The 121,896-nt window shown below is 44.3% G+C and overlaps 7 protein-coding genes and 1 long non-coding RNA gene across 9 annotated transcripts; 3 read left to right on the top strand and 5 right to left on the bottom strand.

Annotated features, from left to right (window-relative positions):
* Positions 1–8,856: 8,856 nt before the first annotated feature.
* Positions 8,857–14,598, bottom strand: chtf8 (CTF8, chromosome transmission fidelity factor 8 homolog (S. cerevisiae)). The gene is made up of 3 exons (XM_038270225.1): positions 14,445–14,598; positions 9,410–9,533; positions 8,857–9,206 (listed from the first exon to the last, which is right to left on the bottom strand). The coding sequence occupies exons 1-3, from the start codon at positions 14,462–14,464 to the stop codon at positions 8,949–8,951; spliced, it is 402 nt and encodes a 133-aa protein (XP_038126153.1). The 5' UTR covers positions 14,465–14,598; the 3' UTR covers positions 8,857–8,948.
* On the top strand, positions 14,526–24,710 carry utp4 (UTP4 small subunit processome component). Its single transcript, XM_038270224.1, has 17 exons — positions 14,526–14,681; positions 16,808–16,972; positions 17,037–17,225; positions 17,300–17,384; positions 17,657–17,746; positions 17,831–18,042; positions 18,120–18,291; positions 19,002–19,093; positions 19,726–19,822; positions 21,013–21,077; positions 22,633–22,755; positions 22,890–23,046; positions 23,310–23,416; positions 23,495–23,590; positions 23,656–23,841; positions 23,914–24,024; positions 24,266–24,710. Exons 2-17 carry the CDS (start codon positions 16,814–16,816, stop codon positions 24,380–24,382), a joined length of 2,058 nt encoding a protein of 685 aa, XP_038126152.1. The 5' UTR covers positions 14,526–14,681; positions 16,808–16,813; the 3' UTR covers positions 24,383–24,710.
* Positions 24,711–25,282: 572 nt separating this feature from the next.
* LOC119773285 (c-Maf inducing protein) lies at positions 25,283–58,444 on the bottom strand. Its single transcript, XM_038270226.1, has 21 exons — positions 57,714–58,444; positions 39,324–39,449; positions 38,811–38,861; positions 38,276–38,437; positions 37,961–38,002; positions 37,806–37,868; positions 37,647–37,727; positions 35,498–35,601; positions 35,317–35,421; positions 34,240–34,650; positions 32,055–32,120; positions 30,748–30,774; positions 30,619–30,667; positions 30,436–30,543; positions 28,987–29,103; positions 28,616–28,756; positions 28,359–28,406; positions 28,135–28,281; positions 27,949–28,054; positions 27,805–27,875; positions 25,283–26,704 (listed from the first exon to the last, which is right to left on the bottom strand). Exons 1-21 carry the CDS (start codon positions 58,032–58,034, stop codon positions 26,651–26,653), a joined length of 2,400 nt encoding a protein of 799 aa, XP_038126154.1. The 5' UTR covers positions 58,035–58,444; the 3' UTR covers positions 25,283–26,650.
* Positions 58,445–68,616: 10,172 nt separating this feature from the next.
* Positions 68,617–69,133, top strand: LOC119773286. The gene is made up of 3 exons (XR_005279370.1): positions 68,617–68,747; positions 68,852–68,910; positions 69,074–69,133. It is a non-coding gene; the product is annotated as an uncharacterized LOC119773286 (long non-coding RNA).
* A 2,365-nt stretch (positions 69,134–71,498) lies between these two features.
* On the bottom strand, positions 71,499–94,230 carry gan (gigaxonin). Its single transcript, XM_038270228.1, has 13 exons — positions 94,089–94,230; positions 93,547–93,752; positions 93,339–93,453; positions 92,590–92,940; positions 86,956–87,024; positions 85,226–85,377; positions 84,704–84,825; positions 84,511–84,623; positions 84,253–84,402; positions 79,217–79,353; positions 73,318–73,452; positions 72,079–72,188; positions 71,499–71,997 (listed from the first exon to the last, which is right to left on the bottom strand). Exons 2-13 carry the CDS (start codon positions 93,729–93,731, stop codon positions 71,825–71,827), a joined length of 1,812 nt encoding a protein of 603 aa, XP_038126156.1. The 5' UTR covers positions 93,732–93,752; positions 94,089–94,230; the 3' UTR covers positions 71,499–71,824.
* Positions 94,231–94,823: 593 nt separating this feature from the next.
* acd (ACD shelterin complex subunit and telomerase recruitment factor) lies at positions 94,824–96,708 on the top strand. The gene has a single exon (XM_038270216.1). It carries the CDS (start codon positions 94,882–94,884, stop codon positions 96,706–96,708), a length of 1,827 nt encoding a protein of 608 aa, XP_038126144.1. The 5' UTR covers positions 94,824–94,881.
* Positions 96,709–100,483: 3,775 nt separating this feature from the next.
* On the bottom strand, positions 100,484–107,727 carry psme3ip1 (proteasome activator subunit 3 interacting protein 1). 2 transcript variants are annotated; one of them, XM_038270215.1, is made up of 8 exons: positions 107,628–107,727; positions 105,748–105,884; positions 105,564–105,662; positions 104,970–105,091; positions 103,801–103,946; positions 102,128–102,207; positions 101,051–101,248; positions 100,484–100,788 (listed from the first exon to the last, which is right to left on the bottom strand). In XM_038270215.1, exons 2-8 carry the CDS (start codon positions 105,872–105,874, stop codon positions 100,784–100,786), a joined length of 777 nt encoding a protein of 258 aa, XP_038126143.1. In that variant the 5' UTR covers positions 105,875–105,884; positions 107,628–107,727; the 3' UTR covers positions 100,484–100,783. The 2 variants fall into 2 exon arrangements, with proteins under 2 accessions (XP_038126143.1, XP_038126141.1); XM_038270213.1 differs by having other exon boundaries at positions 100,484–101,248.
* A 6,990-nt stretch (positions 107,728–114,717) lies between these two features.
* Positions 114,718–119,160, bottom strand: il17c (interleukin 17c). Its single transcript, XM_038270229.1, has 3 exons — positions 118,838–119,160; positions 118,539–118,756; positions 114,718–115,458 (listed from the first exon to the last, which is right to left on the bottom strand). The coding sequence occupies exons 1-3, from the start codon at positions 118,850–118,852 to the stop codon at positions 115,200–115,202; spliced, it is 492 nt and encodes a 163-aa protein (XP_038126157.1). The 5' UTR covers positions 118,853–119,160; the 3' UTR covers positions 114,718–115,199.
* Between the last annotated feature and the right edge of the window lie 2,736 nt (positions 119,161–121,896).

The following is a 121,896-nucleotide window of genomic DNA, read 5'->3' on the forward strand; positions in this document are numbered from 1 at the left end:
AAGACCACACCGGGTGCCACTCCTTTCAGCTAAGAACAGGAAACTGAGGCTACAATTTGCACAAGCTCATCGAAATTGGACAATAGAAGATTGGAAAAACGTTGCCTGGTCTGATGAGTCTCGATTTCTGCTGCGACATTCGGATGGTAGGGTCAGAATTTGGCGTCTACAACATGAAAGCATGGATCCATCCTGCCTTGTATCAACGGTTCAGGCTGGTGGTGGTGGTGTCATGGTGTGGGGAATAGTTTCTTGGCACTCTTTGGGCCCCTTGGTACCAATTGAGCATCGTTGCAACGCCACAGCCTACCTGAGTATTGTTGCTGACCATGTCCATCCCTTTATGACCACAATGTACCCAAATTCTGATGGCTACTTTCAGCAGGATAATGCGCCATGTCATAAAGCTGGAATCATCTCAGACTGGTTTCTTGAACATGACAATGAGTTCACTGTACTCAAATGGCCTCCACAGTCACCAGATCTCAATCCAATAGAGCATCTTTGGGATGTGGTGGAACGGGAGATTCGCATCATGGATGTACAGCCAACAAATCTGCAGCAACTGTGTGATGCCATCATGTCAATATGGACCAAACTCCCTGAGGAATGCTTCCAGCACCTTGTTGAATCTATGCCACGAAGAATTGAGGCAGTTCTGAAGGCAAAAGGGGGTCCAACCCGTTACTAGCATGGGGTACCTAATAAAGTGGCCGGTGAGTGTATGTGACCATGCATGTAGAGCAGCAACCAGGTTGTGTTTAACACTACTACCGAGGCAACTGTTAGGTGAAGGGATAATTGGTTTAAAAACCACTATGCAGTGTTTCTTTAAACTTAAACCATCCAATCTAAACATCAGGTCAGAACAGGAGTCTTTGCTTCACATAGCAAAGATAACTTGGCAAGGTTTTTTCTTAGGGTCTGGTTGTTGCTCAAGCCTGCAATGCTTTTTCCTACCGATATGCCAATGTTGAAAGGGGAAATAAACAGGCTTTCCAATGGCTTATGCCTTTAGAAGTAAAAAAAAATCAGTGTTGTCATGGTCTTGGTTCTGTTGTGCTTTACTTTGCTCCTTGTTTCCTAGTTTTATTGGTTTAATTCCTTTTTTGTTGTAATTTCTAGAGTTACGTTAGTTCTCATGTTTTCCTATTGTCAGGGTTTGGTTGTGGTTTGGAGGACCCAAATGCAGAGGCAGAGAGGCTGAGGAGATTTCTAGCAGTTTAATGGGGCAGAGGGACCCCTTGCTCACACTGGCTCCGGTGCGGTTACAGAGCCGACGGAGACCGCAACTCCTGCACACCCCCTCTCCCACCGCCCTTTTGATTACGATGCGGTGTGGCTCTGCGGCTCCGGCAACAGGTCTGGAGATTTAACTCGCGAGAACAGATGTTCACTTGAGTTCACATAACTTCACGCGATAACTCGGCCCAAATAAGGAAGTGTCGAGTAAATGCTGTAAATGAATCAAGTGATGGGGCCACAAAGTTTTGACCCCGTCTTACCAGCAGGCATCAGTGACGTCATATGGGTTGTACAGAGGGAAGGCGGAGAGAAAGGAATGACAATACATGCAAACGAACGTGTTTTATTTTGAAAAAAACAGGAAGTATTTTATTCTCATTGGAAAACTTCCTGTTTGTGCCGTGATATTTGCGAGAGCTTGTTGCGGAGGGCTCCGGCACGCCGCAAGGATAGCTTTCTCGCTGAATTTTCTGCAGCGCCGGAGTGTCTCGGTAACCGCAGCCGGACAGCTCAGCAGCCGGTGAGAGAGGTTTACGTCTTTTTAATGACTTGGAATCACTGCGGCGCCGCACCCACCACACCGCAACGGTAAGACCGGAGTCGGTGTGAGCCAGGGGAAAGAGCATATATAGCAGACAGAGACAAAGGGAGGGCTAACGAGCTGACAAGGAGCAGGTGTGAGAGGAGACAACGAGGGATCCAAGGGGAAAGGAACACAAACAAGAGTGCAAAAGAGGACAACAGGAAAAACATGAGAACTAACATAAATCTAGAAATTACAACAAAAAAGGAATTAAACCAAAAAAAAAAAACTAGGAAACAAGGAGCAAAGTAAAGAACAACAGAACCAAGACCATGACAAGTGTTTTCTCAAGTTCAGGTAAAAACACTGGACTAAAAAATAAGCATAAAGGTCCAAACTAAAAACCTTTAGAAAGTTTGCAAAGTTACTGATCAAGACCACATTAAGGTTTGCAATGTTTAGGGTTAAGTTTGGAGGGGTGGTGACAGAGTCAACAGGACAGTCAAAAACTCTCAACCACCTTGGTACTGGGAATTCCACTGTTTTGTCCTTTAATAAACAATCTCCTCACCAACCTTACAAGCCCGGTTGAATGGCTGCTATGTTGCTCAAACAACATTACTAACATTAGAAACACGGGACCAAGGATGTCCATAAACATGTCCCCCATGCGCTCTACAGAGAAGCAGTGGCGCATAGCAAAACTAGAGTATATTAAAGAGACACTACACCATTATGCATGTTGAAGGATAAAGCAAAGATCTGTCAGAAAGGAAAGTGATTTTGGAAGGAAGCATTCAGAAAGTAAAAAAAAAAACTTTCAGCAGACATTTAATGATGGCATGTAGGCAGACAAACCCTAAAATAACTAGATCAGGAAGCCTTTATGGCTGCTTTGTAGAGGCTCAAAGCCCCTTCATGGAAACCCAGCAGATTTCAATCAGTGGTCAAAAACAGCACAATTGCCTTCCAGCAGAAACCTGAACATCTGCAAGCAGCTAGACCGTCAGCGCCGTTTCTGACCCATTTGTTGTTTATTAAGGTCCAAGTCCATCAGTTGTTTAATTCAGAGGTTTTCAAACATTTTTCTAAGGTGACAAATTTCATTTGTAAAAAGATGTTTTTCTATTGAACATGGTCCTTTTCCATAAAAATTTCTTTGAAACAGTGTGAAAAGACTGAACACCAAAGAGATTTAAGTTATAGATCCAGTACCGAGTGTTCAGTGGAATTTGTTTTTTTAATTTATGTTTTTGTTGCATTTTTTCATTTAAAATGTATAGATTTAAAAATAACTTGTGCATTAAAAAGAAAGACATGTTTTTTTAAGATATCAGAGTTCTTGTTTCTTCATCTTCCATTTTGAAGCCTCACAGGAAGCTTCCTCAGTCCAAAAAGATGCTTTTCTTTTTATTCTATACCGAGAGCATCTCTGATGTTGAGGTAAGTGTTTTATTTCTGGAGAAATATCTCCTCTCTTTCTCTTCTGTTCATTTCCAGCTGAAAGAAATCAACAGGAGTTGAGACATCAGATCAGGAGGCACTGGGAAACCTCCTTTTCCTGAAATGAGACCAAACTCTCCAAAGCGACTAGAGTACTCTGGAAGGGTACAGGTTTCTTGTTTCGGGTCCTTTTAGTCACTAATGTTTCAGATGATCAAACAGATTTTAAGTTAAAGCAAAGATCATTTTGCTTTTTCCAATAAACTGTGTTTCCTTTTTGATGAAATAGTTTCCCTCAGAGTCAAAGTGTCCTTCTTGCATCTCATGAATATTTAATCATATTCAAAGAAAATGATTAAAAAGGATAACTGTCAATAAAAAAATCAGCGATGGAGTCTGAATTCATAAATATAAAGGATTATATATACATGGATTTAGGACTTGTTCTCCGTTTTCATCTCATACCTACGTTTGACATCAAGGTATACAAAACTAGCCTCGTGAGACCATCCTGATCTCGTGAGCTTTCAAGGTTTCACTCGCAGATCAGTCTGGAGTCCGTTAAAGAAAATTTGGAGCCGTTCACCAAACGAACGTCCAATCAGCGTTGGCTTTGAGGCGGGTTGAGGTGTGACGCAACGAGAAGCCGATGAAACTAGCGTTAGCGTGGCTATCGAGCAAGTTTTATCGGAATTACAGAGTATATCTTCACTGAAAGAAGAGCAAAACACTGCTCTGGAGGCTTTTCTCAGAGGAGATGTTTTTGCTCTTCTCCCGACTGGTTTCGGCAAGAGTAGCCTGGCTGGTGGTTGTGTTTTCGTCGTCGCTCTGTTAGTACGTCATATGCTTGATCTGATTGGTTTATTTGGCCCGTCTATCACCAACATAGGCCAATCAGCTAACCAGTATTTTCGCCCCTTCCCAAAATTATTTCAACGGAAAGTTCCCAGATGGATATGCGGAGCAAATCCAGCAAATCCATGTGGCGGAGTGAGGTTAATACAAAACATGTTATATGAACGAATTTCTAACCCCTGATGAAGCCGTGACATTCGTGGTGACAGGTTTTAACCTGAGGGCTATTTGCCAACCAGTATTAGGCGAGAAGAACAAAAAGAAACCTGCATCATCATCATCCATCAAATGTTATGTCTTTGCTTAAATACTTTTCAACACATGTGCAATAGGATTCAATTGATGGTTCTGTTATCATCTTTTCCTTTAAAGGCAGTTTATAAACGATTTTCAGCTGCATTACTGCCGCCAACAGATGAGGAGTGTAACAGCTTCACTAGGTCCGTCGATTGCTACTGATAAATGACTTATTAATTTGGTACCTGTGCCCTTTTGTAGCAAAGTTTTATTCATAACTTTAAACTTTCATTCTACCAGATGAATCATCTCATACACGTTTGCATGCGTTGACAACAAGAATTAAATACAAATCTTATGTTTTTGTTTATTGAGTTGGATTTTACACCTATGTTTTATTGGCAGTATTCTCACCACATAGGAGTGATCTAAACCATTCTGATCCTGTGTGACAAAGGACATGAGATCAGTCAGCAGTGGCAGTGCAGTACTTCACCTGTGAAACAAGGGCAGTTATAAGCATGGATCTAATCAGAAGGTTCTAGATAAGTAGGACCAGTATTAAAACATTTTCTGTGCAACAACTGAAAGTAGACAACACCATCAATGTTGGGTCCTTTTGACATCAATGTAATGTCTGCTTAAGGGCTGGTTATATTCCTGCAGCAGTGTGTCGTAGTAAGCTTTTCGTAGATATTTTTGATTTATGCCAAATATTGAAGCGTGGTCTGTGCTATGTTATTCCACGCCACAACGCCAGAGGGACAATCAGGAACTATCTGTGGGTCTAGATATGGCCGAGGCGGTGAGGAAGTGGCGGCAAATTTGTGTGACAACGGAGGAACATGAGGTCGAAAGAGCGGGGATCCTGGTGGAAAAAGGGTCCCAGCATAGAGTCCTGCACGGGTCGAGTTTTACGAACCCACACCCGCCCGAACCCGTTAGGATGACTACCGAAACCGACCCGTCACCCGCGGATATCTTCAACTCAAATCCGAACCCGACCCGTTGATATTTAACCAGCAACCCGACCCGTTAACACATGAAGTAATAGGCTATAGTACGCTGCGCTGCAGAACAGCGCCATTAACACTGCAGCAGACGTGTATGCACTGACTGTCACCTTTTTGGAGGGAAGCCCACACTGCCGGCAGGGCTTTAAGCTACAACAAGGGTGACCCCAGTGCCTGATTAATAGAACATTTCTGATGTCCATAACACACACGCATAAAAAAAAAAAAAATCACCAACTACCCGCCCGCACTAAAAAAATATCCGCCCGACCCCCGAGCCGTTTATTTTTATTTATGTATTTTTCACCCGCAAAAGGGCATTTTAGCGGGTGACCCATAGGGGACCCGCGGGTACCCGACCCGTTGCAGGACTCTATCCCAGCGTTCTCGCGCACCTTGCTCTTCTAGCTGGTCCATCTTCATGAGTCGTTTTCCTCAATGGCGGTCATACAAACAAAACAAGTTAGTAAAGTACCAAACAGGAAATACGCATAGTGTAGAGCAGAGGTAGATTTGACCAATCAGAGGCCTCTGTCTGCGGCACTGTCTGCATTTAGCTACAGTTTGGGATAGAGTGTCTGTGGAAAGGGCGGGGACGTCTCTGCCTTAACTGTGACACAAACACAGACGACCTGATTTCGAAGTACAAATCAGCCTTTAATGTTAAAAAGTTTTGCAACAAGTTAGGTTTCAAAATACCAGCTCAGTTTGAGTGGCTCAACCTCAAGTAGTGAAGAAGTAATCCTTCATCATTATGGGGGTGTTTAAGCCTTCCAAACAATAAAAGGCAACACATGATAGCAGAGTTAGGAGGTTTCAGGGCACATGGCTTTGTTAAAGATAGGCTCTTTGAATGCACCCTGATGCTCTACCTCTCCGGTTCTTTTCCCTTAAAAGAGATCACTCAGGACAAACTCTTTAAATAACACTTCATAACTTATATGCATTAAATAACCAGGAGACATGACAACAGATTCTGATAGAAATTGTAATCTTACTCAGATCAGAGAAGTTGCTTAGTTACAGAAGGCAGCTGCTCACCTCTCAGGAAGTGGCCCCGATTAACCCCGATCTTATTTTACATGATACACATTAGCAGATGATTAGACATCCATGGCTCCAGCCTTATCAATAGAGGAAACTGCTCTCATTGCATTTCCAAATTTTGGCCACGTACAAAATGAAGATTATAACTATATATCCAGACAGAGGAGCTGACCTAATTCGATTAAAACGTCTGTTTTAATCAAACAGGCAGCCCATACCAGGGTGTGATAAGCTCACAAATCTTCAATGATAACTATCAGCCTCTATCAACCTCTACAGCCAAAACCAGAGGGGATCTTTTCTGTCGGAGTCTGAGGAGATAAGAGCAGCGTGACGAAGTACGCAGCGACGTATGACCTTATTGTGTGAAACCAAATTAAACTGCTACAGGATTAAGCTTATCACCACAGAATACTGATCATTTCCTTTAATTGAATTCATTCTTTAGAAAAGGTTTAATTACAGCTACCTTAAAACAATCGTTTGAGGCCAATGATATTTTATAGCAGCAATCTTATTTATAAAGAATCCAATAAAAATCGTTTTCCTCCTGTGAACCCCTTTATACCAGAAACCTGCCAATATGCTATTACACAGTAGCTGTCCGTTAAAAACACGTTCAGCGCTCGTCTGGAACGAGTCAGATACGTTGGAGATAAGTTCTTGTTAAGTTACGCAGAAGTTACTGATGAGTTTTGAATAAGCTAGTTGCGATGACTTATGAGTAACCTACGCTTAAAGTATGTCAACCATCAGATAACTTACCTGTAACTTATGCCCAATGTATGAGCACACGCTGGCATACATCTGGACATTTTGAGCATGCTCAAAATTTCTTGACGTACTTGGCGTAATAGGGCTTGGTCGTCATGACGTAAGCACTTTGCGTTGCCGCCATATTGACGGCCTCTTTTACCGCAGCTCAGACTACTGCCTATGACTACCGCATACTGTACTCCTTCTCAGCCTGATTAATTTCACCTTAACTTGATTTCAACCATAGTAAACCGTTGCTGTATTGTGGGCTGTAAAAGCTCAACACATGATCGCCATGGGAAAAACATAGAAAATGGGTTAACTTTCCACCGCTTTCCTGCCTGGAGGCGTAGCCATGGAGACCAAGCGTCAGAGATAAAGAGTCGTCGGCTAGCTTGGATCGCGGCTGTAAGACGACCGAACATAACTTTCCACAGTATTCCAATGTCATTGAGAGTGTGTTCCCTGCATTTTCATTCTGATAAGTTAAAGATGCACAGTTTTATTTTATAGCCTACTTTGTTTCTTTCCTTCAAAGTTGGGATCTTTTACGGGAGAATAATAAAAACGGCAGCGGGAAAAGGCTCAAATACGTGAGAAACCCGGAGGGTTGGTAGTTAACGTTACTAACTACACCTTTGAAACACATAGCAGCTAGTTAAAAGTACATTGCATGCGTGAGTGGTTGTTAGCATTAGAGGTTAGCAGTTGCTAAACTAGCAGGTTCCAGAGCCCGTCTGATCACAGCTTACCTTCGTACGGATTACTGTGTTCCCACTGTTTGCTGGCTTTATGATCTGCAGCTCCTGAACCCATCCATTCATGAACTGCATATGAGACTCCAAGGACTTGTAGCTTCGGAACTGTTTTGAAGTATAGGCGCTCACTCATCGGTGCTCCACTCATTGTTTGGAACTTCATATGGATCCAAATTATTAATAATGCTGATTTTGTCAACATACCGGTCCCTGGCTTCTCTATTTAATGTGTCCTGGTAAATTCCAGATCTTTTTCGGGATTTTGACATCTTTTTTCTCTCTACTTCTACGTCTCTTCTTTCAACAACAACGTTGTATCAGAGCTATGTTTACGTTTGCGTAGCCGTCAATATGACCGCGACGTCCCACAATGCAACGTGGATCCCGAGCCCTATTCGACGTGTGCAGGCGTAATTCAGGGTAAATAACTTATACAAAATGTACCCAAAAATTACCCAACGTAGGCAGCATTTTTGCACGGTTTTTTGTACGTCAGGCATACGCTGGCTAAAGTGTTTCATATGGGCTTTAGAGGCGTATCGCGTTCACTTCAGGTTTTGACTGCTGAGCTACATTCTGGTGCTGTTCAGGTTATCTGGGACTGAAATAAACAAGATTGACCTAAAAAAAAACTGGAGAAGCTCCGAACAAAGAAACTCAGAACAGCTGCTGCTGTCAGAGACCATTTAATAAGACTGGTGGCAAAAAACAAAGACACAGAAAGACACACAGAGCTGAAGCTCACTGTCGCAGAACCAGCCTGGAATTCAAGGCTCCCACTTTAAATCAGACCCTCAGATCAGTTCAGACCAATTCAGATCAGTTCAGACCAATTCAGATCAGTTCAGACCAATTCAGATCAGTTCAGACCAGTTCAGACCAATTCAGATCAGTTCAGACCAATTCAGATCAGTTCAGACCAATTCAGATCAGTTCAGACCAATTCAGATCAGTTCAGACCAGTTCAGACAAATTCAGATCAGTTCAGACCAGTTTAGATCAGTTCAGACCAGTTCAGATCAGTTCAGACCAGTTCAGATCAGTTCAGACCAGTTCAGACTAGTTCAGATCCTAGACTTTCTTTGGCACATTAGTGATGATGGGTTTGGGTCGAGTCTTAAAGATCAGTTTCCGTCTGATGAGCGCTGACACAGAGTAAGACGTGGAGGCGGGACCTTGCTGGTCTGTTTCCATAGTAACCGGATCGACATCAGCAGCGCTGCCATCCTGTGTATGCGCCACTTGCTTGGTGAGGACGGCGAAGGGTTTCTCCAGTTTGACCACCTTCCCGTAGAGAATGTGATGTCCTACGATCAGCACTGGCACCCCCTGGTGGAGAGAAGACACAACGCATGAGAGTGTGGGGAAGATGATTATATTTTCTGTTTGAGAGACAAAACATCTGAACTAAACTAAACTTCTGACGCCATTTAATCCTGAAGGTCTTGATGGATTATTATGTCCATATCGGCCTCTCTGTGATCTGGTAATCACTCTGCGCTAAAGCTACAAACAGTGAGAAGTTTCCGCACCTCCTTGGTGTAGAGAAGGTCTCCCATCACGTTTCCTGCCAGGCCGGCATTGTGTCTGGACACCATCTCTCCTTGCAGCTCCACCAACAGCCACTCCGCGGGGGTGGCGCCATTCACGCTGCCGCTGCAGGAGAGGAAGACAGGACAACCTCAGAAGACCACACCTTGATTTACTCTGCTCCAGAGAGCGAGCAGTGATGCTCCATCTACTGAAAATGTCTGTTTTTACTTTTTAAAATAAAAATGTTTATTAGAACAGCATGTTATTTATATAGGCGCTAAGAAAAGTATTCACAATTCTTTTTTTTTTTTTTTTTACAGTGTCCTGTCTGGCAAGGTGGCAATAAGAATAATTGTCTTGATGCCAAAAGGAGCCCAACAGATTTTACTTTCACAAGTGGAGCGGTATGGCAATTGCCATACCGCTCCACTTGTTTCATGTATATAAATTGCTTTATTATAATTATGCAGGGAGTTTTACAGTTCATATGGACACTGCAATGTAAGTAGAGCAGAAAAACAGAAGAAGAAGAAGGAAAAAGAAAAAGAAAAAAACAGGACAAAAGATGAAAGAAAGAGGAGATAGGAAGGAGACAATGACAAAACATTTTCAGTCTGCTTCAACACCTGTAATGAGATGGAAAAAAAAAAAAAAAAAAAAAAAAAAAAAAGAACAGCACAACCAAAAAACATGGTACGAGATATACAATAAAGCAAACACCTTGAAACTATCGCTAACGTAATATTATTAAGTCTGACATGTACTCTGTGTTACCTGAAGATATGAATGTGGGGTTTCTGTTTGGAAGTGAATCTCTAAGTACCTGAAGCCTAGCACCTGTAGTTGTTTGTGAGGGTGAACTTGTGCATGTAAAGTTTTAACCATAGAAAAAAATGCTCAATAGTGGTTGTGGAGAGCCGGAGAGGCACACCCCCCAGAGCACTGAGTCCAGCGCCGGGAGACCCAAAGCCCCAGGCGCCCAAGGGGACCCCAGAAGCGAAGGCACCAAGGCGGGGCCAGCCCCGGAAACCAGACCCCACCAAGGCAGGAGGAGAGACAGCCACGAAGAAGCCCCCCAGCCACCGCCATGCCGGCGCCCCGGGGAGCCGCGGGGACGAGTCCGCGGGCCCCGCCGGCAGCCGGCCACCCCGAAGTAGGGCCGGGCACCGAACACCAGCCCCCCCACGGCGCCGACCGAAACGCCCCAGCCCCACAGAGCACCGAAACACGCCCCGCCCCCCAGCACCAAGCCCCGGCGACCGGCCGCAACACCCACCGCGACCGCACCACCCAGGAAAACACTCAGGAGGCCCCGCCCGCCGGCCGGGGCCCATGCGCATCCGCCGCGAACCGGCCGCGAGCGCCGCGGGACCCCCCCAAAACGCCCCCCCGGCCCAAAGAGCAGCCCCACCCCACCAAGACCGATGCCAACAGCGCGCAACGAAACACACCACGCACAGAATCAGCCCGAGAGCAGAAAAGCCGCCCGGCGCAAAACCGCAAGAAGAGCAGACCGCAGCCGGCGCAACCACCCCCCCCCAGCAGCCCGAGGGGCAGCACAAAGCCAGAGCGGAGCGAACCGCGCCGTCCCCCCACCGGACGAAGCCAAAGCAGCCCAGCCACGTCCGCCGCCCCCCCCGCCGCCCGCACCAGGCCCTGACACGCGGCCAGAGCAGCTCCGCCGCCCCGGCCCCCCACCACGCGCCGGCCATAGCCACTCCAGGCCCCCATAAATAAGCAAGAGGAGAAGTGCGAGCGGAAAAACCGGAGCCCAAAACAGGACCCAAGACCCGCACCCCACCATGCCGTGCAGCTCCCCCCCCCCCCCCGAACCGGTACCACAGAACCGGCATAGGAAAGAAACACCGCCCAGGAACCGGCATCGTAGCGAAGGCACCGGCACCGACCCCGAAAATCCCCGAACAACACCCAGCCCCACCCCGAAGCGGATCCAGTCCCAGGCCCCAGGGATCCGAGGCCCCAAGGGCACCCGATCCCCAGACAGGAGCCCCAGCAAAGCCCCGGCCGGCCGGGGCCAGCGGAGAGGCCGCCAGGAATGAGCCAGCAGTCCCCCGGGCATCCACCCCCAGCTCCACCAGTGCACCGGTGAGCCCCGACGCCAGCCAGCGGAGGGAGAGCAGGACGGGGGGAATGGGCTCCGCACTTAGCGGAGACTTGAGATGTATTTGGGAGAGGGTGCGGTTGAGACCCCAACCTGGGAGAAAAAAAAAAAAAAAAAAAAAAAAACACACCATCTCAATCATGCCTTCCCTCCCTAGTGCCCCCACTCGTACCACAGGAAAAAAAAAAAAAAAAAAAAAAAAAAATTGAATAAAATTGAATAAAATAATAATAAATAAAGAAACTAACAACGCGGACACACATTCACACATAACACTCACATCCAATAATACCAGGACCAAAAACCCGGTGACACCGGTGGTCGGTCCCGGGACTATCGGATGACCCCATAAGTGAACCTAAAATCCGGATGTGAGGGGAGGGGAGCGGCGACACCGCCACACCAACCCATCTCTTTCCTGCTTCAAGCCCGGCCCCCCACCCCGCACACGGACCGGACCACCCCCAGCAAGAGCCCCCCCCCGGGACCGGGGCCCACCCATCCCGCGCCCCCCCCCCCCCCCCCCGAACAGAAAAAAAAAAAAAAAAAAAAAAAAAAAAAAAACCTTCAACCAGGCACTTAATGCCCCTCCATCCAACCTTCTTTGGGGAGAGCAGAGGTGACAGCCCCGCCACCAGCAGGCCACCTAGGCCCCGCAGCCAGCCCCAGCCAAAACCACGGACCAGGCGGCCCGCCCTTCCTCCAGGCCCCAGACTCCAGGCGGCAGCCGGTATTCACAATTCTAACTGTATTCTCTGCCATCAGTTTGGGGGGTTTTAGGTGAAAGGTCAAAGCGGAGTCGTTCAGGGTTGTCAGGTTCAGAGGTCAGGTTTACTGACGATTTTTCGCAGGGACAGCCATGGAAACTCAAGTCTATGTCTTTGTGTTTTTTTCCCCCCAGCGTTTTATTGTCATTACACTGTCATAAATACAGCGCGAAAAAATTAAATTCAGTTTATTTATATAGTACCGATTCACAACACAGGCCCTTTACAAATCAACCAGATCATACAGTCAGATTCATAAAGTTTTCTATCTAAGGAAAACCAGTTGATTGCATTGATTCATTGGCTCCTTATTCCGCTTAATTAATAAGGATCTCCGCTCCTTATTAAAGCATAGCAAACTGTCAATGGGACTTCTTCATTTCTTTTAAACATGTCAACTTGCAGATTTTAGTTGATAGTTGTGTCATCAGACTAAGGAGGAACTCCATGATATGATGAACAGGTCCCATATATCAAAACAACATTTTTAGGCTTCATCTTCACCTGCTGACAAGGGGTTTCACCTAAATAGATAGATTGATCCTCTACCATTATAGCAGTAAACTAGTTTTAATGTTATCATGTTTAGAACAGACAATGGCAGGCCACTTTTATTTATTAGTATCAAATCTCTAATACTTTTTTTCCCTTTAAATTACCATAAAAAATTCTATTTCTTATAGAACCCCTTTAAACTCATAAAGTATTCGCTCAAATGACACAGCTGCAAGGCTACGCCATGTCTGAGGCAGAGGAATGTTTTATATAAAAAGTAATTATTTTTATAACAAGCTAGACTCTGGACTTATTCCTAACGATTTACTGTTTCCTGCAACTGTCTGTAATGGGCTCTATGCACAACTCCACTACTTCCTGAACTTAAGGCGGCTCTTGTTTCCTGTTTTTCATTAGGCCAATGGATGAAGGGATGAATCCAGGTGTTTCTGGCCATGTTTACTGAGGTCAGGCACACCTGGATTCATCAGCAGTGGAGTTATAGAGCTCATAGTTTAGATTAACTGTGATCTGACAACCTTCACAGGGTTTAAGTTAGTGAAAGGATATTTAGTTTAACCAGAACAGGGCAGAACATCAACCTGGAAGGACTGCTATGATTCTACTGTTATGCTATAATGAGAAATTACCATTTATCTCCTTTATTTAACTGGATTGCATAGCTGAATACTTTTTCCCAATAACACAAACAAAATGACATTCTTCATATCTAGAATAAACCCTCTGGATGTCTAGAAATTCATTTCAGATCTCCATATTCCTAGTTATTGATAATAATCTGCATTATTTTGACTGTGAAGAAATTTCAGATATGATAAACAGTCAAGCAGAATTCTAGGTAATTCTTACTTGTACAATTTTGTTTTTTTGACACACTTAAATTCGGTTTCTGCTGCAAAAAAAAAAAAAGAATTTACAAAATCTATAATTACAGTATGGAAGAAAAACAGTTTTTTTGTTTAAGACTGTGAATTCCCTACTCTGAATTTTTATCTGGTTTTATCAGAATCCTGACTTTAATCTCTGAATTCTGACAGCTAGCAAACATGTCTGTTTTAGAAACTAAACTAGCTCTCTTGTTTTAATCACCTTCTGCTCTTCCACTCAGGCATGTAAAAAGTTGCCATCATTTTCCACCAATATGTAACTGGCCCTCCCAAAAAAAAATCACATCTTTATCAGTGAAGCTGAGTGCTACACATCTCTTCCTTCATCTACTTTAAGATCCGAAATTCTGAGATTAAAGTCAGAAATCTAAGAAAAAAGTCAGAAATCTGAGATTAAAGTCAGAATTCTGAGAAAAAAAGTCAGAATTCTGAGATTAAAGTCAGAAATCTAAGAAAAAAGTCAGAAATCTGAGATTAAAGTCAGAAATCTGAGAAAAAAAAGTCAGAAATCTGAGATTAAAGTCAGAATTCTGAGAATTCTGACTTTTTCCCCATATTAATTTGAAATAATATTTTGAAAAATCAGTAAATTTTTAGTTCTTTAGTGGACCTAATCCTCTTCCGTATAATCCATGTACGGGATTTATAAATCTGCTGCTGCTTCCATTCCGCAGTGCTTCTGCTGGTTGGTTTTTAGCGGTTTAATTCCTGCCAAGCTGCGGCCGCATGAAGCCAAACTCACCGAAGGATAATCTGAACCATCCTGCTGCGAACCGGCCAACAATCCGCTCCAAGAACAGCGCTTATCTAGACTTTCAAGATCCACCACAGCTCTGTTTACTTCGGCTTCCCGCGCTGCAACAGCGAACCAACCGACGGTGCGTGCTGATGACGTCATGGCGTACTTCCGCCTGTGTTTCCTGATCCGGGTCATCAACGTGGTTTCTGATGTTTTTAAACGTGCAGCGTTACATTTGAGGTGAGTTCTGTTCAAACCCATCATAAATGGACGTTTTAAAGCGTGTTTCTGGGCTGTAGTTGAGCTCTAAGCAGTTTTACTGCCTTTAAGTGACTCACCAGGTCCCTTTATGTTAGCTTTCGGAGCTAACTGCCGTTATTTCTGATGGTGCCGCGCGCCGCCTATCTGACTGTCCCTTAAAGTTGGTTCTTATTTGGAGAGCAAGACTCTGATTTAGTCATTTAGTTCATTGAATCCCTACATAAACAGGTCTAATTGTATAGCTTGTAATATTGCGGGTTTATGTCTATGTGGGACTTTTCTTCCACTAAAAGGCGTTTTGAGCGCTAAATGTTTGCTGGATCCAGAAGTGGAAGTCTGGACTTAATCATTCTGGAATTAAATGATTATTTCGCCGAAAGGAAGACGTTTTAATCTCAGCCAGAAGCTTTAAACTAGTCCAGGTTTGCTTCAAGCTGAAAGTTTTTGACCGCGATTGGCTCCTCGGGGCCACCGTCCTTGCGTGTTTTACGCACCTGATTGAGTGGGATAATTGGGAGCTGACACTTTCTTCTCACTAATAAGGTTAAAGAAGTCTCCTTTAAACTCATACACAGAATCTACCCCGTTAAAGTCTATTTAAAGTAATTCAACTCTGATATTAATGTTAGCTGTTCCTTCTGTGACACTTGCCCAGAATCGGTCCCTCATCTGTTTGGGTTTTGTCATAATTCTAAAGTAGTTTGGCAACACTTTTGTACTTTTATTGTGTCAAAAATACCAATAGGATTTCAGTTATATTGGGTAAATGTCCTGTTCGGTTTTCAAAAAAATGAATGAATGTGAAGAGTTTTCTTATTAAGGCTAAATTTCATCTTCATAAATGCAATTTTTTGAGAAAAAAAAAACGACTTTTCAATTTTTTTGATTGAATTTAAACATTATATATTTACAATTCGACCAAAAACAACTTTATTGGCTTGCAATCAAATTTGAATTTTAGATAATTTATTGTGTTGATTCACTGTGGCATCTGGTATTTTTGTCACCTTTGGTACTGTTTTTCTTTAAACAAGATTATGTTGTCATTTCTTATTATATACTTTTATTGTTTTCTGTTAATGCTCCCCCTGGCAAATGTTTTTGTTGTTTTGTGATATGTACACAATGCAGTTTTGTATTGTTGTGTGTTGTAAATAATAAAGTTTATTAAAAATAAATAAAATAATTTGCAGCTGACAGGCTGACCTCCCTCTACCTGCTTTCCGGGGGGGGGGGGGATTTACCATTAGGCAATACTAGGCAGTTCTCCAGGGCCCCAAGTTCCTGGGGGCCCCTAAAACTCTATTAACATGTTAGATTAATACAACTATTCCTTATTTAGACTTAGACATATTTATTTTTGTCATTTTGTGTACACGAATGTAAACAAAAATACATTTCATTTAAAACAGCTCTAAACCATTTCATTTTTAAAGTGCAGCCTTGAAAAACATTAATAAATACGTAAAAAATAGTAATATGAATCAGTCCATTTGCTGCGCATGTTCAGAAAGGTCCAAGAAGAAAGGAGAAAACCATTTGAAAACAAGAGGTGTGAAGAGCAGTGTTGCCGACTTAAGCTGGGCATACGCTGTGGGAGTTTTTTCAATCTTTGCACGCAGCTGCAGCTCAAACTGCACGATGAAACCCTGCAGTTTCGTCGTACAGTGTGAGTTTACAGCTCACGATGTGATCTACCAGACAGAGAAAGGTTTTCTAACAGAGAAAGGTCCTTCATGTTGAAACCAGAAGATCAGAAACAGACCTTCAGCTCCCTCTGAACGTTTCCTCCAGGGTTCAGGTCTGGAGGTGGATCTCCTGATCCATCCTCCCCTCCATACGGTTATCCATTATGGCCTTGGTGGGCAGATAACCGGTTCAAACAGGTTTAGATTATGCAGGTAATGAAGTGAAGAGGAGAACTTCTTAGAGCAGAACAAATATCAGCCTTCATAAAGCAGGATCAGTCAAGAAGAGAAAGACAGGAGGTTCAGACAGATTCCTCCTGTTCCCCAGCAGGAGGCGCTTTTGTGCCTCCAACAGTTCTGCTCTTTTATTGTCCCTGAAAAGATGCTGTAATGGAAATGTCTCTTTCTCTGACCCAGTGTCCAATGGGGGAGTTTAAGGTGCACCGAGTCCGCTTCTTCGACTATATGCCCAGCGCCATTCGGGCCATGGCCTTCAACCGGCAGATGGAGCGGCTGGCCGTGGCCCGGGCCGATGGCGCCGTGGAGATCTTTAACTTTGCTGACAACTACTTCCAAGAGAAGGTAAGGGCCCACGTAGCAGGTGGTGAGGACGACAGCTTCCTGAACCTAACCTCCTCGCTCTCAGGTGATTCCTGGGCGGGACGGGCGAGCTGTGGAGGCTCTTTGTTGGGTGTCTGGCCGCCTGTTCAGCGCCGGTTTGGACGGGGCCATCACAGAGTACGACCTGGAGAACCTGAGGCCCCGCTACAGCATGGATGCCTACGGGGGGCCGATCTGGACCCTGAGCAGCAACAGCCAGGGGACGCTGCTGGCGGTGGGTGGACCCTCGGTCACTGAAGATGTTTTTTGATCTGTGCTGAGATGTGATGGGAGCGTTTCCTCCCACAGGCTGGCTGCGAGGACGGCACTGTGAAGATCTTTGACGTCCTGCAGGACAGAGTCCAGTTTCAGAGGAACCTGGACCGCCAGAAAGGTCAGTGACGATCCACTTCTCTGGTCCTGCTGATAAATGATGCTGAGGGTAAAGAACCGAGCTGATCTGCCAGGGGCCAATGGTAGTCACCGGTTCTGTTCTGGTTACCAGGCTCGGTCCGGTTGGCGAAGTTTGAATCTGTTTTTCCATTTCCGGCCGTTTAACATAGAAATTGATTTGATGTGATGCATGAAATGAGTCAGGAAGGCAGACTGGTTCTGCTTGTTCTGTTGAACCTAGATTAACTGGAACGTGTCCAATAAATGATTCAGGTCGGATCGTTTCTCTCTGCTGGCATCCGTCTGGTGGACAGATCGCCGTGGGAATGATGGACATGCTCCGGATCTTCGACACACAGACGGGTAGGTTCATCCTGAGCGGATCCACGTAGGACTTGCCGCCCGCTGGGCTTCTTCATCCCTTCTTTCTCTCTGGTTCTGACCCAGGCCACGCCACCCAGAGGATGCTGGTGGAGCGCGGTCTGGGGGCCTCTAAGAGCAGGGAGGTGGTGGTTTGGAGCGTGGCCTTCCTGTCCGACCACACCGTCATCAGTGGAGATTCAGCTGGAAAGGTCCAGATCTGGGACGGCTTAACTGGAACTCTGATCCAAACCCATCTGGTGTCAAAGTGGGACGTCCTGGTTCTGTCCATTTCCCAGGTGAGTGGGGTTCTCATTGAAGTGCGTTTCTGAGCTGAACATTCCAGAATGGGTCATGATGTGTGAATGATTGGCAGGATGAGAGCAGCGCGATGGCCGGGACCTCTGAGGGAACCGTGGTCCAGTTTCAGTTCATCTCCTCCACAGTGGGACAGCAGGACAGGCAGTGGGTCAGAACCAGGACCTTTAAAAACCACTCTCATGACGTGAGGGCGCTGGTTTATACCGACACGGCCGTGGTGTCTGGAGGTTGGTGCTAAATCCTCACATCAGCATAAATGTGCTTCTATTAACAAGATCTTTTAGCAGAACTGCAGATAAATCAGGTTAATTAATCTGAGTCGTAGAGCCAGTTTCATAAACAGATTAAATTTCTGTTTAATCTGTCTTCTATTTTGGTCATATTTAACTTACCGTATTTTCACAACCATAAGGCGCACCGTACTAAAAGGCGCAGTCTCAGTTATGTGTGCCATTACTGTATTTAACACACACGTAAGGCGCACCGGACTATAGGGCGCGCCACACATTTTGAGGGGAAAAAAAGACGTTTATATGCGCCTTATAGTCGCGAAAATACGGTATTTAAGCCAAGTGTAGCATAAAGACATTGACTTGTACATGCATATAAATGTACTGTTTATCTGACCATATTGTCTCAAAAGTTAAAAAATATCTATTTAAAGCCAGAATGATGTGACATTTAAATATGATTTCCCTACGACCTTAAGCAACTAAGAACAACTTTGTTTTAATTCATCATGGTCAGATTGCTGGTGATTGGATCCTCAGTGGGGCCGTTTGTGTGAGATTTAGATCCAACTCAGGAAAACCAAATAAAAACAACAACAAACCTTCAATCCTGCAAAATTCCTGGATGAGCTGCTGCTGTTCTGTTTGAAAAGCTGATTAACTCACTTTAAAGCTTAATGAATGACAAGGATGATGTTCCCTTTCAGGTATGGACACTCAGCTGGTAGTGAGACCCCTGCTGGACAAGGTGGAGAAGAACACCCAGGAGTCAGCGCTGCGTAAAATAGCTTTTCCTCATGTGAGTCTAGAAAAATTGTTTTGCTCATCAATTCAGTTTATTTCTATAGCGCCAATTCACAACACGTTTTCTCAAGGCACTTTACAGTTCAACCAGATCATCCAGTTAAATTGATTCAGTCTGTAGGGGATGAAGAGACATCAGCTGTGAGCTTGAAGATCTCAGGGACATTGTTTCTGTTCTGGAAGACACAGCAGGAGCGTCGGAATCGTCCTCCCTACTGGGAGTGTCTGAATAGGTGCTACCCCTACCACAAACCAAGGCTCCTTGCACCATGAGGAGCCGTGGTTTAGCCCAACTAGCTTGGAGCACCACATCTGCTCTGGTTGATTTAAACACTGGATTCGTCCCTCAGAGCTGTTTGGATGAGAACTTGTAGTTTTGAGTCCCCTCTAAGGCAGGGCTCATCAACCCAGATCCTCTTTGACCTGGAAGAGTCAATGTTGTTACTCCCGGTGAGGGGCAGCACCTCCATGTTGCTCATGGTGACCGTATCTCAGCCTCCTAACTCTCTTCCTCATCAGCATAAATGTTCAATGGCTAAAAAAAAAAAGTTGTAAAAACCCACCTGACGGTCATAAAAATCTGCTCCCGCCATGGTAGCCTGATGACCTCTGACCTCTACTTTACAGAGAAGCCTGGTTAGTTGTGCCAAGAAAGCAGGGCTTCTGCTCTTCCAGTTCCCGGATCATTTGGAGGTGTGGCGGCTCGGAGAGAGCGACGGAAACGGTGAGAAAAATGCATCAAAGCGATGAATGAAGGCATGACTATTCTCATCCAGACTCTGCTCTGACATCAATGATCCATTTCACACAAAAAAGTTCCTGTTTCATTCATATTCACCTATGTCCAAAGTCCCTTATTTGTCTGGAACCTGAACACAGCATGAATCCTAAACCGAAACTGTACCTGTTGCCCCCCCGCTTCATCCAGGATCAGGTTGGGGGGGCAGCAGAGTCCCCTCTCCCCAGACTCCTCCTCCAGCCCCTCCTGGAGAAGCATGAGGCGCTCCCAGGTCAGCACAGATGTATACTATGTAGCGCTCGGTATCCCATGATTCAATAAGAGTCCAAGCAAGCTGGGTGCTCCATACTCGGAGTAAAAATATACCTGGAGCCAAACAGTGGTGAATATTGGAAGTGCAGGTTAATATAATACCAGTGTGTGAATAGTTTGGTCTGATGAATGATAGTTGTTTTAAATTGTTATTGAGTCAGATATGAGGCGGATAATGTTTGGTTTATTGAAAGGTTTTATCTGTCCTGTGCAAATGGGTTTTGCTGACACGCTTAGATTCCAATAACTCTGCAGTGTGGGGACTATAACTTTATTTGCAATGACTGTACTGCTGCTGAAGCTCTTTGGAAATGTAATTAGCATAGAACAGTAGTGAGAAGAAGCCTCAATTCCTCACCTGCTAAGCTTCACTTGCTAAGCAATAGAGTCTATGCTAACTGAGGGGTGGAGAAACCCAGAGAAGGCTGCAGCTGTTCAAATCCACACACGAACTCTTCCAGCCTCAATTTCACAGCCCTTGAAGGACCCAGTCCCAGTAGACCGGGTCCTTGGAGGACGCAGCTGCTGAAACCCAACGCACCCATAGTCCCCGTTTAGCGAACTTCTGGAGTCCATCAGGGCGGCGACCCGCTTTCTATGAGCAAAACTTCTGCTGCTTTTTAAACTTTTCACATTTTTGGATTTTACCAGCAGCACATCATATGTTAAAAATACTGACCTCTAGTGGTCAACATAAAGATAACTATTGCATCTGGTGCCACTAGATGACCTAGATCTACACGTCAATCTGATAATTGTTTACCAAGGAAAGGTTGAAAATAAGTTAATTATGTTATAAATTTGAAAAGCAACTACAGTAACTAGAACTGAGAGTAAACATGTGGTGGTGCTGTGGTTGACAGGAGCGCCCTGGGAGAGTCTGCCTGTGAAGAGGAAACCAGAGAAACTGATCCAGCTGAAGAGGAAGGTGGGAGGAGAGACACTGCTGGTTACTGGGCTAACTGGGAACCAGTTCTATTTACAACCAGCATGGATAATTGTCATCACTTCAAAATGAGTACATTTATTCACAGGACTAAAAAGAATCTAAAGATTTTAAAATGTAACCATTGGTTAGCATGAGCAACTACTGGTTAGCATGAGCAAGCACTGGTTAGCATGAGCAAGCACTGGTTAGCATGAGCAAGCACTGGTTAGCATGAGAATTGGTTAGCATGAGCAAGTACTGGTTAGCATGAGCAAGCACTGGTCAGCATGAGCAACTACTGGTTAGCATGAGCAAGCACTGGTTAGCATGAGAATTGGTTAGCATGAGCAAGTACTGGTTAGCATGAGCAACTACTGGTTAGCATGAGCAAGCACTGGTTAGCATGAGAATTGGTTAGCATGAGCAAGTACTGGTTAGCATGAGAATTGGTTAGCATGAGCAAGTACTAGTTAGCATGAGAATTGGTTAGCATGAGCAAGCACTGGTTAGCATGAGAATTGGTTAGCATGAGCAAGTACTGGTTAGCATGAGCAAGCACTGGTCAGCATGAGCAACTACTGGTTAGCATGAGCAAGCACTGGTTAGCATGAGAATTGGTTAGCATGAGCAAGTACTGGTTAGCATGAGAATTGGTTAGCATGAGCAAGTACTAGTTAGCATGAGAATTGGTTAGCATGAGCAAGCACTGGTTAGCATGAGAATTGGTTAGCATGAGCAAGTACTGGTTAGCATGAGCAAGCACTGGTCAGCATGAGCAACTACTGGTTAGCATGAGCAAGCACTGGTTAGCATGAGAATTGGTTAGCATGAGCAAGTACTGGTTAGCATGAGCAACTACTGGTTAGCATGAGCAAGCACTGGTTAGCATGAGAATTGGTTAGCATGAGCAAGTACTGGTTAGCATGAGAATTGGTTAGCATGAGCAAGTACTGGTTAGCATGAGAATTGGTTAGCATGAGCAAGTACTGGTTAGCATGAGAATTGGTTAGCATGAGCAAGTACTAGTTAGCATGAGAATTGGTTAGCATGAGCAAGCACTGGTTAGCATGAGAATTAGTTAGCATGAGCAAGAGCAAGCACGGGTTAGCATGAGAATTGGTTAGCATGAGCAAGCACTGGTTAGCATGAGAATTTGTTAGCATGAGCAGGCACTAGTTAGAATGAGAACTGGTTAGCATGAGAAAGAACTGGTTAGCATAACTGGTTAAGGTGAGCAAGCATTGGATAGCATAAGCCTAACTGGTTAGCATGAGAAAGAACTGGTTAGCATAACTGGTTAGGGTGAGCAAGCATTGGATAGCATAAGCCTAACTGGTTAGCATTAGCATTAATTAGCATAAGCAAGATTTGAAGTGGCCAGTGCTAACATTCAATGGCTGCTGCTTCAATAGCTGCGGAACTTTCTGCAGTTCCTGTTTCCTCTGTGCGTCTTCTACCTCTAGATGATTAGATCTACAAAGTGCTGCTCAGAAATGTGTCCGTTTAACCTAAGATCAGGCGAATTAGTCGGTTGTGTGTTTGCTTTCCCCTGCAGGGAGAGGACCACATCTGCTGCAGCACGTTGTCTCCATGTGGCGGCTGGTTAGCTTACTCCACCATCTGCAGCGTCCACCTCTACAGGCTGCAGCTCAGCAGCAACAACATCAGCATCCAGAAGGTTTGCTGAAGCGCCACAGACCAAATGTTTGCTTAATTCCGATTAACGAGAAAAGACTGGGATAAAAATGTTTGAAAGCACCAAACATGATAGTTTGAACATGAAGAACGTCCATCTTTTCTTCTTGCCTCCAGGTGTCCAAACTGCCCAGAGAGCTGCGCTCTGTCCATCAGCTCTGCTTCTCGTCCGACTCGTCCAGACTGTTCGCATCCTCCATTCTGTCCTCCGTCGTCATGGTTACTCTGGACCAGACGGAGATAAAACACATTCACACATTCAGGCACCAGTCAGGTGAGTGAAGAAGTTTCTTTCTTAGCCCTTAATAAAGAAGCGGAACCAAGTGGGTGGGCCTGCCGATGACGGAGGTCCAAATAGTTCTGAAAAGATGCAGAGTTGGCAGGCAACGTAAATCAGAAGCAGAACCTTGCTTAGCGTGAAACTCTGGGACCTGCAGGGGAGGGGCTTGGTTCTGGTGTGAGGGAGGACCGGGCCATTTACAGGTCTCCTTGGTGGCTGGTTGGGTTTTTTTAACCTTGTGGTTCTGGTGTTTTCAGGCTCCAAACAGCCGGTCCACATCCTGTCTCCCAGTGAGGACGGCCAGTGGCTCGCTGCAGCAAACACTGACGGCGAGATCCACGTCTTCGACCTTCAAAAGAAGACGGTAAGCTACGGCTTTGAATGTCCCTCTGTCTGTCCCGCTGTCCTCCAGCCGCATTCCAATGTCTCCTTTCCTCTGCAGCTGCACTGCTCGGTGCCGACTTACAGCTCCTTCCCCACAGCGGTCTCCGTCCACCCAAGCGGCTGCAGCCTGGTCTCCGTGCACGCCGACCACCAGGTGGGTGACCAGCATGTCCTCTGTCCCTCATAGTGTGTCCTCTGACGTTACCGGTCCTTCTGCAGATCTTTGAGTTCTCCCTGAAGCAGAAGGAGTTCACTCAGTGGAGCCGGCAGCTGCAGAGGCGAGGACTTCACCCCCTGTGGCTACAGCGGGACACGCCCATCACTGGCATCACCTTCAACCCCAGGAACCCGGCCCAGATTCTCCTGCACGACACCTTCATGTTCTGCATCATCGACCAGAGTCTGGTAAGACAATCACCTCCAGATTCCACCTCCTCCTGTCCCTCAGAATAATTTTCCTGATGTCTCTCTGCTCAGCCGCTTCCCGAGGAACGGACGAAGCTCTACAACCAGGCGCTGCTCCGGAGTCTTTCTCAGACACAGAGGCCCAGAGAAAGCCACGCCTTCAAGATCTGCAAGAACTTCCAGGTATGGACATCTGGTCCTCCACCTGCTTTATGAGAATCAAGGTTCTGATCTGTTATGGGCTCCATTATGCTGACAAGCCTCTGAGGCCCAGTTCGGCGTCAGGATGCCGATGTCCAGCTGGGACCCGGTTATTGGACTCAATGTTGCTCCTCATCCAATCAGCAGGATCTGATTGGATCGCCTTCCGATGAGCCATAGAAATAAACTATTTGATGTTTCCTTCCTGTTCTTCATCCAACAGCATCTCCTGTGTGTGGCTCTGATGGAGGACCGGTCTCTGGTGGTGGTGGAGCGCCCCCTGCTGGACATCATGTCTCAGCTGCCTGCTCCGGTCCGCCAGAAGAAGTTTGCAACCTGAGTGATGATCGCCGTCTGTCCATGTAGAAGTGAAGAACCTGAACCCGACCCGCCGTGTTGTTTCCTTTTTCAGGACGATTCCACGAAGACACTTGAAGGAGAACCGGTTCCAGGTTCTGATGCAGCAGGACCTGGAACCGGTTCTTCATTTCAGGGCTGCTGGGTTTCCACATGGTTCCTCACAGCTGTTCAGACAGTCTGGACTTTGACTTTGGTTTTTACTCAGTTTAACAGAAACTGGATGTTATGAAGAAAAACCAGACATGATTCAGTCAGCTGAAACATCTCCAGACATTTTATTTTCGATTAAAATTATTTCACATCCGTTATTTTTCCTGTCAAAGAGCCTTTGTATTTTATTACAACAGCCAAGGAGCAGCAGCAGCAATAATTATAATTGATAACAGTAATAATAACCCAGCAGGAGAAGCAGAGCGACTGGAAAAGCTCCTTTTTCCAGCGGCCCACAAACATTTCAGCACAAAGTAAAACCCGTTCAGTCGGATCTGCTGCTCTACGGATCGCTACCAACGAAACCAGGAGTTTCTGTTCGACCACCGCGACACACAGAAGGGGCCCAGAGGATCGGCTGCATGTTTTCCTCTAAACCATTTTAATAGTTTTAGGAAGAATTAAAATGCCTTAAAACGACCAGTTAGTCACATCGGATGATTGTCTAATTTAAAAAGCAAGTTTAAACATTTCTGCTGTGAAGTATTTCATTGGTCTGGATGCAGACTTGAAATGTTTTTACGTAAAATTAGGCAAAAAAATCCAAATTAACCAAATAAAATCTGTTTCACTGAATGGATTTTCCTTTATTCAGTGGATTTCTGTAGAGCCAGCGCCCCCTGCTGGTCAGCTGCTGGTAGTGGAGGGAGTCAGGTTCAAACTGGAGCGATTCATCTTCAGAATATCAGCAGTTTAATTTCTGTTCTCAGTCGTTCTGCCTAAACTGGTTCCATGAGGGATTCAAACATTCCAGTAGAAACCAGCCGTGGGCAGGTCCTCCTCTGATATGATTATCTAAACAACATTCTTTAAGAAAAGACAAATATGTGCATCATCATCAGTATAAAAATGACCACATTAAAATATGAAGCTGAGCTACGCCAGATTCCTGGATCGCCGGCCAGTTGAGGATCAAATGGAACCACTTCAGTCGTTCGCCTTCAGGGAGAGAAGTGATCAAACCCCTTTTTCAGATTTTACAAACATTTTATAAAATAGAAATTACAAAATGAAAACATTAGATGGTGCAGAAACGCATACGTGCAAAAAAAAAACAAGACAGGAAAGGAGATGAAACATTTGGATGAAGACAGAAAATGAGCCTGAAAAAGGAAAGGTCCAAAAAGACGACTATATACAGCGCTTTGTACAGCCGGACCGGACCGGGCCTCCATAGTCGGGTCAGAACCGATGGCAACAAATAAATAGCAAACAAAAACGCGTTGCTCTGCTGGCCGACTCCATCCGATATGTACAGGAGCTTGGAGCAGAACATGGCCGGATAGACGAGGTTCGGTTTTGGCAACACGTCCAAACAGAACCAGCAGAGGTCAGAGTGGATCAGTGACGGGCCACAGGTTCCAGGGTTAGTGGTTCTGTTCTTCCATCCGGATTAAAAACTAGAAAACGACGGAGCGCCTCCCTCCTGGAAAAATGAGTCTTAAAAAAAAAAAAAAAAAAGCTTGGTTCTGGTCCGTTCAGGAATCTGATCGAGTCCTTTTCTGGTTCCTGTGTAGCGCTGCATCCTGTTAACGCGTAATGTGGTTTTGCGTCGGTACAAAAGTCTAGGACTTTTGACCCAAGTGGCCTGATCTCAGTTTCTTCCTGTCCAGCCTTTTAACGTTGCGGTGCGTTCAGGTGCAGTAGTACATAAATAATCTTTTTAAACGATCCACCTGCTGATCAGAACCTCTGGAGAAACAAAGATAAATCAGTCAAACGTCCTTCGAAAACACCATTTAATGTCTTTCCTCATGAGTTTTGATTAAAAGTCCAGGAACCAGAACCACGGAACCTTAAACGGCCCAGAGATGGATTTACCCCTCCTTACCGAGGGGTAAGGAGCTGATGGGACGGTGTGACGTTGGGTCAGAACCAGTGGGGAAACTGATCTGGACTGAGCTTTCCCGAGGAGGAGGGTATATGAAACCGTTTCAGGCAAAAGGACGGAGGAGGGGGAACTCAAAGTTTGGAGAGGAAGAGGAGGGATGAGGTCCGTTGATGAAGATAAGAAACCTTCCGGCGCTGAGGTTCTGGATCACCAGGCCTCCGTGTAGCGGACATCAACGTCCTTCAGGTTGGGCAGTTTGGCCTGCAGGGAGACGGGAGAAAGAGTTCATCATTATCATCGTCACTCAGGACCAAAGCTGACGTGGCTCAGAGTGATGAGGATGATCAGCCGTCAGTTCCTCTGGTCTGCAGAGCAGCAGCTGCTTAAAGCTTCCAGAGAAGAGCTTCTACACAAAATAACAGCTGTTGGTTCATTTCAGGTCTGATCAGTCGGAGGACGGCAATCGGATCAGAACCAGATCCAGTGTTCAGCATACCCTACGTAATACGCATTAAATAGGGTTAACTCCGTCTCCGCTCTCCTTACATCCAAGCACGCCGTTTTATTTTGCGGTTTAGTCCGTTTTTTTGTTGTAGTTTTTGCATAAAATGACAAAAAAAAATAATTTACTAGGTTCGTCACACACATTAGGTTTAAAAACAAACATTGCATGTCAGTTAGATGAGGATCTTTTTAAAGAATAATCAACATTTTTTCATAGAAAATTAAATATTTATAGGGAGAGGATTCTACAACCCAGTTGAAAGGATATGAGATTTATTTGTTTTTAATTTGTTAAATACAAGCAACATGCGGATCATTTTATTTTTATTTATTTTTACAGCACATGAAGAACTACGGAAATTATTTCCAGATTACATATAAATAGCTAATCAATTCTTTAGGGGTAGAGGAATGACTTTGGGGTTAGGATTAGGATTCACTCTAATAACGATCATGCGCATAGACGCAGATTACATTGAAAAAACGATCTAGAAATAAGTAAAAAATTCTTAAATGAAGTGTATTTCCCCTTAATTTGAGTAGGTAAATGAGAGTGCCAATGGAATGAGTATTTTTACTCTTAAAATAAGATAATTAGGTAACATGTACTTGATATAAGACAATGCAATTGTGTTTTCTTATTTTAAGTGTAAATTGTCTTGTTCTTTTGGCAAAATGTCTCTTTTACCTCCTTAATCCAAGAACACATTCAATTATTTTAAGAAAAAAATGACTTTAGACTAGATAAAAACATTTTCCAGCGTACTAAGGGTATGCTGGCCTGATGGGGTATGCTGAGGTGACAGAGAAAAGCTGCGTCTGTTACTGCGATCAAAATCGGGGCTATAAGCCGTTACCTTCAGGTCCTCGTAGGTGTCTGCCGTCAGCTTGGTGCTGTTCATGTTCAGGCTGCACAGACTCTTCATGGCTGAAAGACAAAGAGCAGCAGCGTCAGCGGAACCGCTCCACCAGAACCGGGTTCCTTGCTGTGCGTCTCTTACAGCTCAGCGCCAGCAGACCGGCGTCCGTCACCGGAGTCTCACACAGGTTCAGGACCTGGAGGCAGGCCAGGTGCTCTGATAGCAGCCGCAGCCCCGCGTCCCCGAACTGTAAAGAGCACACAGAGCACAGATGAGTCCTCCACGCTCCACCCTGCCCCCACCTGTTGCTGACATCCTCCCGCTCACCTGAGTGGACCAGAGGTTGAGCTGTTTGAGCGACGGCAGCTTGATGAGCTGCTCGGCACAGGCACTGGTGACGTTGGTAAAGGCCAGGCTCAAGTTCTCCAAGTTCCCAAAGGAGCCTGAACTCAGCAGGCGGGCCAGATCCGCGTCCTGCAGCACAGAGGAGATCGTGAAAACTGTTAGCGGCCGTCTGTGAGTCAGGAAGGAATATCTAAAGGGGAACTCACCGTGGACTTGGATGGCAGAGTCAACCGTGTCGGACCTCCTTTCCTTTGCTGGGGGGAAAACGGTGGTTGATTTAAATCTTTTATAGATTTGATTTAAAAAAAATGCAAACTTTGGTCATGAGAGTTAAACAGAAAAAACAGCATTTATTTCAGCTCAGTTTTGTTTTTACGGTATTTAGGAATCAGGGATCTTGTAAAGATGCGGCGTCTGTAACGGAACAAAGACCCCTCTGACCCGATTTGCTGCAGAGACTCACCAGCTCTTTGAGCTCCCGCTGGCGGTCGCAGAGCTGCTCATACATGCGGAAGCCCACCTGCGTGCTCTGCAGGGTGGAGATGATCTGCAGCTGCGTGTCTTTGTTCTCGATGATGTTGTACTCCAGCATCAGACACAGGATCTGAAAACAGGAGCAGAGAATCGGACCAGAGTCAACATACCTGAGTCCAGCAATTAATTTAGGTGTCAGAGCAGAGCCATCTAAAAGGTGAAGGACACCAGGCATCCAGCACCAGATTCAGGAAGGATTGTTTAGTCTAACGAGGTGCAACAGCCACCTGCTGACCTCCAGAGCCATCCTTAGGAAATTAGAACAGTAGGAAATGATAACCATGCAGATAATTGTCTCACCTCGACCATGGTCTGGTTCCCTCGCAGCGCCAGCAGCATGCAGGGACCCAGCTTGTTCTCTGCCAGAGAGAGGAGGAACTTCTTGGTTTTATAACAGGACCCCATCAAGATATGAACCTGAAGGAGAGAGAGAGACCACGGCCCGTTACATCTGCAGCTCGCTACACCTCCTTACCAACATGAAAATGGTGCCAGAAGCTCAAAGATCAGCATCAAGACATTTTATACATCTAGACATAAAGATATAGTTACTACTTCAACCAGATGGGGAACAGCTGACCTCCAGTGAGAGGATGTCTGCGGGTGCTTATATGCCAAACCAGAACCTCACTTTTATGAAATGTAGGACTTTGTTTTTTTTTTTATAAGCTTTATACCGCTATGATCTTCCTGAAATTCTTTTGTCTTATCTTTAATCATTTTTAGCTGCTCTTCAATGCAAAAGTGGCGTTAGCAACCTCAGCAGGTGGTTGTGATTGGTTTACCATCGTTTCCCAGTCTCTGATACAGTTGGTAAAACGTTATAACAGCTGCAACGCTTACTGACCGCCTGCAGGGGAGTCCCTGATTGGTGGATTGGAGACAGCAAAACATTCTAATGTTAGCATGGTGGGCTAATTTTAGCATGGTGATAAGCAGGATACTGTTAGCATGGTGGGCTAATGTTAGCATGGTGATAAGCAGGATACTGTTAGCATGGTGGGCTAATGTTAGCATGGTGATAAGCAGGATACTGTTAGCATGGTGGGCTAATGATAGCAGGGTGATAAGCAGGATACTGTTAGCATGGTGGGCTAATTATAGCATGGTGATAAGCAGGATACTGTTGGCATGGTGGGCTAATGTTAGCATGGTGATAAGCAGGATACTGTTAGCAAAGTGGGCTAATGTTAGCATGGTGATAAGCAGGATACTGTTAGCATGGTGGGCTAATGTTAGCATGGTGATAAGTAGGATACTGTTAGCATGGTGATAAGAAGGATACTGTTAGCATGGTGGGCTAATTATAGCATGGTGATAAGCAGGATACTGTTGGCATGGTGGGCTAATGTTAGCATGGTGATAAGCAGGATACTGTTAGCAAAGTGGGCTAATGTTAGCATGGTGATAAGCAGGATACTGTTAGCATGGTGGGCTAATGTTAGCATGGTGATAAGTAGGATACTGTTAGCATGGTGATAAGCAGGATACTGTTAGCAAAGTGGGCTAATGTTAGCATGGTGATAAGCAGGATACTGTTAGCATGGTGGGCTAATGTTAGCATGGTGATAAGCAGGATACTGTTGGCATGGTGGGCTAATGTTAGTATGGTGATAAGCAGGATACTGTTAGCATGGTGGGCTAATGTTAGCATGGCGATAAGTAGGATACTGTTAGCATGGTGATAAGAAGGATAATGCTAGCATGGTGGGCTAATATTAGCGTGGTGATTGCCATTGATGATCTCACCATGCTGGCAAACAGCTCGCCGTCATCATCACAGGCCACGCCCCCAGGACTGTAGAGCTGGAACCAGCCGTCCTTCCCGGAGCGCACACTGAGCAGGCAGGAGTGGACCTGAGGGCCACAGAGAGGCGCTGATCACATCATCTCCACTCAGACGCCTACAAACAGGCAGAGCGAGTCACTCACCTCCTGCCTCGGGTCCTCAGCAAATCTCTGGATGACATATTTCAGCTCCCTGTTAAGGCAAAGACACAAACCTCAGGCTATGCTGGATTGGGACAAACGGGGACAGACGGGAATGGAACAGATACCTACTTGGTGAATTTAGCGTGTGCCAGAGCTCTGCAGGAGAAAACAGACAGATGTGAGGAACAGCAAACTTTGGAACCTGCTGCTAAAACTTTCCGTCAGTGATGCTGGTGACACATTCAAACGTTTAAAAAGAGCAACAAGCTCGTTACATTTTCCATTTAATCATCTGGGAGCACAGCTCAGCTTTTAATTGTCCCCAGGAGGACATCAGTGAAGGCTTCTGTGTCCCTGCTTGTTTTCACAGTCTAAGCAGCACATTGGTCCAACCACATCACCTCAAACCTTTTGGGGTCTGGGCTTTGACTAGGCCATTGGAGCCCCTTCATTTTGCCGATCAGCCTGGACCTGGACCCTGCTCTGTGTTCGCATGATACGGTCCAGGTCCAGAGAGAGGATAACATCACACCCCACAGACTGAGCTGCTTCCTCTGCAGGTCAATGACCCTCCTACCAGGATGACTTGTTTATTTGCAGCGGCTGCACCACCTCTCCTAATGGCCCTGAAGCACAAACCGGGCCCCGGGGCCTAGCTGAGAAGCAGCTGCTTTGGAGTGATGTTCAGCTAATGAAGCTGTGGGAGGGCCAGCCAACAACAGAAGCTATCTGGGGACAGGAAGGCTGGGACCGCAGCTACCGACCCACGTCAGCAGCAGGGGGCCCCTCAGGGGCCACAACAAAAAGCAGGGAGGAGGTGAGGTCATCAGGTGTCAGAGGGGAACCACAGCAGATCAGAAAATAGCAGTTACGCCTCTGCTGCAATGGTCTAGTCCACGTCTTCAAGGTTTTCCAGGCTAAGGTCCCCCAAACTGATGGCGAGATGGAGCGGGGACCCCCTAATTATATATATTGTATGAAAGAGTGTTCTATCAAACTGATCCTATAGTCACTCTATTACAGATGGAGTAATGTAACAAAAGCAATTTCACCCTGGGATTATTAAAGTATTTCTGATTTTAATTCCTTGTTGATGGGTCAGGTGTTGTGAATGAAACGGTCGTGGACCTCCTGTTGAATACCTCCATTCTAGTAAAAGCCCAGACCTCTATGGGTCACACCTGCTGCTGATGTGCAGGAACATCTCTGCAAACGGACAGCAGAGTGGACCGCCAGCATAGTTTCTGAAGGGCTTCTACAGGGCCTGTAGCCTTTGACGTGCTGCTGCTCTATAGCAGAGTTAGCTGCTAACTGAAGTCACTGCTTTAGCTGCTCCTTTGAGGCTCAAAGCAGCCGCCTGCTGCTTCCATGCTGATATTAAACTGCTGCCTGTTGGCTTGGCTGAATGAGCAGGAAGTGAGGATGTGAAAACTCACTCTTTAGGGAAGGGGATGGGCTGCAGGAGGCTGGCCAGAGCCGGCCTCCAGTCATCGTAGTCCGACCTGAAAGGAAAGCAAGAAATCAGTGAGGAGCAGCCAAGGTGCAACATGGGCGCAGCGGCGCTAATGTAACATAGAAAGGACTAATAGTCTGTAGGTCAACGCCCCACCCTGCACCTCTAATCAGCAGATCCCGCCTATTTTACCACACACAACAGTTGGCTGACAGCTTTTATGACCAAACCAGGTCCAAAGTTCCTTTAAGCTGCAGCTGGCGCCTGCAGGGACCGTCTTTCATTTCCTGATCTTATCCCATATCTAGAGAAGAGTCTCTTTACACCAGTTGGAGGTTGCTGCTTCTGCATCTCCAAACACAAAACTGAGATCAGTTTGATTTTATTTATTAATGAATGTTGTATTTCTTCAGTGTGTTTATGACACGTCTCAGACATACAATAAGCTGAGAATAAATAAACATCCCAAGAAGAAGAAATGTCTGCAGAGTGGTTTCTTTACCACCATATCTGGACAATCAGCTTTTGCATTTGTGCCACCAGAACCATCCGGATCATAGATTACTTTTTTCCCTTGTTAAATAAAATTTATAAATCTTCTTGAGGTAACACATTTAAACAGTTAATAACGACTTTCCTGAGAGTATAAATTCAGTTTCATCACTCGTCTCTCTGTGAATTGCGATCCTCTCCGACTTCCAGTGGTTGATTTTTCAGATTTGGAAATAATTGTATCAATTCAGGGTTTGTACGGGAATGAGTAACTCTAATGTAATGCTCTTAGAAATTATTTTAATGCCATCAACAACTACCCATGACTCTCGTATATAAGAGTCACATATATATATATACATAAATAAATCTGTCGACAGGCTGCAGCCAGGTCCAGACTTTCTCGTTTTCCAGCCAATTTTGTTGAAATTTGCATTTTCCTCATTCTCTAGCTATTTCTCTACCTCAAGCTTCTTTTCCAAACCTATGCCTTTACGGTCAACCAGAAGCAGTTCCGCGCAAATATCCATCCATCCATTTCCCGTCATTGAAGCGGGGTCAGGAGGGATGGTGGTGCCTATCTCCAGCTGTCTACAGGTGAGAGGCGGGGTCACCCTGGACAGGTCGGCAGTTCATCACAGGGCTACATGGAGGCAAATGAGACAAACCATTGACTCTCACACCTAAGAAGACTTTAGAGAAGCCAATTAACCTAACAGTCATTTTTTTGGTCTTTGGGAGGAAGCGGGAGTACCCAGAGAGAACCCACGCATGCTTAGGGAGAACATGCAAATTCCATGTTCTCCCGCATGGTACCCACTGCGCCTTGTAAAACATTTTTCTTTTTTTGTTGTTTTTTAAATAAAGCATTATAAATGTCACAATAATTGCATTTAATTAATTTTAATACCAATTGAGGCCTTTATTTAAAAAATAATAATTTAATGACTTAACTATTTTCACTGACCCACGGAAATCCTGTAATTAATGTTTGTTTTTCATGCTTTTTAGTTCATAATCTAAGGAAATAAAATACAGATAAACACTGAACATATTTAGCCAGACTGCTCTGAAAACAACTGATGATGACAGAAAAGCAATTTTACAATCAGAATATAAATATCTCTGAAGAGTTATTTTTATACAAAGTAGTTTAGCATCTTTGACGGCAGGATAGAAATGGGTACTTTTAGTAGCGTAATGACAGTAGAGGAGCCGATGGTGATCATAGGACAGCACCGTCTGAGCGTGTGGGCGACTCCCCCTGGTGGTCTGGAGGGTTTCTGTTTGCAGCCGGTTTTAGCTTTTCTCATCTGGGTCTGGTTTATGTCTCTGCAGCAGGTTGTTCTCTGTTTATTTTTGTGTCTTTTGCTTCATGCATGTATTTGCAGCGCGTCTGCTCCTGTCTGCATCATAGATGTCAGAGGTTGGAGGTCTGGGCGCGCTCGCTCTGCACTCTGATTTATTCCTTTCTGAGGATTACCGATAATCTGTAAAGAGCTGAATAGGAAGTTTTTGACTTTTGACGGAGCTGAACCATTTTTCCTGCTTTGTGATATAAATTTGAATAAAACCCACTCAATGCAGGAGAAAATGAAAAGTCATAATTTCATTTAATTAAAGGGCTTCATTCTGAAACAAGCTTTGAAGCGATAAACATTACTGTGTGAACTTACAGCATCTTGAGGATGAGCGCGAAGCAGCCGAGCACCCGGTCCGCCTGCGCCGGCAGCTGGATGGACAGGGTGTTAACAGCCGGGCTGACCAGCAGACAGTCGATGAGGTTGGGCTCGCTGTCGCCCCTTGCAGGCCCGCCCTTCCGTTTGGCATTGGTCGTGTTGTTGTTACGCTCCAGCTCCACCAGGATCTCGCTAGAGTTGACAGTGGAGGGAGGAGGGGAGGAGACGGGGATGGACGGGGTGGATGGAGACGGCTCGGGGGGGCTGGGGGAGCCGGACGGCAGGATGGTGGCGGGGGGCGGAGTCGGGGGTTCTGGCCGCAGCAGGCGGAGCGGCAGCGGCGGCTTGCGGTCGTTCTGCTGCTGGCAGCCGTTCCTGATCTCCTTCAGGCTGGGGGAGTTGTCTCTGCTGCAGGGGGGACAAACATCAGAGGGAGACGTGAAGGGAGAGAAGGCGTGATGGTTGCTATGGATACAAGAGCTGCGGGAGCACAGAGGCTCTGGGGTCGGAGCTAACGAGGCCCCGAAGGAAACTACCAGAACATCCAAACATGGATTCCTGGAAAGGGCTTTCATCTGACAGTTCTTGCCTAAAGTTTTCACACCCCAAACATCAGCTGTTGTTTTCCCTCTGAGCAGAGAAGGCTGCTTCTGCTCCGAACTTTGACTAGGCCATTTCAACACCTTCCTGTGCTGCGTTTTCTATACGGATCATGACTGTCGGATCAGACAGCCTCTTTTAACAGGAAATTAAACGTTTGACTACCAAAATAAAACGACTGCTGGCAGCAGGGCTTTCTCCTCAGTAGTTGCTATAATTGTTGGTGTGTTTCTATGCAATGCAGCAAATCAGCTTAGAGCTATAAAGGCTCTGATGAACGATGTGATTATGGGATGCCTTCCTGCTAGCAACTGGAAATGACAGTTTCTCCCTTTTCCTGTTGGATGTGGAAACGAGGAGCAACAGCGTTCGTCTGATCAATGGCGGCATGGAGGCAAAGACCCCACAAGGTCAGAGTGATCGCAGCTGGAAACATAGATGATTAACGGAAAAATGGAGCAGGAGGAGACTGACCTGTTGATGAACTCCTCATAGCAGGAGTAGATGGCAGCCAGGCAGACGGCCACAAGGTTGGGGAGCACCCGTGGGTGGGGGCACTGCCCCGTGGGGCCATGCATGCTGCAACACAGGAGGAGGTGGAGGTTAGCCCGAGGCGCTGAGCTTCTCACCTACAGACTCAGAGGAACCCGCTCACCTGTGGATGAACTTCTGAACCACCTCCATGCCTCCGTTCAGCTCGTTCAGAGCCAGGATGTACTCCTGGGTGAAGAGGCGCAGCCGAGGACACTTCCCAAAGTCCTGCAGAGAGGACAGAGGACAGGACACTGAGGACAACCTGGAGGAACCCAAGAGGAACCGCTCCAGCAGCAGCTAACGGGTCAGAACAGAACCAGAGAACAACGCAGACATGGAGCCATGGCCATTCTCTGCTTGGTCTGAGACAAGGAACAGGTTCTGTTCTACTGGACCTGGGGACCTGGAGGATCAGGCCCTGTTCTACTGGACCTGGAGGATCAGGATCTGTTCTACTGGACCTGGGGACCTAGAGGATCAGGCCCTGTTCTACTGGACCTGGAGGATCAGGATCTGTTCTACTGGACCTGGGGACCTAGAGGATCAGGATCTGTTCTACTGGACCTGGGGACCTGGAGGATCAGGCCCTGTTCTACTGGACCTGGAGGATCAAGATCTGTTCTACTGGACCTGGGGACCTAGAGGATCAGGATCTGTTCTACTGGACCTGGGGACCTGGAGGATCAGGCCCTGTTCTACTGGACCTGGAGGATCAGGATCTGTTCTACTGGACCTGGGGACCTAGAGGATCAGGATCTGTTCTACTGGACCTGGGGACCTGGAGGATCAGGCCCTGTTCTACTGGACCTGGAGGATCAGGATCTGTTCTACTGGACCTGGGGACCTAGAGGATCAGGATCTGTTCTACTGGACCTGGGGACCTGGAGGAACAGGATCTGTTCTACTGGACCTGGGGACCTGGAGGATCAGGCTCTGTTCCCTGGGGACCCAGAGGATCAGGCTCTGTTCTACTGGACCTGGGGACCTGGAGGATCAGGATCTGTTCTACTGGACCTGGGGACCTGGAGGATCAGGCTCTGTTCTACTGGACCTGGAGGATCAGGCTCTGTTCTACTGGACCTGGGGACCTGGAGGATCAGGCTCTGTTCTACTGGACCTGGGGACCTGGAGGATCAGGCTCTGTTCTACTGGACCTGGGGACCTGGAGGATCAGGCTCTGTTCTACTGGACCTGGGGACCTACAGGATTAGGCTCTGTTCGACTGGACCTGGGGACCTAGAGGATTAGGCTCTGTTCGACTGGACCTGGGGACCTGGGGGATCAGGCTGTGTTCTACTGGACCTGGGGACCTGGAGGAACAGGCTCTGTTCTACTGGACCTGGGGACCTGGAGGAACAGGCTCTGTTCTACTGGACCTGGGGACCTGGAGGATCAGGCTCTGTTCTACTGGACCTGGAGGATTAGGCTCTGTTCGACTGGACCTGGGGACCTGGAGGAACAGGCTCTGTTCTACTGGACCTGGGGACCTAGAGGATTAGGCTCTGTTCGACTGGACCTGGGGACCTGGAGGATCAGGCTGTGTTCTACTGGACCTGGGGACCTGGAGGAACAGGCTCTGTTCTACTGGACCTGGGGACCTGGAGGATCAGGCTCTGTTCTACTGGACCTGGGGACCTGGAGGAACAGGCTCTGTTCTACTGGACCTGGGGACCTGGAGGAACAGGCTCTGTTCGACTGGACCTGGGGACCTGGAGGAACAGGCTCTGTTCGACTGGACCTGGGGACCTGGAGGATCAGGCTCTGTTCTACTGGACCTGGGGACCTGGAGGAACAGGCTCTGTTCTACTGGACCTGGGGACCTGGAGGAACAGGCTCTGTTCTACTGGACCTGGGGACCTGGAGGATCAGGCTCTGTTCTACTGGACCTGGGGACCTGGAGGAACAGGCTCTGTTCTACTGGACCTGGGGACCTGGAGGATCAGGCTCTGTTCTACTGGACCTGGGGACCTGGAGGAACAGGCTCTGTTCTACTGGACCTGGGGACCTAGAGGATTAGGCTCTGTTCTACTGGACAAAGGTCCAGCTTTGACCTTTGACCCTGCCAGACTAGGCAGCTGAAAAGAACCGAATAATCAAACAGGAAGAAGGTTCTTCAGGGGCCTATTCAGAGGAACAACCAGCTGGACAGGAACCAGAACCATTTGAAGGTTTTCAGCTTCCCTGACGAGTTCTGACCCAGAGTTGTGGAAGTTGTGCGAGTGTTTGGACCTCGGAGTCGCTGAACAGTTCTGGTGCGGTCCATTTCTCACCATGTTGTGTTTGAGGATTCTTTGGACCACAGGAGTGAAGACCTCAATCACCACCTTGGACCGCGGCCGCTCCCGACAGTGCTGCAACGACAGCAAAGGCGTCAAAAACCTGCGACCCGACTCAGACGGGCCGCACCGGGTTTCTGCCGCTCAGCTCACCTTACAGAAGAACTCACACAGGTCGGGGGGGGGATGGTTGTTTTCCAGAAGAGGAGCGATCGCCTTCAAAGGAGCACAAAGAAACCCAGAACTCAGAACCAGAGTGGCACAAAAACCTGCATCAACGGCGGTAAAAACTGGGAACCCAAACTCACCACAATGATGTTCTCGTGGTCCTGAGCGCTCAGGTTGGAGTTCTGCAGACAGAACCAGAAACAAAGACTGTCAGTGGAGAAAGCGCAGCAGAACCGGCTCAATGAGTCCCAGAACCAGTCCAGGCATTAAAAAAAAATAAAAAATAAATGGCTTCCTTTCAGCTTCAGGTCAGTCTGCTAAAAATTCAGAACTGAAGCGTGACATTCAAACGGAACCCCCCGTATCCCTGTTCGTATTTCTATGGACACGTCCACAGGTGCACGTGTCCGTGGGTGCGTGTCTGCATGTGCAGCCCACAGCAGGAAATGACCAACCTCTGCCAGCAGCGTGGAGATGATGTGCAGCGGGGCCTGGTGGATGGACTCGTCCTGCAGAGGAGACGTCAGAGCCATGTCCACCAGCGCTCGGATCTCCTTCAGCACCACATCCCAGCGACTCGGGTTGTTCAGGACTTTCCGGTACTTGTAGATCTTTTTCTGCAGGCGAGACGTTCGATCAGACCGGGTTTGCTTCTGTAAGGTCAGCCTGTCCTGATGTGCTTCTAACTAGTTTGGACTTTAGATGCGGTTTACATGGAGGATGTTTCAGAACCTTCTAGTCTGAGAAGACTAGAAGAACCTTATTTCTTCCGGTTGAAATGGCTGCATGAGGAGCTGTGGGTTCAACATTATCTGATAATGAAAGGATAGATTTCCTTCTGTTTCAAACTTCTGACTCTGTGAGTCATTTCTCGTGCCGCTGTCAGGCTGCAGCTCTGTGTGTGGACAGGTCTGCAGGTCGGATCCGAGATAAAAGGAAACCTGAACGAGTCACCAAAAGGAACATGATGTAGATAAACCAAGAGCTCACCTTCCACTGCAGGGAGTGAAACCACTGGTCCCTCAGGTAGCCGTTAGCAGCCTGCGGCAACAAGAAGACAGAGCAGCTTCTTAGTCGGGTCCAAACAAACAGGCTAACAAAAACGATTCACTCCTCATTAAAGATGAACAAGTGACTCGAACAAGGTTTTATACTCGACACCATGGCTTCCAGACCAGTTAACCCAGTACTGGAGCGACGCGCTGCGACTGGTTTAGCATCTCTAACATTCACTTCTATTCCCTTCTGAGTGTTTTTGAAAAGCCTGATGTTTGTGGTTTTTCAGTTCTGTCCAGACTCTGATCTTATTCTCCTTTATGTGAATCTGCATCCTGCTTAGATCCTCACTGCCATGTTTCTATTCTATTCTGTTCTATGTGCTGGTTAAAAAGCTCCGCCCACAGCGACACTAAACCACCATGAGGTCTATGTTGGTTTCCTCTCTGAGGTCCATCAGTAGGTGAAGGGAAGGACGGTTCATCATGGTTCTCATGTGGGACTCACCTGAAGCAGGATGGTGCCTCCAGGGATGCTGAGCTGGACGCAGTACTTGGGAGCGTTGTCCCAGGAGAGCAGCTGCAGGTCCTCTATGGAGCTGTAGGACAGAGAGGTCTCCATGTATCCGGTGGGCTGCAGACGAGGAGAACGGAGGAGAACGTCAGCGTGATTACAGAACATGAGGGGAGGAGAGGCTTTTATTGTGAAGGGGCGAAATGGACCGATTCCCACAAGTTATGGGATGGAGGAAGGAGAGTCTGAGGAGGAACATCTGTGTAACCATGGTAACCATGGAAGGAGGTCGACACAAAGCACCCTGCTTCAGCAGATGTTAGCAGTTAGCTCAAGAGCTAAGCACAGAGAACCTTCAGAGGAACCACAGACTGAGAACCTTTAGAGGAACCACAGACTGAGAACCTTCAGAGGAACCACAGACTGAGAACCTTCAGAGGAACCACGGGCTGGGAACCTTCAGAGGAACCACGGGCTGGGAACCTTCAGAGGAACCACGGGCTGGGAACCTTCAGAGGAACAATAGACTGAGAACCTTCAGAGGAACAATAAACTGAGAACCTTCAGAGAAACAATAGACTGAGAACCTTCAGAGGAACAATAGACTGAGAACCTTCAGAGGAACAATAGACTGAGAACCTTCAGAGGAACAATAGACTGAGAACCTTCAGAGGAACAATAGACTGAGAACCTTCAGAGGAACAATAGACTGAGAACCTTCAGAGGAACAATAGACTGAGAACCTTCAGAGGAACAATAAACTGAGAACCTTCAGAGGAACAATAAACTGAGAACCTTCAGAGGAACAATAAACTGAGAACCTTCAGAGGAACAATAAACTGAGAACCTTCAGAGGAACAATAGACTGAGAACCTTCAGAGGAACAATAGACTGAGAACCTTCAGAGGAACAATAGACTGAGAACCTTCAGAGGAACAATAAACTGAGAACCTTCAGAGGAACAATAAACTGAGAACCTTCAGAGGAACAATAAACTGAGAACCTTCAGAGGAACAATAGACTGAGAACCTTCAGAGGAACAATAAACTGAGAACCTTCAGATGAACAATAGACTGAGAACCTTCAGAGGAACAATAAACTGAGAACCTTCAGAGGAACAATAAACTGAGAACCTTCAGAGGAACAATAAACTGAGAACCTTCAGAGGAACAATAGACTGAGAACCTTCAGAGGAACAATAAAGTGAGAACCTTCAGAGGAACAATAAACTGAGAACCTTCAGAGGAACAATAAACTGAGAACCTTCAGAGGAACAATAGACTGAGAACCTTCAGAGGAACCACGGACTGAGAACTAGGGGTGTAAATCACATCCATCATGGCGATTCGATTCAGTATCGATTTCCTGACCCAACGATTCGATTATTTTCGATACTCAAGAATACACCACGATTCGATTCGATTAATCGATTAATTTTTTATTATTATTATTATAATTTTTTTACACCTTACAGGGTAAACAAAGTTTCAAGTTTGAAATAAATCAATGAAAGCTGTAATATCATTATGCATTTTCTTTAGAAACAACAGCAAATAACAGAAGAAAAGTTGCATCAAAAAATACTGCAAAAATACTGCACAATATCAGTGTAATGAGTTCAATGCAATACCTCGGCTCCAGAGAAACTGTCCAACATATTTTTTTAGAATGTAATAAATATACTCAGGAAAGAGAGATGTTGTGTAGAGAGTTAGACAGGAATAAAAATAAACTAGATATAAGGGTATTGTTTCAAAGGTCATCTGGGGATGTAGTTTTTGGTAGTATTTTTAATTTTCTAAGAAGAACGGGTATTTTAGGGAGAATATAATAGTTTGTCTGGTCCATACTCCATTCTGGAAGGTGGCGGTAATGCACCTATAAGTTGTTTGCCAACCGCCATTAAAAAAAAGAAGAAGAAGAAGGCTCCAGAGTGTTGACGTCACCGCCCCCTTGAGAGACGCTCCGCTGCACCTCTCCCAGATTGTAGCTGACCGCAAACAGTGCACCAGACAGGAGGCCGGCTTGTTTTGTTTTTATGACCGAAATTGCGGAAAACAACTCGTGAAGTTTGACCCGCTAGAAGAGCAAGGTGCGCGAGAACGCTGGGACCCTTTTTCCACCTGGATCTCCGCTCTTTTTGCCCCATTGTCCCTCCGTCGTCGGACTAAACTCGCCCCCACTTCCTCATCGCCTCGGCCGTATGTAGACCCACAGCGTGTAGCCCAGACCACGCTTCAATACTGAGCATAATTTAAAAATGTCTGTGTGAAGCTTGCTGCAACACACTGCTGTGAGAGTATAACCAGGAAGCGCGGTAGGAGGGCAAAATAGGTTTAGCGGCACCGCAGCACAGGAGGGAGAATACGTCCAGGAGCAAATGGATAAAAATAGACCGGAGGAAAAAAAAAAACATGAATCGATTATCTTGCGGACGTGTCGATGCATCGGATCGTCGGCTTTTGGATCGATGTATCGATACAAAACGATTATTATTTACACCCCTACTGAGAACCTTCAGAGGAACAATAAACTGAGAACCTTCAGAGGAACAATAGACTGAGAACCTTCAGAGGAACAATAAACTGAGAACCTTCAGAGGAACAATAAACTGAGAACCTTCAGAGGAACAATAAACTGAGAACCTTCAGAGGAACAATAGACTGAGAACCTTCAGAGAAACCACACACCTAGAGACTTCAGAGGAGCGACAGGCTGATTTTCCGTTCTTACATCAAACATTTTAGCAAAGAATAAGTTGGGCTTTTATTATGAAAGGCATCCATCACTTTTATTGTGACATTCCAGTCATTGAGTTCACAGGAGCCTCTCCTGCTGGATGAGCAGCAAACCTTCTAACCTGCAGCCGGCCCGAAGGTACTGCTTCTTGTTCTCAGAACTAGAACAGTGCTCTGCCACTACCCTAGGTTGCCATAGTAACTCCTTGTGCTCACTGCCTTTCCTCTTCATCATAAAGGACAGACGAAGGAGACTCCTGCTCCTCTGCTGGGTTGCCATGGAAACCAGAAGATGGAGACGCAGGAAATAAACCGTGATGAAGAAAGAAAAGAGGCTGTGAAGCTGCTGCAGGAGGAGGACGTGGCATTTGGCCCGGTTCTACGCTGATCTGGGTCCAAAAAAAATATGGGACCTTTCCAAGGAACCCTGACGCCGCTGGGAGCTGGAAATCCAGCCCTGGACGCCGACAAGTCCGTCTCCCGGTTGCCATAGCAACCCCCTCCTTTTCTGGACAGCGAAGAGACAGGGGTTGGCGACGCTCCGCCGGTCGAACAGAAACGGGAAACATTTACAACATCCGGTCAGGGAGAGAACTCGAACCGAGGACCCAAAAACCTGGACGGGACGGGGACAGTCAGTGGCTCTCTGCTTCATCTGCTCTTCCTCACTCGCACTGTAAGACTGAGTGTCCAGCCTGGGGGCCGTTTGTGGCCCTATTAATGATTTGTTTGGCCTCGGACCAAAAGTCAAAATGGACATTAGTTCAGGCCGGTCCAAGTCCATCCAGGAGGGCCGCCATCCTGCCGGTGTTACAGGTTCTCTGCTGCAGTTCAACAACTGCCTGCAATCAGCCATCAATGGAAATCAGAAAGCTCTAAAACCTGAGTACAGCTGCCCTCCTCGACTGGCTTTGTGCTAACCTTTATTTCAGGGGGAAGTTTTCAAAACAAGACAAAGCATTTCTCTCCCCCAAAAGAATAAACTTCTCCTAAAAGAATCCAATTCTCTTGTAATAAAGTGACTTTGTCATCTTTCAGATCTAGAAAAGATCCGTAAGTTTAACTTTACTCACTTTTTTAAACTCTTTACCGCTTTTGGCGCCAATAGCGCTCAAAGTCTGACCATCGAAGCTCCATGAGGAGCAGCAGAACTCCTGGTAGAGGACGAATCGCGCCACATGCTGTGTTCAGAGAAAAAAACTCCAGTTTTTATCCACAGAAGAAGAAAACCATCTCCATCCGAACAGAACCAATTCAGTTTAGTTTATTTCTATAGCGCCAATTCACAGCACAATGTCATCTCAAAGCACTTTACAGTTCACCAGATCATCCAGTCAAATTGATTCAAAGTTTTCCAACTAAGAAAAACCAGCTGACTGCATCGACTCATTGACTCTTCAGCAATCCCTCACACTAAGCATACTTGTAGCGACAGTGGAGAGGAAAAACTCCCTTTGAACAGGAAGAAACCTCCAGCAGAACCAGGCTCAGTGTGAGCGGCCATCTGCTGAGGCCGACTGAGGTTCAAGGAGACAGAAGCAGAACCATGAATGAGATCTGAGGAGCTGCAGCTCTGAGCCAGTGCAGAGCTGCCTCTATTCTGTCAGCTGCACCAGAACAACGCACCGATTTCCATTCTGTCTCTTCTATACTCCGGCTCCTCACTGACAATAAAGCAGGGCTGAAACAATCAGGTTAATCTAATAATCAATTATTGAAATAAAAACCAATTTAGTAATTGATTCATCGTTAACTGGGGTATAGAGAATATAAAATATGACTCTAGCTGACTGAGTGACCCAGTTAGAGCAGTAATTATGCCCAGGTGTAAAAAAATATTAACATTTTGCATTTTTTGCATCTTCAATATGCTCTATCCTGAAACCCACAAAGTTTGGAAAGTTTGAGTTTCATCTGCTTTAATTTTGTAAAAAGTCTTTTTTAAGGAACCTTATACTGTCCAATTATCAATCAATTAATTGAAAAATAAATCAACAGATTAATCGATTTGCAAAATAGTTGTTAGTTGCAGGTTCTGGTTCTGCTTGACTGCCTGATTGCAGCGGGACCTGAGAATCCTGTCTCATCCCGGCGCCATCTCATTCCCAGCTCTGAGCCGCTCGTCCTGCAGCCGCCTGCTGGACGCTGCGTTCTCAGGCTACGTCCGTGCAGCCTGCAGACGCCACCTCTGCTAGTTAGTCATCCGCAGACCGAACAGCAAACAGACTCGGATAACAGAAGCCCTTCCTGCTGCTTCATCTCGCTCCACGGCGTAAAACATGAAACTCCATCGGACGCAGGCCAGCGCCGTGACATCACAGCCGCAGCATGCAAACTGGATTGCATGAAATGCAGATTCAGCAGCAGTTAGCAGGGTTAAACAAGGACAAAGGTCCCACCTGTCAGCTGTTCACCTTCAGTCAGACCCTAAGCTGTGATCTGAGAAATGCATGGTTACCACAGAGGATAGCGGGGCCTGAACGCATCATGTCATTAAATAAAAACAACGTTTATCTGTTATTTAAGGTTTGATAAGATTATAGAGGTTTGATCATGAGCGCAGCTTCCTGCCTTTGTGTGCCCGGAACCCATCGGACTGATGTTTGGGTCGCGTTCAGAGATGGCTGAGATTAGGATTAAGGCCAAGCTTTGAGCTGAGGCTGAATGACGCATGAAACGACCACATCAGGAAGCTATTCTCTGCTGAGCAGGAGCGTTTCTCTAAAAGCAAAAACCTCTAAATATGAAGCAGCAACATGAAGTGGCCTTTAAAAGCTGAAACCTTTGCAGCTTCTACTAGGAATCCAGAATATTTCTCCAAACTGACCCAGAAGGAAGCTAAGCTACCACTTTGGCAGTTTCTGTGAGCTTTATTTTGAAAGTTCCAGTTTAAACCACTTGGTAATTTAGGGGCTTTTAATACGAAACAAACCACAAAGGATTTTTACCAGAATCTGCTAAGATAACGCTGAGTCACTGGTTGCTACGGTGATTAAAGGAAAAACCACGTTTCCTGAATTAAGACGCCGCTGTGGAGCGAAAAATATCTTGAGAGTCAGAATGGATGACAACCTGAGGATCTACAACATTTAGTCGTGTCTAGAGTCTTCAGGTTGACCTGGAAAGACTCGTTTAGAGCTGGGAAAGGAGAGGCTCTGCTCTCTGGGCAGCTTGGACAGAAAACAGAATCATCCAGCAGAGGGAGAGACGCTGACTGAAGGAGTTGCTTTGGAGGTGAAACCATTCGGTTAAAATCCTTTAAACTGCAGGATCAGAATCTAGCCGATGAACATTCAGCAGCTAGATTTGGCCTCAACACGTCATCAGAGGGCTTTTTATATCTACTAGATCATCCAGTCATTGATTTTACAGGAGCCTCTCCTCCCGGATGAACAGCTAGAGACAGGAGCTCAGGCAGGTCCAAGTCCATCCAGGAGGGCCGCCGTACTGCAGGCATTACAGGTTCCCCTTGTTCAGTGCAGCAGCCGCCATGCAGGACAGTGGCCCTCCTGGACAGGCTGTTCTACAGCGAATTATTCCGCTCAAACCTCCTATAAGCAACAGAATGTTACTCTGATCATTGCTGCCATTTTCAGGATGACTGCTGCTCTGGTTTGCAGGTTTTCCTTAATTCCCAGATTTACAGACACGAAGGAGACAGTTGCTGTGTTTGAATCTAATGGCTTCGTACACCAGGGACCCCGTCCACGTAGAACGGGTCCTTGGAGGACGCAGCCGCTGAAATCAGACACACCCTGTGTGATTCAATCTGCTGCTCTGGTTTCTGCCCCAAAACCTGCTCTGCTGGTGAACGACAGAAACCGATCACTACTTGTAATATTGATAGCATGGCAGTGCAAGCCTAGAGACCATCACCGCCATCTTAGGAGGGGTAAACCTTTGCTTAGCAACCACAGAGGTAGTCATTCAGACAGGATTTTGCACGTGCTTTCAGCCACAATGATTTAGGAATACCAAGAAAACCTTCAAGCAAAACATAAAGGCAGATATGAGGAACATTAAGCCCCAATCCGCCGGGGAAACGGCCAACCGGGGCTAGCTATAGAGGCTAACAGCGGAGAATTGAGGAGCACCGTTCTTTCCTCTGGACTGCGCCTTCACTTAAGACTCAAACTTAAGACATTTGGATCAGATTGTAACACGACGAGCTCCGGCCCATTTCTAAACACTTCAGAAATAGTTGCATCCCACCGGAAGGAAATTAATTGATTCAATTATTTTTGGATGCATACATGAAAACCCTAACAAAGTTGTCTCTAAGATATATAAAAGCCAACAAAATTGAAGTGGAAATAACTCGCTCTATATAAAGTCCAAAAGGGAAGCAGAATTGAAAGTGAAACTAGAGGCTGGAGGGAATTTAATACGCTACTTTATAATAGTGTTGCGCCGATACCATTTTTTGGCCCCAATACCCGATACAGATACCACACCGATACAATCAGTTTGATGTATGTGTGTGTATATGCAGCACTTTATACTACTTGGATGGAAAATAATGGCTTTGTCAAGCTGCTGCCTACCTTTGTGAAGCAGAAAAAAAGACTTATACAGTAGAACTTTTCATTGCCCACCTGGGTGACAATAGTTGAACGGTATTGGTGCCCTATTTGTTGGTACTCGCCAATACCGATACCACCATCTTAATGCAGTATCGGGGCCCTGCCTGATACCGGTGCAACACTACTTTATAACACCTGAATTACAAAATAAATTACTCCATTCTCAGCAACATGGACAGATGAATGCCAGTCACTATCATATATTTTGGCAATGCACAAAAATACTAGAGGCCAAAGTGGGTCTAGCCTCGGTCAATGCCCAAGGGCCTAGAACTGGCGGGCCAATCACAACGCAGAGATGCGTTTTGAATTTCTGGATGCGGGGTTCCGGGCGGGGTTTTGAGGGTGTGACGACAAAGCTGGACAAAGCACAACAAGGAAGATGGCAACAACTATTTGTTGAACAGTTTGACTCCGCTTTGGAATCAGTTTTGGAAGGATTAGACTTGGGGTTTACGTTGAAACTTGAGAAGGAAGAGGCTCTACGCTCATTCATTTTTCAGAAGGATGTATTCGCCGTTTTACCAACAAGCTGTTTGTTTACGCTCCCCCACCAGCTTCTGTCGCTCTTACTACGTCACAGTCAGTTGCTCTCATTGGTCAGAGCGTTGGCCAATAGGAACACACATGGTTTGAAAAACAACAAATTGTTCTCATCAACAATCTTCTGATGTCTTATTAATCGGGGCCAGACTAAATTACACATTTAATCTCACATTTAGTCTGGTTTATCAGGCTACAAACCTACAGACCTACTGGGATCAAGTTGTTCAGGCTATAGAAGAAATAACAGGATAAAAGACACTGAAGGGCCCACGTATTGTGTATTAGGGCTGGCTGGAGAGTGAAGAGATACACAGGAAAGACATCTTTATCCTCCAAATCTTGATAGTGGCAGCTAACAACGCTGTTACCAGAAAATTGTTAAAAAGTGACCCTCCAACATCTGACGCAATGGATATCAATAGTAGAGGAAATCTTCACAATGAAGAAAATGACCTACCACCTAAGGATCAGCTCCAAATACCTGAAACAACATTTAGAGTAAGTGGCGTACAAATCAGAAATCATACAAATCAGAAAAGACTTACCCTCAGTAAGACTGGAAGACCGGACAAATTAAGACCCGTGCGACCCCCACATCCACTAAACATGGACTCTGTTATACCTTGGTTGTATTTTTGTTGCCCTTCTCTTTTGAATTTTATTTTAGTGTGTTCTATGCATACTTGAAAAATATTAAATAAAAAGTAATAAAAAAAAAAGAAATAGTTGCATCCCAGCTTCCCTCCCATTTAGCAGGAATGTTCATCATCCATGAATATTCCTGCCCCCCCTCGGTACTTAAAACTGCTTGCAGCTCTCCCCAATGCTCACAGTGAACCCGTGAGTTTTTTTTTTTCTATTTCGAAAATAAAGTCGTAACATTACGAGAATAAAGTCATAAATACAGAGGTGAATTTATCCAGTGTGAGATTAACTAAGTTCAATTATTATTATTATCTTAAAGAAGCAGCTTAATTTTTCCCACTAATATGTACAGCTCCACTACTTCCTGGACTTCAGCTGCTCTTTTGTTTACTTATTTCATTTATAGAAAAGCAAATTAATCCAGGTGTACCCGTCCCTGACTTCTGCCTGCTCTCTTCTTTACTCTTACCTTTTCTTTCTTCTCTTAAAGCTACAGTGTGTAATAATTACAGGGATATAAAGTCAGAAATTTAATATATTATACATAACTATGTTATTTATCATCATCTACGAGCTCAGCCTCTTAACCTTAATATTTGCGTTGCCTTAGAATTTGTTATTTATAATTACATAGGAGCGGGTCTCGCAGCCATGGAGGCAGACATCTTTGCGCTACGGCAGCGCAGAGGCAACAAACTAGCGATTGCGAGATCACCCATTACGCTCGAAAGTAACTACGGCAAGTTGAGAGAGATTAACTGAGACGGTACTGAACAGTAGATGGCAGTATTATGCCTGAGAAGCGTTTAGTCTGCCTGAAACCAAAGAAGAAGAAGAAGCAGGTATACTGCGCCTCGGTAACAAGAAAGGTGAACAAGGCGGCAGGCGTGAGTGACTTTGCAAACTGTTTGGCACTGTGTGGCCAAACATCAGACGAATGGAGGATCATGCCTACTCTGTATCACAACGAAAAGCGGCGGACACCGAACCCCCGTCATCTAAGAAGCGGAAACACGACGAGAATAAACGCAAGCATGACAAGAAACGACAAAAAACACGGATCAACATTGGCACGGCATTTACACGATGGAAGTCACTGATGGAGGAAAAAGGTTTTCAAAGTGACGCTCAAGTTGCCAGTTTTCTCTTGGACAGGTAATTAATCCTACACACACAATTGTCTAATATCACTGCAGTTTTTGGAGTACAGGATGCTAAGACCTGTCTAAAACAATAACATGCTGCGTGATGATGCTGTTACTCTCCAGTATACTTATTCAGCAACGTCCCTGACGTTTCACAGGTAATGATTCAGTAATTTTCTGTAAAATAATTTTCTGGATATATACCTCGGTTACTTCTCTCCAGCTCCTTTGGAGAGAGAGCCCCGCTGGCACCCCTCCCTCGCCTGGCCCTAGCTGCACGCCCACCCCGGCCTCTCTGCCCTCTTCCTTGCCCTCTTCCTCGCCTTGTAACCCCCGTGCCACAAACAAGACTTGGACTCTGTAAACGGCGAATATATATTCTTCCAGCGAACACAATCTCGCTGTTAAACTAATGACTACAATTACTTCGTCTGTTTATATCACCATGCAAAGCAGCTCACCAAAACGTCACAACGACGTAGAATAAATAACGGGTATATTTATTATCTTAAGTCTACATGAAATCTATACCCTACACAGACTAATGAAATACTATCTGTAAAATTATCTATGTAAACAAACCTCATCACCTGAGAAGGTAGGTGATGCGGACGTCGTGGAAGACATTTTGTCCCGTAACGCTCGCCGTACTGTTGGGGGGGAGAAGCGGTGGGGGGGAGACGTTCATGTTGCTGCAGTCTGCAGTCTGGACGTTAGATGTCGCTGAAAATTACACACTGTAGCTTTAAACTGTTCTTTCCATCAGTGCTCCCATTTTCCTCCTCTCATTCAGAACTATCAGTCTTCCTATCTTCTTCCTCTCTCCTTTTCATCTCACACTATTCTCAAACATAATCACAATCCCTTCTCAATCAAAACAGAATGTACAACATTAAAACTTACAATTTAATAGTTGAAATAAGATTGTTTTTTCACACACCTTTTGGATGTTATTTTCAGATAGCATACTGGGGTTATTCCGGTATAATCTCATCATAAATATCATCATCTCATCTGATCAAATACTAAAAATGCCAATTCCCAACATTTCTAGCTACAGTTTTCCTGTTAATGCTTCTAATGCCTTTCATGAGGAACTTTCATTTATCCAAAGTGAGCAGTAGAAACACCTGAGCCTGGAAGTCTATGCTCATACATCACAACCATAAATCAGCCAAACAGCTAACTGTCTGAAAATACAAACTAATGGTCACCAATTCATTCTAAAACATCTTTAGATGAATGCTTTTTGATCCCTGGAGAATCACCGTACCAGATTAGCGCCTTAAAAGGAGTTTTCAATCATTCTAATGCATTTTATCTCTTTTGCTCATCCCAACCGCAACCCCCGGTGTAGCTTGAAAGGTATAGGGGAGGATTTTCACTAATTTTTGAAATTAGTTGTAACCCTAACCCTCTCCACTTAAAAAAAAACAACAACAAAAAAAGCACATGCACAACCCTGTCCCCGCCCCCAAGAGGGGACGCCTCTTAAACGCGTGCAAGAGCCAATTTCTCCTCGTGAACGCTCTGTTTAAAAGTTGCTGTTTGCACATACAAACTTACTTTCCAAAGAAGATTTGCAATTTTTCCACCAGGGGTGTAAATAATAAAATTTTTGTGTTGATGCATCAATCCAACAGCCGATGATCCGATGCATCGACACGTCCGCAAGAGTATCGATTGTTTTTTTTCCTCCTGTCTATTTTTATCCATTCACTCCTGGACGTAATTCTGACTCCCGTGCTGCGGTGGCGCTAAACCTATTTTGCCCTCCTACCTCGCTTCCTTTAGCCACTACCCTCTTTCCGCTTGGAGACACACGCTCGCGAACACAGAGGCATTATTATTTTACAGTGAATGAGCTTATTATAGGCCTAGGTGGAGTACACCTGTGCTACTTCTGTTATTTGCTGTTGTTTCACAAATAAAACAATATTACTGCTTTAATTGATTTATTTCAAATTTGAAACATTATTTAGCCTGTAAGGTACAGAAAAAAATTGACCAATTAATCAAATTGAATCGTATCGTGGTGTATTCTTGAGTATCGAAAATAATCGAATCGTTGGGAAATTCCGTCCCGGAAGTACGATGCGTTCTAAGGATGCGCTGTCAGCTCATTTGCGCATCTAGATATTCAAACGGGTCGCCCCTTAATTTTAGTTTGTTAAAAAGACCTAAATGTTTTTTTCCCTCTCCAAAAATAGTAAACGCATTAAAATATAATGTGTTAAAAGTCAATAATGTATTTCCTGAAAAAAAAACATAAATGCCTTAAAATCATTTCTGTTTTATCACTCGTCTCTGCCCGATCTGCACCGGAAACGGGATCCTACGCTACTTCCGGGAGCTTACTTTTTCGGCTTTGGATTTAAATATAAAAATAGCCTTTCTGAGTTTTATGTTTTGGTTTTTAAGGTATATAGTGTGCAATCTAGAGAAAGAAACAACTAAAATGCAGATAAAATTGGTTTAATCAGATTTTGCCGGACTGCTCTGAGCATGTCCGATGATGACGTCAGAGAAGCAGTTTAAAGCAGAAAATGTAAAAAGCATCCAGATTGTCTCACAAAAGTCATAAAACATTTTCAAAGATGTGGGATACATCCAAAGGGTACTTCCAGGATTACCCTCAGGGAACTACAGTCATGGCCAAAAGTATTGAGAATGGCACAAATATATATTCACATGATCTGCTGCCCTCTGGTTTACGTGTGTATGTCAGATGTTGTCATCACATACAGACATACAATAGACCTTTTTCACGACAACCGGAAGCTGCGTCTTAAAGGGCTGGAGCACTTCCTGTTTTACTCTGAAAAATGTCTCTCCTCCGGTGCTTTTCGTCATCCTTACTTAGTTTGCCAACACTTTCTTTCGCGGATGCGGAGGAAATCGCTGCGGCGAATTCCCCCACCAACAAATCTGTGAAAGGATACAAGTTCTTCCACGAAGAATATATCCACAGCTATCAAGGTAAGAAAAGACGTAGCTTAGTGAGCTAACCGCTAGCTGCAAGATATGAGCTACACAAACATCGTAATGAAGCCTAACTTAGTATCTAAATTATGTGGAATATTGGAGACGGACATAGTTTAAACTTTTCAGTTATATTTTGACATTCTGAAATTTGTTTGCCACTACAGTTTGTGAAAAACAGCATGCTAGAATATTATGTTAGTTCTGAGATTCTAGATGATGCTTGATGTTGAAACTATGCTTTACTTCTGCATGCCTGTAGTGTCAAATATTGTCGAGGGACAGGTAGTTGTCAGAGCTACATGCTTCAGATCCATGAAGAAAAATGAGGAACCGCACAAGCTGCAGGTTTGAAACAGTCAGAAAGCCGGTTGGCTCTTGTTCGTTGGTTCGGGTTCCTGTTCATGTTTGATGGCTGAAGAACTTTCACGTACGACTTCTGGACTACTTAGAGCTTATTCTAACATTTTCCTGTTCAGTTGTTACTATTTGTTTTATGTTTCTGTTGCGGATGCAACATAATCTGTGGGAATGCATGATAGGACAGATATGGCTGTTTTCTTGCCCCACATGAACAACCAGGTACAGAACAAAAACAACTGCGCCGAGACTGAGCCATTTTCTTAGACTTTTATGCTAACGCTATAGCCACCGGAAGTTGTCAAACCCCACATCCGCTTTAAAACCAATCATGTGACCCCTCTTCTTCAGGACCTCTGCAGTTCTCCCTGGCATGCTCTCAATCAACTTCTGGACCAAATCCTGACTGATAGCAGTACATTCTTGCACAATCAAAGCTTGCATTTTGTCAGAATTCCTAGGTTTTCGTTTGTCCACCCGTCTCTTGATGATTGACCACAAGTTTTCAATGGGATTAAGATCAGGGGGGTTTCCAGGCCATAGACCCAAAATCTCTATGTTTTGTTCCCTGAGCCAGTTAGATATCACCTTTGCTTTATAGTACGGTGCTCCATCCTGCTGGAAAAGGCATTGTTCATCACCAAACTGCTCTTGGACGGTTGGGAGAAGTTGCTCTCTGAGGACATTCTGGTACCATTCTTTATTCATGGCTGTGTTTTTAGGTAAGACTGTGAGAGAGCCGACTCCCTTGGCTGAGAAGCAACCCCACACATGAATGGTTTCAGGATGCTTTACAGTTGAGATGAGACAAGAATGGTGGTAGCGCTCATCTTGTCTTCTCCGAACAAGCTGTTTTCCAGATGTCCCAAACAATCAGAAAGGGGATTCATCAGAGAAAATGATTTTCCCCTGGTCCTCAGCAGTCCACTCCCTGTACCTTTAGCAGAATATCAGTCTGTCCCTGATGTTTTTCCTGGAGAGAAGTGGCTTCTTTGCTGCCCTCCTTGAGACCAGGACTTGCTCCAAGAGTCTCCACCTCACAGTGCGTGCAGATGCACTAACACCTGCCTGCTGCCATTCCTGAGCAAGCTCTGCACTGCTGGTAGCCCGACCCCGCAGCTGAAACACTTTTAAGAGACGGTCCTGGTGCTTGCTGGTCTTTCCTGGGTGCCCTGGAGCCTTTTTGGCAACAATAGAACCTCTCTCCTTGAAGTTCTTGATGATGCGATAGATTGTTGACTGAGGTGCAATCTTTCTTGCAGCAATTCTCTTTCCTGTTAGGCCATTTTTGTGCAGTGCAGTGATGACTGCATGTGTTTCTTTAAAGATAACCATAATTCACAGAAGAGATACAATGATGCCAAGCACCAGCCTATTTTTAAAGTGTCCAGTGGTGTCATTCTTACTTCATCATGACAGATTGAGCTCCAGCCCTGTCCTCATCACCACCCACACTTGTGTTAATGCAGCAATCACTGAAACCATGTTAGCTGGTCCTTTTTAATGCAGGGATACAATGATGTTGAAATGTGTTTTTGGGGATAAAGTTCATTTTCTAGGCAAATATTGACCTTGGATTTAATTGCTGTTACGCTGATCACTCTTTATAACATTCTGGAGTATATGCAAATTGCTGTTATAAAAACTGAAGTAGTAGACTTTGTAAATATTAATATTTGAATCATTCTAAAAACTTTTGGCCATGACTGTACTGAGGAGGAACTCTGGGTTTGATACAGATGGTATGTTTGTTCTGGTTTAAAGGGTTCTGTTTTCTGTCTTTGATAAAACTCTGGTTCTGTTTAAACTATTGCAGAACCTCAGGTCTTGGTTCCTTTGGAACCATAAGTGGATAAGGGTAAGTCCAACAGTAATTATTCAGAAGAAAAGCTAAATGACTGAAAGATAAAGAGAATTTATGGAGAAAAGGAAGAGCCTGTTCAGGAAGTTGCTCCACTGGAGGCTGAGCAGGAACCATGAAGCTGGTTGATGGAAGAAATTCACCATCCTCAGTTTTAAAATGAAAAAAATCCACCAAACCATAAGAGATTTGTTCTCCGGTGTCTGGGGCAACAGCAGCTGCTTCATGACGTTCCTGTTGAGGGTTTTTTGGACTAGAAGACAAGCTGTAAAGGGAACGCTGAAAATACACTTCCCCTAAACATGAAACTAAAAGGCGTCGTTCTGATGGGTTTCCCCCGTCAGCGGCGAGCATTTCCTGCAGCAAAACATCAGAAACAAGCAGCGCAGCCTCAGGCTTCCTGGACGGCTCGCTGCAGCTGCTAACGAGGTGTGTTGATACAACAACGAGCGGAAAAGGTCAGCATGATGGCCGCCTGGGTTAATCATGATTCAGGTCTTAGGTGAGGAATCCCCCCCCCCAGCTGATCGATCAACTTAAGATGTGTGTCAACATCTGAGACTCAGCCGGAGGCCAGAAAGGGTTAATTCAAGCCTCCATGAGCCAATCAGCAGGGAGAGAAGTTCAAACAGACAGGTGTGGGTCAGGGACGACACAGGAAGGATGGAGCCGCATTGGTCCGTCACTGTCAGACACACCTGGAAACACCTGGAAGAGCAGCCATGTTGTTTCATTCCATGGTAAACCAGGAAAGGAACGTTCTGCCTGAAGGAAAAGGTTCTGGTACAGCAGGTCAGGCAGTCCAATTTCAGACTGACCAGGACCTGCAGTGATTGATTATTTATAGATAAATAGCAAAGGTTTTGCTCATTTTAACAGGAAGTCCAACTGTGTTGAATCTATAAAATAAAAGTTTATCGACACCTAAAAACCAACCAAAACTGGACAGGCGATAAAATCTCCTTTATTTACTCATTTCTATTTGTCAGTTTCAGCTTAAAGTCATTCAGTTAGATCCATCGATTCACTTTAATTTGATGCTTATTTCTAAACCGACCAGGAAACACAGAGTCAGCATTTAAATTAAAACACTGATTTCAGCATATTAGAAATGTAAGCTTTTATGGACCTTCAAAATAAAACCGTTGCTGCCTCCATAACCATGGTTCCTCTAAGGGTCCCATCAGGTTCCTGTAAGGGTTCCATCAGGTTCCTCTAAGGGTCCCATCAGGTTCCTCTAAAGGTTCCATCACTCCTCTTATGTAGAGCTGGGCGATATGGCGATATATATCGTGAGGACGAGAGAAACATGTCTATCGTGACCTTTCTCCTCTATTTTTTCTATCGTGATAAACTTTTTTATTATTATTATTACTGCTAATATACATTTTAATATAATTTGTTAATATAACATTTTGCGTTTTTGCTATGCAAACTCTAAGTGTATATAACGAAAAAAAAAGAGAATAAAAAGATAATGTGAAGAGAACGTGGTTTTGCGACACTACACCGCTTTACGTCACGCGGCTTTGCACCATACGTTTGCGACATTACTGACGGAGAGAGCCCGCGAAATTTCTTTCTGGCTTGAAAAAAAATGAATGATGGACACCCAAGAAGATGTTACCACAGCAGCGGTTACAGAGTCCGAAACAGTTGCCAGGTCACAGAAACAACAAACACCACTTTTGCCCAAAAGGGGAGGCAGCTCGGTTGTTTGGTTATATTTCGGATTTCAGCCATCTGATAAAGAACAAACGCAGCCGATATGTAAACTGTGCAGCAAAGCCGTTCCAGCGGCTGATGCAAATACTTCCGGCCTCTTTTACCACCTAAAGAAAAATCATGAACAAGAACACGGGAAACTACAACCACTCCGATCAAAACAAACAAGGGATGAAAATACAGGAAGCACTGGAAAGAAATTCTCACAGCCGAAGCTTAAGGAAGCATTCGCCCAAGGATCACAATATGAGAAGACGTCTCAGCGACACAAGCAGATCACAGGTGCTATTTCACGCTATATCTGTAAAGGCATGGCCCCCGTTTACATAGTCGAGAAAGACAGCTTTCGGGACCTCGTCCGTACCATCGATCCCAGATATGTGATGCCTAGTCGAAAACATTTCAGTAAAGTGGAGCTGCCTGGCTTATATGCTAGTTGTCGGGCTGAAGTGGAGAGAGAGGTACGCAGTGGTGCGACGCATTATGCGTTGACTACGGACATGTGGATGAGTAGAGCAACACAGCCTTATGAGTCTCACCATCCATTTCATCAAGGACTGGACCCTCCTAGTGGAAAACAAGGTAAGTGAAAGACAAGAGAAAAACCTGGCCTTGGAATTTTATAAAATGTCAATAACAAACGAATATTAAATGATTAATTACTGCAGCGCAATAGCCAAGATTCTATACTGTTCACTGTCATGGCCGCAAATTGCATAACTGGTGTTCTTGGTTTGGGGTTGGGATTCTCATATTAGGAAACAAGATGATGGGTAAAAAATAGGCGATGAAAGATTTTTTTCAACCCTGTCCATCTGACGGACTATGAAAACATAAAATGCAACATCAGTTGTGGTATATCGTGATATATATCGTTATCGTGATATAAAATAATCCATATCGTGATATAGTTTTTTTTCCATATCGCCCAGCCCTACTCTTATGGTTCCTTTAAGGGTTCCATCAGGTTCCTCTTAGGGTTCCTCTAAGGCAGGCATCCCCAAACTCGGTCCTGGAGGGCCGCTGTCCTGCAGGTTTTAAGGGTTTCCTTGCCTTAGCACAGCTGATTATCATGAATGCAGTAGAAGTAGCAGAAGCCTGTTAATCAGCTTTCAATTAAAATCAGCTGTGCTGGAGCAAGGAAACCTCTAAAACCTGCAGGACAGCGGCCCTCGAGGACCGAGTTTGGGGATGCCTGCTCTAAGGGTTCCATCAGGTTCCTCTTAGGATTCCATCAGGTTCCTCTAAGTGTTCCATCAGGTTCCTCTTAGGGTTCCTTTAAGGGTTCCATCAGGTTCCTCCTAGGGTTCCTCTAAGGGTTCCTCTTAGGGTCCCAACAGGTTCCTCTAAGCCTTAGAGGAACCTGTTGGGACCCTAAGAGGAACCTGATGGGACCCTAAGAGGAACCCTTAGAGGAACCTGATGGGACCCTAAGAGGAACCCTTAGAGGAACCTGTTGGGACCCTAAGAGGAACCCTTAGAGGAACCTGATGGGACCCTAAGAGGAACCCTTAGAGGAACCTGATGGGACCCTTAGAGGAACCTGAGGGGACCCTAAGAGGAACCCTTAGACTCTAAGGGTTCCTCTTAGGGTTTCTTTAAGGGTCTGAGTGTGTGCAGCCACCAGGCGGTATTTATTAGCCAGTAACTAAATGTAGATTAATATAAAGTCTTAATAAGGATAGATATTCTAACGTGTGAGTGACACCATCTCTGCTCCTCTTCCTCTTTTTTTCCCCTAAAATGCGCAAAGCAGACAAGCGGAGAGCTCAGCGTCACGCACGCGCTTCCTCACTCACCGTGGCCGAGCAGAGGCCGCTGTCCGTCAGCGTCAGGTGGTGCGGCTCCCACCTCCGCAGGTACTTGGAGGTGAGCAGCTTGCTGAGGAAGGTGCGTGGGTGTTTGACCACGCAGACCTGGATGTCGCCTTCGTGCAGCAGCTTGTAGCGCATGCCGCTGCTGCCGCAGGGGTGCAGGGCCCTCCGGCAGGAGCCCGCGGCCGGCTTGGTGTTGTTGTGGCCCTCAGACATGTCCCCCAGTAGAGGCTTGCTCTCCTCGCATTGGTAGAACTGGTTGTTGTGCAGCTCGTTGGGGGGGCCGTTGCTGCTGTTCACATCCATTTCCCAGTCCTCCCAGTATAGACTGGCCCCACAGATTGATCGGACGGTCGTTGATGATGGGGGAGGGAGGGGGAGGGGGGGAGTCCCACCAGGACGTCAGATCTCGTCCAGATGTTTCAGCCTTTTAATGACTCCCGACACAATAATCCACCATTTTCCTCTGCATGAACAGACTCCACGGTGCGCGTGCCCCCACCCCACGGACACAGAGCCGTTCTCAAAGAGTGAGGGCCATGGCCCGATCCAGTGGGTCCGCCTGGAAGCCGAGCTCGGTAAATCCTCGGTTCGGTTCGGCTTCGGTCCAGAGACTCGGAGATTCAGGAAAACATTTCTGCCTCGGTTCGTCTTTCTGTTCCTGCTGACCGTCTCCGTGTAAAGAGGAGCCAGCGCGCGCTGTCATTGGCTGCTGTAAGTCATGTGACGCAGGACTGACGTCAATTGGGAGGCGAGCGGATGAGCTGTGCGTCTTTTGTGCCCGAGTGTCTGCTGGGGGCGCGCACACGGCTCTCCCTTCTTGAGCACGCGCAGGAAAAAAAAAGAGAGTTCAAATGAACTCCTCCTCTTGAAAAGAGTTTACGGGATGTGAGATCATGTTGCTACACACACTGTACAGTAGGGGGCGGTATGCATCTTAAAGGTGCTTTACATCCGCCATAATAGAAAAGAAGAAGACCCCCCTCGCACTCTACCTGGAAATGATGCTTATTGGCATGATTCGCATCATTTCCAGCGAATCTGAAGAAAACAGGAATACTGTTAATTGGTGTTTCGAAGTTTTCCAAATAAAATATCTATTTTTTTTTATTCAAAACTCAGATCGGTTTTGATTAATAGTAAATGACTCGTTGATCGTTAAAGGCTCTTTTTATTAAACATTTTTGATATTGAGAAATATTAAACTAAACCTCCTCAGGGTTTTTGATAAGAATGTTAAAAACTGAGCCTGAATAAAAAGAAAAGTATCACCAATAGGTTATTTCTGCATAGAATCCATCAGTTTAAACTCTTAAATTCCTGTTTCAGTTTATTATCTTCTCATATTTCAGCTGTATTTCCACCAGTTTAAAGCCACAACATTTGTTTAGTGGATCCTTTGTGAAAGTTAAATATATTTTTACTATATTTTTTTTTTCCATTTACACTAATCTTTTGACAGGAATCTATTCATTTTTTATATTTCTGTATTTTATTTTATTTGTTTAGATTTATATTAAATTATTTAAAGGTAAAGTGCATACGTGCTGCATTCTGAACATTAAATGTTGCTGAAATTTACACATTGTGGCTTTACGAAAAGTAATCTTTTCATAAATGACCCAGTGTGTCTCATTTGGGATAAAACAAAGAAAAATCTGTTTTTCATCTAAAAATCTTGCCTTATCTCTGTGTCTGGATGTCAGCCATAACCCCTAACCCCTCCATCACTAAATAGAGCCAGGACAATATAGTGGACTTTATAGCGAGCTCAGTTAACTCATCCTTCAGACAGATAATCACTTTTTTTCTCTCCCTGTTGGTCACGTGAACCGGCTCCTCTTACAATGACTGCTCCATCTTTGTTCTCTCTGGCCCCCAGAACAAATCCCATGATTCTTTGCGAGGAGAGCTTTTACAAGACATTTTGCGGTATAGCTGCCCGTCTAATGACCATGGATAATTGCTACTTTTCAAAGTGCATTGTAGTTCCCTACTTTTTCATCCACTAGATGTGCAGACACTGCTAAAATGGCATACCAACTATAGAGATCTATGGAGGGGTTAAAGGAATAGTACACCCAAAACATGATTAGCCTTCATTTTCTACTCACCCCCATGCTGAACAACACCCTGGAGTACTTTTTTGATATCTCAAATGCATCTGGAGATCTGGGAGGCTTCTTGCTGTCTGCTGACATTCAAATAATGGAGGTCTATGGTGACCGAGACAGAAAGGTCCATAAAAGTCCACAAAAAACGTGTCAATATTCCTCCATACTGCTCGTCCAATGTATTCCAAGTGTCCTGAGTGGGTAGCATCCAGAATTTACTCGAAACGAAGTCATTTAGAATGTTTTTAGAGCATAAACAGTAGTGTATAGGATTTCCTGAAAGCGCGCACACGCGCGCTCACGACGCTACGGAAGCCGGCAGACCAAACCAGCGCATTCAGCTCGGCAAAGAACTCATGCTCTTCCTCAACACTGAAGTCCTCAGATATTTTTCTTTCGTCGGCTCTGTTCGAAAACCTAGGACGGGTCCTCCAAGGACGCGGTCTACCTTGACACACAAAGCAGGAAAAGAATGAATACAGAAGTTTTCAAAACTGTTTATTTCTTTTTTATTGTGAAGTGAACAAAGACTACACTCACAAGAATCCAGAGCGGAATAAATGTTCCAACAGCCGGGAGCAAGAACAAATAAAATCAAATGTAATGATAGAAACCTTAGTCAGTTAAATAACATGCTGCTGTCATTCTGCACATCTCTGATGTTGCTGCTATTTTCAAATATCCATTACTGTAAAAATGTCCATAGCTGCATATTGGTTATTAATTCTCCAGTTTTATATTGTTAAAACACTTTACAGTATTTTATTGTTTATATTTTAACTCTTCCCTATTATGTTATTCTTATACATTTTTCTAAGGTCCACATTTGTGTGACCACTTTCAATAATCTTTCTGCTGCTGTAAATTTTCCCATTGTGGGAAAATAAAGGGATTTTCTATTCTATTCTATAAAAGGGGTAGAAAGATATAAGTAAATCTAAACCATATATTTACAAAAAATATATCTGCAAAATCTCTAATATTCAACAACAAAAAATTCAAAGTTAAGCATATTGTGCAAAATAGCAATAAAAAGATAAAAATCCTATCAGATTTATAGTATATATATATATATTAGTATCTGTCCTTAAATTACAGCCAAACCCATTTACACAGTAACAGATTAAAACCTTTAGATAGACCAAACATTACCGCCACATACAGTATATGACTCAGTAACCATTAAAACAACTATTTTCATTCATTTCAGACGGAACTATTCACAGAGTTGTATTATATTAAACTGAACTTCCAATTTTCACCACTGTTCGGCGCCAAGTAACCTTTCCTCTGATCACAGCTTACTTGGTCTCGCAATGAATCCTGGGATATCCAAGAATACCGAGGATACATCTGACCCGTCCTTCAAATCGGGCAAAAAGAAGGACGCATTTTAAGGCCGCATAACGAGGACTCTTGGAATCCGACCAGACCTCGGCGCCGCGCTATGACGTAATCGGCCTTCGAATCCGGTCTTCTAAGGATGCGTCCTAGGTTTTCGAACAGAGCCGTAGTTTCTTTCTTTGCACAGGTAAACAGCACATTTCTTCTTCTACGCTTGCATTATTGGAAGAGCAGACGCTGAATGCGCACTTTCATCTGGTTTGATCTGCCGGCTTCCGTAGTGTCGTGAGCGCGCGTGTGCGCGCTTTCAGGAAATCCTATACACTACTGTTTATGCTCTAAAAACATTCTAAATGACTTCGTTTCGAGTAAATTCTGGATGCTACCCACTCAGGACACTTGGAATACATTGGACGAGCAGTATGGAGGAATATTGACACGTTTTTTGTGGACTTTTATGGACTTTTCTGCCTCGGGCACCATAGACCTCCATTATTTGAATGTCAGCAGACAGCAAGAAGCCTCCCAGATCTCCAGATGCATTTGAGATATCAAAAAAGTACTCTAGAGTGTTGTTCAGCATGGGGGTGAGTAGAAAATGAAGGCTAATCATGTTTTGGGTGTACTATTCCTTTAAGGCATACATTCAGACACATGCTTTCTCTAATAATAATAATAATAGTTGAAGTTTATTGATCTCACATCTGGAAATTTACCTCTGCATTTAACCCATCCCCTTGGGGAGCAGTGGGCTGCCATTGTGGGGCGCCCGGGGAGCAATTGGAGGTTAAGGGTCTTGCTCATAGAGCCAGAGTGGCAGTCTGTGGGAGTGGGGCTCGAACTCAGAACCTCAGGTTTCCAAGCTCTATGCCCTAACCACTAGGCCGCAACCCCCCTAAATAATAGAAAACAACTTCTAAATAAAGTTATTGTTGCGATTATGTGTGGTATTGATGTGATTTGGAACCAGGTGAGCTCTGTCACGGAGGAAGACGTCCTGACTCCTGTCCTCCAGGGTCTCTCTCGGCTCTGTCCATCAAATCCCCATCTGACCTTTGTAGCCTTGAGATGACATGTGTTGTGAATTGGCACTATATAAATAAGCTGAATTGAAATAGAATTGTTCTGACATGGATCCAGTTAAAGCGGTTTGGTCTAGGAGCATTTCTGAGTGATCCATCCATTAAAACACAATGGCCTCTGAAATGGGTACAAATGGGGCAGAAGGCTTCTTTCCAGCCTGTCCCAGAGGCCTCCAAGCTCCTCAAACGGATGATCAACCTTGTGACGACATCTCCGGCCTGCAAATGCCTTCGAGCTGACGCAGCTGTGACTCTCCTCCCTGCAGGTTGAAACAGGCCGGCTGTCTGCAGGTGCTGTCAGCTCTCAGTGAGTCAGAGCGATAAGGATCCAGAAGAATGACGAATGCCAGGCGTCACAGAGGCAGGTTACTTGGAATCCATGGAAGTGCCCATAAAACACCTGACAGAGAGATTTACTAATCTGGTGTCTGTGTAAATATTCTAGATTATATTCCTTGGAAATTCCCCTTCAGATCAGGCTCCTCATGATGTCGCACTCATCGCCATGGTCCTCATTTATATCCTGCTGCCTGTTCCTGAGGCTCTGAAATGTTTTCAGGATTTTGATTTTTTACGAAGCTAAATAATTGGAATCAATTTTATTTGTGAAGTGAATTTAAAAACCAAAGAACTAGTTTAACCAAAAGTGTTTTACAGAACTGAACAGAAAATGATCTACCACTCTTTGCTGTGATCTCAGAAAGTCTTCTTGGTCAGCAGATAAACTCCTGGAGGTTATGTCAGATTTCTACCAAATTTCTGCTCAGTCATGTCTGATTATTAGAACCACGGTGAGGGAAACCAGGATCTTCATCCAACTTTGATCAAAACCTCTCTGCTCTAGTTCCAGTTAGGCTAAAATTAACTGACAGAGATCCAAACTGAGCAATAAGAGGAGGTCCATGGTGGTGGTTCTGGTTCCAATCAGCAATCAGCTCCAATCATCTCCAGCTGCTCTGAGGATCCTATAAAAGCAGCTCCTGCAGGTTTGAGTCTCTATCAGGGGGATCTGAGGTCTATCTTTCACTAGCAGCAGAGCAGCACTATGAGGTGAGGTCCACTTTAACAGCAGCTTGAATCCTGGACTGAAGATGTGTTGCTAGAACCTTCTGGTCTGAATGCTGCTAATGATCTCAACTTCCATGTTTCTGCAGAATGTTGTGGATTTCTTTCCTGCTGATTGGAAGCATCACCTGTGCTCCTCAAACTCTAGGTGAGTTTTATTCCCACATGAAGTCTGAAGGCAAGTTTATTTCTAAGGAACCATTGGATACAAGGACAATTCAAGGGCTTTACATGAATTGGACAATAAAATGAAAGCAGGTGGTAAAACCAGCCAGTTATCTGTTGAAATGAGCTGTAGATCTTTGCTCTGACTCTGAACTGCTTCCTCAGGTAGTCAAGATGAACAGCTGCCATGGTGGTATAGCCAATACCAGCCAGTCTTTCACTACCCCAGTGGACAGGCCAGCGGGTCTGAGGCTTCTCCAGGATTTTACCCCATCAGTGCTGGCAGCAGTTTTCCTTCTGGGGCCCAACAGAGCAGTAATCAGGGCAGCCAGCATGGAGTTCCAGCTGACAGCAGCTCTCACCAGGTTGGAGAGGAGAGCTATAGCTCCTCATCTGATCCTGGTGAGGATGAGCCAGAGTTCACTCCTGTAAATGACCAGGATGTAGTGTACGCCAAGAAGTCCAGATCCCGCTACAGCCGTAAGCAGTTCCGGGTCGCTACCTTCCACTACAACCCAACCGGTCCGATTGTGGTCCAGCCTCCGGCCTTCCAGGACAGCGATCCAGTAAAGGGTCTCTGAGATTTATGGTGAGGTTCTCTTCTCTCTGCTTATCCAGACTGTGCAGCTGCTGATGTTTTGGTTTGTCTGTTTAGCAGGTAACGGTAGCCGCTGCTCATGATGATCAAGACCTCTAGGCCATGCATTCCTGTTCCAATAAATTCATCTTTCTTGGAAAAATTTGTCTCTAACTTTTTGATGTGTAGTTGAAGTGGTGTTTCCAATCATTCTCAAAAAGTGAAACCATGGTGCTAAATCAGCTGAGGAGCTCTGACAGCATGGGTTACTGTGGTAGCATCTACTGTTCAAAGATGGCTGCTTTGGATCCCTTCAACACATCCAGCCTGTTGGCCTCTGAATTTATCTGAAGACATATTTCTGGCTGTCCTCTAAAATGGCTCTCCATGCTGCAGTGAAGAAGGATAAAGTAGATCTGCTGTTGCAGGTTTCTGACTTTCATTAAGTCCCCAGAGTTTGATCTGAAGGTGACGAATTGAACCACTAAATGCTAGGACAAAATTGTGCAGAGCTATAAACTCAGATCAGCACATGCCATCATATTGGCTTCCACTGGGGGAGTGATTCTTAAAAATATCTTCAATCATGTAATGTTTAGACACTTAGTGGGGAGTGGTCTAGACCTGGTTCTAACCTGGAAGCCTGGCTTTGTTCAGGCAGGATTCACTGATCAGGCTAGATCAAGTCTGGCTTCATCTGTGACTCTGAATTCGGGTTCTGTGAAACAGGCCTGAGTCTGTATGGGACTGAGGTTGGGGGATCTAGACTGAAAGTTCTGTGAAGGATCTCCATCTTGAGGCAGCTGGATCTAAACTGGCTTTTATGGAGGCAGTTTCCTGTTTCTGTCCAAGCAGAGCTTTGCTGAAATGAGAACCATCCATCAGGTCACAGCAAAGTTTCAGCCTTTCTCAGAGCTCCTTTCATTGTGGCGCCTCTGAGGATCTTCAGTAATGAGGCTGAACTTTGTGACTGGTCTGCTCCAGATCAGTCTCTGTTCCAGCATCCCTCAGGGCTTAGCCCTTCTACTCACCCACTGTTCTTCAGCTTTACGTTGAAAGCCAGATAATGGTGATGGCCATGCAGCTGAGATCAGCTTCTGAACGGAGAGGAGCCTCAATCAGGAGGAGCTGCTGCTTCTTCAGCTCCAGGGAAGGTCAGGTGATCATGAAGCCTGCTGTAAACCTTGGGATGGTTATTGCTTCACTTCCAGATGAGCGTTGATGACTTCCTGTTAAAGGGGCCAGTTCGACTGATTCTACTTTCCTAAATTTAATATCTTCAAGGTTTGGGTTGTTTCATAACTTGATGAACAAGAGTTCTGGTCCATTTTAGCAGTGAAGGTTCTGGGAAAATCACAATCCGACTGAAGGCTGGATGGAGAACAAAGCGCAAAGTGAAACCAAATTACAGTTTGATGTCAAACACTCAAACATCTTGTGACGAAACTTCCTCCACAGGATAAACGAAGGTTGGTTTCCTCCCAGACTGTGACAGGCTGCCAGTCAGCCAACTGCTGTTTAGACAGTTGCATTGATCAGGTAGTTGGTTGGAATCATAGAAGTGCTCATGGACCACATGACGGAGAGATTTCCTAATCTGGTGTCTGTGTGAATATTCTAGATCCCTGGTTTTCAAAGTTTGGGCCGCCAGTTGGGCCGCGGAAGTATGGAGGAAAAAGAAGTCATATATGAAATTGACTAAAAATTAAAATATTGTCTGGGTATAACTGCATTATGAAAATCATTCACATAAAGCTTACAAATAATTTTAAAGCATCTCTTTCTAATTGGTTGGCATAGCCATGACGCACTCGTAAACAAACCTGGCTAACCTTGCACCGACATTAGCTTCTTGAAAATAATAGTGCTAAACAGATAGCAAGCAAATATGTTAATATGGAAAAGTTTTTGAAAAAAGGGCCTGGCGAAGACCCCACCAATCCAAAGACATCTGATCAAACACAGAGGAGCTGCAACTGGCAAAAAAGTTGAGGAAGTATGAAAAGGATTATATAAACTATGGATATACGGTCACGCACACAAATGGACAGGACTGCCCTAAATGTGTAGCCTGACGTAGTCCGACTCAATTCTAGTCAGAATGTGAGTCTGATACTGCTCCATAGAGCTGTGATTATGGGGCGTGTTTTGAACGAACCAGGAAAAAAAAATGCCTCTGCACTCAATTGGATAGACCTACAACCAATAAGAGCAACGGAGTGCGTGACGTATGTTAAGCGACGCATAGTTGTCAACAAAAATCAAAGAGTGGAGTTGCACACCTAGAATAAGAAGATGAGCCGTGATCGCGTTTCTCTGTTCCTCTTTTTAGATTAATTTGCTGTCGATATCTTCTAGAACAGACCTAATAGCAGAATCTACACACATAAACTCTTAAGCGGCAGCCATTGTTGTTGTCACCCAAGCGCGCTTTGGTCACGTGGTTGATTACGTTACTGTTGATCATCTGTCCATCATCGTATAAAGCCCGCCCTGACAATTTGATTGGCCCGCCAGATATTGTGCGAGCATACTCGCGCTACTACTGAGCAATGCCAGACCGAACTTCCCGACCTCAAACGTTGTGGGCGGGACTAAGTTCGGAATGGCACCCAGGCTACTAAATGTGTGCCATGCGTCGTAATTCTTTCAAACGAGTGCTTAAAACCGTCCAAACTTAAACAGCTTTTACAACAGACACATCCAGCGGAGGCTGAAAAGTCAGTGGAATATTTCAAACGCAAGGAGGAACAAATAACGAAGCAGATGACAACATTTGTGCAGCAAGCTAACGTCCCAGAGAGAGCACTGAGCATCCTATGCGGCATCGTACCACATAGCTCGGGCAAAGAAGCCCCACACCGACTGAGGTTTCTTACTTCCAGCAAGCAAAGACATGGATCGAGAAATGCTTGGTGAGGACGCGGCAAAGAAAATGGATGATATACCACTTTTGGACAACACGGTGTGTAGGCGAATAAGTGAGATGGCAAGGGATGTTTCTAATCAACTTTTGGACCAGGTATGAGCAAGTGACTATTTCACATTGCAACTGGAGGAAAGCACTGATGTGGCTAATGCCACGCAACTGCCCGTCTATGTTATGTAACACGGGGGAATAACCCGGATTGTGACCGAGGACGTGGCCCTAAAACCAACTAGTAGACCTCTAAAAATAACATCAAGAGGCCTTGGGTCTTCCAATTAAAAGTACATAGATAAGTCTGGCTTAAAATGATGAAACAGAAATAATATACAAAATATATTTTATTTATGCATTCTTTTACAATAACAAGAAAAACTTTATTATTGTATTTTAAAATCCTACAAGGCACAGGAACCAGTGACAAAACAAGAAGCAGTCTGAGACTCTATAAATACACTGAAACATAAGTTACACACAAGATAAGACAAAATCATATTAAGTTAGAAAAACGAATGCGTCACCCAGTCCTGTAGAGCTGAGCCCAATTAGCTAATTCATAAATAAATGAATTGTCGTTCTGGTGGTTGTGTAGCGCTTGTGCTACAACCCCAACTCTAGAGAAAACCCTTTAGTCTATTAACCAAGAGCATCTGAAAAAGGGTCCCGTTGGTAAGAGCATAATATGCAACATAAGCAATCTCCATAACACTTCAGCAGTGCCACAGGCTGATTGCCTCCATGCCACGCCGCATTAAAGCTGTCATTTCTACTAAAGGATTACAGACCAAGTATTGAGTACATAACTGTACATAATTATTTGAAGGTTGACTTTTTTTGTATTAAGAACACTTTTCTTTTATTGGTGTCATGAAATATGCTAATTTAGTGAGATAGGAATGTTGTGTTTTCATGAGCTGTATGCCAAAATCATCCGTATTAAGACAATAAAAGACCTGAAATATTTCAGTTGGTGTGCAATGAATCTATAATATATGAATGTTCAAGTTTTATCATTACACTATGGAAAATAATGAGCTTTATCACAATATGCTAATATTTTGAGAAGGACCTGTATATTTAGCTTAAATCACTTTTGATCACTAATGACAATTTATTATGATTATTTCATGATTTCTTTTTATTTCTTTGTTTATGAATGTATTTCTATTTCATTAAGTTAATCTTTCTCTTAATCTGATCAATTGATTTGTTAATATTTGAGTATTTACTCCACATGGAGAACCTTTTTAATCCCCAGGGATCAGGCCTGATGAGGGTCCAACAGATCGAATCTGTTATCTGACGTCTTTCATCACTGCAGAGAAGAAAAGATAAAAACCATTATTGTAGCACTAAAGGTTAGAAAATGATCTACCACTCTTTGCCGTGATCTCAGAAAGTCTTCTTGGTCAGAAGATGAACTCCTGGAAGTTATGTCAGATTTCTGCCTATTTTCTGTTCAGTCATGTCTGATTATTAGAACCACGGTGAGAGAAACCAGGATCTTCATTCAACTTTGATCAAAACCTCTCTGCTCTAGTTCCAGTTAGGCTAAAATTAACTGACAGAGATCCAAACTGAGCAATAAGAGGAGGTCCATGGTGGTTGTTCTGGTTCCAATCAGCAATCAGCTCCAATCATCTCCAGCTGCTCTGAGGATCCTATAAAAGCAGCTCCTGCAGGTTTGAGTCTCTATCAGGGGGATCTGAGGTCTATCTTTCACTAGCAGCAGAGCAGCACTATGAGGTGAGGTCCACTTTAACAGCAGCTTGAATCCTGGACTGAAGATGTGTTGCTAGAACCTTCTGGTCTGAATGCTGCTAATGATCTGAACTTCCATGTTTCTGCAGAATGTTGTGGATTTCTTTCCTGCTGATTGGAAGCATCACCTGTGCTCCTCAAACTCTAGGTGAGTTTTATTCCCACATGGAGTCTGAAGGCAAGTTTATTTCTAAGGAACAATTCAAGGGCTTTGCATGATTTGGACAATAAAAAGAAAGCAGGTGGTAAAACCACCCAGTTATCTGTAATGAGCTGTAGATGTTTGCTCTGACTCTGAACTGCTTCCTCAGGTAGTCAAGATGAACAGCTTCCATGGTGGTATAGACCTCAATACACTCAACAGGGACAATCACAGTCATTCTACTACCCCAGTGGACAGGCCAGTGGGTCTGAGGCTTCTCCAGGATTTTACCCCATCAGTGCTGGCAGCAGTTTTCCTTCTGGGGCCCAACAGAGCAGTAATCAGGGCAGCCAGCATGGAGTTCCAGCTGACAGCAGCTCTCACCAGGTTGGAGAGGAGAGCTATAGCTCCTCATCTGATCCTGGTGAGGATGAGCCAGAGTTCACTCCTGTAAATGACCAGGATGTAGTGTACGCCAAGAAGTCCAGATCCCGCTACAGCCGTAAGCAGTTCCGGGTCGCTACCTTCCACTACAACCCAACCGGTCCGATTGTGGTCCAGCCTCCGGCCTTCCAGGACAGCGATCCAGTAAAGGGTCTCTGAGATTTATGGTGAGGTTCTCTTCTCTCTGCTTATCCAGACTGTGCAGCTGCTGATGTTTTGGTTTGTCTGTTTAGCAGGTAACGGGAGCTGCTGCTCATGATGAACAAGACCTCTAGGCCATGCATTCCTGTGTTCCAATAAATTGATCTTTCTTTGAAAACCTTGTCTCTAATTTTTATCTGCGTAGTTGAAGTCAGCTGAGGAGCTCTGACAGCATGGGTTACTGTGGTAGCATCTACTGTTCAAAGATGGCTGCTATGGATCCCTTCAACACATCCAGCCTGTTGTTGTTGGCCTCTGAATTTATCTGAAGACATATTTCTGGCTGTCCTCTAAAATGGCTCTCCATGCTGCAGTGAAGAAAAGGAATAAAGTAGATCTGCTGTTGCAGGTTTCGGACTTTCATTAAGTCCCCAGAGTTTGATCTGAAGGTGAAGAATTGAACGATTATATAATGCAGATCCATAAACTTAGATTGGCACATGCCACCATATTGGCTTTCACTGAGGGAGTGACTCTTAAAAATATCTTCTATCCTGTAATTATTGGACATTTAGTCAGGAGTGGTCTAGACCTGGTTCTAACCTGAAAGCCTGGCTTTGTTCAGGCAGGATTCACTGATCAGGCTAGATCAAGTCTGGCTTCATCTGTGACTCAATTCAGGTTCTGTGAAACAGGCCTGAGTCTGTATGGGACAGAGGTTGGTGGCGAATTTAAAACTCGACACCTAGACTGAAAGTTCAGTGAAGGATCTCCATCTTTATTGAGGCACCTGGATCTAAACTGGCTTTTATGGAGGCAGTTTCCTGTTTCTATCAAAGGAGACCCATCAGGTCACAGGAAAGTTTCAGCCTTTCTCAGACCTGTCAGAACTTTCTGACGGGTCTGCACCGGCGTCTTTCAGGGCTGAGCCCCCTCATCTCATGCCCAATGCTGTTCTTTAGCTCTACCGCAAAAGCCAGATACTAGTGATGGTCCAGTTTAGCAGTGGAGGTTCTCAGAACATCAAAATCAGACTGGACGCTGGATGGAAAACAAAGTGAAACCAAATTAAAGTTTGTCAAACACTCGGAAGCATCTTGTGACGAAACTTCCTCCACAGGATAAACTGAGGCTGGCTTCCTCCTAGACTGACAGGCTGCTAGTCAGCTAACCGCTGTTTAGACAACAATGCAGAACAGTATTTACTGTAAACGTCTGGATGAGGAAGAAGTTGCTTCATCACACCATTAAATGTTCAAAACACGGAAACCAGTTTCCCTCGTGTTACTGAACATAACATCTAGACTATGTGGCCTGGGGTAGCGCTACGATTGCTCATCCACACTCGTGAGTTAGATTCTCCAAACTTGGTTAAGCAAACGTGGGTGACTGAGAAACCCTCATCTAAGGCCGTCACGCTCCATCTGCTCCATCTTTAGGGCCACGGAACCACCCAGACAGGTTCTCTGGAAGAACAGCGGCCTTCATCCAAAGGAAGCAGCTAAAGAAAACTCCTGTATCTGCTGCCCTGTCAAGAAATGAAATAAGAACTCAATCTTTTAGATTTGTTAAAATTCTATTTATTTAAAATAAGCATCCGATTTTAGGCAGGAAGAAAAAAACGTCAATAGATTCAGGCACAGAATAAAAACACCTAAAATGAATAAAACAGAGTTAACAACAGACCAGGCTGAATAAAATTGGAGGAATGTTTAACAGCGGTTTCATCTCCATATGTTCTGATCTGGCTTCAATCATTTAAAACTGATCCAGCTGGAGGTCCAGACACCAGCGTCCAGCCTGAACGCAGGTTTTGGGCTTAAATTTGACCAGAAAAGCATGTCGGATGCTGCTGCCAAGGAAAAGGCAGGAATCACTATAGCAACATGTGAGTCCTGATGGCGATTTGGGGAGAAGCTGCAGTGAAAGCTTTTCTATTAAAAAAAAGCAAACATTAAATCTCAGCTTTTGATGCGGCCATGAAATGAGTCACAAACAGAACAAATGTCAACATTTAGTGTAAATCTTTTTATTTGAAATCTTTCAGATTACTGAGATTAACAGCTGTTAATCTGGATCTAAGTCAATATTTCTTAAATATTAGTGTTTAATCCCCCCCCCAAACTACCAGTAAACATCAGAAATGAGGAATGACTTTTAAAACATCGCAGGAAGATAAAATCCAAGTTAAACAGAAAATATTTACTAAATTCCTACAAAAACTTTACAGCTTTACAGTGAACGTGATGAGTTTTTGTCCTTTCAAGTCAAACAGTAAAGATCCCCAACATCTGACATGAAGAGTTCCCGGTGTGCCCCAGGGGGCAGCCGTCGCTCACAGCCTGATGGCGAACATTCCCTGGGTCAGCTGGAGGCGAAACAGGCGACAGTTGGCGATGCGTAGGCTGGCGCAGACTGTTTTGGAGAGGTCGGAGCCAAACATGGGTGTGGTTCGGTGCCACGTCCCCGTGCTGCGGCGAAACTCTCGGATGTAGTCAAAGCTCGTCCCTGCAAACACAGCAAAGCCTGGGTTAAGAAGGCCACCATCCAGGACGGCCGTGGAGAACCGTGGGCTGTCCTTTTACCCACCCGTGTCCAGGTCCCCCACTACGTAAATGCTGGCTCCGATGGGAACGGCCCCGTAGACAAAAGATGAGCTGGCTTGGATGCACAGGCTCTGGTCATCTAGGAACATCCACCTGAAGCACAGAACCTCATGACTTCAGAATGCAAACACAAACATCAGAAGTGACGCCTGGTTTCTGAGAGACAGTGAATGGCTGAATGTAGCAGGTTCAGGCCATTTACCATGAACCCATTATCAACGCAGGGTTACAGGCCTCAAGGGCTTTCCAGGGTCAGTTTCCTCAAATACAAGGAGGTGGCATCGACCTCAGAGAATGGTATCAATTTAAACAGTTTAATACAAAACAGATAAAAATGTAAAGAATTTGTTTGATCAGAGTCGATCGAAGAAACTGGATTCGAAGTAAAACCTTATTCTGACCCAAATGTGGATCCAGCAGCTGACAGTTCATCAACCTTTACAGCAGACTGATCAATCCCTGGCCTTTGGTTCAAGACCTACAACTTGGAGAAACCACCAAAGTCTCTTCTGTTCATTAACCTTTTACCTGTTCACAACCTTTTGGCTCGTCTCCTTGAATCGCGCCAGCAGGGACGACTTAAACTGCTTTTATTGATGCCCTTTACTTTAACATTAAAATCTTCTGGATATGTTCAGCAGAGGGCCAACAGCAAGTAGAACTAAAAGGACTAAAGGTCAATATCAGAACTCTGGAGAGCTTCAGTACATGAGGAGGAGATCCAGTCCTTTGACTGAGACTGCAAGGAGATGGAACAACTCAGGTCAGGTAGGGTTGCTACCTGACCTGAGTTTGATCCCCTGAATCAAGACCCCCCCCAATATCTGCTTTCTAACTGGAACAAATCAACAAAACGGTTCAGACCAGGGCTGCACGGCGGCGCAGTTTGTAGCACTGCCCATTCCTGGCTTTCTGCATGGAGTTTTCGTGCGCGGGTTATCTCCCGGTACTGCAGCTTCCTCCCACAATCCAAAAACATGACTGCTAGGTTTATTAGATTGTCCTTAGGGTTGGGAGTGTGTCTCTGCGATGGACTGTAACCTGTCCAGGATGGACCCTGCCTTTCTCCCAGACTGCTGATGATAGGAAGCACGAGAAGATGGATGGATGGTTTAGACCACTCAAACCAATAACCAGTCCTCCGTCCAGGTTTCAGGGTCCCCCTGTTAGAGCTGATAGAAACACATCAAACAGAAGTTGGCTGAAATATTCAAAGTCGGACCTTCTCATCTCATCATGGTAGAACTCAGACTTGCAGGTCATCATCTGTCTTTGCGTGGGGTTCTCGCTCTCCTGGCTTCTGACACCGCCGAACACATAGAGCTCCTGTCCAACACCACAGGCCACCGACCCGAACCTGGACAGGAAGACAGACAACATGAACAACTGCTTGCTTTCCTAAGAAAACTAGAAACACAGATCTTAGTTTCTCTTCATTGGCTTTTTGGTTTCGTAGGAAACCGGTGGCTCCAGACTGGTTTTCAGGCCTGTTTTTGACTGTAAGGCTTTGGTGGAAAGGCAGCCCGGCAGAGAACCAGTCCAAAATTCTCAACTTTAGTTTCCTAGTTTTGAAACTTCTCATCATGATGCAGAGGGGGAAAAAATATATAAACATAGAGTATAAACATCTGAGAACATCCTGTTAAACAGTCGGCCATCGGATAGGCAAACAGTCACTAACAGTCACCAAAAAGTCACCAGTCACCAAACAGCCAGCTACAGTAAAACAGTCAGCAAAGAGCCACCTACAGTCAATCAGTAACCAAGCAACCACTAAACAGTCACTAATCAGCCACCTTAAGTAAACCAGTCACCAAAAATCAGTTGCCAAACACCCACCTACAGTCAAACAGCCAATACACAAACATCTACAGTTAGTCACCAACAGTCACTAAACAGCCATCTACGGTGAAATTCACTGAACAGTCACCAAGCCACTAAACAGGCACTAATCACCCACCAATAGTAAAAGAGTCACCAAACAGCACTAAGTCACCAAACATACACCTACAGTCAAACAGTCACTAAACAGTCACCAAACAGCCACAAGTCACCAAACATACAACTACAGTCAAACAGTTACTAAACAGTCACCAAACATACACATACAGTCAAACAGTCACTAAAAAGCCACAAGTTACCAAACATACACCTACAGTCAAAGAGTCACTAAAAAGCCACAAGTTACCAAACATACACATACAGTCAAACAGTCACTAAACAGTCACCAAAAAGCCACAAGTCACCAAACATACACATACAGTCAAACAGTCACTAAACAGTCACCAAAAAGCCACAAGTCACCAAACATACACATACAGTCAAACAGTCACTAAAAAGCCACAAGTCACCAAACATACAACTACAGTCAAACAGTTACTAAACAGTCACCAAACATACACATACAGTCAAACAGTCACTAAACAGTCACCAAAAAGCCACAAGTTATCAAACATACACCTACAGTCAAACAGTCACTAAAAAGCCACAAGTTACCAAACATACACCTACAGTCAAACAGTCATTAAAAACAGTCAACAAAAAGCCATCCAAAGTCAAACAGTCACCGGACAGTAAAACAGTCACCTACAGTCAAACAGTCACTAAACAGTCACCAAACAGCCACAAGTCACCAAACATACAACTACAGTCAAACAGTCACTAAACAGTCACCAAACTTACACCTACAGTCAAACAGTCACTAAACAGTCACCAAACTTACACCTACAGTCAAACAGTCACTAAACAGTCACCAAACAGCCACAAGTCACCAAACATACAACTACAGTCAAACAGTCACTAAACAGTCACCAAACTTACACCTACAGTCAAACAGTCACTAAACAGTCACCAAACAGCCACAAGTCACCAAACATACACCTACAGTCAAACAGTTACTAAACAGTCACCAAACATACACCTACAGTCAAACAGTCACTAAACAGTCCCCAAACATACACCTACAGTCAAACAGTCACTAAACAGTCACCAAACAGCCACAAGTCATCAAACATACACCTACAGTCAAACAGTTACTAAACAGTCACCAAACATACACCTACAGTCAAACAGTCACTAAACAGTCACCAAACATACACCTACAGTCAAACAGTCACTAAACAGTCACCAAACAGCCACAAGTCACCAAACATACACCTACAGTCAAACAGTTACTAAACAGTCACCAAACATACACATACAGTCAAACAGTCACTAAAAAGCCACAAGTTACCAAACATACACCTACAGTCAAACAGTCACTAAACAGTCACCAAACAGCCACAAGTCACCAAACATACACCTACAGTCAAACAGTCACTAAAAAGCCACAAGTTACCAAACATACACCTACAGTCAAACGTCACTAAAAAGCCACAAGTTACCAAACATACACATACAGTCAAACAGTCACTAAACAGTCACCAAAAAGCCACAAGTCACCAAACATACACATACAGTCAAACAGTCACTAAAAAGCCACAAGTCACCAAACATACAACTACAGTCAAACAGTTACTAAACAGTCACCAAACATACACATACAGTCAAACAGTCACTAAACAGTGCCCAAAAAGCCACAAGTTACCAAACATACACCTACAGTCAAACAGTCACTAAAAAGCCACAAGTTACCAAACATACACCTACAGTCAAACAGTCATTAAAAACAGTCAACAAAAAGCCATCCAAAGTCAAACAGTCACCGGACAGTAAAACAGTCACCTACAGTCAAACAGTCACTAAACAGTCACCAAACAGCCACAAGTCACCAAACATACAACTACAGTCAAACAGTCACTAAACAGTCACCAAACTTACACCTACAGTCAAACAGTCACTAAACAGTCATCAAACAGCCACAAGTCACCAAACATACAACTACAGTCAAACAGTCACTAAACAGTCACCAAACTTACACCTACAGTCAAACAGTCACTAAACAGTCACCAAACAGCCACAAGTCACCAAACATACACCTACAGTCAAACAGTTACTAAACAGTCACCAAACATACACCTACAGTCAAACAGTCACTAAACAGTCCCCAAACATACACCTACAGCCAAACAGTCACTAAACAGTCACCAAACAGCCACAAGTCATCAAACATACACCTACAGTCAAACAGTTACTAAACAGTCACCAAACATACACCTACAGTCAAACAGTCACTAAACAGTCACCAAACATACACCTACAGTCAAACAGTCACTAAACAGTCACCAAACAGCCACAAGTCACCAAACATACACCTACAGTCAAACAGTTACTAAACAGTCACCAAACATACACATACAGTCAAACAGTCACTAAAAAGCCACAAGTTACCAAACATACACCTACAGTCAAACAGTCACTAAACAGTCACCAAACAGCCACAAGTCACCAAACATACACCTACAGTCAAACAGTCACTAAACAGTCACCAAACAGCCACAAGTCACCAAACATACAACTACAGTCAAACAGTTACTAAACAGTCACCAAACATACACATACAGTCAAACAGTCACTAAAAAGCCACAAGTTACCAAACATACACCTACAGTCAAACTGTCACTAAAAAGCCACAAGTTACCAAACATACACATACAGTCAAACAGTCACTAAACAGTCACCAAAAAGCCACAAGTCACCAAACATACACCTACAGTCAAACAGTCACTAAAAAGCCACAAGTCACCAAACATACAACTACAGTCAAACAGTTACTAAACAGTCACCAAACATACACATACAGTCAAACAGTCACTAAACAGTCACCAAAAAGCCACAAGTTACCAAACATACACCTACAGTCAAACAGTCACTAAAAAGCCACAAGTTACCAAACATACACCTACAGTCAAACAGTCATTAAAAACAGTCAACAAAAAGCCATCCAAAGTCAAACAGTCACCGGACAGTAAAACAGTCACCTACAGTCAAACAGTCACTAAACAGTCACCAAACAGCCACAAGTCACCAAACATACAACTACAGTCAAACAGTCACTAAACAGTCACCAAACTTACACCTACAGTCAAACAGTCACTAAACAGTCACCCAACAGCCACAAGTCACCAAACATACAACTACAGTCAAACAGTCACTAAACAGTCACCAAACTTACACCTACAGTCAAACAGTCACTAAACAGTCACCAAACAGCCACAAGTCACCAAACATACACCTACAGTCAAACAGTTACTAAACAGTCACCAAACATACACCTACAGTCAAACAGTCACTAAACAGTCCCCAAACATATACCTACAGTCAAACAGTCACTAAACAGTCACCAAACAGCCACAAGTCACCAAACATACACCTACAGTCAAACAGTTACTAAACAGTCACCAAACATACACCTACAGTCAAACAGTCACTAAACAGTCACCAAACATACACCTACAGTCAAACAGTCACTAAACAGTCACCAAACAGCCACAAGTCACCAAACATACACCTACAGTCAAACAGTTACTAAACAGTCACCAAACATACACCTACAGTCAAACAGTCACTAAACAGTCACCAAACATACACCTACAGTCAAACAGTCACTAAACAGTCACCAAACAGCCACAAGTCACCAAACATACACCTACAGTCAAACAGTTACTAAACAGTCACCAAACATACACCTACAGTCAAACAGTCACTAAACAGTCACCAAACAGCCACAAGTCACCAAACATACACCTACAGTCAAACAGTCACTAAACAGTCACCAAACAGCCACAAGTCAACAAACATACACCTACAGTCAAACAGTTACTAAACAGTCACCAAACATACAACTACAGTCAAACAGTCACTAAACAGTCAACAGTCTTTAAGCAGTCACTAGTAAGGTTTGGGCCATTGGACGAGTACCGACGTTAGACTCAACCTTTCAACTATGGTTTTTTTCTTTGTTGGACCTGTGGGTTAAAAAAAAATATATAATAAAATCATACATTTTAAAATTGCAGTTTTAATGGTACACACTAACTCCTTCAGAAAGGAAGAACTGATCCAGACCAGAGACTAGCTGTTTTTTTTTTTTTACATCTGAACCAGGTTAAACAAACTCGGACTTAAATCCTCCGCTCTGAATTGTCCTAGCCTAAATTTGGAAACTCTGAGTTTTCAGTTTCATAAAAGCTGCTGTGAGTTAGTTTAATCAACTCTAAGTAGATCCACTCAGAGTTGAACGTGTGAGTAACAAGCATGAAAAGCCATTATCCATGGAGCATGCATTTGATGAGTCACCATGACAACAGGAAGTGGCAATTTCACCCCCTGGAACTAAAGAATTTAATGCAGGACTGAAAAAAAAGAAGAATGTGTTTAAAAGACAGAAAAACAACGCTACAGTTGCAAAGGAGAGGAAGATGGCGAAGGAGAAGATAGTTGCTCCAGTTAATGTGTACATTTATATGAAGTGCTCTATGGCATTTCACATTTATCAGCTTGACTATGTATCTATGATATCTGAAATACATTTCTTCAAAGTCAAAATAATACAAATGCTGAACAATAAAAATAGGAATATGGAGATCTAAAGACATGCAGAATGTTTATTCTAGATGTGAAGAATGTCATTTTGTTTGACATGGTCATTTTGACAAGGACATTTGTTTTATTTTTTTAGCAGCTGCTTCTGATGTTATGATCGCAAAAAAAAATGGTTGTTATTAGCGGTTATCACCGCCACAGAATGGCTTCAGATTGTGCCAGTAGGCTCAGTAGGTTGGTATCACTAATCCTAATCATAAATAGGTCCATAAGTGGGCCGGTGTAGAGGGAAAAATGCCAGGGCCGAAAATCGTTCCCAGTCCGAGCCTGATGGCGACACTGACAGCTGGGTTCGTTCAATCTGCCAGGACCCTTCGGCTGGAGGCAGGAAGTGCTGCTCCACTGGCTGAAGTCTTCCCATGAGCCCGAACCTGGGACCTGACGTGTGTCACAAACCCTGCAAAGTGTGACTTCACTCTATCATGTGTCAGGGTTGCTCAAACCAAAATCAAAACTTACCCGTGTGGGATTGTGACAGCCAACCTGGCAGCTGGTTTTATTTCCTGTTGAGAAACTCAGGGCCGCAGCATTTCCATGCGGTTTCTGTTCATGTGTCGCCTGATGGATCATGCTCTTACCGTCTCTCCTTCAGGGGACACAGGCCCGTCCACTGCTGGGTTTTTGGATCAAAGCTTTCCACCGAGTCAAACAGCTTTCCATAGGAGCCCCCTCCAATGGCGTAGATCTTCTTGTTCATTGAGGCGTAGCAGCCCACCTGAAGGCAACAGATAAACACAAAATCCTTCACAGCAGCAGTATTTCTCGTTCCTTATTGGTCTGAATAAGACATTTCAGATCAAATAGAACAGGAGTTAGCACAGAACGTAGTTTCACGTCTAAGGACAGGACAATGACGGCGGTGGAGGAGGAAAGCTTCGCACTAATCTGTTCTAGATTCACCAGATAGAAAAGTTTTGCTCCTGATGAGAAGCCAGACTGGAGCAGTCACCTGTTCCTCCTCGGTTCCTCACCTGTTCCTTACTTTATAGGTCCAGTTCAATCAGATCATCCAGTAGACATTGGATTAAATCAACAGCAATCCTTTACATCTAGCCAATATCTTTGATTTGGATTCATCAAATATTTACTAAACACACCAAATATCAAATTAATTTCTAATTATTGACGAGCTGCTTCTTGAAGTCAGTTCCTGTTCCTGCAGAACAAATGCTAAACTGCAGAAATCAACAGAAATTTCTACTTAATAATAATAATAATCGGGTCTTTAGGGTTTCCCACTGATTTATTCGCAGATGGGAAAGTATTGGTCTGAGTCTGATCAGGAACCAGGTTGATATGAAGTCTAGCAGGCAGATTTTCCTGATGTCCCATCTTTTTCTGATGTTCCACCAATGACCGAGGAGGTTCTGTCTATTTTCAATGTTTTTAAATTTAGTTTCTTTACTGTAAACACGTTTGTAAATGGATCTAAGGTGGTAAAATTATTAGATGTGGCTTTTAATTTCCTCTTTTATATCAAAGGAAACTTTCAGTCCAGGATGTTCAGCTGCTGCTTGAATGTTTCCAAGGAGGTTTGGCGCCTCCTGCTGGTTATATGTGGATAGAATAGAGCTGATCTACTCTGTGCCTACTCCTCGGGCCGTCGACCAATTATCAGATGCATCCCACCTGTGATCCCTCCTCCTGCAGAGCTGTCAGCATCAAACCACGAAAATAAACGTGAATATATATATATATATATATATATATATATATATATATATATATATATATATATATATATATATTAAAGGAATCTTCACCAGCATATATATTTAAGAGATTTAACAATATCTGGGTTTACATGAAAAGGCTGGCTGGATTTTTCTTTATGTGACACGCCTTATAGTTCACACCTTCATTCATTTAAAGAACTTTGATTTTATATTTTGGTATTTGCAGTTTGATTGTCTGATTCCAGCTGCCATTAAATCAAAACACCTGGTCGGCCAGATCAATCTAGGGTCCTGCCCATTCTGATGATATCATAATACGGCAACACCACTAGGACAAACTGGACTGCTCCCCAGTAATGGGAAGAAGTGTCCTTTAAGCTCCTGCTGAGGACAACCTGAAAAAAAAAGTTCTCCAAGAACCTTTAACACTTCTGCTCTGGTTATATTATTTTTTCCAAAGCCTGGAAGCATCTCTGGTTCTGGTTCTGTTCACGTTCTAAAGCCTGTAAACATCTCCGTTCTGGTTCTGTTCACGTTCTAAAGCATGGAAGCATCTCCGTTCTGGTTCTGTTCATGTTCTAAAGCCTGTAAACATCTCCGTTCTGGTTCTGTTCACGTTCTAAACCCTGTAAACATCTCCGTTCTGGTTCTGTCCACGTTCTAAACCCTGGAAGCATCTCCGTTCTGGTTCTGTTCACGTTCTAAAGCCTGTAAACATCTCCGTTCTGGTTCTGTCCACGTTCTAAACCCTGGAAGCATCTCCGTTCTGGTTCTGTTCACGTTCTAAAGCCTGGAAGCATCTCCGTTCTGGTTCTGTTCATGTTCTAAACCCTGGAAGCATCTCCGTTCTGGTTCTGTTCACGTTCTAAAGCCTGGAAGCATCTCCGTTCTGGTTCTGTTCACGTTCTAAACCCTGTAAACATCTCCGTTCTGGTTCTGTCCACGTTCTAAACCCTGGAAGCATCTCCGTTCTGGTTCTGTTCACGTTCTAAAGCCTGTAAACATCTCCGTTCTGGTTCTGTTCACGTTCTAAACCCTGTAAACATCTCCGTTCTGGTTCTGTCCACGTTCTAAAGCCTGGAAGCATCTCCGTTCTGGCTCTGTCCACGTTCTAAAGCCTGTAAACATCTCCGTTCTGGTTCTGTTCACGTTCTAAAGCCTGTAAACATCTCCGTTCTGGTTCTGTTCACGTTCTAAAGCCTGTAAACATCTCCGTTCTGGTTCTGTTCACGTTCTAAAGCCTGTAAACATCTCCGTTCTGGTTATGTTCACGTTATAAAGCCTGTAAACATCTCCGTTCTGGTTCTGTTCACGTTCTAAAGCCTGGAAGCATCTCCGTTCTGGTTCTGTTCACGTTCTAAAGCCTGGAAGCATCTCCGTTCTGGTTCTGTTCACGTTCTAAAGCCTGTAAACATCTCCGTTCTGGTTCTGTTCACGTTCTAAAGCCTGGAAGCATCTCCGTTCTGGTTCTGTTCACGTTCTAAAGCCTGTAAACATCTCCGTTCTGGTTCTGTTCACGTTCTAAAGCCTGTAAACATCTCCGTTTTGGTTCTGTTCACGTTCTAAAGCCTGTAAACATCTCCGTTCTGGTTCTGTTCACGTTCTAAAGCCTGTAAACATCTCCGTTTTGGTTCTGTTCACGTTCTAAAGCCTGTAAACATCTCCGTTTTGGTTCTGTTCACGTTCTAAAGCCTGTAAACATCTCAGTTCTGGTTCTGTTCACGTTCTAAAGCCTGTAAACATCTCAGTTCTGGTTCTGTTCACGTTCTAAAGCCTGTAAACATCTCAGTTCTGGTTCTGTTCACGTTCTAAAGCCTGGAAGCATCTCCGTTCTGGTTCTGTTCACGTTCTAAAGCCTGGAAGCATCTCCGTTCTGGTTCTGTTCACGTTCTAAAGCCTGTAAATATCTCCGTTCTGGTTCTGTTCACGTTCTAAAGCCTGGAAGCATCTCCGTTCTGGTTCTGTTCACGTTCTAAAGCCTGGAAGCATCTCCGTTCTGGTTCTGTTCACGTTCTAAAGCCTGGAAGCATCTCCGTTCCGGTTCTGTTCACGTTCTAAAGCCTGGAAGCATCTCCGTTCCGGTTCTGTCCACGTTCTAAAGCCTGAAAGCATCTCCGTTCCGGTTCTGTTCACGTTCTAAAGCCTGGAAGCATCTCCGTTCCGGTTCTGTCCACGTTCTAAAGCCTGTAAACATCTCCGTTCTGGTTCTGTTCATGTTCTAAAGCCTGTAAACATCTCAGTTCTGGTTCTGTTCACGTTCTAAACCCTGTAAACATCTCCGTTCTGGTTCTGTCCACGTTCTAAAGCCTGTAAACATCTCCGTTCTGGTTCTGTTCACGTTCTAAAGCCTGGAAGCATCTCCGTTCTGGTTCTGTTCACGTTCTAAAGCCTGTAAACATCTCCGTTCTGGTTCTGTTCACGTTCTAAAGCCTGGAAACATCTCCGTTCTGGTTCTGTTCACGTTCTAAAGCCTGGAAGCATCTCCGTTCTGGTTCTGTTCACGTTCTAAAGCCTGTAAACATCTCTGTTCTGGTTCTGTTCACGTTCTAAAGCCTGGAAGCATCTCTGTTCTGGTTCTGTTCACGTTCTAAAGCCTGTAAACATCTCCGTTCTGGTTCTGTTCATGTTCTAAAGCCTGTAAACATCTCCGTTCTGGTTCTGTTCACGTTCTAAAGCCTGTAAACATCTCCGTTTTGGTTCTGTTCACGTTCTAAAGCCTGTAAACATCTCCGTTCTGGTTCTGTTCACGTTCTAAAGCCTGTAAACATCCCAGTTCTGGTTCTGTTCACGTTCTAAAGCCTGGAAGCATCTCCGTTCTGGTTCTGTTCACGTTCTAAAGCCTGTAAACATCTCCGTTCTGGTTCTGTTCACGTTCTAAAGCCTGGAAACATCTCCGTTCTGGTTCTGTTCACGTTCTAAAGCCTGTAAACATCTCCGTTCTGGTTCTGTTCACGTTCTAAAGCCTGGAAGCATCTCCGTTCTGGTTCTGTTCACGTTCTAAAGCCTGTAAACATCTCCGTTCTGGTTCTGTTCACGTTCTAAAGCCTGGAAGCCTCTCCGTTCTGGTTCTATTCACGTTCTAAAGCCTGTAAACATCTCCGTTCTGGTTCTGTTCACGTTCTAAAGCCTGGAAGCCTCTCCGTTCTGGTTCTATTCACGTTCTAAAGCCTGGAAACATCTCCGTTCTGGTTCTGTTCACGTTCTAAAGCCTGTAAACATCTCCGTTCTGGTTCTGTCCACGTTCTAAAGCCTGGAAGCATCTCCGTTCTGGTTCTGTTCACGTTCTAAAGCCTGTAAACATCTCCGTTCTGGTTCTGTTCACGTTCTAAAGCCTGGAAGCCTCTCCGTTCTGGTTCTATTCACGTTCTAAAGCCTGGAAACATCTCCGTTCTGGTTCTGTTCACGTTCTAAAGCCTGTAAACATCTCCGTTCTGGTTCTGTCCACGTTCTAAAGCCTGGAAGCATCTCCGTTCTGGTTCTGTTCACGTTCTAAAGCCTGTAAACATCTCCGTTCTGGTTCTGTTCACGTTCTTAATTAAAGGGACACAAATTCAACACGGAATTGAAAAAATTTTGCAATGGAAACCAACCTACTGTATTAAAATCCTAAAGCATTCAGCTAATTTGCAGGGAGAGTGTTTGCCTAGTGGTTAGAGCAGTGCATTTGTGCTCTGAGAAGGCAGTAAGTATCCGGTTCGATCCCCACAGACCTCCCCTCTGGGTTCCTGAGCAAAACCCTTAATCCCACTCTGCTCCCCGGGCGCTGCACAATCACAGCCCACTGCTCTCAAAGGGGATGGGTCAAATTTTTCCCCATTTTGGGACAATGAAGGGATTAAAAATTTTGGTTAAAGGTTTCAAAGTGGCCTAGTCAAAGCACAGTCCTCAGTGTGAGGAACTGAGCCAGTTAGCCTGAATGGACCCTGTTCTGCCATTACCTTCCGGATCATCGTCATGCTTGTCTGCATCTTCCAGGTGCTGAAATGTGGGTCAAAAACCTCCACAGAGGTCAGCTCTGCATCCTCGCTCTCCCCTCCCAGAACGTAGATCAGCCCGTCCAGCTCCACCACGCCAAAGTTCTGGCGAGGCTTTGAACACCAAACAGGAAACAAACACATGTTTTTACCAGAACATGGGAGCAGATATAAGTCCACCAATGCTGCCACCTTGTGGCGGCAGAAGGAGGCGACCGGTACCTGCAGCATTGGGGGAATGGGGCTCCAGGAGTTGGAGTCTGGGTCGTATTTCTCTCCACTGTCCAGAACCGTTTTGTTTTCATCTGTCCCCCCCATCACGAACAGGAACCCCTCTAGCAGACAGAGAGAGCGCCATTAACCCGCCGCTCCGCTCCCACACACACCCCCCTCCCGCAGCTGATTCAGGACTGACCAGCAGCGACCACCCCGTGGCCGACTCGAGCTACACTCATCTCCTTCAGTTCGATCCACTTCCTCCTGTGGGTGTCGTACAGCGGGCACATGCAGCGGGTCGACGCCGTGGGCTTCCTGGTTCTGTTCAGAACGACAGTGGGGTCAGATGAACGCCCTCTGGTTTCTGAACACATTAAAAGCTTGGACAAAGAAACTGTCTGCCCACAGGACAGCAGCCGCCCGACCCAACGGAGCCCAGACCGGACCGAGCCAGGATATCTGCAGCAGACAGACGGCCATCATGGATCCTTAGCGAGGTTAGGGTTATTTCTGGGAGGTCAAGTGGAAGGAAAAGGGTCGTCTTTAAAAACTGAGAAGTCAGCAGGGATGACTGAATAAAATAAATACTGAAGGTCTAAATGAAGCATTTCTTCAGTTTTTGATGACAGTCTAATCTGCTTTGAGGCTCCTGGTGGTCCGGTATGTTCTCCTCCCCCCACAGTTCTGATAGCAGCTGACCAGTTACTAACCAGTTACTAACCTTCGATCTTCTCCTCCTACAATCACAATACACTCAGAGTAACCTCTGGGTTTGAAGGTGGTCAGCATGGCCTCGCCTTGTGGTGGACGGTCGGTCATAACCTTCTGACAGAACTCCCTGATCACCTCCCTCATGAGAGGCTCTCCCATGGTCTGATTAGGAGACAAAAACAACAACTTTAAAGACTTCATCATCAGAGTTTCTGATTTCTAGGTCATGCACCACTTGGACCTCATCAGAACATCAGAACACCTTCAAATTACTGAGGTTCTGAAGGTGGAAACCAAAACACAAACTTAAGATGACATCTGAAAATTGGGGTGGCTGCTACTGGGTCGGCTCCAGGCCCACTTTAGGGTGGACCCGCCCCACTAAAGGCCTTTGACCCACTTAACTGATCCAGATCTGAGCGCATCTTGGTTCTTTTTTTTCTTTCACTTTTTGCAAAGCTGCACGAAGCTCTTTGAGCCCATTGGACAGGAAAGCCCTGTGCTGGGCCTAAGATCTTAACTAACCTGTCATTTAACTTACCTCTGGATTAACTAACCTATGGGTTTAATAACCCACACGTTAACTAGCCCCCACATTAACCAAACCAAAAGGTTAACCAGCCCACGGGGTAACTAACCCCCAGGGAAACTAACCCCCAGTTTAACTAATACTCAGATTAACTAACCCACGTGTTAACCAAACCCACATGTTAACTAACCCCAAGATTAACTAACCCATGGGTTAATAACCAACAGGTTAACTACCCCCCACATTAACCAAACCAAAATTTTAACCAACCCACAGGGTAACTAACCCCCCAGGGAAACCCCCAGTTTAACTAACACTCAGATTAACTAACCCACATGTTAACCAAACCATAGGGTAACAAACCCCATGTTTACTAACCCAAAGATTAACTAACCCATGGGTTAAATAGCCCACAGGTTAACTGGGCACCAGGTTAACTAAACCTCAGAATAACCAACCAAAATGTTAACCAACCCGCATTGTAACATTGTAACTAACCTCCAGGGAAACTAACTCCCAGTTTAACTAACCCCAAGATTAACTAACTCATGGGTTAAATAACCCCCAGGTTAACTAACCCCAGATGAACCAACCCACAGGGTAACTAACACTCAGATTAACTAACCCATATGTCCACTAAACCCCCCAAGATTAAGTAACCCATGGGTTAAATTGCCCCCAGTTTAACTAACCTCAGATTAACCAACCAAAAGTTAACCAACCCATAGGGTAACTAACCCCTGATTAACTAACCTACAGGTTAACCAACCAGCAGAGAGAACTGAGCTGTAGCATGCTGGCAGCAGCGTTGCTAAGCAACAGAGGGTGGACCAGGTGTGACCTCACTTCCTGGTTCACTACTACTGTAAACATAAGCTTCCAGCAGCTGGGTCGGACCGGGCCTGGTATTCACACCAGAGGTTCTGCCCATCGGGTCCAAACTGGATTAGCTTGATTTTAATCACAGTTGAGGAGGTTTAGACTTAAGGAGGAACTGAACTCTGGTCCATTTAATGAGGAGCAGAGGCGGCTTCAGGGTCCAGGCTGAGTGTCCTCTGTCCAACAGGACAGATACACCATTAACACCAGCAGCGGTCTGAAAGGTTCTTTGGGTCTAAATGTGAGACACACTGGAATGTAGATCTACTCAAAGCTGCAGAGGAAGACAACAGAAGATGGACATCATAATTTGAACATGAACAATGAAGCACCTGATCTCTCAGGTAGCTCTGGTCCAACCCCTCCATCCACACGGCCGACATCACTTCCTTCATGTGGACCTGCAGACACAGGAAGACCTGGTTTAACGTTCAGGACACGGACATAGACTGAGGTTCCTACCCAGAGAGACACGTCCACTAAACCCAGAGAGACACGTCCACTAAACCCAGAGAGACGCACGTCCACTAAACCCAGAGAGACACGTCCACTAAACCCAGAGAGACGCACGTCCACTAAACCCAGAGGCGCACGTCCACTAAACCCAGAGACGCACGTCCACTAAACCCAGAGACGCACGTCCACTAAACCCAGAGAGACACGTCCACTAAACCCAGAGAGACACGTCCACTAAACCCAGAGGCGCACGTCCACTAAACCCAGAGAGACACGTCCACTAAACCCAGAGAGACGCACGTCCACTAAACCCAGAGAGACACGTCCACTAAACCCAGAGAGACGCACGTCCACTAAACCCAGAGAGACACGTCCACTAAACCCAGAGAGACACGTCCACTAAACCCAGAGGCGCACGTCCACTAAACCCAGAGACGCACGTCCACTAAACCCAGAGAGACGCACGTCCACTAAACCAGAGAGACGCACGTCCACTAAACCCAGAGAGACGCACGTCCACTAAACCCAGAGAGACGCACGTCCACTAAACCCAAAGAGAAGCACGTCCACTAAACCCAGAGAGACGCACGTCCACTAAACCCAGAGAGACGCACGTCCACTAAACCAGAGAGACGCACGTCCACTAAACCCAGAGACGCACGTCCACTAAACCCAGAGACGCACGTCCACTAAACCCAGAGACGCACGTCCACTAAACCCAGAGGCGCACGTCCACTAAACCCAGAGACGCACGTCCACTAAACCCAGAGAGACGCACGTCCACTAAACCAGAGAGACGCACGTCCACTAAACCCAGAGAGACGCACGTCCACTAAACCCAGAGAGACGCACGTCCACTAAACGCAAAGAGAAGCACGTCCACTAAACCCAGAGAGACGCACGTCCACTAAACCCAGAGAGACGCACGTCCACTAAACCAGAGAGACGCACGTCCACTAAACCCAGAGAGACGCACGTCCACTAAACCCAGAGACGCACGTCCACTAAACCCAGAGGCGCAGGTCCACTAAACCCAGAGACGCACGTCCACTAAACCCAGAGGCGCACGTCCACTAAACCCAGAGACGCACGTCCACTAAACCCAGAGAGACGCACGTCCACTAAACCCAGAGAGACGCACGTCCACTAAACCCAGAGAGACGCACGTCCACTAAACCAGAGAGACGCACGTCCACTAAACCCAGAGAGACGCACGTCCACTAAACCCAGAGACGCACGTCCACTAAACCCAGAGGCGCACGTCCACTAAACCCAGAGACGCACGTCCACTAAACCCAGAGAGACGCACGTCCACTAAACCCAGAGAGACGCACGTCCACTAAACCAGAGAGACGCACGTCCACTAAACCCAGAGACGCACGTCCACTAAACCCAGAGAGACGCACGTCCACTAAACCCAGAGAGACGCACGTCCACTAAACCCAGAGACGCACATCCACTAAACCCCGAGAGACGCACGTCCACTAAACCCAGAGAGACGCACGTCCACTAAACCCAGAGACGCACATCCACTAAACCCAGAGAGACGCACGTCCACTAAACCCAGAGAGACGCACGTCCACTAAACCCAGAGACGCACATCCACTAAACCCAGAGAGACGCACGTCCACTAAACCCAGAGACGCACGTCCACTAAACCCAGAGAGACGCACGTCCACTAAACCCAGTGAGACGCACGTCCACTAAACCCAGTGAGACGCACGTCCACTAAACCAGAGAGACACACATCCACTAAACCCAGAGAGACGCACGTCCACTAAACCCAGTGAGACGCACGTCCACTAAACCAGAGAGACACACATCCACTAAACCCAGAGAGATGCACATCCACTAAACCAGAGAGACACACATCCACTAAACCCAGTGAGACGCACGTCCACTAATCCAGAGAGACACACATCCACTAAACCCAGTGAGACGCACGTCCACTAAACCCAGTGAGACGCACGTCCACTAAACCAGAGAGACACACATCCACTAAACCCAGAGAGATGCACATCCACTAAACCCAGAGAGACGCACGTCCACTAAACCCAGAGAGACGCACGTCCACTAAACCAGAGAGACACACATCCACTAAACCCAGTGAGACGCACGTCCACTAAACCCAGTGAGACGCACGTCCACTAAACCAGAGAGACACACATCCACTAAACCCAGAGAGATGCACATCCACTAAACCCAGAGAGACGCACGTCCACTAAACCAGAGAGACACACATCCACTAAACCCAGAGAGATGCACATCCACTAAACCCAGAGAGACACGCACGTAGGGATGGGAATCGAAAACCGGTTCCTGTTCAGAACCGGTTCCGTATTTTCCGATTCCATGGCATCGTTTGGCAGCTCGCTGAACGATTCTTTTTTCGATTCCCGCAGCACCAGAGCCTAGAGCGCCGGCTCTGGGGAGCACGACTTACGTCACGTTTTTTACGTAAGTTACGCAAGTTACGCAAGTTGGAAGAACTATTCGAGGAGGAAGACAACGAGCTGCGGTCACTTTGTGAATCAAAGCCCCGTCTTTCCTTAGCCCAGAGGGTAGATCAGGAAATCCAGCTCTATAAAAGCTTGCCCTCCATCCCCTGCAGGGATAGCGCCACACTGTGGTGGTGGAACAAGCAAGATGTGCTGCCCTTGCTATCTGGACTGGCTGAAAACTACCTCCACCCCATCTGAGAGGGTGTTCTCCACGGCTGGAGACACCTTAAGCGCTGAAAGATCCTGTATCCTTCCAGAAAAAGCATATATGCTCATCTTTCTGCAAAAGAACTGTTAATTTTCCCTACTACTGTTTTATAATTAGTATTTTTTGTTATTTAAATTAGGTTATTATCCTATCATTTGTTATTAGACATTGTTGGTTATTAAGTTTGTTCTTGTATTAATTTTTCATTTAAACACAGATGTTACTCCAGTTTCACATTTCCTGTGGACATCTTGATCTTGTTGAGTTTGTAACATTGTGCAATAGTTAATTAAACAAAGTTGATGCTGATAATCAAACTGTTTGTTCTCCTTTTCCCCCCAAATTGGAATCGAAAAAAGAATCGATAAAGAATCGAATCGTTTCATAGAATCGAAAAGGGAATCGGAATCGTGAAAATCTTTTCAATTCCCAACTCTACACGCACGTCCACTAAACCCAAAAAGACACATTCACTAAACCCGAAGAGACGTACGTCCACTAAACCCAGAGAGACACCTCCACTAGACCCAGAGAGACACGTCCACTAAACCCAGAGACATGTCCACTGAACCCAGAGAGACACCTCCACTAGACCCAGAGAGACACCTCCACTAGACCCAGAGAGACACGTCCACTAAACCCAGAGACATGTCCACTGAACCCAGAGAGACACCTCCACTAGACCCAGAGAGACACCTCCACTAGACCCAGAGAGACACGTCCACTAAACCCAGAGACATGTCCACTGAACCCTGAGAGACACCTCCACTAGACCCAGAGAGACACGTCCACTAAACCCAGAGACATGTCCACTGAACCCAGAGAGACACCTCCACTAGACCCAGAGAGACACGTCCACTAGACCCAGAGAGACACGTCCACTAAACCCAGAGACATGTCCACTGAACCCAGAGAGACACCTCCACTAGACCCAGAGAGACACGTCCACTAAACCCAGAGAGACACCTCCACTAAACCCAAAAAGACACATTCACTAAACCCGAAGAGACGTACGTCCACTAAACCCAGAGAGACACCTCCACTAGACCCAGAGAGACACGTCCACTAAACCCAGAGACATGTCCACTGAACCCAGAGAGACACCTCCACTAGACCCAGAGAGACACCTCCACTAGACCCAGAGAGACACGTCCACTAAACCCAGAGACATGTCCACTGAACCCAGAGAGACACCTCCACTAGACCCAGAGAGACAAGTCCACTAAACCCAGAGACATGTCCACTGAACCCAGAGAGACACCTCCACTAGACCCAGAGAGACAAGTCCACTAAACCCAGAGACATGTCCACTGAACCCAGAGAGACACCTCCACTAGACCCAGAGAGACACGTCCACTAAACCCAGAGACATGTCCACTGAACCCAGAGAGACACCTCCACTAGACCCAGAGAGACACGTCCACTAAACCCAGAGACATGTCCACTGAACCCAGAGAGACACCTCCACTAGACCCAGAGAGACAAGTCCACTAAACCCAGAGACATGTCCACTGAACCCAGAGAGACACCTCCACTAGACCCAGAGAGACACGTCCACTAAACCCAGAGACATGTCCACTGAACCCAGAGAGACACCTCCACTAGACCCAGAGAGACAAGTCCACTAAACCCAGAGACATGTCCACTGAACCCAGAGAGACACCTCCACTAGACCCAGAGAGACACGTCCACTAAACCCAGAGACATGTCCACTGAACCCAGAGAGACACCTCCACTAGACCCAGAGAGACAAGTCCACTAAACCCAGAGACATGTCCACTGAACCCAGAGAGACACCTCCACTAGACCCAGAGAGACACCTCCACTAGACCCAGAGAGACACGTCCACTAAACCCAGAGACATGTCCACTGAACCCAGAGAGACACCTCCACTAGACCCAGAGAGACACGTCCACTAAACCCAGAGACATGTCCACTGAACCCTGAGAGACACCTCCACTAGACCCAGAGAGACACGTCCACTAAACCCAGAGACATGTCCACTGAACCCAGAGAGACACCTCCACTAGACCCAGAGAGACACCTCCACTAGACCCAGAGAGACACGTCCACTAAACCCAGAGACATGTCCACTGAACCCTGAGAGACACCTCCACTAGACCCAGAGAGACACCTCCACTAGACCCAGAGAGACACGTCCACTAAACCCAGAGACATGTCCACTGAACCCTGAGAGACACCTCCACTAGACCCTGAGAGACACCTCCACTAGACCCAGAGAGACACGTCCACTAAACCCAGAGACATGTCCACTGAACCCTGAGAGACACCTCCACTAGACCCAGAGAGACACGTCCACTAAACCCAGAGACATGTCCACTGAACCCAGAGAGACATGTCCACTGAACCCAGAGAGACATGTCCACTGAACCCAGAGAGACATGTCCACTGAACCCAGAGAGACACGTCCACTAAACCCAGAGACATGTCCACTGAACCCAGAGAGACATGTCCACTGAACCCAGAGAGACATGTCCACTGAACCCAGAGAGACATGTCCACTGAACCCAGAGACATGTCCACTGAACCCAGAGAGACATGTCCACTGAACCCAGAGACATGTCCACTGAACCCAGAGAGACATGTCCACTGAACCCAGAGACATGTCCACTGAACCCAGAGACCTGTTGTTTATTTTTATTCTAAATGAATCAACACTCTCCGTTTGTGCACGCCCCTATTAACAGACACGCCCCCTCTCATCAGACACGCCCCCTCTCTTTAGACACGCCCCCTCTGCCTTCTGATCCGATGACCTTTGACCAGAGCTTCAGACTCACCCGGCGGTTGTCCGTGTCATGGCTGAACCATCGCACCACCGCCTCTAGAACGTGCTTCTCGTTGCCTACGTTGAGCTTCTCCATGCTCAGCACCTCACACAGTCGGTTGTGGGGCAGCTCCCTGAACTCCTCGGTGAGCGCCACGTCACGGAAGTGGGTCTGCAGGAAGTCAGTGGCGACGTAGTGGACGTGCTGGAGGTTGTAAAGCAGCGAGAAGAGGCGGATGCCGATACAGTTCTCTGCTGTGATGCAACTCTCCAGGAATTGGCAGCAAAGGGACTTCAGATCGGTCATGAGGAGCAGGTCGGACGCCTGCACCACGTCCTGAATGGTTTCTTCGCTCAAGATGATCTGCAAGAGAAAAACAAGGTGCTCAGTTTTGCACATTGATGATTACAGTTAAAACACAAAGTGGTCTCCAGATGACGTGTGGAGGCGCTCCTGAAGCTCAGCAGTTCAGTCAGAGGATCTCAGACTAACTGTAGAATCTTCTTTTTCTTCCAAACCTCTCTTGTGTTTGTAGCTTTTGTGCCTTTTTTCCTTTCCACTAACTTTCCATTAACATAATTGGGTAAAGCCCTCTGGAAAGCCCTGACCTTCTTGAGGACTTTTTAGGTTTCAGTCACCCTCTGCTCCTGTCAGCTGTCTTCATCAGGACAGTGTGGGATTAACCCAAACACCTAAGGCCCTTTCTTCTTGGCTTTATTTCTGCTTTGTCAAACCAAAGGAAACCACTGCTGAAGCCTCACCTCCCCGCTGAAGATGTAGTCCAGGATCTGTTTCATGACGCTCATGGAGACTCCCTGTAACTCAATCCTATAGGTTGACCCATCTTCTTTGGGAGGGTTGTAGTTCAGCTTGGTTCTGACAGAAAACAAATGACATCAGAATGTGTCACAACATGCAAGTAGAAGTAAAGTGAACACACCCTTCCTGCTTCAACCCAGCAGGTCTGACCTGATGTAGGGGCTGGCTGCAGCCAGGATGTTCTTCTGCACCGGCAGCTCCTCTCCATCCACAACAAGCACCGCATCGTGGAAGCTTTGCTCTTGCCAGAACGACCGGAGAACTCTGAGCAGCTTCTGCGAGTGCTGCGGATCAGAGACCGTGAGACCCGGATCACTGGATGCGGAGCTCGACATGTCGGGACCTGGGACTGCTGTCTGCAGAAGCAGACAAACTGCATCTCAGAATTGATCCATATTAAAATTAACAATTGTATAAAGAACAAACGATGAGCCGATCGTTGTGTTAAAGCGTGACGATTAATGCTAACGAAGATTAGTTATGTGAAACCGTCGCTGGTAGCTGCGGCAGGCTGCTCCGCCTTAAAGTAGACGGTTTTTAAACAAGGTCTGGCAGGAAAAACTAGGTTAAACCCAGCAAAACAAAAGAGCAGCAAAACTACTGACAGGCAAGATAAACGGCTCAGACAGCGATGATTAAAGGTGAACCTGTCATGGTGGATCAATCAAGAGTTATTGATTCTAAGGTCTTACCTTCAGTTTGCAGAGTGTTTGAGGTGTTTTATGGCACAGGGTGTGCAACAAACTGCACCCAGGACACAACACTCAATGTTGAGGCGACGCCAGAGGCATGGGTCACATGGTGCGTTCAGGAACGTAAGACCAAACTATAGAACTAAACATCTCATATATATATATATATATATATATATATATATATATATATATATATATATATATATATATATATATATATATATATATATATATATATATATATATATATCCGTGAACGTCTCAGAGCTCAGGTACTGTCCAAATGTTCCAGCAGTAAAAAACTCTTCACGAGCTTAATTTATTCAGACACCATTTAGAGAAACATTTACAGTCAACATGTTTCTGTTTATTTAATTAATTTTATTTAGTTTGGGATTAATATAGTATTTTTGAATTTAAGTAAATTAAACATTAGAGGGAAGGAGTCTTTTTAAACGATATATATAATATTTAGTTTCTAATAAACATGCTTATCTGGAGGATTAACTCACTTAATTTCTTATTTATCTTCTTTATATAGTATCGGTTATAAACAAAGAATTATTGCTTACTTTAACTTGACAGTCTATATACTCATTATTGAACTAGTTTATTTAGCTGTAATTCATTGAATCAATGTTTATTAAATAACATTTATGCTTCAGCAGTATTAATGTTTACTTTTTGCTCTTATGTGAAGTTGTTATGAAGTAGGAAACAATGAGCGGGTTCCCCGTTTCCACTCGGAAGCTTATTCCAGTTGCACTATTTCAAATAATAAAGGCAGAAAATGCGTCCGCGGAGCAAACTGACTCCTTGGATCGAGAATCTGATCATGAGCTACGGAAGCCTGGAGGATCCACCCAGCGGCCACCTGAAGGCTCATGTCATCGGGGTGGGTCAGATGAGCGAGTCCCAGGCTCTGGCTACCGATGGCCCGACAGGACTGCTCTTCCTGTCTGACGGATCGCTCCAGATGCCCGCAGTGCTCACTGCCTCCGCCTGGGAGACCCTCCAGGAGCAGGAGGATCGGGAGTCGTTCAGCAGCCTCCCGAACAGCACCGTGATCCTGAAGAACTTCATGCTGCAGTTCCACATGGACCCGGAACAGACCAGGTGCTGGTTCTTCCTGTCAGTGGGGGAGATGGCCACCTTTGCTGCGGGTCCCGTTAAAGACAGCCCGCCCTGCTGCACCAGCCTGGCATCCGTTAGGATGAAGATCTGCAGAACCTGGAGGTCTCTGCTGGGTCAGGAGGACTCCCAGTCGAGCCAGGGTGGAATGGATCTGTCCGAGCTGCTGGGGGCGTGGCAGCACGACTGTCTGCAGACCCTGCTGGAGGACGTCAGGAAGAAGCTGCTGGCTCTGAGGAGCCCCCAACCCTCCACCTCTGCTCCCAGCCTGTCCCTGAGCTGCTCCACCCACTGGGACCTGGACCGGGTCAGGTACAGAGGACAGCCCAGCTTCAGCATCCCAGAGAGGTTTCTCCTCATTCCAGAGGGAGATGCTGGAGCTACAAGGCAGGTGGAGGCAGAATGCCGGAAACCTGAGCCTGCAGGTGGAGGGATGGGATCCCGTCCAGATGGAGGGACGAGAACCAGTCCAGCTAGAGGGACGGGGTCCAGTCAAGCTGGAGAGACAGGGTCCGGTCCAGCTGGAGAGATGGGGTCCAGTCGAGCTGGAGAGACGGGGTCCGGTCCAGATGGTCCATCTGGAGAGATGGGGTCCAGTCCAGATGGTCCAGCTGGAGAGACGGGATCCGGTTCAGCTGGAGAGATGGGGTCCATTCCAGATGGTCCAGCTGGAGAGATGGGGTCCAGTCGAGCTGGAGAGACGGGGTCCGGTCCAGCTGGAGAGACGGGGTCCGGTCCAGCTGGAGAGACGGGATCCGGTCCAGCTGGAGAGACGGGGTCCGCTCCAGTTGAAGAGACGGGGTCCGCTCCAGGGGAGCATTCTCCTTCTCTGATGGAGGATGACCCTCCTCTGCCGGACCTAGCTGCCATGCTTCCCTCAAATCCTTGGGACATCTACCCCCCTCCAGACGTCAGCTTTTGCTCCTCAAATTCATCTCCAGACTCGACTCCAACCCCGCCTCGCGCCAATCCAGATTGCGTTACCATGGCAACCAGCACACAGCCTCCCATCCACAGCTTTCTGCCTCCTTACCAGAACCAGCCTCTCGTCAGTCTTCCAGCTTCCTCTTCATCAACAAGCCCAGCAGAACCTCAAGCATCAGATGGAGCAAACGCCCAGAACGGCCAGGAGGACGATACTCAGGCGAACTACAGGAAACCCAAGAGGAAGCGCTGTGAGGAGGCAGCAGTGGAGGAAGAGGAGGAGCTCAGCGGGGGGCCTCCATCCTGGCTCTTCGACTCCCAGATCGGAGCGTCCAGAAGCAGGGATGAAGACTGTCCAACACTGACCGACGCTGGAGCCGCCCTGAGAACGCCCCCCAGCGTTCACAGCGACGGCAGGCCATTCACATACTCCTACACAGTGACGGGTCAGAACCTGCAGGACTTCAGCCGGTTCAGAGTGGCTGCGTCTCTGCTGCACTGGGCTATGAGGTATCTGCTGACTCCAAAACCACCATCAGAGAAGCCTCATAGTGCTGTATGATGGGACACGTTCAGACAGTCAGAACACCAACCAGAAACCGGCTCCTTCCTCACCTCGGGCAGATTTATCCTCAGGAGGGCACATCTCTGGATAAATTACATCCTATCCAAATGTTCTGCTTTTAGGAGTTTCATAAAAACGTAGGCAGCACTTTCATCTTGAACAAGGTGACCTGAATATTTGAAGCTCTTTATATTTTGGGCTTGTGAAGATGTTGGAACCAGAAGGTCGTGGACTTGATACTTTCTTGGAGTTTGAAAATGTTCATCAAAGAATAAAAATGCTAAATATTTTTACCTTTGACTTTTCTTTCAATGTTTTTTAAAGATGCAGAAGATATCCCAACAATCTGATGGATAAATGGTTAATAAAAAAAAAAGTGACTTTCTATGGGCTGAAGTTAAACCTTCTGTTTTCTAACCCCACATTAATATAATACCGATGTTCCAAAGTCAAACTGAACTTTTTAAAGTTAATTTTAAAATACCATAGTTTCCAATAGTTAGTCAAAGACTTGATCTGTGATAAAAGTTTATTTATCTCACTGAAACATGACTGCAAGAGGATTGTGAGCATCTAGTTATTTAAATTTTCACATACCCAGAAATTCTAGGTGAGGAGGAAGAGTAACAACAAGTTACTAATTACAACTCTTTTGAACATTTAACCCTTAGTTTCCCTCATCCAAATTGCAAACTAGGCAACAAAACCTCTTATTTTTGTGACTTTGATCCGTCCACGAGGTCCTTACTCTAAATTTTTAGATGAATTTTCAGAGGACCTGATTTAGTTTCAAATACTGACGAGGTCGTCATAATGGGGGATTCTAACCCTGTAATGCCAAATGTATCATATTTGATACAGACGGTCTCTGAAATGTTTTGCGTCTGACACCTTTTGCATAATTTAATGGTAAAAACTTTGCTCAAAATCCTATTGTACACAATCAGCTATACCTGATAACAGGGCAGAAGACTACACAAAAAATAATCTTGACTTATCGCATAGTAATAAATTATATCAAAAATGTATTTGTTTTTTCTTTTTACATATATTGTTTAAAGGCCAAATAAGGACTTCAAACCAAAAAAAAAGTAATTCTCTGTTTTGTTTTATTCTTGGATCGAGCTTTAAAGGGTTAACATCCATGGTGACATTGGAGATGATAGCTTAAATGCAGCTTTTAATGTGTTGTGTGAAAAAGTATTCAACCATGCAATCCAGTCAAATATAACGAGATCGGTGGATATTCTCTCAGTTGACTCTTTCTTTCTTTGCAAAAAAATTAAAACAAGACAATCATAGCCTTCACAACTTGTAGTTCTGCTCGGTTCTGACATGAAATTTTTCGCACGATCTTAAAAGTCTGAAAAAGCTGTCAAGGTCTCCATAAAACCATTAATTCAAACAAAGTACAGAGCAGTTAAATTTCAATAAAATTCAGTTTATTTCTATAGCGCCAATTCAAGACATGTCATCTCAAGGCACTTTACAGTTCACCAGATCATACAGTCAAGTTGATTCAAAGTTTTCTATCTAAGGAAAACCAGTTGATTGCATCGACTCATTAACTCGGATGCAATCCCTCACACTAAGCATGCTTGTAGCGACCGTAGAGAGGAAAAACTCCCTTTTAACAGGAAGAAACCTCCAGCAGAACCAGGTTCAGTGTAGCGGCCATCTGCTGAGGCCGACTGGGGTTCAAGGAGACAGAAGCAGAGACACAATAAGAAACTGTAAAAGGCGACCCTGTCCAGGAAACACACAGCCAGGCAGGATGAAGAGAGCACATCCAGCCAATCACAGTCAGAGAAACAGGACTACACTGGAAAACAGGCAGATCTCCAACATCTATAAGTAAGAGTGTTAATGGCAGCAGCAGAGCTGATATTTCTCTCCAGGATGGAGTCACAGCCAAACAGGAACAGATGAGGCAAAGCTACTATGAGAAAAAGCAGAGAGAGCAGAACGTTAGAGATTAAAGTAATAGATTCTGCAGAGTGGGAGAATAGAGATAGAATGAAGCAGAATGATGAAAATGGGGTCCCTATGTCCTCCAGCAGTCTAAGCCTATAGCAGCATAACTATAGAGATAGCTCAGGATAACCTGAGCCCCTCTAACTATAAGCGTTATCAAAAATGAAAGTTTTAAGCCAAGCCTTAAAAGTAGACAGGGTGTCTGCCTCACGGACTAAAACTGGTAGTTGGTTCCACAGGAGAGGAGCCTGATAACTAAAAGATCTGCCTCCCATTCTACTTTTAGAAATTCTAGGAACCACTAGTAAACCTGCAGATTGAGAGCGAAGTGCTCTGTTAGGAACATAAGGAACAATCAGATCTCTGATATAAGATGGAGCTTGGCCATTTAAGACTTTATATGTCAGATGGGGGATTTTAAATTCTATTCTGGATTTAACAGGAAGCCAATGAAGAGAAGCCAGGATAGGAGAGATATGATCTCTATTTTGGTATTCAGCCTTGGGCTGATCCAAAATGCTGCAGCCAGAGTTCTGATGAAAATGAAAAAGAGAGATCATATCTCTCCTGTCCTGGCTTCTCTTCATTGGCTTCCTGTTAAATCCAGAATAGAATTTAAAATCCTCCTTCTCACATATAAAGCCTTAAATAACCAATATCATAGATATCAGAATCAGAAATACTTTAATAATCCCAGAGGGAAATTACTTTTGTTACACGCTCTAGTTAAAGTTTTATATGATATATACACACATCCAACTATACAATATAATAAAGATAAAAAATAAGAATAAAGAGAGATAAAATATATATACACATATAGCTCTTCTGTATATATATCTGTACGTATATCTATGTATATGTAAAAACTAAATCCAAATAAAGTGAAAAGTCCAATTAAAGTGAATAAATCCAAGTAAAGTGATACCTGGCGTGCAAAAATAGTGCATAAATGTCAATTACGGGGGGCTGAATCACTTGAGGATATGCATGTTCCTTATGTTCCAAACAGAGCACTTCGCTCTAAGTCTGCAGGTTTACCAACTACCAGTTGTAGCCCATGACGCAGACATCCTGTCTACTTTTAAGGCTAGGCTTAAAACTTTCCTTTTTGATAAAGCTTCTAGTTAGAGTGGCTCAGGTTATCCTGAGCTATCTCTATAGTTATGCTGCTATAGGCTTAGACTGCTGGAGGACATATGGAACCCTTTTCATCATTCTGCTTCATTCCATCTCTAAAAGCCATTCTGTAGAATGTGTTAGTTCAATCTCTAACCTTATGCTCTCTCTACTTTTTCTCATTATAGTAGCTTCATCTGGTCTGTTCCTGTTTGGCTGTGACTCCATCCTGGAGAGAAATATCACTTTTTTTATGTCTGCTTCTGTCTCCTTGAACCCCAGTTGGTCTCAGCATATGGCCACTCACACTGAGCCTGGTTCTGCTGGAGGTTTCTTTCTGTTCAAAAAGAGTTTTCCTCTCCACTATCGCTGCATGCATGCTCAGTGTGGGGGATTGCTAAAGAGTTAATATCTACTGTCTATCTGCTCATCCTTTAAAGTTAGAGACTGGATGCAATCAGCTGGTTTTCCTTTGATACTTTGAAATGGAAAATCTGATTGATCTAGAAAGTAACCTTAGATGTCAGGATGTAAGACACTATAGGAAAAAAGGAAAGTAATCCTGTTTTAATTTTTTTCATGTTTTAATACATTGAACCCAAAGCGGAGACTGAAACTGAGAAGAGACAGAAAGGAGAAGATTCTGGAATAAAGAAAAAAAAATCCCAATGTGAGTCGATGAAGTTCAATAAATCCATTTATTACATGATTTCCCATGCAGGCAGCGGCCTGACGTTTCTAAAACACAAATGTGTCAGTAAACACAAGAGGATAAGGATCCACATTTTTTAATTAAAATTTTAAACACCAGAGAGAGAAGCAAAGAACAAGTCCAGCATGGTAAATTGAAAAAGCTGCATCCTGCTCTGACTCGTCTAAAACAATCAGAGTCCTAAAGCCGCCCTGGTCTTCACTCCACAGCTGTCAGTCACTGTTCGCTCAGCCACCAGCACAGCCTTCAGCCGCTGGCAGGGTCGCCTTAAACTGCATGAGATGTGATTGAGGGAAGAATCATGTTTCAGAGCCACAGTAAAGGAAACAGACATGATGAACAGATCAGGTTTGGGCTGAAATTTGGAGAAAGAGAAGTTAAACTCCCAGCTGTGAGAGGAGCAGAGTGAACAGCTCTAACGGCTGGAGCTCAAAGCTTTACTTAGTGTTTCTGTGGGTGGGTGGATGAGTGGGTGTGTCTATCTGTAGGCCCTGCTGTGCCGTGGGTACGGCGACATGATTGCATCTACGCTACCTTCGCTGTCCGAGCTGCTGTCAGAGTCGCTGCTGCCAGAATAAGCGCTGAGCCCGGGCAAAACGCCGACGCACACGGCGGCCGATGGCAGGTGAAGCACTCCTCGGGTGGAGGGCGGAGTCTTGGCTGTGAGACCTGGAACGGCTCGGTGATCCTCAGCTTCCCTGCTTCGTCCTCCTGCTGCTCCTCCATCCTGCTCTGAGCAGGAAAACAATCAGAATCAGAACCGCTGCGGCTGGACACTTCCTTCAAGAAGGAAACCTTTTTTGAAAGCTCCAATAATATTAGTTACAAATTTTATTGTAAACCATAAGATATTTTTTTTATTTCTGTGTCTTTGTGAACATTTTACTTCTCTATATTTTTGCTCATCCCCCAAAAATTCAGTAACATCGTCCATCTTTACCCCAAACCTTGGAATAGACCAGCTTTGACTATAGAAAGATAAAGTCTTTAAGTCTTTCCAAGGATTCTGCTTTAGATTCATGTCTGTACTTTGACTAGGCTGTTGGGAAACATGGCTGGAAGGAGAACCTGCAATCCACCCTCAGGTCTGCTGCAGACTACAACAGGAGTTGTTCTTCCCCTGCTGAACAAAGCCTCCTGAAAGCATTATGCTGCCACCACCGTGTTTATGTGGTGACAAAGCTGGCCTAAAATGCTGCAGGAAATCGCTCTGAATCTGACTGAAATTCAATTCAGTTTATTTTTATCTCATCAATTCACAACATATCATCTCAGGTATCTTTATAGAGACAGAACAGTCAGATTAAAAGTTTTCTAGGGAAAAGCAGCTGATTGTGTCGACTCATTCACTCTTCAGCAATCCCTCATACTCAGCATGCTTGTAGCGACAGTGGAGTGGAAAATTTCCTTTAACAGGAAGAAACCTCCAGCAGAAATTAAATAAGATCACAGGTCTCCGAACAGTTTGGACTCTGCACTCGCTGCTAAATCCAGAATCTAAGTGATTCTGTGATTCTGTGAACCAGAGACTGGTTCATTTGTTAAAGCTTCTTTCGGGTAAAGCTGAAAGATCCTGAACTTTATGCCCACCAGCATCACACTGATCCCCACCTGCAGTTCTGTCTCCATCTCCTGTTGCCCTTCTGTCATCCTTCTTCTGCTTCTTCCCACTGTCGGATGAATGCGAGGAGCTGAAAGAGAGAAAAGGGGTTCATATCCGATTCCTCCCACAGGAGAACCACCATCAAAGAGGGGGGGGGGGGGGGGGGGGGGGGAAGGAAGCAGGATGGAAGGAGAGAAAGGAAAGAAATAAGGAAAGAAGGGAGGGGGGGGGGAGGGAAGGAAGGAGAGAAAGGAAAGAAATAAGGAAAGAAGAGAGGAAGAAAGGAGGGATAAAAGGACGGAATGAGGGAAGGAAAGGGGGGTAGAAGGAAGGAAGGATAAAGGGAAGGAAGGAGGAATATAGGGAAGAAAGTATACAAAGAAGGAAGGAAGGAAGGAAGGACGGAGGAATAAAGGGAAGGAAGGAGGGATACAAGGAAAGATGGAGGGGAGGAACAAGGAAGGAAGGAAGGAAGGAGAGAGAGAGGGAATATAGGGAAGGAAAGGGAAGGAAGGAGGGATACAAAGAAAGATGGAGGGGAGGAACAAGGAAGGAAGGAAGGAAGGAGTGGGAGGGGAAGGAAGAAAGAAGGAGTGATACAAGAAAGGAGGGATACAAGGAAAGATGGAGGGGAAGAAGGAAGGAAGGAAGGAAGGAAGGAAGGAGAGAGGGAGAGAGGGAAGGAGGGATATAGGGAAGGAAGGAGGGATACAAGGAAAGATGGAGGGGAGGAAGGAAGGAAGGAGGGGGGGGGGGAAGAAGGAAGGAGAGATATAGGAGAGGAAGGTGGGATAAATCGGAAGGAAGGAAGGAAGGAAGGAAGGAAGGAAGGAGAGAGAGAGAGAGGGACGGGGGGATATAGGGAAGGAAGGAGGGATACAAAGAAAGATGGAGGGGAGGAACAAGGAAGGAAGGAAGGAAGGAGTGGGAGGGGAAGGAAGAAAGGAGGAGTGATACAAGAAAGGAAGGATACAAGGAAAGATGGAGGGGAGGAAGGAAGGAAGGAAGGAAGGAAGGAAGGAAGGAAGGAAGGAAGGAAGGAAGGAAGGAAGGAAGGAAGGAAGGAAGGAAGGAAGGAAGGAAGGAGAGAGGGAAGGAGGGATATAGGGAAGGAAGGAGGGATACAAGGAAAGATGGAGGGGAGGAAGGAAGGAAGAAGAGAGGGGGGGGAAGAAGGAAGGAGAGATATAGGAGAGGAAGGTGGGATAAATTGGAAGGAAGGAAGGAAGGAAGGAAGGAAGGAAGGAAGGAAGGAAGGAAGGAAGGAAGGAAGGAAGGAAGGAAGGAAGGAAGGAAGGAAGGAAGGAACTCCAAGATCATGCACAACACTAGAAGCTGAGCAGCTGAGGGCCAGTTCCATTATTCCTCAGGTTAAATCCAAAGTCACTTGTTCTAGAATGCATCAGGAACCCCTTGTTTAAATGATGAGCCCAGTCTGTAAATCCAGGTTAAGAAATCCTGAACTTTTATAACCTAGACTTGAAGAAACACCAGGAGGGATTGTCCTCCTTAATAAACATCAGATCCATGTTCTGCTATTCCTGTTCAGTAAAGTGTTTGGGAGGAACAGACGGAGCGAGCAGACCGACAACGAGAATGTTGGACATAACCTGATAAAGGAAACCACAGCTGATTGTAGTGAATGTTTCAGGTTAAAGGAGTGATGGATTTGTCAGCATACCTGCGTCTTTTAACAGCTCCAACTAATAAATGGGCCTGAGACAAGTGGCTGGTCTTTGGTTCTGCCCCTGAAGGTTTAGGCCCCGCCTTCTTCTCGGTCTCCCGCCGACCGTCTGCTGATGCTGATGTTTGCTTCTGCAAAGCACTGTGATGGTGAAGAGTCAAGGAGTTCAAACACAACATGTCAAATGTTAAATAAACAAATTCAGATTTGCTGTTTCCCTTGGTAACCTTGGTAACAGTTACAAGACACAGAACTTCAGTGTCTAACTTGATCTTCCACAATACAGAGTGAGCGTGCTATTGATGCTAGTCTTCGTCATCATGGCGTACTATTGATGCTAGTCTTCGTCATCATGGCGTACTATTGATGCTAGTCTTCATCATCATGGCGTACTATTGATGCTAGTCTTCGTCATCATGGCGTACTATTGATGCTAGTCTTCATCATCATGGCGTACTATTGATGCTAGTCTTCGTCATCATGGCGTACTATTGATGCTAGTCTTTGTCATCATGGCGTTCTATTGATGCTAATCTTTGTCATCATGGCATTCTATTAATGCTAGTCTTCGTCATCATGGCATACTATTGATGCTAATCTTTGTCATCATGGCGTTCTATTGATGCTAGTCTTCGTCATCATGGCATACTATTGATGCTAATCTTTGTCATCATGGCGTTCTATTGATGCTTGTCTTAGTCATTATGGCCTTCTATTAATGGTGGTCTTCGTTATTATGGCGTACTGTTGATGCTATTCTTCCTCAGCATGGCGTTCTATTGATGCTAATCTTCATCATCATGGAGCACTAGAGCGAACCTTGTCTTCTTCATCAAGGCGTACTATTGAGGCTAGTCTTCATCATCATGGCATTCTATTAATGCTAATCTTCGTCATCATGGTGCCCTATTGATACTAATCTTCGTCATCATGGTGTACTATTGATGCTAATCTTGGTCATCACCAGGCATACTATTGATGCTAGTCTTCCTCATCATGGCGTACTATTGATGCTAGTTTTCCTCATCATGGCGTACTATTGATGCTAGTCTTCATCATCATGGCGTACTATTGATTCTCTGGATGTCATTGCCCAGTTCTAAACCTCACAATAATTCAGGAAACTCTACAGCCCCAACCAGAAAGCTTCCCATAAAAAAGGATATTCTGTATTCCAGGAGCTCCTTCTTCTCCTCGTCTCTCCGCTGCTTCTCAACCAGGACCTGCTGCCGGGAAACCTCGTCCAGGAAACTGGTCTCATCCTCGTCCAGTCCCCTCACCATGTTTCCTGTCACCAAAAGGCAGAACAAAGAGAGCATTAATTGAAGGCTAAAGAGTCTGTCTTCCACTGAATTAGCATCATAACATAAACAGGGCTTTAAGCCAACAAGCTGATCTGTGGATAAGTGGATCGTTGGAATGCTGTGCATATGAATCATTGTTGATCTTTAACATGCTGGAATTATCACCATGGCTAACCTTTATCCTACGCTGGGTGATTACAAAAGGAGAGGAAAAACTGATTTCAAATCATAACACAGCTAACTACACAAGGCAGGACCCAACATTCCCACCAAACAAAGCAGGAAGCAGATTGAGAACATGACTGTAACCTAACCAGGCACTGTTCAGCTTTCTGTTATTTTCCTGGGTGTACTTTGATGCAAAAGGATCACTGGCAGCAGATCCCTTGGAGAGCTGCTGTCCTTCATGATGAGGAATACATGTGAATCTGGTTGGACTTGATGAAATAGACCTACGGAACTTAAACTGCTCCTCATATTCCTGCTGTTTCTTGTCCTTCTGCTCCTGCAGCCGGTCATAGAGACATCGAGGGTCGTACTCCTCCTCTGGGGCCTCTGGTGAACAAACAGACAGACACGTTTTTAAAAAACGAGTGGCGCCATTGGTCACGCTGCAGGACTTCCATGCATTCGCTCCCACCCTCTGGATCGTCTGGCTTCCTGACTTTCTCCCATTCCTCCTGCCTCTTCTTCCTCCTCTCGTCGAGCTCCGACTCAGAGACAAACTTCCTGCTGAGGTCGACTCCCGCCACTTCTCCGTCGGCCATCAGAGCGACCCTGCAGCAGCAAACATCAGTATCACAGCTATGTAAAAACTCTGGACTTAAACTAGATACAAATCCTTGAAGTTTTATTGAGATAATTTAAAATAAGCAGCCGTATCTCTAAAGGGACCAGCAGGTCTAAACTTGGAGAAAATAAATTAAAGTCTAGGAAAAATGTATTGGGATTTTATATCATCTCTGCCAACTGCTATAAATTATTCTGCAGATCAACCATGTTGGTGCAAACAGAGCAGTTTTGAAATGATTTATCTCTGCCAAAAACCAGTCAGCTAGATAAAATGCAACAGGTGACAGTGGCGATGCACGCCAGTGTAACCCTCCAAACACTCCAAGTCATCTTCCTGACCTGAAAATGTTTCAAAAGTATTATTATTCTCATCTTTATCTGCTACTTTAAAAAGGGGATTAATTCTGAATAATTATAAAAGAAAAAACATATTGGAGCAGCACTCTTTGGCTAAATAAAGCGCTGTTAGCCGTTAAATATGTATTCTAAATGCCTCAAAACAACAAATCATGCATCTAATAACATTTGCAGGAAGCTGCAGAGAAAAACAAAAACTAGATTTCAGGTTTTGGTCTAAAATATCACACTAGAATTTTAAAAACTGGAGAGCAATAATGATTTGTTCTGCTCTATATCAGACAACTGCTTCTAAGATTTTAAAATGCTGCAAACCAGTTTGCCTTAAGACATCATCTGCTCTAAAACGAAATCATTTGTTTTGATATCCAACTTGTTTACTTTAATGCTAATTCTAAAAACCCAAGTTTCCACTTAGGTCTAATCTTGTACAAATAAAAAAAAAAGGATTTTACACCAATATCAGTTATATAGACAGAAAATGGGTTAATTTGGCTGTTTTATTAATCAATCTGATAAGGTCTGCCCCTCCTGAGCCTCTAGTTTAGCAGTGATGTCTGAGCTGATGAGGTCCAGATCTGTGGACTCATGATGGAAACATAAAAGCAGATAGAAATCCTTATTTTTCATCCTCTCAGCAGCCGAGGTGGAAAGTTTTGGCATTTAGTCTTAAACTATTTGATTTGCCTGAAGGTGAATACATTTCTTTATTTAGCCAGAGGAGGGTCCAGACCCAGTTATAAACAGTAAATGATCAATGAATATTAAAATGATAAATCTTAATTCTAATAATTTTATATTAAAAAATAGCTGAAAAGTATCTTAGCATCCAAAATAGTTTTTGACTGTTTGACTATAAATTTGCAGTATAGTATTACCTTATCAGCCCACAGTTAAATACTTGAAAGGATGGAAAAGGGAAATTAAATAGCTAAAGGTAAACATGTAAAAAGATATTTTAAATTAAAATATTTTAATTTTATAGGTTTTAAGTGAAATTAAATGACAGATAGCAACTAGCATATTTGTTTGTTCTTTTTATCTAAATGTGTGATTTTGACATAATTTGGTGAACTATATTTTTATTATCTTTGCTGTAAAATCAAACTACTTAGCACTTTGGTCAAAGCCCCTGTTTAAGGAAAAGGAAAGTTGTGTTATTGAGGCTCTGGTGTCGGTTCGGTTGTCTGGCTCTCTTCTGTGTCCAGTCAGATGGAGGTTAGGGTTAGCTAATGCTAGCTCCGTTAGCTTCACAGCGCCGCTTCCAGGCAAGAAGCCGGGCTTCTTGCCAACGAACAGCCTAACCTCTGACTAATTTTCGACTGCTTTATATGTAGCTGCAATCATTATTTTATATTTATATAAACTTACCGAATTTACCGCAAGCGGCTAGCAACCTGCTTGTTTATCACCCCCTGAGTAACACTTAAAACGGGCCGACCTCACAATCAACCTGACACAATGGTTCCGACCCGGTCTGAGCTATTTTTTTTACGTCATATTTAGGAACTTATGGCAGCTTTATGAGAAAAAGTTTCATAAACATCTGAATACGACATCATAATTGCAAGATAAACCAACGAGATCCTGATCAAAATATGAGTTTTTTTTGTTTGTTTTTTATTGAATGCAGTTCGCTCCATCGGTAGTAGTAATCATGGGAAATCCATGTTTTGTTATGCTTTCAAAAATAGATTAATAAAAAATGCGTTAAGTTTAAAACAATAAAAGCAGGATCACAGGCCAACACCATTGTTTTATGATGCCATTTCTTTCTGTTGTCATTGTCTTGGTTCTGTTAAGTTTTCTGTGAGTTGTCAGTTTCACGTTGATCCATGTTTTTCTCTGTTTTCTAGTTTTATTGGTGTTTTCTGGATACATTTGAGTTCTTAGTTTTTCTTTGTTGCCCCCTAGTGGCCTTCTTTTCCTAGCTCCTTCTAAAAGCCTCTGTTCACACCTGCTCCCAATCATCTCATTAGTCCTGTCTTTGTTCAGCCTCCCATAAATACTATCCCTGAAAAGATCCTCGTGTTTCCGGCGGGAGAACAGCTTCAGACATGAGCAGGTCTCCGAGATCTCGGCGACGCAAAATGGTTTGGGGGTCCTCGTCGGAAGAAGGAGACGATGACAACGACACTGATCCGAGTCAAAAGCCAGTTTGTGGGATCAAGATGGCGGCTCAAGTTGTAGAGGATGAGGAAGAGCTAGAAAGTGATTCGGATATGGATAGTTGGATGCCAGTTGGTAGTTACCGGAGAAATGGAAAATCCAAAAGTAGTGAAGCGGGCAGAGCTTGTGAGAATTCAGGAATCAAAAGAAACCTTGAAGACGAAAGCACAGATGATGGAAGCAAGGGTGTACGTAAAAAAATCATGAAAGAAGAGGTGAAGATAATATTAAAATTCAGATAGGAAGATGAAAATATTATTCTGAGCCCAGTAATAGTCTCTAAGGAGCTAAAAAAGAAAGTGGGGGAAGTTGAAATGGCTAAAACTCTGAGAGATGGAAACTTGCTAATCGTCTGTAAATCAGAAGAGCACAAAAGGAAAGCAATGAGTGTTGAAAGTATTGGAAAGAAAAGAGTGGAGAGTAAAAGAGTGTTGGGAGAAAAGAAAGATTCCCGAGGAGTTATTTACGGAATTCCGGTTAATGAAGATCTGGAGAAATTAAAACATAACATCCATAATGTTGAAGTCAGTGATATAAAGAGATTGCAGAAAACAGTGAACAATGAGAGAGTTGACAGCTTATCTGTGCTTCTGAAATTTTCTACTCCAGAAGTCCCGGAGAGAGTTAAAGTGGGTTTCATGTGTTATCCAGTCAGGCCTTATGTTCCTCCTCCACTTCGGTGTTACAAGTGTCAGAGATATGGTCACATTGCTGCAGTGTGCAGGGGCAAACAGAGATGTTTAAAATGTGGAGGGGAGCACAAAATTCAAGAATGTGGTGAAAATACTCAGATTAAATGCTGTAATTGTGGTGGAGAGCACAGGGCAACATATGGAGGGTGTGAATTTAGGAAGAAAGCAGTTGAGGTTCAAAAAGTGAAATCAACAAACAACCTAAGTTATGCTGAGGCATTAAAGAAGGTTCAGGAAAAGATTCAAGTATTAAGGCGAGAACCAGAGCAGCATGCCAGGGTTTATAACCCTGTTGACTTTGACAAACTTGTTTTGTTTGTGGCTTATGTTATTAACTGCACGGACCAGGTTAAAGCTGCAGTCTGTAACATTGAGGAGAGAGCAGACTTCGACTGAAAATTTGAAGAAAAACAGGTTTCACGCCACTCCCCCACCCTCTCTGCTTCACTCATGCCCCACCTCCAAGCTCCACCCCTCTCACCTCTCACAGCATCTGCGCGGCTACCGCATGTGACCAGAAGGGGGGGGGGGGGGGGGGGGGCGTGATTCAGCGTGTGTGAGCTGTGATTGACACTCCATCAGACGCTCCTCTGGCTGTGATTGGTTGTTTTGACTCGTCCCGAATTATTCTTTCCAGATTGAAATACAGGCAGTAGGCGGTACCAATTGAAGCAGTTTTTTTCACAGGTTACATATCACATGTACTGCTGTCTGGGCATAGGGACAGTTTTAAGCAATATGACAAAAAAGTGATTTTTAAAAACTTACAGACTTCAGCTTTAAACATAAAAATGAGAAAATCAAAATCATTGTTAAAGGAGCTGAGAAATTCTTAGGGATGAGGAATATGTCGTTGGATCAAGTTATACAAAAACTTGAGGCAGATGGCAATAAACCAAAGTAAGAGTGATATAAAAATCGATATGAGTAAAATAGAAGTTAAAAGTTTTTAAAAGAAAGATCCGAAAAGATTGGCAAAAAGAGTGGGAAGAAGATTCAAAGGAAGATTACTTTTTCGTTATTTATTGGCTACAGGTTTAGTGAAAAGAATTTAGGTTTTCTTCCCCTTTTTTTTTTTTTTTTTTTGAGCATGTCTGTCTTGATCCACACTCATTACTGGTTGGTGGCGGTAATGCACCTCTTAATTGTTTGCCAACCGCCATAAAACAAGAAGAAGAAGAAGAAGAATCCTCGTGTTTCCCGGCTCCTCGTCAATGGTCCCCTGATGTCTCTGTGACCGAGTGGTTGAGTTTGCGTTCCCCACTTGTCCCTTATTCTTCCTTCTGATTTATAATGCTTAAATTTAAACATTAGTTTGTGACTTTTATTCATTTACTATCCCAGGTCTGTTTGTGTAGCATTATGTTGCAGTTTCCATCTGTGTGTTAAGGTGAAAGCTATTACTTCTGGTTTATTGGTTGAAACTGTTTATTTTTTTGAAAATATATTTATGGTATTTGTTTTCCTTTTTACTCAATTGTTTGTCCCAGTATTTCCTGCTAAAATGGCTAGATCAAGCATCCCCAAAGTCAGTCCTGGAGGGCCACCGTCCTGCAGGTTTTAGAGGTTTCTCTGCTCCAGCACAGCTGATTTACATTGATAGCTGATTAACAGGCTTTTGCTGAACTGCATTCATCAGAATCAGCTGTGCTAAAGCAGAGAAACCTCTAAAACCTGCAGGACAGCGGCCCTCGAGGACCGACTTTGGGGATGCCTGGGCTAGATGATGTAACCAATTACCTTGCTGGGTTCTACCATTTATTTTATTTTCATTTGTTTTTAAAGTAACTTTTGGGGTTATCTTGTATCACATTGTTTATTTTGCAGACTCAGATGAGTTTGTAAATTAGATTAATAATTTTATTCTTGTTTCTCTGTTTAGACTTTAGTTTTTTCTACCTGTTTAATTGTGGCTTGGTCCACTCAAGTGCAGGTGTTTTGCCAATTGGTTATATAAGCACTGAGCTCTTGGAAGCTCAGGAATCGTTGTCGGAGTGAAAAGTGCCAAATAAAAGAGAGCAGAAATCTGGAACCGGTGAAACTTTTTTTTTTTTTTTGTTCACCTTGCTGATCCTCGACCAAACTACTTCACTCTCCATTGTTCTGGTTGGTTTTGCATTTTTCTGTTGAATTTTTTTGGATTCATGCCTCTGTTGCTTGTGTGAACTGAAAACTACAAGAACTCACCTCTGCCTCACCGCCTCTGCTTTTGGGTCCTCAAAACCTCAACCAAATGTTGACCGTTGTACTCTTGTGTCCTTTTTAGATGTAGATGAACAACATCCAAAACAGATATACACTATATTGCCAAAAGTATTTGCTCACCCATCCAAATTATTGGAATCAGGTGTTCCAATCACTTCCATGGCCACAGGTGTATAAATTCAAGCACCTAGGCATGCAGACTGTTTTTACAAACATTTGTGAAAGAATGGGTCGCTCTCAGGAGCTCAGTGAATTCCAGCGTGGAACTGTGATAGGATGCCACCTGTGCAACAAATCCAGTCGTGAAATTTCCTCGCTCCTAAATATTCCACAGTCAACTGTCAGCTGTATTATAAGAAAATGGAAGTGTTTGGGAACGACAGCAACTCAGCCACGAAGAGGTAGGCCACGTAAACTGACGGAGCGGGGTCAGCGGATGCTGACGCGCATAGTGCGAAGAGGTCGCCAACTTTCTGCAGAGTCAATCACTACAGACCTCCAAACTTCATGTGGCCTTCAGATTAGCTCAAGAACAGTGCGCAGAGAGCTTCATGGAATGGGTTTCCATGGTCGAGCAGCTGCATCCAAGCCATACATCACCAAGTGCAATGCAAAGCGTCGGATGCGGTGGTGTAAAGCACGCCGCCACTGGACTCTAGAGCAGTGGAGACGCGTTCTCTGGAGTGACGAATCGCGCTTCTCCATCTGGCAATCTGATGGACGGGTCTGGGTTTGGCGGTTGCCAGGAGAACGGTACTTGTCTGACTGCATTGTGCCAAGTGTAAAGTTTGGTGGAGGGGGGATTATGGTGTGAGGTTGTTTTTCAGGAGCTGGGCTTGGCCCCTTAGTTCCAGTGAAAGGAACTCTGAATGCTTCAGCATACCAAGACATTTTGGACAATTCCATGCTCCCAACTTTGTGGGAACAGTTTGGAGCTGGCCCCTTCCTCTTCCAACATGACTGTGCACCAGTGCACAAAGCAAGGTCCATAAAGACATGGATGACAGAGTCTGGTGTGGATGAACTTGACTGGCCTGCACAGAGTCCTGACCTCAACCCGATAGAACACCTTTGGGATGAATTAGAGCGGAGACTGAGAGCCAGGCCTTCTCGTCCAACATCAGTGTGCGACCTCACAAATGCGCTTCTGGAAGAATGGTCAAAAATTCCCATAAACACACTCCTAAACCTTGTGGACAGCCTTCCCAGAAGAGTTGAAGCTGTTCTAGCTGCAAAGGGTGGACCGACGTCATATTGAACCCTATGGATTAGGAACGGGATGTCACTTAAGCTCATATGTGAGTCAAGGCAGGTGAGCAAATACTTTTGGCAATATAGTGTATCTGTATATCAGTTTTGACAAGAATAATCCATCTCACCAGTATTAGTATTAAACATGTGGAGACATTTTTATTTCCTCTAGTGTTGCTAAGTTGCTACAACACCAAAAACAAAAAGGTGGGAAGAGTGGGGGGGGGGAGCCTTTTGTCCAAAAACATCTCTTTTCAACCAGCTAATTCACCATTTTTGACTAGTTTCATTGGATCTTTGTCTCTTACTGATTGGTTACCGACTAAGAAATTTAAGGACCTCAGTGGGAGTTTTAAAACAAATGTACCAAATGGGACAGTGTTGGGTTTCAGGGGTTTTGTCATGGAGGTGCAAAAGGAAACCAGGACCACAGAACCAAAGAGGCATTTGTCACCCTCAAGACCTCAGATGTAATGGATGAAACTAGGATCTCATTTTAATGCAACTGGAGCTAACAGTGCATTGCTTAGAGTTTCAAACTGATAAAACTGTGAAAGAAATTGTCATGATCTCCTGATCAGGATCTTTGGTTCTGTTCAAGTTTTTACTTTAAGTTTTCAGTTAAACTTTGATTTTTCATTCTGTAACTAAGATATTAGTTTAATTTCCAAGTAGTGTCATTCAAGTTATTTTTTAGTTGTATTTAAGCGTTGTTGTATTTCCTGGTTACTCTCTGTTGCCCCCTAGTGCCCCTCTCCTTTTCCTTAGCTCCCTTCTAGATACTTTTGTCCCACCTGTTCCCCATCAGTTGCCGACTATATTCCTTGTTCTCTTTGGCATACATAATCCTCCTCTTTGCTGGGTTCTCTTCATTCCCCCATGTTCCCTGGTCAGTTTTGTTTCTGGGTTCATGCTTCTGTTGCCACCACCCTCATCAAGTCTACAAGAAACCATGCCTGCCTTCGTCTCTGAATCTGGGTCCTCAACAAACCACCATGGATCTTGCGGTAGAATCCAGCCAAAATTAGTGACGGCAATTTTGAAGCCCCATGAACCAATTTGACACAATGCGCTCAATGCAAAACTTCACTATTTCCTGAATTTAAGGCAGCTCTTTCGTTTCCTGTCTTTCATTACTGGACTAACAGATGAATCCAGGTGTGTCTGGCCATTGTTATTGAGGTCAGGCACACCTGGATTAATTAGTTCATCCAGTAGAAAAAGACAGGAAACAAAAGAGCTGCCCTACGTTCAGGAAGTAGTGGAGTTGCGCATTGAGTTTATTGCCCTAAATTCAACACTATGCTCCATACATTTGATACAGTTTAGAATGGCGACATCTGCTGGATAACTATCAGAACTACAATTGATTGGGTACCCTTTGCTGCATTATCTCATGGTTGAACTAGTTTGTTCCATAATAATAGTATTGATAATTATATAAATCACTAATAAAAAATAATCTAATGTCTGACCTGTTTCATGTTCAACATGAACAGATGGAGGCTTATTGTCCTACAGCTAGAAAGCTTGAATGAATGCGGGAAGGAGTGATTGTAGTGCAAGGAGTTTGGAGTCTTATTAAAAGTGCCATAGAAATACCGGCCAATATTCAGTTGAATTTGGGTTTTTGTTCTTTCTGATCCATAATCATTAATGTGACAAGAAATAAAGCTTTGAAGTATCTCCCTCTATGTTTAATCACCGTTTTGCATATCCTAATTTTTACCTGTTAGGGCTAAAAGATTTTGCCAAAGAAAATCAAAGTTGTGATTGTTTTTGACTAAAATTGAACTGGGATTGCACTTATATTTTGATTTTCCTCTGATCTAACCACAGGCAGGCCTGTTTGTCTCAGGGTTTGTCGTCATGCCTTCTTGTCCAGAGTCCATTGATGAGAACTTTACAGCTTGTTGTAAAAGTGCTAACTTCTACTCGCATGCATCTGCAAGCTGCTAGGTGCAACTCACTCTTCCCTTCTCTGTGGCGGCAAACACCATTAGTGTTTTAATGCCACCCTGGAGGGTTAGTGTCTGCTCTAATTAAATGTAGCTGAGAAAATGAGCACCTCTGTGATTCTAAAATTGCGTTTTATAAAATTGTGATCATATTTCAAATGCAATGAACTGTTCAGCCTGTAGGTCTACATGTTCAGAAAAAGGATGTTTTTAATAAATGTGCAACATTTTATTTAGCATTTATTTTTGCTTCAAAGAAGCTGAACTGTGAAGTCCCACTGGGACAAAGCATCTACAGGATAAAAAGAAAAGAAAACAGAATCTCATCATATGATGAACAATCTGACACATTATAAATGAGAATAATTAACATAAATATTTACTACAAACATGATTATCGCTGTTATGATATTGCAGTAGTTCACAACAGCATTTTTTGATGAGGAAACTTCATCATTTGTGGAATCAGGTATTTAATACCTTCTTTATATATAAGCTGCACTATGCAGAACTTCACACTAGTTATGAGAAAAAAAACAACCCAACACAGTTTGGATAAATAAATAAACAATAAATAGGTAGTTAAAAGTCAGTCCATCTCAAAGTAGAGCTGTAGAACCTCACAGCATAACATCTCTGAGTCTGAGGTGGTGCCTCCAAGGGTTGGACTACGACCGTACGCGTACGGTCTTCGCCCTGACGCAGGTGCACCCCACAGACACCTGCACCATTTCCTCCACCAGGCGGTATTTGCCTTCCTCACAGTTGTGTCTGTCTCTCTTAAGGAACATGAACGTGTGCAAAAGGGGGATGCTGTTGTAGTTGTAGCTGTGTTGCACGGTGCCGTTTTCCATCAGGATGCATCCATTGCAGAGGCACACGGCCTCGGTGTAGGTGTGGGGAAAGTAATCCGGTCTGGTTACCGTCCTGTGAAGGACGGAGAGGACTCAGTGAGACTGCTGGGTCCAAACACAAACTAAAACTGCTCTCAGCTTAATGCCATGTCTGTGATGGATTCTAGTAATTAGTTTGCAGTCTGTTATAAATCAAGTTGCATAGATATATTGGATCACAAGGTTTGAATATTAGAACCACCATTTTTATTGCATCAATTAAAGAAGGATGCATTGTAGGACCCTGAAGATCACAGCGTTCATTTAATCATCATTTCATCAGTTCCAGACACACCAAAGGAACTCTCTTACTATTCAGATTGGTCAATAAAAGTGGGAAAAGGCGCCCCCCTGTGGCGTTCACATGTCTGTACAGATAAGGTGGCCAATTCACAATCTGTTCCACAGACTGTGAATCTATGAAACGGTAGTTTATGATAAAAAAATATATCTCTGAGTCAGTTTATTCACTCTTATTCACCCATGTTCATCCTTATTCACATCTATTCACCATTATTCACCCTTATTTACGAATTATTCACCCTTATCCATCCTTATTCACACCTATTCACCATTATTCACCCTTATTCACAATTATTCACCCTTATTCACCCTTATTTACCAATCATTCACCCTTATTTACCCTTATCCATCCTTATTCAAACCAATTCACCATTATTCACCCTTATTCACAATTATGCACTCTGATTCATCCTTATTCACTCCTATTCACCATTGTTCACCCTTATTCATATCCTACTCTACACAAGTTAGTTATTTTACACTAAACAGGTTAGTTATTCTAGAATAAACAGGTTAGTTATTCTAATCTACACAAGTTAGTTATTTTATACTAAATAGGTTAGTTATTCTACTCTACATAAGTTAGTTATTTTACACTAAATAGGTTAGTTATTCTAGAATAAACAGGTTAGTTATTCTAATCTACACAAGTTAGTTATTTTATACTAAATAGGTTAGTTATTCTAGAATAAACAGGTTAGTTATTCTAATCTACACAAGTTAGTTATTTTATACTAAATAGGTTAGTTATTCTAGAATAAACAGGTTAGTTATTCTAATCTACACAAGTTAGTTATTTTATACTAAATAGGTTAGTTATTCTAGAATAAACAGGTTAGTTATTCTAATCTACACAAGTTAGTTATTTTATACTAAATAGATTAGTTATTCTAGAATAAACAGGTTAGTTATTCTAATCTACACAAGTTAGTTATTTTATACTAAATAGGTTAGTTATTCTAGAATAAACAGGTTAGTTATTCTAATCTACACAAGTTAGTTATTTTATACTAAATAGGTTAGTTATTCTAGAATAAACAGGTTAGTTATTCTAATCTACACAAGTTAGTTATTTTATACTAAATAGGTTAGTTATTCTAGAATAAACAGGTTAGTTATTCTAATCTACACAAGTTAGTTATTTTATACTAAATAGGTTAGTTATTCTAGAATAAACAGGTTAGTTATTCTAATCTACACAAGTTAGTTATTTTATACTAAATAGGTTAGTTATTCTAGAATAAACAGGTTAGTTATTCTAATCTACACAAGTTAGTTATTTTATACTAAATAGATTAGTTATTCTAGAATAAACAGGTTAGTTATTCTAATCTACACAAGTTAGTTATTTTACACTAAACAGGTTAGTTATTCTAGACTAAACAGGTTAGTTATTCTAATCTACATAAGTTAGTTATTTTACACTAAATAGGTTAGTTATTCTAGAATAAACAGGTTAGTTATTTTACACTAAACAGGTTAGTTATTCTAGAATAAACAGGTTAGTTATTCTAGACTAAACAGGTTAATTATTCTACTCTGAACATGTTAGTTATTTTAGAATAAAGATGTTAGTTATTCTCGACTAAACAGGTTAGTTAATCTACTCTAAACATGTTAGTTATTTTAGAATAAAGATGTTAGTTATTCTAGACTAAACAGGTTAGTTATTCTACTCTAAACAGGTTAGTTATTCTAGAATAAACAGGTTAGTTATTCTACTCTATACAGGTTAGTTATTCTAGACTAAACAGGTTAGTTATTCTACTCTAAACAGGTTAATTATTCTAGACTAAACAGGTTAGTTATTCTAGACTAACTGGTACTCTAAACATATTAGTTATTCTAGACTAAACAGGTTAGTTATTCTACTCTATACAGGTTAGTTATTCTAGACTAAACAGGTTAGTTATTCTAGACTAACTGGTACTCTAAACATATTAGTTATTCTAGACTAAACAGGTTAGTTATTCTACTCCAAACTGGTTAGTTATTCTACTCTAGTTAACAGGTTAACTGTTGTACTCTAAACATAGGGGGATTATGTTTTTAAACGGAAATATTTGCATCCATTGTCCCATCTGAGACAAAGAGCTTTTCTCTGGAGAATCTGGTTGGATTTTCTATTTCATTTGTGAAAATTCGGTCTTTAAATGATCGTTGAAGAGAAAAGCCTTGTTTAAACCACCATGATTCTTTTTATTATATCATGGACATTAAGTGATATAATGTCCATGAGGACAATCATATCGTGATTCTTACTGAATCAGTAGTGATGCACAGATGTCTATTTCTATTGCTTAACGATGTGAGAGTTTGTTCAGCTGTCATAGAGTCAGCTGATGGTGCAGATGGATGCCTGCAGGACGAGCCGCACCGGGGCTTTCCCTGCGCGGTATTAACGCCAAGCTTAACTAAACCAGCGACTTTGATGTTTCTTTAAAGGTTTTAAGAGATGCATTAGAAGGTTTCTTTTGGCTGCCAATTACGCGTGCGTAAAAGAGCGATGTTGCATCCTGCAGACCTTAATGACGCAGAGAGCCATAAATAAAGAAATTATAGCAAAAAGCGAAGCATCCCGGGTCAAGCGGGGAATTTACTCAGTTAAAGTCTAACTGGGAAGTCATCTGGAGTTTCCTCAGGGTTTCATCAATCTGTCAACATCCAGTTTGGATTTTTTTAATTTCCCCTGCTTCTGTTTTACATTTCCTTCCCGGTTAACTTAGAAAAGGAGAAGCGTTTGACTTCTAAAACATCCTTCAGGTTTTACCGTGCTGTAAAAACTAAATTTTGCTCTGCGTAAACACGCACCGCCATTTCCAGGGAGAGAGGGAGCGATCCTTGACCTCCACGGAGGGCAGCTTCTGGTAAAGCTCGACCGGGCAGGAGCTGGAGGAGTCCTCTGAGGCCGTGATGGTCAGGGGCTGAGGGTAGTGCCTCTGGAGCCTCTTGAGCGCTATTGCCTCCAGGTTGGTCCCATTGTGGCACCGGGAGCGCGCCGCTGCGGCGCACAGCAGGAGGATGAGGATCTGCAGGGAGGAGAGGAGAGGATGAGGAGAGTGATGATGGTGATGGTGATGATGGAGGTGGATGTAGGGAGGGGGTCTCACCTGCTTTATCTCCATCTTCTTGCTCAGACCTCACTGACTTGGATCCGTTTGATACCTTTGCCTGCTGCTGCGCTCCTTTTATTATCGCTGAAGGGAAAGTACCAGCCCACGGCATGATGAAACGGAAATGCTGCCATACTTCCTCTTTCCCCAGACAAACAGCAGGTAATGAGGAGCGCCGCCGCAGCGGCTCTGGCTGCCTTCTTTGTGTTTGGATCAACAACCGATCCAGAACCGCAGAGATGATCCAGTCGGACCCAGAGTCCCGCTGAGCTCCCAATGCCTGCCTCCATGATGAACGCTTATCCTCACCTGGAAATACCATAAATCAATTAAACGCGCACGCGCCTGAAGCAAAGTGAAGAATAAATCAGTTCAGATGCTGACGATCTTCTGTTGATTTCATCCTCTGCATCAACAAAGAGAGACATTAATGGTGTAGAACTTCATCTCACTCTCATATATAGTTCAATTATTTATTATTCTGTCATTTTAGCTCCATTGAATTAATGCAAATAATAAAAAAAAAAAGTTCCCTCTAAATAAGTTTATTAGAAAAAGCTGCTGTTGCTTTCACTGCTTTTCTTACAGGTTTTCCCTCCACCTAATTTTCCATCCATAAGCTTTGATACTGCAGCTAATTTACTGCTGACCTTCATTAACCTAATCTCCACTGTCTGTGTTCAAATCCTATTTTTTTGGTTTTATATAATTGTGTAATCCTATAAGAATCCTTTTCAAATGGGGAATGCCCCCATATGAAGTTCTGCTTTCCCACAACCTTTGAGCTTCAGCAAGTTGATCATAGATTAGAGAGAAAAGTTTAGAAAATAAAAATAAAATAAAACTTCCAGCTTAACCAGACCCAGCACATAGAGGGAATAAAAAATCATGTCAATATAGTCTGTCAAGTTTTCAGGAAAATTGTAAAACTGGAACAAAATAGTATCATGAATTGGATTAAAACAAAGAAAAATAAATAAATGACCAGCTCAATCATAAGGATGGGAGAACAGCAGATTCAAAAGGAGTGGAGAACAGAAGTTCCAGGTCTTGGAAAAAAAGGAAAAAGGGCAACTGGGTGCAGTTTTAAAAAACGAGCAGCAGGGGGCGCTAATAAGACCAGCTAGAAAGACAACTGATTAAAATACCAGAACTTTTAATCTTTTTTTAAAAGCAGTTCTGAAGAGAAAAGGGTCATGGTAAAAAAAATAAAATATCTTCTTCAAAACCAGCCTTTTCTTTTTCTCTCCGTTTGGAGCATGAAGCCCATAAACCTGCAGCAGGATCTCTGATATCCCAGGGGTTCCTACAGGGAGGTGATTAAACCTGAAACCTGACATGCATGACAGTGAATAAAGTTAGGATCCTTTTCAGCCCAGTCAGGTGCCATGGGGCAAGGCTGAGCAGGGATCACACAGTATGAGTTGATGGCAAAGCATCACTGGAAACAGGCCAGAAGCTGTTATGACCCAAGATTAGTAAACCAAACAAATTGATTTGATGCTGTTTTTGGTTTACGAGGAGTTCACCAAGAAATGTGTCTGTAAGCTGCTGGACAGATTTTCCAGCCGCCTGTGTAAACTTGAATAACAACTCGGCCTCGCCTCCACTGGGCCTGCCTCTGATGAAGAAATCCTGCTTGCTGCCAAAAATAGAACGATTTGTTGTCTATTCTGGATGCAGCAGAAATTCCAGCGCCTTGTTTACACACTTCCAGGTCCCACTGGGTTAGAGGAGAATAAAGCTGCCGTTCATGTGATCCTTGAGATTCACGATGAAAGCTTGACTGCTCTCTTTGTGATGAAATGACAGCTCAACAGTAACACCTTGCAGACACGCCCAGTTCAGTATCCCGTATTTCAAAATCAGGGCACGAAAGCTGACACTGAATCATTAATAGCACATTAGAGTTTGACAGCGCAAAGAAACAATGGAGGCCTGGAAAGTCCTGGATGCACTTCTGATTCAGAGCCTGAGAGGGAAGGTTCACTGTGAGAATAAAAGAAAAGAACAGAAAGAGCCCAAATACTGGAGGGGGGCGCAATGAACAACTCTATATGGAGGGCCAGGCGAACACCAACTCCTCTTCACACATGGAGAATGAGTTTACTCCCTTTTAGAAAAGTGTTCTATCTGTTTCACCACTTCTCTTGCATCAGTTTGGTATCCCATAGTTGGTTTGATAACACCAAACCAGAAATACTGCATATTTACTAGTGCTGCACCGCTACCGATACCAATATCAATCAATATCGATACCAATTCTGAGAGGCAAAAGTTTATTCCACTATTGTGACCCATTCCAGGTAGACAATACAAAGTTCTACTGGATTCACTTCGTATTAGTCTTTTTCCTGCTTCACAAAGGTAGGCAGCAGTTTGACGAAGCCATGATGGCAACTATTTTACATCCAAGTAGTATGCAGTTCTTCATATATACACACACATCAATTTCAAACAGATGGTATCGGTATCGGCCAATACTGCCCAGCCAGTAATCGGGTATCTGTAAAAAAATGGGTGCAACTCTAATATTTACACCATATATATTAATGCTCTGAACTTCCATATCAATGCGTTTTTTTTTTTTTTTTCCTACACTGTTTACATTTGATCACTGCTCCACTTTATGGAATGGAAATTCTGTCTGAAAAGCGGTACTAAATATATAATGTATACAAAATGACAATAAAAGTTGTCTACGTCTTATATTTAATGTACTGAAAGACATTCAGTTCAGGAGAACAAATTTAGGAAGTATTTACCAAGTAAAATTCCAGATGTTAGGCTTAAACGATAAGTTAGATGGTTTAACAAAACAGAATCAGAATACTTTAGACTGGTAAATATGAACCCTTGTAAAATGTATTGCCAAATGTATTGCACTACAATTCCCATCATCATTCAAAAGATTTAAAATGAGGTCAGACAACCCTTAATAACTATAAAGTTTGATGCTGATGAAGGTTCTCAGTCATCCAGGTAATAGTCATTCCGTAAAAATTCAAAAAAATTCAAAAAATATCCACTGGACTTGGTTTTCAAGATTTGAAGAC

This window comes from Cyprinodon tularosa, unplaced genomic scaffold, assembly GCF_016077235.1.
Source record: "Cyprinodon tularosa strain WSP-4 unplaced genomic scaffold, ASM1607723v1 ctg756, whole genome shotgun sequence".
Lineage (NCBI taxonomy): Eukaryota > Metazoa > Chordata > Actinopteri > Cyprinodontiformes > Cyprinodontidae > Cyprinodon > Cyprinodon tularosa.

What these genes read in the sequence shown, in the direction of transcription:
- LOC119773285 (XM_038270226.1), bottom strand. Translation starts at nt 58,034, where the DNA reads ATGGATGTGAACAGCAGCAACGGCCCCCCCAACGAGCTGCACAACAAC. An exon ending in TGTGTGAGTTCTTCTGTAAG is followed by an intron (nt 37,728 to 37,805) that starts GTGAGCTGAGCG and finishes CTGTCGTTGCAG; the next exon opens with CACTGTCGGGAGCGGCCGCG. An exon ending in CCCATCCCCTTCCCTAAAGA is followed by an intron (nt 30,775 to 32,054) that starts GTGAGTTTTCAC and finishes TTTCTCCTGCAG; the next exon opens with AGCTCTGGCACACGCTAAAT.
- acd (XM_038270216.1), top strand. Translation starts at nt 94,882, where the DNA reads ATGCGTCCGCGGAGCAAACTGACTCCTTGGATCGAGAATCTGATCATG.
- il17c (XM_038270229.1), bottom strand. An exon ending in CTCTCTCCCTGGAAATGGCG is followed by an intron (nt 115,459 to 118,538) that starts GTGCGTGTTTAC and finishes CGTCCTTCACAG; the next exon opens with GACGGTAACCAGACCGGATT.
- psme3ip1 (XM_038270213.1), bottom strand. Translation starts at nt 105,874, where the DNA reads ATGGCCGACGGAGAAGTGGCGGGAGTCGACCTCAGCAGGAAGTTTGTC. An exon ending in TGAGGAGCAGTTTAAGTTCC is followed by an intron (nt 105,092 to 105,563) that starts GTAGGTCTATTT and finishes TTTTGGTGACAG; the next exon opens with GAAACATGGTGAGGGGACTG. An exon ending in GGAGCTGTTAAAAGACGCAG is followed by an intron (nt 102,208 to 103,800) that starts GTATGCTGACAA and finishes TCTCTCTTTCAG; the next exon opens with CTCCTCGCATTCATCCGACA.
- gan (XM_038270228.1), bottom strand. Translation starts at nt 93,731, where the DNA reads ATGTCGAGCTCCGCATCCAGTGATCCGGGTCTCACGGTCTCTGATCCG. An exon ending in TGTCCCCTGAAGGAGAGACG is followed by an intron (nt 73,453 to 79,216) that starts GTAAGAGCATGA and finishes CTTCCTGTCCAG; the next exon opens with GTTCGGGTCGGTGGCCTGTG. An exon ending in TACCATGATGAGATGAGAAG is followed by an intron (nt 72,189 to 73,317) that starts GTCCGACTTTGA and finishes TCTGTGCTTCAG; the next exon opens with GTGGATGTTCCTAGATGACC.
- chtf8 (XM_038270225.1), bottom strand. Translation starts at nt 14,464, where the DNA reads ATGGTTCAGATTATCCTTCG. An exon ending in ATGGTTCAGATTATCCTTCG is followed by an intron (nt 9,534 to 14,444) that starts GTGAGTTTGGCT and finishes CCTCTCCTGCAG; the next exon opens with CGGCAGCGTGAATGGCGCCA. An exon ending in ACCTTCTCTACACCAAGGAG is followed by an intron (nt 9,207 to 9,409) that starts GTGCGGAAACTT and finishes TCTCTCCACCAG; the next exon opens with GGGGTGCCAGTGCTGATCGT.
- utp4 (XM_038270224.1), top strand. Translation starts at nt 16,814, where the DNA reads ATGGGGGAGTTTAAGGTGCACCGAGTCCGCTTCTTCGACTATATGCCC. An exon ending in GTAAAATAGCTTTTCCTCAT is followed by an intron (nt 19,094 to 19,725) that starts GTGAGTCTAGAA and finishes TCTACTTTACAG; the next exon opens with AGAAGCCTGGTTAGTTGTGC. An exon ending in TCGACCTTCAAAAGAAGACG is followed by an intron (nt 23,417 to 23,494) that starts GTAAGCTACGGC and finishes TTTCCTCTGCAG; the next exon opens with CTGCACTGCTCGGTGCCGAC.